General features: G+C 45.3%; 5 protein-coding genes, 1 long non-coding RNA gene and 1 other non-coding gene across 8 annotated transcripts; 3 read left to right on the top strand and 4 right to left on the bottom strand.

The window, feature by feature from the left end:
• Window positions 1-17,597: 17,597 nt before the first annotated feature.
• LOC103170376 lies at window positions 17,598-29,020 on the bottom strand. The gene is made up of 3 exons (XR_486131.3): window positions 28,899-29,020; window positions 26,738-26,789; window positions 17,598-17,687 (listed from the first exon to the last, which is right to left on the bottom strand). It is a non-coding gene; the product is annotated as an uncharacterized LOC103170376 (long non-coding RNA).
• A 6,143-nt stretch (window positions 29,021-35,163) lies between these two features.
• LOC114805992 lies at window positions 35,164-35,300 on the bottom strand. Its single transcript, XR_003754123.1, has one exon. It is a non-coding gene; the product is annotated as a small nucleolar RNA SNORA7 (small nucleolar RNA).
• A 2,895-nt stretch (window positions 35,301-38,195) lies between these two features.
• Window positions 38,196-46,095, bottom strand: GPR83 (G protein-coupled receptor 83). The gene is made up of 4 exons (XM_001512668.3): window positions 45,516-46,095; window positions 43,859-43,984; window positions 42,579-42,712; window positions 38,196-39,781 (listed from the first exon to the last, which is right to left on the bottom strand). The coding sequence occupies exons 1-4, from the start codon at window positions 45,900-45,902 to the stop codon at window positions 39,157-39,159; spliced, it is 1,272 nt and encodes a 423-aa protein (XP_001512718.1). The 5' UTR covers window positions 45,903-46,095; the 3' UTR covers window positions 38,196-39,156.
• Window positions 46,096-56,652: 10,557 nt separating this feature from the next.
• MRE11 (MRE11 homolog, double strand break repair nuclease) lies at window positions 56,653-89,659 on the bottom strand. Its single transcript, XM_001513384.5, has 20 exons — window positions 89,596-89,659; window positions 86,541-86,662; window positions 84,635-84,767; window positions 83,268-83,428; window positions 81,487-81,574; window positions 80,272-80,413; window positions 78,207-78,321; window positions 77,436-77,621; window positions 76,543-76,714; window positions 74,664-74,744; window positions 73,070-73,196; window positions 71,799-71,902; window positions 71,285-71,458; window positions 69,236-69,298; window positions 67,159-67,384; window positions 65,641-65,727; window positions 61,256-61,314; window positions 59,380-59,447; window positions 58,495-58,558; window positions 56,653-57,916 (listed from the first exon to the last, which is right to left on the bottom strand). The coding sequence occupies exons 2-20, from the start codon at window positions 86,558-86,560 to the stop codon at window positions 57,863-57,865; spliced, it is 2,124 nt and encodes a 707-aa protein (XP_001513434.2). The 5' UTR covers window positions 86,561-86,662; window positions 89,596-89,659; the 3' UTR covers window positions 56,653-57,862.
• A 113-nt stretch (window positions 89,660-89,772) lies between these two features.
• ANKRD49 (ankyrin repeat domain 49) lies at window positions 89,773-93,804 on the top strand. Of its 2 annotated transcripts, none has more exons than XM_007668132.3 (3): window positions 89,773-89,838; window positions 91,896-92,231; window positions 93,043-93,804. In XM_007668132.3, exons 2-3 carry the CDS (start codon window positions 91,902-91,904, stop codon window positions 93,505-93,507), a joined length of 795 nt encoding a protein of 264 aa, XP_007666322.1. In that variant the 5' UTR covers window positions 89,773-89,838; window positions 91,896-91,901; the 3' UTR covers window positions 93,508-93,804. The 2 variants fall into 2 exon arrangements, with proteins under 2 accessions (XP_007666322.1, XP_001513471.2); XM_001513421.3 differs by lacking the exon at window positions 89,773-89,838 and adding an exon at window positions 89,949-90,033.
• Window positions 93,805-100,813: 7,009 nt separating this feature from the next.
• On the top strand, window positions 100,814-107,581 carry C20H11orf97 (chromosome 20 C11orf97 homolog). Its single transcript, XM_007668133.2, has 5 exons — window positions 100,814-100,988; window positions 103,688-103,792; window positions 105,294-105,419; window positions 105,679-105,825; window positions 107,389-107,581. Exons 1-4 carry the CDS (start codon window positions 100,829-100,831, stop codon window positions 105,822-105,824), a joined length of 537 nt encoding a protein of 178 aa, XP_007666323.1. The 5' UTR covers window positions 100,814-100,828; the 3' UTR covers window position 105,825; window positions 107,389-107,581.
• Window positions 107,582-109,319: 1,738 nt separating this feature from the next.
• Window positions 109,320-115,564, top strand: FUT4 (fucosyltransferase 4). Its single transcript, XM_029048541.2, has 4 exons — window positions 109,320-109,362; window positions 111,402-111,578; window positions 113,973-114,276; window positions 114,373-115,564. The coding sequence occupies exons 1-4, from the start codon at window positions 109,320-109,322 to the stop codon at window positions 115,421-115,423; spliced, it is 1,575 nt and encodes a 524-aa protein (XP_028904374.1). The 3' UTR covers window positions 115,424-115,564.
• The last annotated feature ends 10,283 nt before the right edge of the window (window positions 115,565-125,847 follow it).

Here is a 125,847-nt window from a genome sequence, read left to right as displayed (position 1 = left end):
AGGAACAAAACCAACTTGGCTTTGAGATCCTCCTAACCTGGAAAAGAAAAGGAAAAACTGACTTTGCTTTGAGGTCCTACTAAACTGGAAGAGGAAGGAAAAAACCTGACTTAGCTTTGAGGTCCTATTAAGCTGGCACAGGAAGGGATCAAAGTGTATTTATTATTATTAACTAAACTGGAGGGACAAAGAATAAAACTGACAGCCCTGAAATCCTATTAAACTGAAGGAGGAAAGAAACAACAGACTTAGCTTTTGAGTTCCTACTAAATGGAGGAGGAAGGAATAAAACTGATTTAGCTTTGAGGTCCAGCTAAACTGGAGGAGGAAGGAACAAAACCAACTTGGCTTTGAGATCCTCATAAACTGGAGAAGGAAAGAATAAACTGACTTTGCTTTGAGGTCCCACTAAACTGGAGGAGGAAGGGATAAAACTCTCATTTATTATTATTATTATCAATAGCTAAACTGGAGAAGGAAGTAATAAAACTTACTTGGCTTTGAGGTCCTGCTAAACTGGAAGAGGAAGAAATCAAACTGACTTAGCTTTGAAGTCCTGCTAAACTGGCGGGGAAGGGATAAAACTGATTTAGCTTTGAGGTCCTACTGAACTGGAGGAGGAAGGGAGAAAACTGACATACTTTGTGGTCCTGCTCACCTGAAGGAGGAAGGAACAAAACCGAATTAACTTTGACATCCTGCTAAACTGGAGAAGGAAAAGAAAAACTGACTTTGAGCTCTTACTAAACTCGAGGAGGAAGGGATAAAAATGACATAACCTTGAGGTGCTGCTAAACTGGAACAGGAAGGGATAAAACTAATTATTATTATTATTGAACTGGAGGGGGAAAGAATAAAACTGACAGCTTTGAAATCCTATTAAACTGGAGAAGGAAGAGAATCAACGGACTTAGCTTTGAGGTCCTACTAAAGTGGAGGACAAATGGCTAAAACTGACAATTTTGAAGTCCTTCTGAAGTGGAGGAGGAAGGGATAAAACTAGCTTTTAGGTGCTGCTAACCTGGAGGAGGAAGGAATCCAATTGACTTAGCTTTGAAGTCCTACTAAACTGGAGGAAGAAGGAATAAAACTGACATCCTATGGTCCTTCTAAACACGAGGGAAAGGAATAAAACTGACTTAGCTTTGAGGTCCTGCTAAACTAGAAGAGGAAGGAGTAAAACTAAATCAGTTTTATTCCTTTCTCCTCCAGTTTAGGAAGGTTTTACAGCCGACTTTGTTTTGAGGTGCTGCTAACCTGGAAGAGGAAGGAAAAAAGCTGACTAACTTTTGTGGTCCTGCTAAACTAGAGGAGGAAAGGATAAAATTGACATCTTTGAGATCCTACTAAACTGGAGGGGTAAGGAATCTGACTGACTTAGTTTTGAGGTCCTGCTAAACTGCAGGAGGAAGGAATCAAACTGACAAGTTCAAGATTCTGCAAACCTGGAGGAGGAAGGGATAAAAGCGACTGAGCTTTAAGGTTCTATTAAGCTGGAGGAGGAATAGAGAAAACTGACTTAGCCTTGAGATCCTGCTAAACTGGAGGAGAAAGAATCCAACTGACTCATCTTTAAGGTCCTACTAAACTGGAGGAAGGGATAAAACTGATTAGGTTTGAGGTCCTAATTAACTGGTGGAGGAAAGGATAAAAATCAAATTAGCTTTGAGGTCCTCCTAAACTAGATTCTATTTGTTGCCATTGTTTTTTTCTGTCTCCCCCGCTTAGACTGTAAGCCTGTCAAAGGGCAGGGACCGTCTCTAACTGTTACCGATTTGTACATTCCAAGCACTTAGTACAGTGCTCTGCACATAGTAAGTGCTCAATAAATACTATTGAATGAATGAATGGAAGAGTAAGGCATAAAATTGACTTTGCTTTGACATCCTGCTAAACTGGAGGAAAACAAATAAAACTGATTTAGCTTCGAGGTCCTCCTGAACTTGAGGAGGAAGGAATAAAACTGACTTGGCGTGGAGGTCGTGCTAAACTGGAGAAGAAAAGGAAAAACTGACTTTGCTTTGAGGACCTACTAAACTGGAGGAAGAAGGAAAAAAACCTGACTTAGCTTTGAGGTCCTGCTAAGCTGGAGGAAGAAGGGATAAAACTGTCATCATTATTATTATCAACTAAACTGGAGGGGGGGAGAATAAAACTGACTTAGCTCTGAAGTCCTATTAAACTAGAGGAGTTAGGGATTAAATGGACTTAGTTTGAGGTCCTACTAAACTGGAGGTTGTAGGGATAAAACTGCTTCAACCTTTAGGTCCAGCTGACTGGGGGAGGAAGGAATCAAACTGATTCAGTTTTGAGGTCCTGCTTACCTTGGCCATCCCTCCCCACTCTTAGCAGTGTTACCTTGGACAGGTTTCCATGGAGACCGCTGTTAACAAAAAGTCACACGGCGCTTACCATACCTGTCCTGATCGAGGGTGGGCAGCTGATATCTCAGACTCTGATCTTGCCTTTTAGAAAACAGGTTTTCAGCTATGGTGAGTTTCTTCAGACCCTGAAATAATGAAAATATCATAATTGAATTAGAAGGGCTCAGATTTAGGATGAACTGCCTTCAGTAAATTCTAAAGGGGATTGCCTGACTGTTGGCCTCTTGGGGCCGGCCCTTCCCTTGGCCGAGTCCCGTGGATGACACAGTGTCCTTTGTGCCTCCTGCTCACTTGCTCTTTCTGGAGGAGGCTTGTCTGATCCACTTTAGCAGCACCCTTCTCGTGACAGCCATTATTCCCCCAGTACGGAAACACTTGGGGAAACACTCTCGGTCCACTCTGCGAGATATTTTCCAAGGCTTAAATTTAGGGCCGAATTTGTTCCTACTGTTTTTGGTTTTTTTGAGATAGAGAGAGCGATGTCAGCATCTCTTAACCACACCCGAGCACCTGCAACTGTTCCCCCAAATCTTCTCCTTCAAGAGGGACCTGCCGCAGGACTCCGTCCTGCAGTGTTACGACGTCAAGGGCCAGGCCGAGGCGCGGAAGGGTGTCGAGGCCCTTAGGAAACCTATGAAAAACCAGAGCATCAAGTTAGGGAAAATGAACTCCCAGGAAATACATATTCTTCCCATCAAAGAGCAAAGGCTGGCTGCCTTTTTTCCAAGGAAGTAAATTATGGCTTTTTAAAGATTTTCAGATTAAAATATTATGAAGAGAGAGAGATGTACTTGGTTAAAAAATGCATTTAAAATGGAAAAGTATCCTTAAGGTATGTTTTGGGGGGAATGGGGAGGTGGGGGGAAGAGGGACAGCTGTAGCGATTCCCTCAAAGCTGGGTCATTTTTTGTTTTTTTTAATTTGGGACTTTTCACGAGCAAGTAAATAAAAGCAACCTATTTTTCAAGCAGATTGCATATTTTTGCATCTTTAATGGAGTAACTGAAGAATCCGGGGTAAAAGCTATTTTCACTGCGATAAAGTGCTTTGATGATGTAATTCCTAATAAGGGGTAGAATGAATATTTCAAAATAAATGTTTATACGTGCTAATTGGTTGCAGCATTCTGTCATTTATAAATGTGCTCTTAGCTGATGGATTGTAGACAGGGAAGACAGTTGATGCTAATCCTAAACCGTCCAGCTCCCCAAACTGAGAACTGGTCTGCTGCTCGCACCTAAAGGAAGCAGTGTGGCTCAGTGGATAGAGCCCAGGTCTGAGAGTCAGAGGACCTGGGTTCTCCCTCCGTCACTGCCACATACCTGCTGCGTGACCTCGGGCAAGTAACTTCACTTCTCTGTTCCTCTGGTCCAAGCCCCCCCCACCCCCAACAAAATGGGGATTCAACACCTCCTCTCTTCCTACCTAGACTGAGCCATCATGTAGGGCACAGTTAACTTTTATCAACCCCAGGGCTCGACACCTAGTAGTGCTTAACAAATGCGGCAGTTTTCTTGTCCGAAAAAGGCCATTCTTACCCAGAATGGTTTGGAGCAGGAAAAGCCAGTGGCAGGATGGCAGTGAGGGCAGCAGCGGTGAGCTGGCTGGTCAAGAGATCAGACCCCATCACCTGCCCGGGTCCGGAAAGCAGGGTGAGAGAGAGCTGTTCGTCGAGAGTGTCGCCTTCTCCGGATGGAGTCGCCGCCCGTGCTAGAGGAAAACAAGGTCACGCTGTTAGTTGGCCACATACGAGTCACCCGAACGAATGGATGTCAATGAAAACCAGAACCCAAGCCTGCCAAGTGGCACGCTGCTCTCAGCCACTCAAGCTGGACTGGAGAAAACCCAAATGTTGTACGTCTCCTTTTGGACTTAGAAAGTTGTTTTACCCGTCATTCTGCGGAATGGTGTTTTGTTGTGGTCAGCTGTGCACTCGGGAAATAGAACAGTGACAACTGCTGGATGGCAGTGGGGCATGAGGCGGCACTTGTCTGCTATGTGAGCTTGGCAAGTGACTGCACTTCTCTGTGCCTCAGTTTCCCTATCTGTAAAATGGGGATTAAAACTGGGAGCCTGATGTGGGATGGGGACTGTGGCTGGCCCAATTATCTTGAATCTACCCCAGTGCTTAATACTGGGCCTAGCAAATACTTCACAAATAAGTCAGCGTTTAACAAATACCCCAGTTATCTTTATTATTACTAGTCAGGGATACCAGATTGCCTGGTATCTAGGCCACAGTGCTCTGAACATAGTAAGTGCCTAACAAATACCATTTAAGAAAAAGAAAAACCCAAAAAACACTTGGGTTCTGGTCCCGGCTCTGCTGGGCAGCCCTGAGCCAGTCATTTTCCCTCTCTTTACCTGATTCCTAATCTGTAAAATTTGGATAAGATCCCTGCTCTTCTTATATCAGAGAGGACATGGGGCTCACATTATCTCGTATCTAACCCAACACTTAGCATACAGTAAAAATTTAATGAATACCATACCAGCGCCTTGCATTTCTAAAGCAAAGATGGTAATGCTGACCAGCCTCTGGCATTCTACTCCCTCAAATTAACGTCTGGGAAGGCAACCAACAAGGAATACAAACTCATAAACCCCAGGAGATGGAAGGACATAGAGGTTACCAGCTTTCCTGTGCTGTAAGACCCCCAAGACCAGACCCAGAAACCCAAGTGGAGTTTGTATAGAAGCGTCATATTATTGGCTATGATGGTCGGGTGCTGAAGTTCAAATTTAGGCAGAACCCAAATGACTTACTGTGTTTCAAAGGGTGCTTGAAATCAATGGTACTGACGTTTTGATGAGAAGCAGTGCGGTCTTGTGGAAAGAGCAGGGACCGGGGAGTCAGAGGACCTGGGCTTTCATCCCGGCTCCGCTTCTTGTCCGCTGTGTGATCTTGGGCAAGTCACATAACTTCTCCGTGCCTCAGTCACCTCATCTGTAAAAAAGGGGATTAAGACGGTGAGTCCTATGTGAGATCGGGACTGTGCCTTAGCCAATTATCTTGTAGCTACCCCAGTGCTTAGTACAGTACCTGGTACATAATAGGCACTTAGCAAATACCATAAAAAAATGCTGTGTTTCAGGCCCATTATGATGGACCGAATGTTCTTTGAGACTCTTACTCGGGTTCAGGCCTCAAACAGCTCCTCAGACTGTGCCACAGGACCAGTTTCTAAAGGCGATTTTTACCCACTGTAATGCAGCCCATGCCCACTTGGACTTCCTGCCCCACACCTGTGCCTCATAACCCAGTCTACGCCACTGAGCCCTGTGTCGACTCCTCTGGGGAAGAGATGGGCCTGAACACACGTCAAGCCAGTCGGAGATTCTGTCTGGTTTTACCTGGTCGAATAGAAACGTCAACCTCTGCTCACTGTCTGAAAGGGAGGGAGAATGGGTATCACATCTCCGCTTTGCAGATGAGGAATCAGGCCCAGAGAAGTGAAGTGACTTGCCCAAGGTCACACAGCAGGGCAGTGATGGTGTGAGCACTAGAACCCAGGTCTCGTGACTTCCAGTCCTGCGCTCTTCCTTCGCCCGCCCCCCACCATGGGATAGAGTCAAGAACTGAAGTGGGGAGGTTATGAATGCAAATTTGGAGGGCTAAAAAAAAAGTTTGAGCCCTGAAAGCCCCTCATCCAGCCTGGATCACCCGTCTGTTTATTGTTAAAGTGTACTCTTCCACACACTTAGCACAATGCTCTGCACACAGTGAGCGCTCAATAAATACGAATGAATGAATGGATCAGGAGACACAAACTAGCCCATTCATATGCCAGGCTCGAAGCTCTGCATTCTTTCCCAGTGCTTAGTACAGTGCTTTTCATCCAGAAAGTGCTCTATAAGTACTACCACTACCAGGATGCTCAAGTGATCTGGTCCCACTCCCTCTTCCCCAGAGCCTGGCACATTCCAACCTGTCCCGCTGGACGCTGGCTCCGCTCTGCGGTACTCCATGTCAGGAGCTGAGGTCGGTGCCCAAAATACCACCAGACACAACCGGGGCCAACCTGAACCGTACCAGGCGGGAGACGGACCGGATGAAAAACGGTCAAATGGCCATCGTTGCCCAAAGAACGAGGAAGAATCTCGTGTCCTGCTCTCCCTGCCCTAATGCTTCCAACTCCCAGAGTCCAGCTGAGCTATTGACTGCAGCTTCCTCAGCTCACCCATGTTCTCCCCTCTGCCTGATGCCAAACCCCGGCCTTCCCTTCCCCTCTACCGGTCACCACACATCCTCCATTTTAGCCTCCCGGCCAGAGACCCGAGGTTCTGGGAGCCGAGCGGCAACCCCGAGCAACCGAATTGTCCTCCCCCAGTCTGATTGCGCTTGTATTTACTCAGAGAGGCACTTCTAGTTCCATCAAACCGTTCGAGTAATCTTGGCGGTTCTTCAGCTGCGAGAGCTGGAGAATAATGCCATGCTGGTTTCGGAGCTGGATGGCACTTTTCGTCTCTCTTCCAGACACAGAATTCCGTTCTCTGCCATGTGAAGAAGTTTTGGGGGGCTGGGATTTTTTTTTTCGGGCTGGTCCAGCTGAGCAAAGGAGCGTGCCCTCCTGTACTCAAAGAAAACAGCCCCATAATTGTACTTTCCAAGCGCTCACTACAGTGCTGTGCACAGAGTAAGTGCTCAATAAATACGACTGCATGAATAAATGAACCCTAATGGGAAGCGGTGGCGGCTTAGCGGATAGAGCACGCCCCTGGCAGACAGAAGTACCTGCTGTGGGACCTTGGGCAAGTCACTTCACTTCTCTGTGCCTCAGTTCCCTCATCTGCAAAATGGGGATTTAATACCTGTTCTCCCTCCTACTCAAACTGTAAGCCTTATGTACTTATCTGTAATTTATATCAATGCTTGTTCCCCCCCCCTTCTAGATTGTGAACTCGTTATGGGTGGGGAATGTTTCTGTTTATTGTTGCACGAGGAAAGCACTCAAGATTGAACGAATAGGCCCCATGCGGGGCTGGATTGTCTCGTATCTACTCCAGTGCTCAGTACAGTGCTTGACACATAGAAAGGGCTTGGCAAATTACAGCTTTGTTTTTTTTCTGTTACACTAATAATAATGATGATGGTATTTGTGTTTGTTAAGCGCTTACTATGGGCAGAGCACTGTTCTAAGCACTGGGGGATACCAGGTGATCAGGTTGTCCCACGTGGGGCTCACAGTCTTAATCCCCATTTTACAGAGGAGATAACTGAGGCATAGAGAAGTTAAGTGACTTGCCCAAAGTCACACAGCTGACAGGTGGCAGACCGGGGATTAGAACCCATGACCTCTGACTCCCAAGCCCGGGCTCTTTCCACTGAGCCACGCTGCTTCGCAGCGAACACAGGTTATCTAAAGGGGACAAGGTAAGTGTGATAATATGGTATTTATCTTAGCATATGCTAATCCCTATGGTACTTACGAGATAAGCATTTCAAACACAGTCTGACACAGGTGGGGTTCGGGAGTAGACTGATAAAGGCAAGGTAACAGAGTCAATACACCAAGGCAACAATGTCCAAAAGTTGTGCAAGGATTTCTAAACTGTGAGCCCATTGATGGGTAGGGATTGTCTCTCTGTTGCTGAACTGTACTTTCCAAGCGCTTAGTCCAGTGCTCTGCACGCAGTAAGCGCTCAGTAAATACGATTGAATGAATGAATGGATGTTGGAAGAGAGAGTTCTCAGGCAGTCTTACTACTCCGGGTAAAGCGACCTTAATTCCAAAACCTCCAGGAGACCCCAGGACCTGAAAGGTTGTAGCTTTTCCAACCCTGCCTGTCCTGCCCTCCGGGGGAGGGGGTACACACCAGTGTCACTCAGTTCCTGCCCATTCAACCTCGGTAGGACCCTAAATCATGCAAAAAAGGAATCATTAACCTCTCCTCTACATGCCTACCCACTCACCCAGAGAGAAGAACGAATTATAATAATAATGATAATGTTGGTATTTGTTAAGCGCTTACTATGTGCACAGCACTGTTCTAAGCCCTAGGGTAGATACAAGGTAATCAGGTTGTCCCATGTGAGGCTCACAGTTAATCCCCATTTTACAGGTGAGGTAACTGAGGCACAGAGAAGTGAAGTGACTCGCCCACAGTCACAGAGCTGACGAGTGGCAGAGCCGGGAGTCGAACCCATGACCTCTGACTCCGAAGCCCAGGCTCTTTCCACGGAGCCACGCTGCTTCCCAAATTATCGCAAATTATAGATGTGGGCAAAGCCTTTGGTTAAGGCAAATCTTGGCCAACAATTTTAAATTTCTCCCAAGAAGAACACATCCCTGTCTACGTAGAAGTGTTTTCCTGGCGCTGGCCCTCCACATATATCGCCACATGGAGCGGCAATCCAGGAGCTCTGCGGTAACCCTCCACGGCAAGGTCGGGGAGTGGCTAGGCTTCTTTGGAATTTGGACTGGGATGGTTTTTCCATCGCTTAGTCCAGGGCCTGGCACACAGTAAGCACTTAACAAATACCATCATCATCATCATCAATTTTCCCCCACCTTCACATATGAAATGGGGCTTAGGCAGATCCGAGCCAATGGCAGAGCAGAATAGTAATAATAATTGTGGCATTTGTTAAGCACTTATTATATACCAAGCACTATATTAAGCACTGAGGTACTTACAAGATAATCAGACCCCACAGGGGGCTCAGTCCAATCTGGAGGGAGAAAAGGAATTGAATCCCCATTTTGCAGACGAGGGAACCAAAGCACAGAGAAGTGACTTGACCAAGGTCACACTGCAGGTAAGTGGCAGAGCAGGGATTTGGGGTTTCTGACTATGGAGACTGTCCCTCGACTCAGCCCCAGCCCCTCTTCTGGACTCCCCTGTCAACCAGAGGCTTGCTCGAGCTACCCCTTGGCTTCTCTCTTCAAAAGCCACAATCTCCCTCCTCCCGGGTACGCGGCCTAGCAGATTACAGGCCTGGGAGTCGGAAAGACCCGGGTTCTAAGTCCCGTTCCGCCACTTGTCTGCGGTGCGACCTTGGGCAAGTCACTGAACTTCTCTGTGCCTCAGTTTCCTCATTTGTAAAATGAGGATCGAGACCGGGAGCCCTAGGTGAGACAGGGACTGTGTCCGACCCGATGATATTGTATCTACCCCAGCGCTTAGTACAGCGCCTGGCACATAGAAAGAGCTTAACAAAGCCCACAATTATTATTATTATTATCACTCTGAGATCGAGAACAAGTCTTTTCCCTCCCACCCTCGGCAGGCACGGATATGGCCTCCTCCTCCGCCGGCGGGAGGCAAGTCGAAAGGTTTATTTGCCTGCCGACCCGTGCTGCCTTTCAGGATGCAACCTCTTCTCTGTCAGGGTCGTCAGGGCGTGTGGCATGGAGCCCACTGCTGACCCATCACTGGAGTGGGAGCAGGAGTCTGACCGCCCCCACCCTCCCTCCGTCTTGGATTTTCCACATTCTCCCCCGGCCTGGAACTCCATTCCCCTTCACAGATGCCAGACCACCACTCTCTCCATCCTCCTTGTTAAAATCACATCTCCTCCCAGAAGCCTTCCCCTGATTAAGCCCTTTTTTCCCCCGGCTCCCTCTCCCCTCTGCATCATCTCTGCACCTGTGGATCTGTGACCTTTGGACATTTGATATTCACCCCAACCCTCCATCACTTATGTAAATAGCTTTATATTCTATATTATAAATGATTTATATTAACATGTCTCCCCCTCTAGACCGTAAGCTCATGGGTAGGGAACGTGTCCACTAGTTCTGTTGTATTGTACTCTCCCGAGAGCTTAGTACAGTGCTCTCCACATAGTAAGTGCTCAGGAAATACAGTTGATGGATCGGCTGCTACTTCCCAACTCCTTTGAGGAGTAGAGGGCTCCCTCCATGATCTTTCTACTCCAACCATTCAGCCCCGCCAAGGGGAGACCAGGATCGCCTGGGTCCTTGTGATTTAGCAGCAGTGGCATTTATTGAGTGCCCCCTCCCCCCGCTCCGTGCAGGGAACTGTACTAGCCACTTGGGGAGTCTAGAATAACACAAAGGGCCACAGGAGGAGCTGCCATTCTTGCTGGGGCTGCAACAGGAAGGTGGGAGGTGGGATTAGACTGCGAGCCCGTCGTTGGGCAGGGATTGCCTCTGTTGCCGAATTGTACATTCCAAACGCTTAGTACAGTGCTCTGCACATAGTAAACACTCGATAAATACAAGTTAATGAATGAATGAGAAAATGGGATGGTCCTGACTAGGTGCCCAGTAGTGGGAGTTAAGTACTGGGTTTATACAAGCTAATCGGATCAGAGAGACTGGACCTTCAACTTTTGCAGGGGGCTCAAACTTCTAAGACGCAGGGAGAGCAGGTATCTTATCCCCAGGAAACTGAAGCCCAGAGAGGTTGAGGCACTCATCCAAAGTCACCAAGCAGGACAACAGCAGAACTGGGGCTAGAACCCGGGACTCCCAACTCCCAAAGCATACCACTAGGACACACTGCCTCCCAATCGAATCAAGATGAGGAATTAGATATAACTCCACTTTCCAAGTGAGGAAATTGAGGTTCATAGTTGAACTGAGCTTGGGGACGAATGACTCCCACTTCTGCAGCTACACCATTTCACTCCAGAGAGGCAGAAACACTCCATTTGAGAAGCAGCGTGGCTCAGTGGAAAGAGCCTGGGCTTGGGAGTCAGAGTTCATGGGTTCGAATTCCGGCTCTGCAAACTCGTCAGCTGTGTGACTGTGGGCAAGACACTTAACTTCTCTGTGCCTCAGTTCCCTCATCTGTAAAATGGGGATTAACTGTGAGCCTCACGTGGGACAACCTGATTACCCTGTAATAATGTTGGTATTTGTTAAGCGCTTACTATGTGCAGAGCACTGTTCTAAGCGCTGGGGGAGATACAGGGTCATCAGGTTGTCCCACGTGAGGCTCACAGTTAATCCCCATTTTACAGATGAGGTAACTGAGGCCCAGAGAAGTGAAGTGACTCGCCCACAGTCACACAGCTGACAAGTGGCAGAGCCGGGAGTCGAACTCATGACCTCTGACTCCGAAGCCCAGGCTCTTCCCACTGAGCCACGCTGCTTCAACAGTGCTCTGCACATAGTACTCGCTTAACAAATACCAACATTATTATTATTATTATTCATTTGCCCAAACAAAGCAATGTTTCCTCTTCTCCCATTATTCTCAAACTTCTTAAAGATGTGGGCGGCACCAGCCGAAGTGTCCCTTATGGGTGTGTCTGAGGAGAACAGACGTGTGACCACAGTCATTTCCTTGCCAGCTGTGAACGTGGGCAAGTCACTTTCCTGGATCTGTTTCTTCCTCTGCAAAATGGGGATGAAATACCTGTTCACCCTTCCTTTTGAACTGTGAGCCCCGTGTAAGACGGGGACTATCTGATTGTATCTACCTCAGACCTTGGTGCTTTATAAGTGTTTTGTACAGTCAATTGTATTTATTGAGCACTCACTCTGCGCAGAGCACTGTACTAAGTGCTAGGGAGAGTATAACAGTGACAGAGTTGGTAGACACATTCCCTGCCCACAATGAGCTGACAGTCTAGAGTGGGAGACATCAGTACAAATTATGGATATGTATACAAGTGCTATGGGGCTGAAGTGAGAGGGTGAATAAAGGAAGCAAATCAGGAGGAGTCAGAAGGGAGTAGGAGAAGAGGAAATGATGGCTTAGTCAGGGAAGCCCTCGTGGAGATGGGCTTTCGATAAGGCTTTGAAGGTAGGAAGAGTGACCGCCCATCAGCTATGAAGAGTGAGGGCCTTCCAGGCCAGAGGCAGGATTTGGGCGAGTGGTCAGCGATGAGATAGATGAGCTTGAGGAACAGGTTGGCACTAGAGGAGCCGAGTGCGCGGGCTGGGCCGTAGTAGGAGAGCAGCGAGCTGAGGCAGGAGAGGGCAAGGGTGCTTTAAAGCTGCTGGTAAGGAGTTTGACGCAGAGGTGGATGGGCAACCACTGGAGGTACTTGAAGAGTGGGGAAACACGGACCGATTGTTTTCGTAGAAAAAGGATCCGGGCAGTAGAGTGAAGTAAGCCCTGGAGCGGGGAGAGACGGGAGGCAGGAGGTCAGCAAGGAGGCATAGGATAAGTGCTAGGATTAACGTGGTTGCAGTCTGAGTGGAGAGGAAAGGGCGGATTTTAGCGACCAAAAGCCATTACTACTATTATAACTATCGTACAGCGGAACGCTCCTTTGGTTTGCAGTTCTGGTCACTCCTGCTGGCCGCCGCTCCTCTTCATCTCGCTGGCTCCAAATGACCATCCCAACCCTCCGATTTCCGACGCCGGATTTCTGACTCCGAGGCCCGTGCTCTATACCCTAGGCCGTGCTGCTTTCTTGGAGGGAGCCCAAGATGCGTATTTTTTTTACATATTTTAAAATTTAGACTTGAAGACATCAAAGTAGTTAGGACCTCAGGCTGTAAACTCGCTGTGGGCAGGGACTGCGTCTACCAACTCTGTTATACTGTGCTCTCCCAAGCCCTTATTACAATGCTTTGCACATAGTAGGAGCTCAGTAAATATGATCGATTGACCAGTGAGAATGTGATGGAGCCCCTTGGGAAGCAGGCTAAATTTTGTCTGATTACTCTGGATCCTCCTCAGTACTTAATAATGATGGTATTTATTAAGCGCCTACTGTATGCCAGGCACTATATTAAACTCTGGGGTGAATACAAGCAAAGTGAGTTGAACAGAGTCCCTGTCCCATGTGGGGCTCACAGTCTCAATCTCCATTTTACAGATGAGGTAACTGAGGCCCAGAGAAGTGAAGAGACTTGCCCGAGGTCACACAGCAGACAAGTGGCAGGACTAGAACCCATGACCCTCTGCCTCCCAGGCCCGTGCTCTATCCACTACAGATGCTTAGCTCTGTGGGAGCCTCCTGGCAGGAACGACGGAACAGATCGGAAGAATTGATTATATCGCTAGCACTAAGCACTGGGTGAAAACTATGGATTGATTGACTGGTGGATTGTCTCTCAGTGGAAAGAGCACTGGCTTTGGAGTCAGAGGTCATGAGTTCGAATCCCAGCTCTGCCACTTGTCAGCTGTGTGACTGTGGACAAGTCACTTCACTTCTCTGTGCCTCAGTTCCCTCATCTGCAAAATGGGGATTAAGACTGTGAGCCCCACGTGGGACAACCTGATTCCCCTGTGTCTACCCCAGCGCTTAGAACAGTGGTCTGCACATAGTAAGCGCTTAACAAATACCAACATTATTATTCCCGGGGAGGGTTGAGGAGAGCTTTGGATGGAATCTTAGGTTGCGGAGGCAGCGTATCTGCTGGGCGGGTCACTCTTGTTCCACCATCACTCCTGAACTAAATATATCGTCTCCGGATCCTCTCAGTTTCCTCATTAGTAGAAAAGGAATAAATCAAGCAGGGAAAATGACAGGGTGAATTACCACAGATTGTTGGATCTAACAGCTTCCTGAGAGAAATACATACTTATTTCTGCCAGGCAGCTGGAGATACAATCACCTGATTCAATGTCACTGGATAAAAGGGATGGATTCAGCACAATAAGGATTTTTGAGCCACAAGGCAATTTGGGCAGTTGAGCCGCAAACATCCCCAGCAGCTGGTACGGTGTTCGGCGAGGGATAAGTACTAAATGATGATGATGCTCATATCTAACCTAAAGTAAAGTTTGCAGACGATGGTAAAGCTGTCTGGGTTTGGAAATCCACGGCATAGAGGGAACTAAACGGACGTGATATTAGAGCTTCTGAGGTCAGGGGACCAGTCACGGAAAGCTGATTTCTCCCTCTCGTCCTGGGGAAAGGCTGCTGTCTTCCCAGTTTCCCCCCTCTGGTCAGGCCAGGCTCGGCTGGCTGAGGTGGGTTTCGAAGTTCCCTGGGCCTGTTGGTTGATGGCGGGTGGGAAGAGGCAACAGGCAAGAATAGGGGGAGACCTCAGGTGGCACCGGGCCACCCCCTCTGCAGGCCTTGCTTAGGCCGTGGATTCAGCTTAAGGCCAACCTTGAAGTCTGATGAGGTGGAGAATGAACCGGGGCCTGTTCGTTTCTCAACTTCTGGGATGCTTTAACTCTGCTGGAGAAGCCCCTGAAATTCCAAGCTGGGCTGTTACATTTTGTCTTCTTTTTTAAATGGTATTTGTTAAGCTCTTACTAGGTGCCAGGCACTTATTCTAAGCGCTGGGGTAGATAGAGGCTAATCGGGTTGATCACAGTCCCTGTCCCACATTAAGCTCACATTCTTAATCCCCATTTTACAGATGAAGCAACTGGGGCACTGAGAAGTTAAGTGACTTGCCCAAGGTCACCCCAGCAGACGAGGGGCAGAGTTGGGATTAGAATCTAGGTCCTTCTGACTTCCAGGCCCGTGCCCTATCCACTAGGCTACACTGCTTCTCCTGCTGATTGTGTGTCTGGTCAAGGTGAAGGCACCGTTTTTCATGCCATATGCCTGCATAGCGACTAGGGGAGAATCACCGTGGCGGGTGGGGGGCGGTGCATTAGATTCTAAGCCTCTTCAGAGGAGGGACCATCGGCTTCTGGGGAACAATCCCAAAGGCACAGTGTTATGCTCCTCACATAGCGGTCATTCAGCATGGACCACTGAGCAACCGGCACTGCCTCTTGGCGGGGCGTGCGAGTCGGTAGCCCCAACATCAGACCTGGAAGTGGCTGAGTCCACCCTAGTGTCCTACACGTGGGCAAGAGCCCAGCTCAGGTTCCAACATGTGAAGACCGGTGAGTTGAGGTTTGGGAGGGGACAGAGGGAGGGGAAGGAAAATGGGCAAGAAAAGTGGGTACAGGAAGAAAGAAGAAATGTTTCCTCCTCCTCTCTCAGCCCTGGAATTGGGCTGGGGAGGAGCGGAAACAGGGGCTGGGCTCCATCTGACTATTTCCCCTTTACTGCCTGTTTTCCCGGTTTGTCTGTCACTTAGGACTCAGAACAAGCCTATTCCTGGCCACATCTGGCCACAGGGAAGAAGAAAGAAGGGGGGAAGGAAAGAAGATGGGGAGGCCCCGCCAGCCCAGCCAGGCTGGCTCAGCAGGCAAGCACCCGGTGGCCCGCAGACTGGTACAACTTTTCCAAAAGGAGAAGTGGAAACTGACTAGCAAAGCTCCATCCGTTCCCCAATCGGAGCCCTCCCCGGGCCCTTCGTAGTGAGGCACGGGATCAAGGCACTTCTGCAATCTGAGGGTGACACCTGCAGCTCCAACCGGTCCTTCTTAGGGATGGACACTGGGGAAATCTGCGACTGCCAGAGAAGTCGAATAAGAGCTACTTGAAAAGAGGGTTGGCTAAAGTTAATTTTTAATGGTATTTAATAATGATAATAATAATAATGGTATTTGTTAAGCACTTACTATGTGCCAAGCACTGTACTAAGTGCTGGGATGGTTACGAGCAAATCGAGTCGGACACAGTCCCTCTCTCATGTGGGGCTCACAGTCTTATTCCCCATTTTACAGATGAGGTAACAGGCACAGAGAAATGAAGTGACTTGCCCAAGGTGACACAGCAGATCAGTGGTGGAGCCGGGATTAGAACCCAGGTCCTTTCAACTCCCAGTCCCATGCTGTATTCACTAAGTCAGGCTTCATCCCACCAGCACCCCCAAAATGCTTAGTACAGCACCCAGTAGGTGTTCGATAAATGCCCGATTAATTGACATCCCAAGTGACTTCAGATCTGATCCCCTAGCTAGAATTGGGGGGGAACTCTGATGAAGGAGACGTTCTGTCAGAAGACTTTGGGTTCTAATACTGGCTCTGCAACTTGTCTGCTGTGTGACCTTGGGCAACTCACTTCACCTCTCTGGGCCTCAATGATCTCATCTGTAAAATGGGGTTCGAGACTATGAGCCCCACAGGGAACAAGGACTGTGTCTAACCCCGATTCGCTTGCATCCACTCCAGCGCTTAGTACGGTGCCTGGCACATGGTGAGCACTTAGTACCATAACTGTTATTATTATTATCAATAAGGACAAAGACAAGTGATTGGAAGAAACTGCAGGAGAATTTATTCTTCCCCAAATCCTCTAGGGGCTAGAGCACACGCAGCCCACCCCTCCCCATAGCCCCGCTCCCGCCTTCTCGGAGTCAGGAGAACCGATTTCAGAGCAAAATCACTTCAGAGTCCGAGATATCAGCTGCGGCTTAATTAAGCTTTTGCTATATAATGATAAGGGCGCCGATAAGACCCGTTTATTCAATTCAGACTCCTGTGTAATAAACAAAGAGAAATGAGTTTTCTCTCTGAGGTTTTGGCAACTGGAGTTCTCCACGGGGCTGTCTCGTTACTCTATGTCTTGATCAATTTTAAAATGAAAAACTCAAGAGACTAATTCATTTGTTTGGGGGCGGGGGCGTTCAGCATTTCCCACCTTTCACCTCCCTTTGCGTCCGATTGCTAATGCTTCCGCTCCAAAAGATCTTTCCCCAAATAAACAGCAATTTTTTCCTCTCCCCCATACGTCATGCCCTCCAACCACATCCTTATTTCTTCCTCGGGTTTCTCTGCCCTTCTAGCCTATCCCCACTAGATGGTAATTTCCTTGACGGTAGGAATCACTCCATTGAGAGTACAGTAAAATCAGATGTAAGCACTAAATTCTGCCAATTAATTATCCTCACTCTCCGAGCCCTCAAATGAGCCAGGATAAACAACCCCCTCTTTCTCCCTCCCTACAACTAGGCTCTCTAAGAATTCCTGCCCTTAAATTAGGGGTCCCGCACTTTCTCTCTGCCCCCTGAAGAGACCCTAGTGCTAAGGAGGCTCTGAGGTTCCTGAGACGGGAGCTGTCTGACCGGTTTGCAGAGCTTCTGGGATGGACCCCCACAATTGCAAGCATGGGAATAATGATAATAATAATAATAATGATGGTATTTGTTAAGCATGTTCTATGTGCCAAGCACTCTTCTAAGCCCCAGGGTAGATACAAGGTTATCGGGTTGTCCCATGAGGGGCTCACAGTCTCAATCCCCGTTTTCCAGATGAGGTAACAGACACAGAGAAGTCAAGTGACCTGCCCAAAGTCACACAGCTGACAAGCGGCAGAGCCGGAATTAGAACCCACCATCTCTGACTCTCAAGCCTGGGCTCTTTCCACTAAGCCACGCTACTTCTCAGTAAAGTCGTCTCTGGGGGGGCCTGAACTACCAACCTCTTGGTTAACAGCCAAACACGCTAACGGATTGGGCTACAGAGGAAATGAGGAGCACTTACTTTTTACAGTTGCTTTCTCTCATTTTTGGCCTCGCGCAGGTTGTCAGCCCCGTGTGGGTCAGGAACCGTGTTCGAATCAGTGCCCATGTATTCTTCCTGGACAGAGAAATGGAAATATTGATTGATCATCGATTCTTTAAAGTTCATTCTCTCACATGAGCCCAACCTCTCTGGATCTCCCAGAATGCCTGCTTTCTCTTGGATTCTTCCAATTGTTTGGAAGCACTCCTTTCTGCTAACATCAGTCCCCGCCATGAGCCCTGTTGTACTGGGGCAGACCACTGACCCATTGAGAGCAGTTTCCTCTCTCCTATAGAGGGAACAGGATGCTGACGAGAAGTAGAGTGGCCTGGTGGATAGAGCACGGGCCTGGGAGTCAGAAGGATCTGGGTTCTAATCCCAGATCTGCCACTTGTCTGCTGTGACACACTGGGAAAGTCACTTCACTTCTCTGTCCCTCAGTTGCCTCATCCGTAAAATGGGGATTAAGACTGTGAGCCCCTTGTGGGAAAGGACTGTGGCCAACCTGATTAGTTTGCATCTATCCCAGCTCTTAGCATGGTTCTTGGCACATAGTAAGTGCTTAAATACCGTAAAAACAATGCTGGGGTTGGGGAAGAGAGTGTGAAGGATGTTTTCTTTGAAACCCACTATCTAACATACCCCCTAATAACCCAATCAGGTCTATTACCCCAAGAGTTTACCCAAACCCCTCTCAAAACTGATATTTTGGGCCCATAAAAAATCTTGTGGAAAATAATACCATTAGGCCCTGTTATGTTTTGTTTTTCTTAAAATGGTATTTAAGCACTCACTATGTGTCAAGCATTGCTCTAAGTATTAGGGTAGATACCCAACTTCTCTGGAGCTCAGTTTCCTCAGTTGTATAATGGGGATTCAAATACTTGTTCTTCCTCCAACTTCAGACGGTGAGCCTCATGTGGGGCATGAACTGGGTCCAACCTGATTATTTTGTATCTACCTCAGCGCTTAGCGCAATGCCTACACAGAATAATGCTATTAGGAACCTCTCTGGGCCTCAGTTTCTTCATCTGCAAAGTGGGGATAACCATATCTATCCTCCCTCTCAGACTGCAAAGCCCTTGTGGAACGGGAACTATGATTGATAATAATAGTGGTTTCGTCAGGACTAATTCTCTGCCAAACACTGTACTAAATGCTGGAGTAGAGACAAGTAAACCAGATTGGACACCGTCCTTGTCCCACATGGGGTTCACAGTCCCATTTTACTGATGAGGAAACAAAGTCAAGTGACTTACCCCAAATCACATAGCAAGCAAGGGGCTGAGGTGGGATCAGAACCCAGGTCCTCTGACTCCTTTGTCTGTGCTCTATTAGGTCATTATCCTGCACCTACTCCAGTGCTCAATATCATAATGGATTTTACAGTCAACTCTTAATTACCTTGGGAATGGGGAGAGGGAGATTACAGATTACTGAAATTCACAGATGACCCCAAATCTTATTTTAGCCAATGATTTCCAGCAGCAGCTACCCATCCATTTTTTTTTTTAAAAAAAAAAGGACTGATAAGTTGCAAAATAAATCAACTTGAGGAGTTTCATCTCCTCTAGAAAATCTAGTGGATTAGTAGAAGTTAATTTTAGAAGGCTCTAGACTGTAGATTGTGGGCAGGGACTGTGTCTTCCAACACTGTTTTATTGTACTCTTCCAAGCCCATAGTACAGTGCTCTGCGCACAGTAAATACTTTTTAAATAGAGTTGATTAACAGACCCTTACAGTCAGATTTCGAAAAAGTGAGTGCACTGGGAGGTTTATAGTGTCCGTTTACAGGGCAATTCATTCAATAGTATTTGAGCACTTACTGTGTTCAGGGCACGGTACTAAGGGCATGGGAGAGGACGATACAAAAATAACACAAGGAGCTTACGGTCTAGAGGATGAAGACGAATGACACCAGGGGGCCTTGGTACAATAGGGCCCGGAGATTCAGCCACTACTCAGAGTCTGTCTGACTGGGCTAGCTTTCAGGAGGCCAGTGGTACAGACCAGAGACTTTGCCCACAAGTTCTGTAGGTTGCTTTCCAGAGAGGAACCATACCCTCATTTCTTGCCACAAGTATCTGTTTTGCAATCCAGGCATACTAGGACCCTGAAACTTCCTTTCGCCACTTTGGCTACCCAACTGCTCATTTCTGTTTTTCCCCCAAGTTGTTATATTGCACGCTCCCACGTGCTTAGTACGGTGCTCTGCACACAGTAAAAGCCGATAAATACAATTGACTGACCGATATGCCTGGCGCAGAGAGAGGTTCAGCAACATGTACTAAACAAGAAGCTTTGCCTCAGCTTTAAGGTGGTTTTTAGAAGGAATTTCCTGTTTGATAAAGAGCATCGGATCAATCGATGGTATTAAATGTGTGTGGAGCACTGTGCTAAGTGCTTGGGAGAGGACAATACAACAGGGTCGGGAGACGTGTTCCCTGACCACAGCGAGCATCGCTGCTCTGTGGACCTGAAGCACAGGTTCAGTGGAAGAGACCACCTCTGCCCCTCGGCTATCAGCTCACCCATCATGTTCCGGGGACCAGTGCCATTTCCAGAAATCTGGCAAGACGACCATGTTTGAATGACAGAGCATTTGAATAAGGAAAACACAGTTTGGTTCCCTTTCACAGATGGGATGGAATTTCTTTGTGCTTAGTGGCAGTGCTAGAGGATGACTCAGTAGGAGCTCTTAAGCTCCAGTCACCATGGCAACCAGACAATGTACATGCCTCAACAAAAACGAAAGAAGAACTGAAGCTGGAGGAGGGGAGCGGGAGAGATGGGTGATTTGGATGACGGTGAGGAAAGGCAAAAAGAAGAGCACTATTATTGGGTGTTAGTGAACATTAAGGTTTAACTTCCTAAAACGTGTTGAAGAAAATCTCGTGTTTATGGGAGCTAAGTTTCGCCGGTAGGTTGTTATATTTGATCAGAGCAAGGTCTTGTGCTGCCTTCCTAGAGTTGCGCGATGCTTAATTATTGTAATACCAGAGAGAAATTTACCCACCTACTCAGAGAAGCAACAGCCTCAGGAGTGGAAAATTCACCATTTTACCTCTGGTCCCGCCTTTCGTACAAGATAGTAAATGCTAAATGCCTCCTGCAACTCCCGTCTAAACTCATTTGGGAGTTTCCTGGGAATTTCTCTTTGCAGTGACTTTACTGTCATCACCTGAAGAGTAGAGCTTTTGGAGAAGGATTCAGATTTATTGCCTCTGAGGTCGACTTTAAATTGGCTCATTCCCCTGTACACAATTTTGGTTTATAGCTCCAAACCATTCAAATATTAGATAGCAGGGCAGAAGATGGAAGCAGGCAATTTTTAAATACAAAATAATAGCAATGATTAAGCACTTACTAGGTGCTAAATCATTAACTAATCCTGATTCTGGAATAAATCTGTTCTGCCAGTTTTTACTCTTTTTGTTGGTAAGCTTGGCTGAATGCCAGTTCCCATTTCTCTATTACTTTCAGGCCAGAGGCAGCGTGAGTCAGACAGCAGGTTAGAGCTTTTAAGGGCCAAGCGGACAAAGCCTGGTCTTGTTTCAGGGATCAGCTCTCATCACCACCTGTGTATTTCTTTTTCCTCCAGCGCTCAGTACAGTGCTCGGTACACAGTAAGCATTTAATAAGCAACATGGCCTAGTGGAAAGAGCACGGACCTGGAAGTCAGAGGCCCTAGGTTCTAATCCTCATTCCACCACCTGCCTGCTGTGACTTTGGGCAAGTCACACAGCTTCTCTGTGCATCAGCTTTCTCAACTGTAAAATGCAAATTCAATAATTGTTTTCCCTCCTTCATTGACTCTGAGCCCTATGTGAGACAGGGACTGTGTCCGGCCTGATTAAGTTATAACTACCCTAGGGTTTAGAACAGTGCTTGACACATAGTGCCCATTACTACTGCTCTGTGACTTGGGCAGAGTCTTACCTTCCCCTGACCTAGGCGGGGTGGAAGTAACGGTGCTTCTTTAAACCCACGAGGGTCTGAGTGAGGGCTCCAGAAAACTACACCACACATTCAAAGCCACTGAAAGAATTTTCAAACCAGCCCTGGTCTTGGCATCTGATTCCTGAGGCCGTTGGGAGCAGTGCCCAAGAATTCTTAGGGAAAACTAAAAAATCTGAACCACCCCAAAAAGACGCAGTGGGACCCTACACTCGGATAGCATTTGGCTGACGTGTACAACCAAATCCGCTAATTGCAACTCCTCCTTGCGCTGGGAGGAAAATGAGGCTCTAGATGTTGGTCATGTTGGTCGTCAGGAAACTATTTTTACCCCCTCCCCGCAAACAAAATGGCAGGCACCCGCTACAGAGAGTGCCAAAGTGAGTCAGAGGAAAAAGGGTCTTGGTTGGTTGTTTTTAAGCTATGCTAATCACAATCCTATTTCCCAGACTCTTCCCCATGTGGTCCTGAGGGCTTCTCTGGGGCCTGGATCTTTGAGATGGAAAGAGAACATATCCCACCCTCTCCCAGAGTGGTCTCACCCTAGGTGATCTGCTTGCCTTGTCCTGCCAGATACGCTTTCCTGCTAAACTTGCCTGGCATATGCCTTCCCCAGAATCCAGTGGCAGCAGGGGCAATTTGCTTCCTTTTACTGGAAATGTCTCTGTGATATCGCCCCACATTCGTGACTCTGGCTGAAGACCAGCTTGCTCCCACCTCCCCAGTTTGCCCTATCCCACCACTTTTTAATACTCCCTCCCTCCCTCTCATCAGGGTTGTTAAAATTCTCCTCCCAGCTTCTGTGGTTCCACCACCCAACAGCCCCCTCACTGGGTGGCAAGACTGTGGTGTTCTAGTGGATAGAACATGGGCCCGGGCCCAGAGGACATGGGTCTAATCCTGGCTCTGCCACTTGTCTCGTGGCGCAGTGGAAAGAGCACAGGCTGTGGAGTCAGGGCTCGTGAGTTCGAATCCCAGCTCTGCCACTTGTCAGCTGTGTGACTGTGGGCAAGTCACTTCACTTCTCTGTGCCTCAGTTCCCTCATCTGTAAAATGGGGATTAAGACTGTGAGCCCCACGTGGGACAACCTGCTTCCCCCGTGTCTACCCCAGCGCTTAGAACAGTGCTCGGCACATAGTAAGCGCTTAACAAATACCAACATTATTATTATTATTATTATTATTGTCTGCTGTGTGACTTTGAGCAAGTCAATTCACTTCTTTATGCCTCAGTTCCATCATCTGCAAAATGGGAATTAAGACTATGAGCCCCATGTGGATCAGGGACTGTGTCCCACCCAGTTCACTTGTATCCACCCCAGTGCTTGGCACATAGAAAATTTAAATATCACAGTTATTATTATTAGTGGGTGGATTCGGGACACATGGGAATTTCTGAGAAATGAGGTGGGGGGAGAGGAGTGAAACTATTAAAAGGTGTGGGGTGGGGAGGAAGAGGTGAGCTTAACTAGATGCTAGCTGGGGATGTCATGACCATTTTACTTTTAGGAAAAGTCAGGGTGAGCCCTGCTGTCAGTCTTGGTTTCCTATCACTTTGGAGAGCCCCTGGCTGAAATGCCTCATTTGTTGAGGAGAACTGTCACCCCATCCCACCCCTCTTCCCCTGCATGCCAGGGAAAGTGTCGGGAGGATGGATGGAGCTGAATCCAGTAGGAGATTCACTGTCCTCTGCCTTTACACTTTAAGCTCTTTGTGGGCAGGGAACATGTCTAACAACTCTGGTAGACAAGAAGATCTGAATCAAGGGTAGGAAAGGCAAAAAGAGGAGAGAGCCATTAGTGGGTGTTTGTGTTTAGGGCAGTCCTCGGTACCCATTAAGTGCTCAGTAAATTTGACTGATTGATCCTGGACCACTGTCAGCTATTATAGTGAACTTATTCTCTGGCCTGGAAATAATGTTAAACTGGGATATAAGGGACGATAGGGTATGTGGGGTGACCAGAAGGATGGTCAGTCCTTCAAACCCTGGCTTACGCAGGAAGGGGTCAGTGCACCTCCAGGGTAAAGCCAGAGGTAAAAAAAAAGAGTCATTCTACACATCAAATCTGTCACCTAGTACATGACCTCAGGCTCTGATATCGACTGCTATTCCTCCCTTTCACGTCAATGTAGCAGTCAATTGCTTCCTGACTCAGAATCGATCTTTTGTTGCCGCTCTATTTACGTTGGGTCTGGTAGGCTTTTCTTCATCGATTGGCCTATGGGGCTGTCTCCCCGTTTGTTTTAGACCCAGGGTTCCATTCAGCAAGAACAAATCTCTCAGATCGTCACAAGAAGCTCTGAATCAAGATAGGCAACCCAGGTAAAAATGATGTAAACTTGTGGGGAAAGGACATGAGGATTTTGTTGCAGTATAAACACCCTATAACAATACAGTGGGTATTGTCCAGGTACAGCAACAGTGGCCTAGTGGATTCAGCAGGAGCGTGGGGGTCAGAAGGACCTGTGTTGTGATACTGGCTCTGCCACTTGTCTGCTGCATTACCTTGGGCAAGTCACACCTTCTCTGTACCTGTTACCTCATCTGTAAAATGGGGATTAAGACTGTGAACTCCATGTGGGACAGGGACCGTGTCCAACTTGATTAGCACGTATCCCATTGTTTAGTACAGTGCCTGGCACACAGTAAGTGCTCAACAAATACCATTAAAAAAGAAGGAACTTCGAGAGAAGTCGTTATTTGTACTAACGATTCTCGATGACCCACTGCCATTTGTGATCAAGTTCCCTGAATTTATCCACTCCCATTATCCTGAGTAAGCAGGTCTCCAGAGAGAAATACCAGATTAAATGCCAGCAAGGAGGGCCACCCACATTACCCAAGAGAAATGATGATCATCCAGTCCTCTGTTTGGAGCTGCAGCAGGAAATGCTGATTGGAAAGTGTAGACAAATTGGATGGGAAATCCTTTTCCTGACTATTTTAGGATGTTGGTGAAAGGCAGAGGAAGAGATCCTGGGGACTAGCATCCCTGATCCTGATTGGCTTCCACATTTCCACTCCTTTTCTGTTGTTACAGTTATAGATGGTGTTTCATTTGTCTTCTGTGCAAATAAGCACTAGCCCCCATAAAACCAAAGATACAGAGTTCCATGCAGGTTGCTCTTTGGCCTATCGGGGCCCTCTGCCATCAGACATCACCTGGCAAGTACCCAAACGGTTGGGAAAAAAGCATTTTGGACTGAAGATTTTGTGAATCTCTCTGCGAAGCCGAGAATGTAAAATGGAGCCTTCATTTTTTTTTTTTTGTCAGTTGCTCCCAATGGCTTTGTTCAGACACGACTCCTCTGAAAGGCGGGGCTTAGTGACAAACATGAAAGGGACTTTAGGGAATTACATTTTACCCAAGCTGGAACAGACAAAAGCCTGCAACAAAAGGTGAATTGAGGTTACCCCTTGGGAAAAATGGGTTCTATTAACCTCGCTTTAATTGGTAGGATATAATCAGCCCTCTTTGGGTTTGTCCTTTTCTCAATGAAGGCACTCATTTCCCTGGACTTTTGATCCAGAAGTTAGCACTTCCAACAATATCTTATCACAGATCACAGGAGACTGACCCACCCATGTCCTAATGTATTAATGATGTGTATATATCTAATTCTGTTTATTTATATTGTTGCTATTGATGCCTGTCTACTTGTTTTGTTGTCTGTCTCCCCTCTTCTAGACTGTGAGTTAAGTAGGGATTGTCTCTGTTGCCAAATTGTACTTTCCAAGTGCTTAGTACAGTGCTCACAGTAAGTGCTCAATAAATACGATTGAATAATAACAATAATAGTATTAGAGTGCTTATTATGTGTCAAGCACTGTTCTAAGCACTGGGATAGATGCAAGTCAAATGGGCAACGGTCCCTGTTTACCTGGGACTCAGTTTAAAAGGAGGGAGAACAGGTATTTAATTCCCATTTTACAGATGAGGCAACTGAGGCACTGAGAAATTACACAACAGGCAATTGGCAGACCTGGGATTAGAACCCAGATTCTCCACACCCCAGGTCCATGCTCTTTCCATGGGGCCACACTGCTTCTCAAAAGCAGGTCATCGTCCTCCTTTTGTGACTTCCAATCAGTAGTATCTATTGAACACTTTATGCTGAGCACTGCACTTGAGAGTGTCAATAGAAATAGTAGATATAATTCCTGTCCTCAGGGAATTTTAAATCTAGGCCCAATCCCTATTCCTCACCCCAGAGGCTCAAGGTGGGGCTGGAAAGGGCTGCAATATAGGTCTCACAGTCCTCAGCCACTTCAGAATCTGTCCTACTGTCTCCAGCACACTGCAGTTTTGTCCCACTGGTTAGGCTGATCACATCTCCTTGCCTCTCTTCCCCAATCCCTGGAGTAGTGATAAGCACTGGGGTAAATGCAAGTTAATCGGGTCAGACACAGTCCCCATCCCTCATGGGGCTCACCGTCTAAGTAGGAGGGACAACAGATAACCCCACTTTACAGATAAGAAAACTGAGGCACAGAGAAGTTGCGACTTGCCCAGAGTCATTCAGCAAATGAGGGGCAGGGTTAGTGTTAGAACCCGGTCTGTCCGAGTCCGACACCTGTGCTCTTTTCATTAGGCCATGCTGCTTCTTAGAGAGGCACAGTCTTCCCCTTAAGAAAGGGGGAAAATGTTGGGCTTTATAGGAGTTCAAGAGTAAGGGAAACTAGGTTGCAGCTTTAGCAATGCCTAAGTGAGATTAAAAAAACCACTAGAAGAACTTTTCACTCTTCCGATCAACCCGGCAGCAGGTCTCTGAGAGGCTGAAGCGGGGAGCACTAGACCGGAGAAAGAGAAAGAAAGCACTGATTGGAGAATCTGGAGATGAGACATTTCAGAAGTTTCTCAAAGTTGGCTGGTAATGGACTCTTCAGAGCACCCCAAGCCCATTCCATTCTGGGGCAGGCATGATGGTACTAAAGAATTCCATCCCAAATCCCCATTTTCCAACAAAATACAAACAGCTCCTGTACTTCGTGTCCCAGAAGGCTCCTTTCCTCCTAGTCACTAAGTTGTTCGGGCTAAAGGTCCTTTAAAAATTACCCAGCTTTCCAAGACAGTGATACTGGAGACACAACAGTTGACAGGAATGGAAACTGAGTTAGTCCGGAGATGTTATGATTTGCCCTTAAAGGTTTGGTCTATTCCCCTACCTGTCTTGCGTTCTTTTCCTCCGTCACCACCAACGGTTGCAGGATTGCAGTTCTGTAAAGACCAAGCGCAGAGTCATCAGTGCAAAGAATGTATTGAATTGCACACATATGAGTTCAAACACTCACCACCTTCAAGAACATATGGCGGTGAAGTTAAAGCGAGCTAATCTCTGGTTACAGTCTAAGCCAAGAGAATACAAACTGGGCTGAGGACTGGGCTCCCCTAGAGCTCACAACTACTGAGCCTTTTAAAGGTCCAAATAATTCATTTATTCAATCGTATTTATTGAGTGCTTACTACGTGCAGAACACTGTACTAAACGCTTGGAATGGACAACCTGGCAACAGATAGAAACAATCCCTACCTAAGAATGAGAAGCATGAAAACCAGAAATCAACTGGAGAAGCAAAGAGGGTAATTCACAGAGAGAGAGCCCTACCAGGTCATTTGGTCAAACCTCCTGCCATCAGGCAAGACTTAACATCCAGAATAATAGTATTTCTTAAGCACTTTTAAAAAATGGTATTTGTTAAGTCCTATGAGCCACGCATGGTGTTAAATGCTGGAATAGATACAAACTAACCAGGTTGGACACAGTCCCTGTCCCACATGGGGCTCACAGTCTCAATCTCCATTTTACAGATGAGGTTACTGAGGTACAGAGAAGGGAAATTATTTGCCCAAGGTCACACAGCAGACAAGCAGCGGAGCCGGGATTAGCATCCAGGTCCTTCTGACTCTCAGGCCCACGTTCCATCCATTAGGCCACTTACTATTTGCCAAGCACTGTGTTAGCCTCTGGAGGGGACTTTCAGTCTCAGTGCGGGTGGGGGAATAAGAGGAATAAAAAAAAAAATGTTGGTATTTGTTAAGCGCTTACTATGTGCAGAGCACTGTTCTAAGCGCTGGGGTAGACACAGGGGAATCAAGTTGTCCCACTTGGGGCTCACAGTCTTAATCCCCATTTTCCAGAGGTAACTGAGGCACAGAGAAGTGAAGTGACTTGCCCACAGTCACACAGCTGACAAGCGGCGGAGCTGGGATTCAAACCCATGACCTCTGACTCCAAAGCCCATGCTCTTTCCGCCGAGCCACGCTTTTTATTCCCACTTTTACAGAGGAGGAAACTGAGGCCTAGAGAGGTTAAATGAGCTGCCCAAGGTCTCTTAGCAGGCATTTTGATAGAGCCATGATTTGAAGCCAGATATTCGGACTCCCAGGATTAAAAGAAATCCTGGGACTCAGCACGGACTTGTGGACAAATGCACAGGCCTGGGAGCCAGAGGATGTAGGTTCTAGTCCTTGCTCTACCACTTGACTGCTGTGTGACTTGGGCAAGTCACTTAACTCCTCTGTGCCTGTTTCTTCAACTGGAAAATGGGGATTCAATATCTGTTCTCTCTCCTACTTAGACTGTGAGGGTCATGTAAGCCAGGGACTTTATCTGGCCTAAGTAATTTGTGTCCACCCTAGGGCTTAACAAATATAAAATAACTAAATTTAAAACATTAAAAAAAATCTAGCCCAAGTCAGGGGCAAGTGTCCAACCTGATTAGCTTGTGTCAACCACAGCGCTTAGTAAAGTGCCTGCCACATAGTAAGCACTTAAATACCATTAACCACCCCACCCCCCCTCAAAAAAAACAACTCCAATAACAGGTCATAGCTGCCCCATAGGGTCTCTGACAGGTAAGTGTTTTATCCCTATGGAGGCGGAACAAGCAAAATTTTCCACAAATTACCTGGGGAGGAAGGGAGAGAAACTGTATCGAGTATGCATTGCAGCTTCACAGTCTGGGAGATTAATTTAAATCCCAGGTCATTAACCCCATAGTCCAGAGTTAACATTGTCTCTATTGGCAGGTATTGTCTCTATCTGTTGCCAAATTGTACATTCCAAGCACTTAGAACAGTGCTCTGCACACAGTAAGCACTCAATAAATACAATTGAATGAATAAATGCTAAAAGGCACACATTTCTTACAAATCAATAGCTAAATGAATACCTTTTTTAACTTCTAACATCCTGAGCCTTAGCATATTCATGTCTTCACAATTCATCAGATAACCAGAATTAACAATTTACCCTTCAAAGAAGGAGTTCCTCAGGGTTTGGCCAACTGGGTACCCTCCCTCCTTTCCCCCGGGGGAACACATTACCTCTCCATTCCTGGCAGTACAATGGCCCCCGAAGTTCTGCTTCTCGGGTGCTAGCTCAAGTTTATGCTAGTTTGATTTGAGCCGGGGGTGACAATCAGCAGCTCACCTGACAGGCCTGGAGCATTGTGGGGGCCAAAATGGGGTGGGGAGGAAGGGGAGGCCTGTGTGCCGTCCAAACATCCACTCAGGATCCCCTGGTGCCAGGGCCCTGGCCTGAATTGAGGGGAAATGGAATGTCTAAGGCAAGACCTTGATTGGGTCTGCGTCACTCCAGATGGGCTCAAGTGTTTCCAGCTGGAAAGCTGGCCGTTACCCAATTAATTTGCTCCAGGTGGGCAGCCAAGCAGGAGACCGAGCCTCACGGATATTTAGGATGTTTTTTAGACGTGTATGTTCTGATAGGGCTGCTTTTAGGACTCAAATCAACTAGATAGTATCACCCCTCGACTGTAAAATTGTTGTGGGCAGGGAATGTGTCTGTTTACCATTGTACTGTAGTCTTCCAAGGACTTAATACAGTGCTCTGCACACAGTAAATGCTCAATAAATACGATTGAATGAGTGAATGACAAGGATAGACCTGGCCCTTTTTCGCTTTTGCCCTTTCATTTGGTGAAGGCGGGGAGGGGGGAGAGGGGGAAAGAAAGAAATGAAAGAAAAAGAAGGAAGAGAAAAACAAAGAATAAGAGAGAAACAGGAAGAGAAAGAGAAAGAAAGAGGGAGAGAAAAAGAAAGAAAGGGAGGGAGAGAGAGAGAGAGAGAGAGAGAGAGAGAGAGAGAGAGAGAGAAGGTCTGATTTCTTTTTCCATGTTTGCTCCTGTCCCTGAGAGGGTTTCCCAGCCCTCTGTCACCTCAGGAAGGGAATAATCCTGCAGGGCGGGGTTTGAATCTTCAGAGAGATGTTGACCCTGGGAAGGGCTGAGGACTAAGGACACGGTGGCAGAGGGGGCTTCTGCTTCCAAGCCCCAGATTGAATTTTCCCATCCACACCTCCAGACACTTCATGAGAAGCAGCGTGGCCTAGTGGATAGAGCCAGGGCTGGGAGTCAGAAGGATCTGGGTTCTAATCCCAGCTCTGCCACTTGTCTGCCGTGTGCCTTTGGGCAAGTCACTTCACTTCTCTGTGCTTCAGTTGCCGCATCTGTAAAATGGGGATACAATACCTGTTTCCCCTGCTACTTAGACTGTGAGCCCCATGTGGGCTAGAAAATGACTGTGGTATTTGCTACGTAGAATAACTGCCAAGCACTGTGCTAAACCCTGGGGTAGAATAAGGATAATCCGACGGAACACGGTCCCTGTTTCACATTGGGAGGGAGCAGAAGGAGGGATGAGAGGAAGCAGTAACAAACAGAACCTCTTCACCATCGGCTTTAAAGCACTCAATCACCTTGCCTCCTCTTCCTCTCACCTCCCTGCTTTCCTGCTACCAAGAAGTCTACACACTTCTTTCTTCTCTTGACAACCTCCTCCTGTACCTCGATCTTGTCTATTTCCTCGCCCACATCCCGCTTCAGGCCTGGAAAGTCCTCCCTCTTCATATCGGGCAGACAATTACTCTCCCCCCACTTCAAAGCCTTTTTGAAGGCACATCTCCTCCAAGAGGCCTTTACTGACTAAGCCCTCATTTCCTCTTTTCCCACTCCCTTCTGGCTCGTCCTCATTCGCTCCCTTTTTTCATTCCCTGCTTCAGCCCCAGCGAACTTATGTCCGTATCTGTAATTTATTTATATTAATGTCTGTCTCCCCTTCTAGACTGTGAGCTCGTAGGGAGCAGGGAATGAGTCTACCAACTCAGTTGTACTGTATTCTCCCAAGTGCTTAATACAGTGTTCTGCACACAGAAACACTCGATAAATATGACCGATTGATTGTTTAAGGATTATCCTCTCTTGAAAAATGGGGAGACAACTACATACGGCATTTCCTTATTTTCACTGCCTATTGCTCCCCTGCCTTATTTTGCCTGACAATGGGCCCTTGTCAGCAGCTGAACTCTTCTCTCTCAAGTGCCAGGCTCGTTTGAATAAAACCGAAGTTCCAATCCTTGCAAATGAGGCTGAAAAAATAAATCCAAACATCTTGTGAATTTCAATTTGATTTTTTTTTTATTAGCCCTAGAGTCTTGCCAGGAAAAAAAGTTCTGCTATTAGGAAAATAACTACTCAGTATTCATTATTTTTTTGGCCTCTCAGGGTTGTGGGTGAGTTTATCGTTAACAGTCTTCTGGGAAGAATTCCATAAGAAAAACAGAAAGAATGTATTCTTTCCCCTCGGACTCATGGAACCCAAATCTATTCTAACCAGACTGAAGACGGGACGGTCAAGTCGGATGGGGCTTCAGAGAACTTTGGAAATCAGGTGTAGGGATGTTCAAGGGTCTCATGGATGTGAGACCCCCCTCACTCACTTCCCCCAGCCAGGGGTCCATGTCTAATTCTCAATTGGGTTCTCTTTCCTAACACTTAGTACAGTATTCGGCACGTCTGATATATTTTGTATCTACTCCAGTGCTTCATGGATTCATTCATATATAATGAGCACTTACGGTGTGGGAGAGTACAATATAACAATCAACAGACACGTTTCCAGCCCACAGTGGGCTTACAGTGTTCAGTACAGTGCCTAGCACACAGTAAACTCTTAACAAATACCATAAAAAAACCCAAACAGTGAGCACTTAACAGATACATACTATTAGCACTACTGTAAGGTGTGGCCTCATAAAAAATGCTTTTGGGAGGTCTAATCGGTCACTTTTGTGGTGGGCAGCCAGTGGTGACTAAGGTTGCCAACAGTTTATAATCTCCTCGGCCACGCCCGTCGTGCCGAGGGGCGTGGGTCAGAACCCCCAGAAGCCTCCTGCCACCACCACGTTGACTGACGTCGAAGTGTTTCTATGGACTTTGTGGACACGAGCAGTCTTAGCTCACTTTCACAGGCTGGCACTCGCAAGCAAATTTGCAGAGTTAAGAAGCCCGCCGATCACCGTCGGCAGGGACGGGAAAGGCATGGTGACAACACAGCGTAGCCCGATGCCATCCTCTGGCATTTGCCATCCATTTGCGAAAGACCAGCTGGAGGCACCTTGAACCTTGAACCCTCCACTTGCCCTCCTCCCTTACCCCCCCCCCGTCCCACCGAGCATGGCATTTCCTTCCCATATCCTCCGCTTCCAAGCTGTAGAGCTCAAGGGCTGGAGCCAAGCTGGAGTGAAGCTGGTGCCAGGCATTATGCCAGGGGGATAATGTCTCCTTTGGTCACAAGGAACCCCTGTTGACATTAGTCTCGGGAGCAAAGAGCTTGTCATTGGCAACAAGGGACATCCAGGGTAAGGAGAGGCCAGGGTATCTGAAATTTATTTATTTATATTGATGTCTGTCTCTCCCTCTAGACTGTAAGCTCTCTGTGGGCAGGGAATGTGTCTGTTATATTGTACTCTCCCTAGCGCATAGTACAGTGCTCCGCACACATGAATATAATTGACTGACCACATAATAACGGTTCATGTTAAGCACTTACTATGTGCCAAGCACTGTTCTAAGCTCTAGGGTAGATACAAGTTAATCAGGTTGGACACAGTCCCTGTTCCACATGTGGTGTCCCTTCAGCTTGAGAAGCAGCATGAGCTAGAGGATAGAGCACAGGCCTGAGAGGCAGAAGGACCCGGGTTCTAATCCAAGCTCTGCCACTCTTCTGCTGTGTGTCTTTAGGCAACTCGCTTCATTTCTCTGGGCTCAGTTACCTCATCTGTAAAATGTGGATTAATGTTGTGAGCCCCCAGGAGGGATATGGACTGTGTCCAACCTGATTAGCTTGTATCCACCCCAGTGCTTAGCACAGTGCCTGACACATAGTAAGCGCTTGACAAACACCATAAAAAAAAAAGCTTGATGCGGAACGTTCTGTCTGCTCTCCCCTCAAAATGAGTCCATTTGTCTTCCACCGGCACGATCTGTATTTGCTTTTCTCTCAGGGACAGACAGCATCTCTGCTGTATTTGATGTGTTTGTGCTGGCCAGCCCTCATTCTAATGGAAAAATCACTTGTCAGAGCTGGGAAGGGTGGGACCTCAAGCCATGATGTTCTGGAGTTATTTCCCCTCCTGCTGTTTCCTTCTGTGGAACATGTTCTTGCACCGCCATCCTCCCTGCTTACGATGTAGCTACGGGTCTACTGACGAACCAGGACCACTAATGACGCATCAAAATTCAATGTCCGGGAGACGAGCAGTTAAAATTAATTTATGGTAGCATGCACGGTTTCCGCAGAACTACAACTCACAAGCCGGGCTGCCCGGGGTTGGAGACAGACAATGTAATTTTTCCCCAGGCCTTCTCACTTCCTTATTGGCAGGTCGGTATGGATGTCGCCTCCATTTTGTCCCTTTTCCTCATGACATTTAGGCCAAATAAGAGGCTGGTCATGAGGAGTTTGGGGAATTGGGGTGATGGCACCTCCCGTCATCCTTCGCCTTTGGGTCTGCTTTTAGGCAGCTTTCCCTGGGGCGAATGTTAGAATGGGGCTGCAATGCAGGACTGGCAAGGGGGATTGTGCTCCACAAAGTCCTTCCACAAAGTCCCGTCTTCAGCTGGTCTGCGCCCTGTCCGGGATGGAGAATGACCCTGGATGTGGAGACAGCGTGGCCTAGTGGAAAGAGCCCAGGCCCCGGGCATTCCAAGACTCTCCGCCTTTGGCCTGCGGGGTGACCCTGTTCAAACCATTTCACCTCTCAGCCTCATTTTTCTTATCTGTAAAATGGAGATAAGACACCTGTTCTCTCTCCTATTTCAACTCTAAGTCCCGTGTGGGTCAGGGACTCTGTCCAATCCGTTTATCTTGCATCTTCCCCAGCACGTAGCACCTAGTAAAGATCTTAAAAACACCCTGATTATTATTTTTCAAGGGGCCGGGTTGCAGTGAACAGCTCCGTGTTTCAGTGTAACTCAAGCTGGTTCCCTCAGGTCCAGCCAAACCCTACATATCCAGACTCCACATATGGAAAAAACTCAGTTATCCAGAGTTTCTGGGAGAGTCTACAGTCATGCTTCAGAGCCATATTTTTCCACTGTCTATTTTTCTTTACAACGGTAAATGTCTCTACGAAACTCCAGGGGGACTATACTATGCAGGCCTCCGTACATTTAGGAGAATGCAATTAGAATAAGTGGACACAAACCCTAACCTCAAGGAGCGTATAATCTAGTGGGGGAACGCAGGCATTAAAATATAACACAGATAGGGGAAGCGAGTATAAAGATACACTTCAGAATCGCCAAACTTGCCCTGCATCTCCCAGAGGACATATTGGCCTTATGATTCAGTTTGAGGGAAGGCAGGTGGAAGTAGGGCAAGGTTTAGCTTTCCACACCTCCTCCCTCTCTCCTTTCTCTCTTCCTCCTGATCCTCCTCCTCCACCCTCAAGTCCTTGCCCTCTAGCCCCTCTGGGAGAGGAGATTATTTGGGGGCCACAGTACCGGGGAGGTTAGCAGGTTTTCCGAGCCCCAGCTCTTCTCCCAGAAGAGATTAAGTGCTGCGGCGCTGTAGGGAGGAATGGCAGCAGATGGCTGGGGAAATTGGGACCAGACATTAAGGGATAAAAGAAACCGTAGGCGTAACTACCGGAGAAGGTAAATACAAACTCTAAAGGCTGGGAGACCATGAGAGATGTTATGTCGGTGGGAGAAAATGCCCTAGATGATGTGGTCATTAGGTACGGTAATTGAGCTGGGATTTTTTTTGTAGTGAACAGCGTGGCATCCTAAAGAGCTCAAGGAACCACGTTGAGAAACCAGATTCACCAGTGGCCACTTCACCCGAGAAATGCTCTCAACGGCTAAGCAAACCCCCCTCCTCTCCCTGCGGATCGCAAACCAATTCATTCCCGGCTTTGTCCCAGGTGACAGAAAAGAATGAAAATTGGGCTGTTTGTTAAAGAGCCTATCTACTGGGGTTGATAAAAGATAACCAGGTTAGGCACAGTCCTTTGGAGCTCAAAGTCTAAGCTGGGAGGGAGGACAGGTGTTTAATCACCATTTTGTCTTGTCTTAGGGTCTCGAGTCGTTTCCGACCCGCAGCGGCTCCACGGACACAACTCTCCCAGAACGCCCCACCTCTAACTGCAATCGTTCTGGTAGTGGATCCGTAGAGTTTTCTTGGTAAAAACACAGAAGTGGTTCTCCCCTGCCTTCCGCACGGTAAACCTGAATCTCTGCCCTCGACTCTCTCCCATGCTGCTGTTGCTGCCCAGCCCGGTAGAGTTTGGACTTGTAGCAGATTGTCGTCCATTCACTAGCTACTATCCAAGCTAGGAATGGGTGGACAGGCCTCTGCTTGACTCTCCCTCCTGGAGCCGAGACTGGTAGAGGACTGGAAACTCTCCAGCTGCCATCCCGAGAGGGGCAATTCCCATTTTACAGATGAGGAAACAGAGGTGCGGAGAAACCAAGTGACCTGCCCGAGGTCACACAACAGGTCGGGACAGAGCTGGTATGCAACTAGGGTCGCTTGGCACCAAGTCCTGTGTTCTTTCTTCTAACCCGTGGCAAACATTAATGCCACCGAGTCTCCAGTTCCCACTCTCATGGAGGGAAAGGGACAGCACAGATTACTGATCAGTGGTATTTACTGAATGCTTACTGTATGCAGAACGCCGTATTAAGCACTTGGGAGGGTACAGAACAAGAGAGTTGGTAGACACGATACCTGCCATAAGGAGCTCACACTCTAGAAGGTGTTGGTAGACACAGACATTAAAATAAATTAAATTCAAATGCATAGGTGTCACAGAAGGGTGAGTGGGTAGGGCAGATGAGGGCTCAGTCAGGGAAGGCCTCTTGGAAGAGATGTTATCTTAATAATAATAATGGTACTTGCTGAGCACTTACTATGTGCCAAGCACTGTTCTAAGCTCTGGGAAAGATGCGAGTTAATCGGTCTGTACACAGTCCCTGTCCTACAGGAGGCTCACAGGCTAAATAAGAGGGAGTAGGATTTAATTCCCATTTTACAGATGAGGTTACTGAGGCACAGAGAAGTTAAGTAAGTCATCCAAGGTCATACAGCAGACACGTGGCAGAGCCGGGATTAGGAGCTTTAAGCGAGTACTTTGCAAGTGGACGCTAGTAACCTGGAATTCTTTCCACCTCTCACACCAGCGAGGTACCAGACTTTTTCCCGGTTCTTTAGCAAACAGCAATATGAGAAATGACTGGTAAGTCATCCCGGAGAAGGTGAATTGTTATAGCACAGAAATAGCTCTGTCCCTGAGCGCTTGTTTTTATCACCTGTTTCTGATAGAACAGTTTCATAAGTTCTCAGTGTGTCATCCCAATACAAAAAAAAATCATTATAAGTCATCTGCAAGCCGTACAGATGATAAAGGAAGCAGAGCCTCGATAAAAGGATGCGATCCAATTTTCTTACTGTGGGAAATGGTCTGTGACATCCTCTAGCTATTCTGTTTACAGGGCTTGAAATAAATCAGTCATATAGAGAGAGCATTTACTGTGTATAGACCACTGTACTAAGCGCTTATTGATAATCATACTGGTATTTAAGTGCTTACTGTGTCCTGGAGAAGCAGCAAAGCATGCTGGAAAGAGCAGAGGCCTGGAAGTCAGGGGATCTGGATAGCTTAGTGAAAAGAGCACAGGCTTGGGAGTCAGAGTACATTGGTTCTAGTCTCGGCTCTGCCACTTGTCTTCTGTGTGACAGTGGGCTAGCCACTTGACTTCTCTGTGCCTCAGTTACCTCATCTGTAAAATGGGGTTGAAGACTGTGAGCCCCATATGGGACAACCTGATTACCTTGTATCTACCTCAGTGCTTAGAACAGTGCTTGGCACATAGTAAGCACTTAACAAATACCGTCATTATTATTATTTTCCCCAGTTGGCTCTGTGGCCCTCAATCCTGCTTTATGCTTATGGGAAGCAGCGTGGCTCAGTGGAAAGAGCCTGGGCTTGGGAGTCAGAGATCATGGGTTCGAATCCCAGCTCTGCCACTTGTCAGCTGTGTGACTGCGGGCAAGTCACTTAACTTCTCTGTGTCTCAGTTACCTCATCTGTAAAATGGGGATTAAGACTGTGAGCCTCACGTGGGACAATCTGATTACCCTGTATCTACCCCAGCACTTAGAACAGTGCTCTGCACATAGTAAGCTCTTAACAAATACCAACGTTATTATTATTATTATTTGCTTTCTCCACAGACTGTCTCGGGGCCCTTACATGCAAGTGGCCTGTTTCCCAGAGCCCCATCCTGCCCGGAGCCTCTCTCCAAGATTCCCCTGACATGGGGGGGCTATCGGGATACCGAAGTCATCAGGGAATCTCAAATTGGGGCGGGAGTTGCGGGCACAATCCTATTTCTCTCCTACAGTGTGAGGCGGGAAAGAGAAGGGAGCAACTGCTGGGTTCGAAATGAATTTCAAATCCAAAGGCTGGTCCCCATTTCAACGAGCACAGCCTGGTTTCCCCAAGCTTTAGTTCATGCAGAAAGGAAAAGTCACCTCAGAAGGACAGACCTGTCCGGGGACTCGTGATTCCCGTCACCGACCCCCAAAACCGACCAGCGTCACCTACCCGACAGCACCCCAGCAGCTCTCGTGGGTCTGACAGCAAAACCTGGCTGAGAAGTCACTCAACCTCAAACAATCCTTTTTATTGAGCCCTTTCTCCTATCAAGTTTTAATGGGACTTGAATGATTTGAATTGAACAAATATTTATTTTCAAAGTCAAAGAAATATCATCCAACCAAAAAAAAAAAGCAGTTTTACATATCTCAAGTTCAGAAAATGCTAGATGACAAGTCTTATACCCCCTAAATATGTCTCTAGAGAGCCTTGCAATAGTTGTTCATGAGAAGGAAGAGCATGGGTTCAAGAGTCAAGAGACTTGGGTTCTAGTCCCGGCTCTGGCACTGACCTGTTATGAGACTGGGAGAGTCACGTACACTCTCTGTATTTCACTTTCCACATCTGTCCAATGGGGATAAACTGGATTGTGACTCCCATGTGGGATAGGGACTGTGTCCTTTCATATAATTGTGGCATTTGTTAAGCGCTTACTATGTGCCAGGCACTTTACTAAGCGCTGGGGTGGTTATAAGCAAATCGGGTTGCATGTAGTTTCTTTTCCACATGGGGCTCACGGTCTTAATCCCCATTTTATAGATGAGGGAACTGAGGCACAGAGCAGTGAAATGACTTGCCCAAGGCCACACAGTAGACAAGTGGCAGAGGCGGGATTAGAACCCATGAGCTTCTGACTGCCAGACTGGTGCTCTATCCACTACGCCAAGCAGCCTCCCATGTAACCTTGCATCTACCCCAGCACTTAGCACAGAGAGAGCGCTTGATAAATACCACCTTCCATGCTGAATCCCTCACCCTCACGGGAGGATCTAATCCTGAGAAGACGTCTCCCTCATCCCCTTTTCTTTAATGGCTCCCATTTTTTTCTGTGGCTCTACCTCACTTCACCAGACAAAACTCGCTTAGGCCTCTACTCCCAGAACGGAGGAAGTTTCCTGTCTTCCTGTCTGCTCAGAGCTCAGTTCTGTTCTCATTCCAGATATTCCTCTGATTAGCGCTCTCCATGGCATCCGCATCTCCTCTAGCTTTCTGAAATATGAATTGGGATCATTTTGGATTACGAAGCGGAGTGAACGATGGAAAACCGTGGAAAGTTTTGGGCCTGTGGATGATTTAGAGAGAAATCCCCCGGTCAGCCTGTAGCGCTGACAGCTACGTCTCCCACCCTTTCACCCCTCAGCAGGTCCGGAGAGCCATCTTTGGACCGATGAACACGCCTTCCTCCCTGGCAGCTTTGGACCCCCAGATCCCGCCGAAACCAGTATTAACCTAACCCTTCCAGAGTGACTCCTCACCTTCAATGCCCAGCTTTGGGTGTGGAGGAAAACTGAGTGTTTGTTTGAACCTCAAATCTGGCTGGGTTAGGTCGCCCGTCCCGGGGACCTGTGGGAAGTGACAGGCACGTCTCTCCCTGTGGGCAGGTGGCTTCCCACCCGGGGATTTTGGGAGCAGAACATGACTTGAGGGCATTCTGATCAGGATTGTGCTTCACGCCTGAACCATCTCGGGGAATTCCTCCACCCGCACTGGGTCCCGTCCAGTCTAGGTGTGGGTGCCTCGCTGGATCGTCATACATCTCTCTGTCGCCCTCCGTCCCCATCCCCATCGCCCCGGGCAACTCCTTCCTCCTCTCTCCATTTCCTCGGGTCTCCTCCCTCTCCCTTAACTCACGGCCACTATAGGCTCCACGGAGGAGATGTCCGTCTTTCCCGAGTGGGCGTTTGAGGTGGACGGGAGATTGTTAGAGACCTGAGACCGCTTGAAGTTGCCGCTCTCAGGCCAAGCCGCCCGGTACGAAGGGAGGGGGGAAGGGAGCCTGTGCTCCCGGGGGCCGGGGGGCTTCTTGCACATGCTCAGCAGGGCCTTGAGCTCCGCCCTGAAGTTGTCGTTGAGCCAGCAGTAGATGAAGGGGTTGTAGCAGGTGCTGCTCATGGCGAACCAGTGGAAGCTGAAGTAGATGGCGTTGTTGGTGCTGGTGGTGTTGCTGGACAGGAGGATGACGTAGCAGTTCAGGGGGAGCCAGCAGATGGCGAAGAGGACCACCACCAGCATCAACATCTTGATGGTCTTCTTCTTCTTGCGTCGCAGGGCGTAGTATTGTTCCGTGGTCACGTCCCCGATGGCGTTACGCAGCCAGAGCTTCTTGGCCACCATGGCGTAGGCGACGGAGATGATGAGAAGGGGCAACAGATAGAGCAGGACGAAGGTGGACAGGTCCAGGTACTTCCAGAAGAGGTCGGCCGGCTCGGGGAAATGGGGGATGCACAAGCTTCTGAACACGTGTTCTCTGCAGGGGGCAAGAGAGACAGGAAGACGGGAAGGAGACAAGGGTACAGAATTTCAACCAAGAGATAGCTGGGACCATACCTAATAAGAGTAATAACGACTGTAGCATTTGCTAAACCCTTACTATGCGCCAAGCACTGGGCTAAGAGTTGGGGCGTAATCACATCAGACACAGTCCCCGTCGCACATCTGAGAGGAAAGGAGAACAAGGATTGAATTCCCATTGTACAGAAGAGGAAATTGAGGTACAGAGAAGTTCAGGGACTTCCCAGGGTCTCACAGCAGACAAGTGGTGGTGCCAGGATTGGAATCCAGGTCTCCTAATGCTCAGGGCCGCGCTCTTTTGACCAGGCCAGGCCACTTCCCCAAATGCACAAAGGGGTGCATTCTCCACCCCCGCATCTCCAGCCCTAATTGGAACCCGCCGATAAATAAGGTACGCGTGCGGGAAGTGAAGACTGAGACGGTTCTGACCCAAGGCAGGTCTGCCACAGCGAATGTTTATCGTTTACTGTTCTACTGTACTCTCCCAAGCGCTAAGGACAGTGTTCTGCACACGGTAAGCATTGAATAAATACTATTGAATGAATGAATAATGCACAAAACACTGTTAATCACTCATTCCCAAACACACGTCTTTTGGGAATGTGAATAGGACTGTCTGACTGTTCCCACTTATTGGATTCCTCTTCCACCTTGGGCCTTCTAGATTTGGGGGACATTCGTTCTTGAATCCCCTGATTTGTCTCTGTGATGGGTCAGATGGGAGAGCTCCGCACCGAGAGGTACCTCTGGCTTCTGCTGATCTCCCCTCCTGCCTGGAACTCTTTCCTGCTTCACACCCCGAAGACCACTGCTCTCCCCATCTTCAAAGCCTTTCCGAAATCCCCTCACTTCCAGGAGGCCTTCCCCACCCTATTTCACCCCCTGTTGTCACTTCAGCACTTCCACATCACCCAAGCCACTTGAGTACTCACTCCCTCTCCTCACGCTAGCTCTTCAGCTCTTTAAACTCCTTTGCTTCCCCCAGCCCATCATTCATTTTAGGGTTTTGTCTGCCCTACTAGACTGTGAGCTCCTTGAGGGTAGGGATCATGTCTGCTGCATCTATTATCCAGTGCTCCAGCACTTAGTACGGCGGCCCAGTGCTTAGTACAGTCCCTGGCACATAGTAAGCGCTTAACAAATACCGTAATTATTATACCCCCCACCCCAAATACTTAGTGTGGTGTTTTGCCCCGAGTCAGTGCTCAATAAATACTATTGATTGAGTGACTTATCAGGCCTTACCTTGGAACCTACTCCAGACCCTCACCCTTCCACTCTTTCAGAACTCTGAGTACTGGGTTTTGGTTAATGTGCTGGATGCTAATTAATTCTGGTTGAATATTTTCTGGGGAAAATACCTTCTTCCCTGTAGGCTTTGTGAATGAATTCAAAACTCTCTGCCATAAGTGTCTTGAGAAGCAGCATGGCCTAAAGGATAGAGTTCTACCGGGTTCTACTCCCAGCTCCACCACTTGTCTGCTGTGTGACCTGGGGCAAGTCACTTCACTTCTCTGGGACTCAGTGACCTTTTCTGTAAAATGGGGATTAAGACTGTGAGCCCCAAATGGGAAATGGAATGTGCCCAACCTGATTAGCTTGGATCTACTTAGTACACTGGCTGGAAAATAGTAAGTGCTTAAATATCATTTAAAAAAAGTCTTGTAATTCAGTTGCACCTACAAATTCAATTCTGGGATTTGGTTGCGTGTGCGTATGGGTAAAGGAGGTAAATGGGGAAGAGATTGGTGCAGAGAATTATGTAGGTGATTACTGGGGATGAGGATATGAATATTCTAACATGGATTTGCCATTCCCGGATGTACCCACTCAAATCACTGAGAACAGAAGAAGAGTCATTAGTGGCATTCCTGCCTGAATATTTTAGAGCCCTGCTTGAAGAGGAAATGCTGGAGTTCCGTTCTGTGATCTTGAATTGGCTATCATGTAATGTGGTTTGCATGAATATTGTTTTAAAAAAATTATTCCAATCAATGGTATCGAGTGCTTACAATATAACAAAATTTGGGAGCGTACAACATAACAGAATTGGTAGACATGTTCCCTACCCACAGTGAGCTTACAATCTTCAAGTAGCGTTAAAGGATCCCTCAGCGATAGTATTATCAGTGACTCATTAGCATTGCTGAGGGACCCAATCGAAAACATTGTTATCATTGTTAACTGGAAATTGAACTTCAAGTTTGATAGCGAACCAGGCCTAGTGGAAGTCAGGAGAGCCTGGTTCTGGTTGGGCTGTCCCTCAGATCTGCTCTGTGACCTTGAACAAATCACTTAACCTCTCTAGGACTCAATCCTCTCATCCGCAAAATGGGGATATGATATTGTTCTCTCTCAGATTGTGAGTCGGACAGAGACTCTCCGATCTGATTGTCTCGTATCAACCCCAGCTCACGGCACAAGGTGAATGCTTAATAAGTGCCATTATTGTTATTTCCACCTATTCCCAAAAGCCCTAAAGAAGGGAGGAGGAAAAATGATGCAGAACAGAAAGAAGGTAGAGGACTGAGAAAAATGAAAAGAAAAGAGAAGCAGTTGGGAAACACCAAAGAGGGAGATGCTGTCAGAGACGGGATCCCTGAGGTAGTTGAGGAGGGGACCCCTGACCCCCGTGAGGACTCCTGAGCTGTTTGCAACCATGCTGGTCAGTGGAATCATCACGAGAAACGCAAAGTGGTCCCAGAGGCCGCCAGGACACACCGGGGGCTTCCTAGTTGGCAGTCGGCCCTTACCTGTTCTTGAGGAGAATTAATTTTTGATAGATAGCATGGGGGAGGGAGAAACAGGTTGCCATGATCCAAATGACCGCAATGTAGACAACGCCTTTGGCGGTTGACATCCGGGGTTTCAGCGGGTGCATAATGACCTGCGAAGCAAACACAGATATGGGTCGCTGGCCAGAAGTTCCCAAGCAACGAGGCAGGCAAAGTGGGCCAGTGGCCAGCGCGGGAAGGGAATCTGGCTGGCCCCCTATCAACAGGGCAGGCCCCTGGGTCTGGATTTCCCATCTGCCCTCTTGCAGGGAAAAGCTGCAGGGGGCAAACAAGCCGGGGCGTGGCTGTGTAGTTCAGAGAAAGTGGGCCAGTGGGTGGAAGTGACCCAGGCAGGGAAGAGGAAGAGGGAGTCCTCGTCGCCAGGAGGGCCAGGTCATTCCCTCCCCAGGGAGGCTCCTTAGGGAGGCAGCACGGCCTAGTGGATAGAGCACGGCCTGGAAGTCAGCAGGATCAAGGTTCTAATGCCAGCTCTGCCACTTGTCTACGTCATTCAGTCGTACTGATTAAACACTTACTGTGCGTAAAGCACTGCACTAACAGCTAGAGTACGATATAACGATAAACATACACCTTCCCTATCCACATTAAGCTTACAGTCTAGAGGGGGAGACAGACATTAATATAAATAAATTAATTTCAGACAAGTGTTGTCTCACACGGCTCAACTCGTTCAACCTAGTGGACAGAGCCCGGGCCTGGGAGTCAGAAAGGATGTGGATTCTAATTCTGGCTCTGCCAATTGCTTGCTGTGTCACTTTGGGCAAGTCGCTTAAAATTCTCTGTGCCTCAGTGACCTCATCTGTAAAATGGGGATTAAATCTTCCCCAAGCGGGACAGGGACTGTGTCCAACCTGATTATCTTGTATCCACCAAGCACTTACAACAGTGCTTGACACATAATGCTTAACCAAATAGCCATTATTTAAAAAAAATGTAGTTTGGAAGCCTGAATGATGATTTGCATGTAGATACAGTTTAAAGGGCTTTTCCAATGGACTAAAACATCCACGAGGTAACAGGACACTACCCTGACTTATTTTGTCCCATGTAGTACCAGGGCTATCAGGAGGGTTACAGACGTGCTCACGACTGCCCCGATCTTCCCTCGCACCCTATAAAACTGGCATTTCAGGCAGCAATGCTGGCGAGTGGCACATGTTGCCCGTATTTGCCTTTCATCCTCAGGACGAGGCCCCATAACCCTTCCAAATTGGGAGCTTCGGACCACTGGCGCTTACCTGATGCCTGTCCAGGGCGATCGCTGTCAGCGTCAGGGCCGAGACATGGAGGGAACAGTACTGGGCGAACCGGCTGACGTGGCACATGCCCTTCCCGAAGAACCACGTGCTCTTCACAAAGCGCACCTAGGAAACAAGCCCCGCGGTGAGCCCCGAACCGAGAAGTCTCCTCCCTCCGCCCGCCTCGCCTCGTGACGTGTCCCCCACACTGCCCCCAACCCCGGGTCTGTTTTCTAGCCCAGCCCCGATCTTTGCATCCACTTCTCCCCAGACTCACCACCCGCTTTGCCCGTTTCCTTACGCCCTGAGATCCACCACTTTCTAAAAGCAAGAGGCTCAGTGGGCAGGGAACGGGTCTGTTATATTGTTGCCTTATCCTCTCCCAAGCGCTTCGTATAGTGCTCCGCACACAGTAAGTGCAATAAATACGATTAACTAACAGGCTCGGCTTTAGCACCAAGACCTTGGAGAAGCTCCCACCCCAATTTCTAGGCTCCTAAAGGCCCTCCGCCCCAACCCCACACTGTCACCCCAATCTTCATTCCAATCCCGTGCTGTTCTCACAGTCACAGACACTCGGGGTGCGGGGAGTGTGGAGAACTGAACAACCACAGTCCAGGGGAAGGACGCTGCCTTTATCGGGGGGCTGCTGGATCCAGCTGACTGCAAGGGCTCCATTTAGTTTTCCCCTTCCACAAGCCATACATACCCTGTTGAAACGGGAACCTAAATCAACTCTCAAAACACTCGAAGCAGCAGCACTAATTAGTGCATTTGCGTGAGTGGGGAGCAGAAGCTGATAACCGACACATTGTTCTCCCTCCACCCCCAAAGGGGGTTTGTCCCACTCCGAAAGCAGAAGGGGGAAGCTTGATATGCTGCTTCATTGGAAGCTCAGAAGAAAACGGAGTCAAATAATCTCCATCTCACGAGACCTCGTTCTGCCTCTCAAAACATAAACTACCTGGTAATTTCAGGGCAAAACAAGGCAGGTAAAACCTCCCCACGATTTAAAACCCCACAGATAACTGCCTTACATCAGTTAGACATAATTGAGATGAAGCAGACAGGTGGAAAAACGAATGCCTTGGTGAACATTAGCAATCGTGAAGCACAGAAAGGGAAAGGACTGTCAGTGTCACTCGGCGAGCGTGTCAACGCCTGCTCGATCCGAGTGGAAGTTCAGATCCCATTTTCCTGCCAGGCAGCATCACTCCCTATTAGCAGCATCTACAGATCACCCCTCAATTACTGGAAAACTTGGTCTTTTACCAGATCAGGCAGGAGAGCTGGTCAGTTACCAGAGTGTGACCGTGCTAAAAATCGATGAGCGATACGGTGGCTCGCCTCAGAGCTAACACTGGAGAGAGGAGACGTTAGAGAGACTGTCGATCATAAGTGCCCACGCCACGGGGTAGTAGAAACGATGCTCAAACAGCAATTTGAGCTGGGCTCTCATTCTTGCTCATCTTAAGTCACTGACAGGACCTGAAAGGTTCTGGTCAGGGATGAAAAGAGCCAAAATGACTGCCGTCAGACCTCTCTGAAGCGTGTCTTCTCTTAGTCCTCACTCTCCCTAAAATCCCCATCCCCTGGTCGCCTCCACGCTCAAATGACACTTCAAAACCTTCTCGACCGACCTATTTCACTGTCTTACCAAAGTGAAGGGCGTGTTGAGGAGGGTTATCATGAGGTCGGCTATGGCCAGGTTGACGATGAACAGGCTGGTCGCGGAGTGCATTCTTTTGTTTTTGATCACAACGTGGCAGACCAGGACGTTTCCGAACAGGGAGAAGATGATGATGAAGGAGTACGCTACAATCAGGAGCACTTTCACTGCGGGATTTTGAGGGTCGGCCTCCTGCCTCTTCTGGTCCACTAGGTTCTGCCAGGCCGAAAAGGTGTGGTTGTTCCAGGAAAAGGCCGCCGAGATGTTGGGGAACTCTAAGGTGCCTTTGACGCTTCCGTTGCGGGAGAATATCTCCGGTCTTTCGAAGGCCTGCAGCAAGGACGGGAGGAAAAGCCACACGAGCCGAGTTATCATTCTGGAAAAGTGGTTCTCAACTTTGGATTGAGGAATTTCTCTTCTGTAACACCCCGAAGCAGGGGGCAGGTGTCAGTCAGGCAGTAGGGAGAAGCGTGCGTTCCCTTCCCTCAGGAGCGAGGTTCCCGAAGAAAGCGGCAAAGTGGAAGGTGCTCGGCTCCGGGAGCAGTTCAGACCCACGCTGGCCGGGCACTGGCTTCTAGGCAGCACACGCTGCCTCACTGTAGCAGCACTTTTATATCGCTGTTCCCCCACAGCTGACGGACGAGCGTTCTCTGCCTATTGGACTGTGCGATGTTTCCTACTGTGACGTGCTCATTCTGTCAACGAGTACTCCCACCAGGCTTGCATTCCTCCCTCCCTCCTTCTCCATCCCCCGAAGCAGAACACAAACACCGGTTTTCAAGGCCGATTTCTAAAAGGCGCTCTCCTCCCTTCCATACCCCCCACAAATAGATCCATTTGTATTCTTGCCTCGTTATAATCCATTTGAGAGGCAAGAGAGGCAAGCTTCTGGTCAAACAATTTCTTGCAGGTTTTCCACTTAGGCTGTTGCCAGAGGCTTCGCTGCATTCAAGGACAGACACCGATCGAGGAATACATCAAGTTTCCCTCTCAACTTTGGCACGGGCCCATTTTTAACAACTAGGGTGTATCGTCTCGATGGCCAAAGTTGTCAGAAGAAAGCAAAGAGTGAAATAGCGGTTTGGGCAGGGAACTCTACCTCCCATAAATTGATGCTGTCCATTCACAGATTGATTTTGAAGGCCTCATTGAGTATCTTGACACATATACTTAATGAAACTGTTTCTTGAAAGCTCATCTCCTCAGAAGACCTTAGATGTAAACTTTGATACTGCTATCCTACTTTTCTCCAAGAAATAGGATCACAAGCCAAGTCTCTCTTCCTGAGGGACCACCCTATTTGTAAAAGACCTCCCCAAGTTTATTTTATATTTATGTGGATGTTGATACTGCTGAGGCAAAGTGAACCAGGATAGTCAGGTGCCCTATTTGATATCATTGCCCTGAATCCCATATTCCCAAACGTAGGCATTTCTAGACACAGGCAAACAGGCCTGAAGAAAAATTGCCCCCTCAACATGCCCAATAGAACCACTATTCTGAAACTGGGTTCTCTTATAACTGGGCTTCCCTCTCATTTCTCTAATCCGACAGATGTGCCCAACACTGTACTAAGCACTGGGATGGATACAAGACCATCGGGTCCCACATGAGACTCACAGTTTAAGTAGGAGGGATAACAGCTATGGACTGTCTATTTTACATATGAGGAAACTGAGGCACATAGAAGTTATGTGATTTGTCCAAGGTCACACAGCAGACAAGTGGCAGAGCTGGGATTAGAACCCAGGTCTGTTGACTACCAGGTCTGTACTCTTTCCACTAGACCACACAGCTTCCCATAGACATCTTATAACTGAGACACCTCCCCGGTGGTATGCCGGGGAGAAGAGGCAAAATACCGATCTCTTGGCTTTTTAATATCCATCGCCAATCACTCAGTCGACTGCATTTATAGAGCGCTTACTGTGTACAGAGCACTGTATTAAGCGCTTGGGAGAGTACAGTGTAACAATATAACACACAACGAGCACTGTGAAAGGCATGATCCTGATAGAGTCTCTACCCTCTAGAAACTTAAATTCTAAGGTGGCAAGAGATATACTTTGTACACTGCATCATGGATTGTTTCTGACCTGATTATCTTGTGTATGCTATTATCTTAGCATATAGTAAGCATGTAATGCCATTGTTACTCTACCACACCCCCCCTCTACTTTTATCAATTGAAATATACTAAACAGCATGCTAATTGAAAGAAAACCATTTCTTTTAGAGTAGATAAAATACGCAAATAATTGTCAAGCAGATAGTATCTTGGCACTCCCTCCTCCTCCTTTCTATCTGCATGTTTTGCTTGCTGTCTGACATTTTTCCTGTTTGATTTTAAGCTTTCTCCTCTCCTCCTCCTTCCCCTCCTCTCTTCCCCCATCTCCTCCATCCACTTGTAGCTCCCTAGATCAGGGCTTTTTCTGAACACTGTTCAATCACCCCCCAACACTCTCTCCCCAGATTTTCAGGTAGATGATAAACTGTTCAACACAAAGGACACCAAGGTTATTTCAGTAACAATAATGAAACAGATTAATTGATTGATACATCGATACACATTCGGAACTGGATATTTGAGCTTATTTCAAATTTAGCTAAAGTAGCTGATCAAAAGTGTTACGAGCCATTTTGCAAATTCGACAGTGTTATTATAGGGCTACTAATGAGTACCATGGGATCAAGTGGGAGAGGGCAGGAGTTGGAAGTGCGTGTGCCCTGCAGTTCTTTTCCTCCCACCTCTGCCAAGAAAAAGAATTTCCCTATTGCATAATTCAGCGACCTTGGCTTCACAACCCCAAAGCTAGCAGGTCCCTAGACCACAGCCTGTAAATTTCAGCTTGTGGCTAATGGATTGACCAGTAAATCTAGTGATGCGGCTTCTCCGGACAAGGCAAGCAGAAGGATGCCTTTGCAGTTCAATGCTTAACGGCCCGTTTGGGAACAGCCGACTCAAGCTATCTCCAATTTTTACATACAGTTCCTATTGTCCATGGATTTCTTTACAATTCCTAATGTGCATCCACCTCCTTCCCATTTGGAGTTCTACCAGGGCCCCGCCCACTTCCAATGGTTCCCTAAGTTATAGTAATTTAAATTTTTCTTATTCTTAATATTCCCACCCTGTACTCTCAGAGTAAAACATACATTACCTAGCTGGAGAGGTAACCGTTCAAGGGTTGGTTCTCAACTGCAGAGAGATTTCAACCGTCTTTGTTCCTGAGATAGTGCAATCAACAGTTTTTTGATTGACAGAGTCCTTGAATTAATTTTACCAGATAGCTCTTCCCAAATCCTCCGTGGCATTCTTAAAAAAAAAACACTCCTCAGGTAGCAGCTCTGATTCTGAGCCCCAAACTGCTATCTGTTCGTTTTTTTTCTTTTTTGGGGGGGGGAGGGGCATAAGCGGGGGAGTTTCTGTTTTATGTCTTTGCTTTATCTGCATCAGATTCCCCAGAAAGGCAAGAAGATGCATCTGAGCTATTGTGAAGCCACTGAGCAAAAGAAGTGGATTTTTGTTATCAGGATTTCAGGGTACTTTTTTTTTTTTTTAGATCATATTCTGAAAATAAATCATTCTTTAAAAAAATTTTCTCCTGTACATTCCCCAAGCAACTAGTGCAGGAAGAACTCTGCACTCAGTAGGGCTTGTTCAAGTCAATCAATACTATTGATTGCATGCCCTCTGTGTGCTGAGGATTGTATAATATAGGCAGAAGACACTCTCCTCAAGGACACTACTAAGGGGGAGATGCAAGCTAATTTTATCAGTTCTGTTGATACAATTCTACAAATCCTCCTTCTAACAGAATCTTCAACTTACCCCCATCAAGGGTAATTCATTCTTCTCTTCACACACTAAAGGTATTTATTATCCATCCTCTGGATCCTGTGAAAATGTCACGGGTGCTTAAAGTAGACTCAGTAATTACTACTGAGAATGGTACCTTCAGTAGCAGATGAGAGACATGGCATTTGAAAGCCTTGTTTATGTTACATGCTGAAAGACCCTAGAGAAGATCCAGAAGCAGCAGTGAAGAGGAATGAAAGAGAAGCTACTCTTGCTCTATGTTCTCTGGCTATTAGCATACTGATGAGGGATAAGAGTTGGAAAACTTGGTAAGGGGAGGCAGAATGGGCTGAGGACAAAATATGAGAAACAGCCTTTCTGGCCCTGGAAACTCTGCAGGACTTAAAACTTTGAGACTAACTATCCCTGATCATCATAACTGTCATATCTGTTTAGCGCTTACTATGTACCAAGCTCTGTCCTAAGTGCAGGGATACGTACAAGATAATCAGGTTCCGCATGGGGTTCATGGTCTAGGTAGGAGGGACGACAGGTTTTGAATCTCCATTCTGCGGATGAGGGAACTGAGGCACGAGAAGGTAAATGACTTGCCCAGTGTCACGCAGCAGGTAGGTGGCAGAACCGGGATTAGAATCCAGGTCTCCTGACTTCCAAGTTCGTCCTCTTTCCACTAGACCGCACTGTTTCTAATGATGACAGGGTAAAGAAGTCTCTTTTAGCCATTGTTAATGGAATCCTAAAGAAATGGGGAGAAATCCATATTTCTATTAAGCTTTCCACTAGACTGCACTGCTTCTAATGATGACAAGGTAAAGAAGTCTCTCTTGGCCATTGCTAATGGAATCCTAAAGAAATGGGGAGAAATCCATATTTCTAAAAAGGGACATTATTAATCACATTACCATGTAACACCAGCCATTTTGACACTGAGCACCACTGTTGGAAATTAGAAGTGCAGGGAAAAAAAATAAACCAAAGTAATATGTAGGGTAAGAACATTTAATGAGAGCTCATCCCCTCCAGGAGGCCTTCCCAGTCTGAGCTCTCCCTTTCCCTCTGCTCCTCCTCCCCTCCCTATCACCCCTACTCCCTCCCTCTGCTCTACCCCTTTCCCCTCCCCACACCACCTGTATATATGTGTACATATTTATTCCTCTATTTTATTAATGATGTGCATTTATCTATGGTTCTATTTATCTATTTTGATGGTAGTGATGTCTACTTGTTTGGTTTTGTTGTCTGTCTCCCCCTTCTAGACTGTGAGCCCGTTGTTGGTTAGGGATTGTCTCTGTTGCCCAATTGTACTTTCCAAGTGCTTAATACAGTGCTCTGGCCCCAGTAAGTGCTCAATAAATACGATTGAATGAATAGTAAGCACTTTGTAAGTCCTACATGCTGGCTAGGTACAAGATATTCAGATCAGCCAGTCCGTGTCCAATGCGGGGCTCACAATCCAAGAGGAAGGGAGAAAAGTTACCTCATCCCCATTTTATGGAGGAGGAAACTGAGGCCCAGGGAGGTTGTCATTTGGCCGAGGTCACCCAACAGACCATGTGGCAGAGCCATATCCAAACCTGACTGTGGAACTCCCAGACCCACGCATATTCTACTAGACCATGCTGCCTCTCGGTCGTCAATCCAGAGGCAGGAGGAAAAAGAAAAGCAACATCCTTAAAACCGAAACTCACAGCTCTAGAACGCACCGTCACTCACATCGCAGTGAATCCAATCCTTCAGCAAGTGTGGGCAAAGGAGAGGAAGTATGTGGGCATATACTCTGCAGATGTTTCTGGGAGTTGCAATCCTTGGAGCCAAGAGATGTGCTGAATATTCTCAAAGCCATTCTTCAATCCAAACTCCCAGAAACCCCCCACAAGGTATATGCCCATATACTTCCTCTCCTGTGCCCACATTCTGGGAGAAAATCTGGGATACTTACGAGACCATGAATGGAAAAGCCCCGAAGACTGGACTCCTCTGATTTTCCTAAGCCAAGTGGGATATATGGTCACCCTAGATGACCTCAAAAAGTTCCCTTCCAGTCCTACCGCCTTAAATATTTTATGTCTTAGGGTTTTTAATATTTAATCTTCCTTCACCACAAGCAAACTATCTTCACAAAGAGGCCATAATATTTTGTTTATATTTATACCTCTGACAACTCCCGGAGAAGCTGCTTATATTTAATTGCCCAACAAGAATAAGCTTTGAGCTCTATCTCATTTTAAATAACAGGGGGAAGCATGGAGGATGATTCCTTAATTTCAGATTCCAATTTAATGGTCTTTTACTGTTTATTACTGACTAGAAACACTGAGTTATGCAGGTTAAAAAAGGAAAGTTCTTTAGGCTCGTTATGGGCAAGGAATGTGTCTACTGACTGTTCTATTGTTATACTGTACTCTCCCAAGTGCTTAGTGCAGTGCTCTGAACACGGTAAACGCTCAAAAAATATGACTAAGTCAATCAGATTTCTTTTCAGTTTCTTCCTCAGTTGACTTTTGTATGCTTCTTTCTCAAAGAATTGGGTTGTTCAGCTGGGAGAAGATAACTAATCATTAGTATGCTGAGCACCTATTGTATGCACAGCAGTGTACTAAGCAAAAAATCACTCCTCCTGCCCTCCTCTAATGTGAGAGACAGATAAAATGTCATTAATGGTTCAGATGAGTGATCCATCCGGGCCAGTCTTCTGCCTCCAGCATAGGTGATCATCACCCATCATCCCTCTCACGACCCACTATGGCCACTTGTCTCGATCCCACCCATCTGCTCTTGATTTTTTTCTGCTTGCACAATTTCCTGGGGTAAAACGTCACATGCCACGCTCTCTGCCACGCTATAGGGAATTCCCCTAGTTGGTGAGCTGGCAAGACCTACACCCATCTCTGAGGGAATGCTTTCTTTTGTTTAAAATCTACTCCCTTCAGGCTTGTCCTGCTGTTGAGTGCTTAACAGCCGTTTTGGATAAATTTAGGGATGATAGATAGGTCCATAATGGATTATTTTAGGAAATAATTAGGCATATTGGAAGGTCTAATCATGAGGAATTATATTAGAGGATAAATCAGTATACTAATTTATGGATGACAGATGGGTCTCCCTCAGAGACTGAGTCCCATGTCTGGCAGGGACTGTGTCTGGTGAGATTATAATAATAATGTTGGCATTTGTTAAGCACTTACTATGTGCAGAGCACTGTTCTAAGCGCTGGGGTAGATACAGGGTAATCCTGTTGCCCCTTGTGAGGCTCACAGTCTTAATCCTCATTTTACGGAAGTAACTGAGGCACAGAGAAGTTAAGTGACTTGCCCACAGTCACACAGCTGACAAGTGGCGGATCCGGGATTCAAACCCATGACCTCTGACTCCCAAGCCCGTGCTCTTTCCACCGAGCCATGCATTATATTTGATTCTACCCCAATATTTAGCACTTGACCAACCCACTTTTACTTCAAGCATTCTCTAATACTGAAGTTTGATTATTGGGCTTGGATAGGCCATTTTTCTGACCCATTAATGGCACTGTTTGATCAATTAATGTTTTCTATCGAGTGCTTACTATGTGTAGCGCACTATACTAAGCACTTGGGAGATATTACATTTTATGTACCTGAATTAGGAGAAGCAACGTGGCTTAGTGGGAAGAGTCCGGGCTTGGGAGTCAAAGGACATGGGTTCCAGTTCCGGCTCCGCCGTGCTGTGTGGCCTTGGGTGAGCCACTTAAATTCTCTGTGCCTCATTTGTAAAATGGGGATTAAGACTGTGAGCCCCCTGTGAGACAACCTGATTACCCTGAATCTACCACAGTGCTTAGAACAATGCTTGGCACATAGTAAGCACTTAAACACCATAATAAATTGTGGTATTTGTTGAGCGCTTACTATCTGCAAAGCACTGTTCTAAGCGCTGGGGGATACAAGGTGATCAGGTTGTCCCACATGGGGCTCACAGTTTTAATCCCCATTTGACAGATTAGGTAACTGAGGCACAGAGAGGTTAAGCGACTTGCCCAAGGTCCCACAGCTGACTAGCGGCGGAGCCGGGATTAGAACCTGTGACCTGACTCCCAAGCCCGCGCTCTTTCCACTGAGCCACGCTGCTTCTCTAGTAATTATTCTTAATTATAATAATAAAAATAATAAAAGTAATAGTTTGGGCAGAGCACTTTATTAAGTGCTTATTCTTTGTGGACCCAGAAACAGAAATGTCCGGGGTTCAAGACCCAGCCCTGAGTTGTGACTAGAGGTTGGCATGTCTGAAATGCCACCCTGAGGCACACGGCTTGGGTAGCTGACTTAGGTAGCCGGCTACCTGCCTTTTAGGAGGGGGTAGGCTTGTCCAGATGACTCATGAGTTCCTTTTTTTGCTCAACGTCATGAAATTTTGTTTAGAATTTCAGATGTGACTTGATACCTTGGGCTTTCCAAAATCAAATCTAAAAGCCATTACAGTGCAAGAAATGCAGCTGCACCCCTGGCACTAATGCAATGAAATGCACTTTGCTTCTCACAGGATCTTCTCATAGTCCAGATGTTCCCATCAGAAGCAGGTGAGAGAGGGTCCAGCAGGTTGGAGATCTATGAAGAGCTTCTAGAGAAGGAGGGAAGGCAAAACGTAATCTTTTAAAATAACTACTCTGGGACTGCAAATTTAATTAGACTAAATGGACCGGGTGTTACCAAATGTTCTATTTTGGTATAAATTTTAGAGGCTGCCAGACATATATCGCATAATAAGGAGCTAGTAAACAAAAACACTCCAGGGCAAGATGATCATGGGATAGAGGCGGTTGGCTAGTTTGAGAAATCATTCAAGGATAGATCTGGTACCGTGTTATTCACTTTAGATGCATTAAATACAACCGCTGATATTGAGAAGACGTCGACCAGCAAATCTTGATTTACTAAGCTTTTGGAATCACAGCATCAGTTACCTAAAAATCAGCACTAAAAGCAGCACACAAAAAATTCCCTCAATGGAAATTCTAATGTGAGCTTAAAAAATGCACTACTAGGCTCTCGTGACTCATTTTTATAATGTAACATTTCAAATTTTTTTTTTTAGCTAGCTAGGAAGTGCAGTATATTTTTTGTATCTTTGTAATAATCATATCAAGACTCCACATGGCATTCTCCAATGTTTGGGCATGGAAAGAAAACCAAGACAATTCAAGGAGTGGGCAACGTGGTCTAGGCCTAAGGGAGCTTTAAAATTTACTGCCAAAATACAAAAATACTATTGAATTGATTCTAATTACAACCGGTGGTTGAGAGGCCCCATCTTGTGGTCATACCACAGCAAAGCCGAATTCCAGAAAACTTGAGGAACCACCTGAGAGCATGAGCCCACGTTTGAGTTTTCTCAACCCTGGTTTATGTCTTTTGAGCTTCCTGCATTTTGAACCAAAGGGTGTTAAACTCCTGCGGTGGCTCCCGGGAAGCTCACAGAGTGCAGCAGACTGTGAAATTGTCTCTGAGGAGGGCAGAACCTCAAAATCCATTATTTCTTTAATGGGAAAGAAAATCCATGGTAAGAAAATTCGGCTCTGAGGCTACTGGGTTTTCGATCAGCACCGACACACGTGGCTCCGAGGAAGAGGGGGCTTTCTTTGGAGGTGACCTCAGAGCTGAAAGGTCCATTTTCAGACTAGCTCTTAAAATGTGGCTTCCAGATCCGCTTTTAGAGAAGGTCTGGAAAGCAACATTTGAGGCAGTCTAGGGAGGAGCTCTCTGAAACTTTAGAATTCCTCCGGAGAACTCACGGTTGCCCTGAATATGTTCTCCAAGGTCACAGTGCCATGAAGCCGTGGGGGAACCTCTAGACAGTCTGAATTTATGGCCTTTTTTGTTAGCCACATCTGTTTTCAGTCAACAGCGTTTCTCACAAAATACACTTGTGAGAAATAAGCCCTTTGAGTGCTGCATTGACAAGTCAAGTCACATAATAGTACTAATAGTATTTGTTAAGCACGTACTAAGTGCAAGGCACTGTTCTAAGCGCTGGGGTAGATGCAAGACAATAAGGTTGGACACAGTCTCTGTCCAACAAGGGCTCACAGTCTTAATCCCCATTTTACAGAGAAGGTAACTGAGGCCCAGAGAAGTCAAGTGACTTTGCCCAAGACCACACAGCCGACAAGTGGCGGAGCTGGGACTGGAACCCAGGTCCTTCTGACTCCCAGGCCCGTGATCCATCCACTGGGCCAGGCTGCTGTACTTCTCTGTGCCTCAGTTATGTCATGCATAAAATGGGGATCAAGATTGTGAGCCCCATGTGGGACACAGACTGTGCCCAACACGATTAGCTTTTATCTACTACAGTGTTTGGTATAGTGCCTGCAATAGTAAGCACTTAACTAGACTGCTCGTTATGGGCAGGGAATGGGTCTGCTAATTCTGTTGTATTATACTCTCCCAAGTGCTTAGTACAGTGCTCTGCACATAGTAAGTGCTCAATAAATACTATTAACAAATACCATAAACAAAAAAATCAGTTACCATTAGGATTAAAAAAATGGATGAGGAGGCATCATCATCCTAATGCCAGTGATTGATAATGAAACCTGGGTGAAAACTCCACACTTCCCATCAGCTAAACTTAGAAGAAGAGAACCGGGACATAATTTCATGTCACGCCGCTCCTGAAGAGGTGGCCCTGCAACCTTGGGATAATCAGGCCTGGAGATGACTATTTCCCTTAGTTGAGTACTGAACTTCACGTGTGATTGTTTCATAAGTGCAACTGTGACGCATACTGATCTCCAAAGACTCTCTGTTGGTCACAGAGAGCATTCTGCACGCTCACGTTCAAGGAGGGAAAAAGGCTGACAGGTGGAAAGCCACCACGCTGTTGCTCACTTAACAGTTCCACACATATATTTTCATCGGCAAATCTGAAAGCGACAGACGGTCCCACAGTTGTGAACTCTGATTTCCCTAAGGGGTCTTGCCCGCTTGACAGGAGATTGAGCTATGAATCAATCCAAAAGCAACAGAGACACTGCTCAGTTCAACGGGCTTGCCGCTGCGGATCATAAGAGAGAGAATTAAACCACCTGCAATTCCACCGTATTTACAGAAGGTAAAAATAACTGCATTAGGCGGTTTTGATTTTTCAGCCGGAGAATTACATGGAGGAATGGGGCGCTAAGTCCACCTATACCAACAGAGATCAAGGGGAGGCTCCTATTGTCTAGGGCTAAATCAAAGAAAGTGCAGGCAGTAAAATGGGATACTCAGTTATGAGGACCAAGCGGAACATCAACTAGCCCGGCTCATCCAAATACAAGAGATGTAAGCCAAGTTTAAGTAGACTAAGAAAGAGTCCAAAAACATTTTTATTTCAGAACACAGTAAAAAAGTAAATATTTCAATCCAATGCAAATGTAAACAATCCAAAGCCGCATGTAAATGCAAGTTTTATAGCAACATTGACTGCAGTTAGAAAACATTCAAATGAGACACTTACTGACTCAGTTCTGTCGAACTGCTGAAGCTATAAACAAAAGACTTCCCATTTTTTTCCTTAAGGATTTTTAAAAAATAAAAGTCATTTCTTTAATAGACAAATACACAAGTAAGGCAGCTATTTGAGGGCAAATTTCAAGGCAAGCAGACAAGGGGTTGGAAACGGAAGTTGGGGGAGATTCAGGGAATGAACACTCCAAAAGAACACAGTCCTTTAAAATCTTCACTTCTGAAATGTATGTCAAATTCCTACCATAATTCTCTTCTGATTGAGTTGGGAGTTCCACTTCTGGGTGGCTAGAATTAAATGTAAACGATCTAACATAGAAAGCGTCAGTGGCATAGTCACCGCTGAGAACAGCCACTAAGTAAAGAAATAAATCTGTGCTAATGGTGTAACTGGGATGGTTTTGCTTACTTGGTCTAATTAGGAGGAAGCCTAGGACTTGAGTAAACAATAAAAATTAGGGAGAAGAGGCATTTTCGAGGCCGTTTTTTATTTTTCCAGACCATGGTAAAAACCGGCTCCTTTTACTACAAGCCTAAATAGTATGCATAACGGCATGCCAATGAATTTTGTATGTTTTTTTATCCTTTTTACTCTGAACTAACACTTCAGTAAGGGGGCTCTCACTCCAACAGTGATTTATAATGATTGACAAGGAAATTTTTTTTTATCGTATTCTAAATGTTACTTTAGAGCATTTCCACGTAAAATTAGCAGCCACAAAGTATGACAGGAATGATGATGCTCAATGTGCCCTGGAGCTCAAAGATTTGCAAAGTTTAACAAATTAAGATCTCCCCAACGTTTTCAGAGGATACTATTTTTGACTTTTATCTTTGAGTTTAGTAATCACACATTTACCTTAGGGTATTCGACCGCAGTTAACTGGAACATGGCAGATATCTTTAAAAGGAAATCTGACAAAAAATGAACCATTCCAAAGAAAAAGTACTTAATAATACATTTTGTGTAATGTTTCTAATTGTTTCATGAATCCTAAATATTTTTCAGATAATTATATTCAAAAAACGAACAATAATTATCTTGGATTTCTTCCAAAAGAACTAATGTTCTTAAATGGATCATCATCCTCCTGAAATGACATAAAAAAATTATATTATTTTAAAAAAATCTTTCACAGTTCTCTGAAGCTCAAAATGAATGACAGGAACAAAAACACCACAAAAGGCAAACTCTCTTATTTCCTATTTTCATGGGGGTTTCGATGTTCTTGTTTTTATCAAGTTCTTAATCATGCCAATGTACAAATGTAGATGATGTAAGTCCTTGCATGATATTTTTCCTCTCAAAAAAAAAATACAGTGAAGCCACTTCCAAAGTGGCCTGTTCATCAGGTGGATTTAAAATATAGGTTCACAGTACTGAGGCCACCCACAACTTCCCAGAAAAGTGGTTTTCGACAAATGACCTACCATTCGATCATTGGTACTCAATGAGTGCTTACTGTGTGTAGAGCACTGTATTAAGTGTTTGGGAATATTTCACTGTATAGACAAATAGAATTCCAACTAATTGTGACCAAGATTCCCTCAGAGACTAGTTCAGTTATGCCAAGTTCTGGATAAACAAACAAAATAGGATTTGACGACCACACACAAATGGTCATTCATCTAAAAGACTTTTTAAACAGTAATGAGAATCTCACTTTACCTCATCTGACTCAAAGTCAACTCCCTTCGTATTCTGGCTCTGAGAGCCTCTTTTGCTGGACAACCTTTACCAATTCAGGGATTAAAACAAAAAAACACACAGAATTTGAATATGATACCTAATTAAAGTTCAGTTTTCTTGACTAGTGATACCCACCCTCTCTAATATCAGAATGAAGTTGTTAAATCAGTTAATTAACTTAGTAGAGCCACAATACCTTAATACATTGATGGTAATGTTAACTGTTACAGTGCAGAAATGCATTTATTAAAATTTCACTCTGGTGTCTACTAAAAGCTTAATTAACATTTGGAAACATCTAATCTCCCCTCATATATTTAGTATAGTTTGCCAACATATCAACTCAGCCATTTAATCTATACTGGGAAGAGGCGAGAAAAGAAAACCAAAAAGTATGTTTCTGCTACTATACCATATTGTGGCATACTCTCATCTGGACTATAACGTGCTCTATCAGTCTAATTATGAAAGCACGCTCCGCACAGTCCACAGCTGAACTCTTGTCCAAATTCCAATTCATTAATTCAGAAGTATAAAGACAGGCAGGAGGGAACTAAGCTACAGCAAAATCTGTCAACTCTGTCCCCCAGTTGGGTGATAAAACCAAATGGATGATTATGCCGTGTTAATTGTAAATGATGGCCTATGATGCTCTGCTGTTGCTTCTGAACAGATAGTTAAAAAGTCATCGGTACCACCACAGGGCAAATTGGTTTTCATTATTAGCTTCCCTAGCCATTTATTAGCATAAAAATAACCTGCATAACAAATAACATTTTCCCTCTATAGCACAGGAAATATATAGACTTCAGCCCTCACATTTTGGCTTATCAAATGGCTCTTAAAATAAATAATGGATCTCACCTTTGATCTACCTTGGAAGAAGCTGGAAAAAGATCGTCTTCCATGTCAGAATCATCATCCACAATCACCTAAAGACCAAATGAACATGAAAAAATGTGTCTCTAAAAACAAGGTATCTTGACATGAAACCAACGTCCTGATTCCTTGTCTGGTACTATAAACATTAGCTCACAGTGCGTCCCAGAATGTTGGGACAACTGCTACAAGCTCTGAACTGAAAGCTAATTTCTTTAAAATTGAAGATTACAGAACATCTATTTAAAAAAAAGCTTCCCATACCTATCCAAACAACTCAGCCAATTCATAGAACTCCTTTGACTATTTCAGAATTCAATAATTCTGGGCCCATATTTTGTGAGAGGTAGGTGGTGGAGGTGGTTTTAGGGGGGAGTCAGCCCTATCTTTTAACTTTGCTAGGCTCTCTGTTATATGAAGCAGCAGAATAATGAAAATCAATTAAATGTAAATATTGTTATTTCTTCATACCGTCTACCCACTTGTGAAAGTCGTAGGCCATACTTGCTTAATCAATTCTTCTTCAGGAACATTAGGGTCTCTCAGCAAGTAGCCTCTCCTTGCCTAGTTGCCCTAATTCCTTCCCTCACTCCTCCTCCTGGCACATGTAAATCATGGCATAGTCTTTCCTGTCTTCAAAATACTATTCAAACCCACTGAGTCTATAGTTGTTTCCTAGACTACTTACCCCACTTGACTTCAGTCATCCTAACCTTTCCAGCACTCACGCATGTTACTCTGTACAATACATTTATCTGTTCTGTTCCGCTCTGACGTCACTAGTTACGTCACTTGTATTTCATGCTCCCTATTCTGCTTCTGCATTTGTATTTCTAAACATCCCTCTCTGTACTGCACGCTCCCTAAAGGCATGGACAACACTTTGTTCTTGGGTAATATTTCCTTAGTTTCTGAGGCAGTGTTCGGCATAGGGAAGGCACTCAACACTCTGACTCACAGCCAGTGTTTCAAGTGGTGACTTCGGTCTCCACTTGAAGAAGTGGAGAGCAAAGATTTGAAATTCAAGGCAGAATATTTTGACACTAGCTGATTAAAGCACAGGAGACAAAATGCTATCCACAGCCAAGTCTGTGTGAAGCAAGAACTTTTTTTGAAAATAGTTTAATCTAACTTTAGAAAAAGGTGGAGCCTTAAGATAGGATTGATTTACTTGGAGGCTGATACCATCAGTCTTGTCTCTGAGTCCATCCACCCCAGAAACAAGACACATTTTGGCCTATCTGAGGGACTCTTTCGGGACTTTCCACCTCCTCACCCTGCTCTTGATGGGGCCAGTACCAATCTGGATTATCAATTCCTTCCTCAGAAGACAGAGGATGGGATCTTCTCCAATTCAGACCCCCTGGGAAAGACTCTGAGGAAATTAACCAGGGTTAGGTTCTGAGACCTACAGTGAATGGAGGAGGGTATATCTGACACCTTCCTCTACATGACTGCTATTATAGATGATGTGACTACCAATAATGTCAGAAACTGATTGCCTGTGACTGAACTTTAGACATTTAAAATAATCCCGATGGATTAAAACTCAGGGCTCCCTGTGCAGTACTTCTTTCCACCGGACCAACAGCTGGTGGCCCACTTCAAATAATGGAGAGGAGAGGAAGACTTGGAGGAAGTTTAGGTATGAAGACTCTAAGCTTGATTTCAAATGAAAAATTATTAATCTACCCAAAAGGCCTTCAGGGAAAAAAAAAAGAAAGAAAACATTTCTCTAAATTGGGAAGTTAAAAGAAAATAAAATACCAATTCATATTACAGTTTTACCATACATTCAGAGAATGAGGTAAAAAAAAAAAAGAAACACATTAAATACGCATTCCATAAAACAATGTCTTACCTCTGAGTAATTCTTAGTAGCTACGTTTCGGGTGGGCTGTTGTCTTGTAGATTTAAAAGCTAAAATGAAGAATAAGAAAAGACACTGCCTTAGTTCCTTACTCCACCAGGATTCTAGAAAAGCAGGGTGGCCTATTGGAAAGAGCACGGACCTAGGAGCCAGAGGGCCTGGGTTCTAAGCCCGGCTCTGACATTTGCCTGTTGTGTGATCTTGGGCAAGCCACTTAACTTCTCTGAGTCTCAGTTTCCTCATCTGTAAATGGGAAATGACTACCCATTCTCCCTTCTTGTGAACTCCAAGTAGGACACCAAGTGTGTCCAACCTGATTATTTTGCACCTATCTCGCTGCTTAGTACAGTGCTTGGCACATAGTAAGGACTTAAATATCATTATTACTATGTATTTAAATATCACATTATTCTTATTATGCTTTGATGACGAAATGCGATTGCTGAATACTGTTTTTTTGTTGTAAAAATGGCTGGCTTTCTGAGTGAACTTCAATTTCATACAGCAATCACGGACCTGGGTTGTAGCTTAAAAAATGTAGTTCTGAGGCTTTAAGTGCCTCATTTAAACTTAAATGTTGAAATCACTTCTATAAATAAGACTGCTATTGATTTTCAAGATTTTATCTAATAACTTGGGAAAATTTTAGATATAAAAAAACCAAAATGGTGGGGTTTAAAAAGAGGACACTAAAAAAACTAAGCACCATTCAGAAACCCCATAGGATTTCCCAGGGAAAGATTTGAGCGGATTAAGATTTCTATACAGCACATAACAGGTCAGATAATCACAACTGTGGTATTTGTTAAGCGCTTACTATGGGCCTGGCACTACAGTAAGCGCTGAGGTGGATATAGGCAAATCGGACATGGGACACACAGTCTTAATCCCCATTTTACAGATGAGGGAATTTAGGCCCAGAGAAACAAAGCGACTTGCCCAAGGTCACTCAGCAGATGAGTGGCACAGCCGGAATTTGAACCCAGGTCCTTCTGACTTTGAGGCCCAGGCTCTATTCACTAGAACAAGGTGATGTAGCCCAGCAGGTTGCTGCTGCCCCTTGCTTTTCTGAGAAGCACACTACCAACAGTCTTCTGATTCCATATTCCTGCAGTGTATTCTTATAGGTGATCACCATTTTTTCCCCTCACCATTTCCAAAACTGATCTAGATTTTTACTCTTTAAGCAGTTTTTCCCGTAGTGTAATGGCAGAAGCATACTTTAAATACATGCCGACATAAAAGTGAGATTAAGAACAAATTTATTCTAATAAAAACAGGGCATTAGTGGAAAAGTCTGTTTTGCTTTTCAGAGAATCATCTTCCAATATTAAGGGTCACCTAAGTAACCTCAATAGCCGTAGGTCTAATGAGTTGTCCCAAAAAGTAAATGATAAGGAACATTGCTGATACTGATTTAGACTCTGGATTAACAATACATATTTTTATTCAATTTCCTTATATATGAGCAATGAGCCAACAGCCGGGCTTGGGGATTTAATGGAGCTGAAATTCTATGTTCAGTTGCTTGAGCTTCATGAACCCTGTCCACAAAGTATGTCATTACTGTGTACAATCGGGGAGAATGAAGCACTGAGAATCATTAGTGATTTTCCAGGCCATTTTATGACATTATTTTGGTCTTCCGTAATTGGTCTCTTGGCTCTTCACACTGCTTTTGATAAATAGAATCCCTGTTTACATTGTACTCTACCACTAGTCACTGTGGAATATCTCTGAATAGCTCATAGGTACGTGGTCAGGTTCTGAAATGATTCAAGATAAAAATATACGCAGTACGGTTACCAAACACTAAAAAGGACAATGAGATTCCCGTGGGAAAAGGGCAAGACTATAGGTCAGTTCTCAAAAATCAAGAAAATGAGGTCGCTGCGAATAAGTTCTTGAGTAAATTTTGGAATTTCTTTCCAATTCGATTAACCAGAGAGTAGTGGAAAAGGTCAGATTTCTCCAACTGCCATTCTACATGACACCGAGCTGGGGAACAAAAAGAAAGAACCGTTTCGTAGCAGCACACTATCAGTCTCCTGTAAGCCACTTTGCAGCTTCTCCTTCCTCCCTCACACCTAACTTTGCAACTCCTCTTCTACCTGAGCACTAGACTGTGAGCTCGTTTTTTGGGTAGGGACTATCTCTGCTGCCAAACTGTACTTTCCAAGCGCTTAGTACGGTGCTCTGCACACAGTAATCGCTCGATAAATACAACTGAATGAATGCATATAAACTATTTCATTCCATCAGCCGCCGTTATGGGCTAAAAACAGATGTAGAATAAAACTGGTGACGTATCCGTCCGCACAGGGAAGCCAGACATACAGGGAAGCCAGACACACAACAACAAAAATCTATACTGGAAACAGAGAGCTAAAAACTGCCTAGAATTCTGCTACTTAGGTAGTATACCACCCAGCAATTCACTCAGAGGCAACAGGATAGAAAATTAAATCAAGAAGGTCAGGATATACTTTAAGACATCACACACTGTAGCACAGCATTGTACTGCGCCCCAAATCACCCGTAGTACTGTCCAACTTTCTCCACAGCTGAGAGACCTGAAACTCCCACAGGTGCCCACGTCCAGCAACTAGAAAAGTTCCACTAGGGTCAGAGACCGTACGGCAAGTTGGGGTGACGAATAGTGAGGTCCACCGACTAGCCCTGAAGCTACACTTGCCTCAACGCAGCTGTGCTGAGTGGGATATCTGAGGAGAATGGACAGAGCAGGATACCCAAACAGCGGCTGCCCAGTGAGATGATAATGGGAAATGGAAGGCAAATGTTTTAAGGATACAGTAAAATAAAGCCTCAGATGATGTTGCGTCTTAGTACTGGGGGTCATTTCCTGCAGATAGGGCAGCACAGAAGTAAAGAAAGGGGCAGATCTTTTCAAGTAGAAGCTTTGTAAGGATCATGAGACAGATAGTAAATGCAAAAGGAGTGCTAGATACTAGAAACAATAAACATCAGAATAACAAGAACAGTCTTTTTGTGTGCACACAAATTGGTAAGGATTTTAGGTCAGGCTTTTCAGCCACACACATAACCACGCATTAATCTTCCTGACTGAAGCATCTTCAAGCACAAAGGTATATATTCCCACAGGATACATACAAACAGAACCGACAGGATTTGGAGACATTCTGAATATGTGGGATGAATGAGAGAAGCGAGTTGAGGATGATGCCGAAACTATGGACTTGTAAGACAGGAAGGATGCTGGTGGTGGTGAGTGGACCAGGTCTGAGTGGGAAGACAGGGAGTTCTGTTTTGGACACGTTAAATCTGAGGTGTTGGCAGGGCAGCCCAGTAGAGATGTGCTAAAGGCAAAACGAAATGTGAGACGGCAGAGAGAGGGTTGGAGCTGGAGAGAGAGCTTTGGGAAGCATCCGTGTAGAGATGGTAGTTGAAGTCATGAGAGCGAATGAGTTCTCCAAGGGAAAGGGTGTAGATGGAGAATAAAAGGAGACCCAGAACTTGAGGGGACCCTTGAGGGACTACCAAAGTTACGGGGTGGGAGGCAGAGGAGGAGCCCACGAAAGAGACAGAGAATGAGTGGCCAGAGGGATAGGAGGAGAACCCAGAGACAACAGAGTCAATGTAGTCAGGGTTAGATCCTGTTTTAGGAGAAGGGGGTGGTCCACAGTGTTGAAGACCTTAGAAAGAATGAGGAGGATTAAGCCCTTAGTACAGTGCTTTGCATACAGTAAGCACTCAATAAATACGATCAATAATAACAGGCTGGAGCAGAGGCTATTGGATTTGGCAACAAGGTGGTCATAGGTGACCTTGGAGACGGCGGTTTCTATGGAGGATTTCAGGGGGTCAAGGGGAGAACTGGAAGAGAGGAAGTGGAGACAGCAGGTGGAAACAACTTGTTTAAAGATTTTGGAAAGGAATGGGAGGAAAGAAATGGGGTGAGAACTGGAGGAGGGTGCCATGGAATCAAGGGAGAGTTTTCGAAAAAGGGATACATATTTGAAAGTGTTGGGGAAGAAATTGCTGGGAAGGATGGAAGAAACAAAGAGGAAGCAGGAAGAGGGTGGGACTGGAGAGGTGCAAGGGAGGAATGAGGGTCCCAGAGCTGGCACCTCTCTGGAGTCTAGGCAAAACTGGGCTTTGCAGACATTTCAAGGCATCAGGCCACCTTTAAATTCAGCACTTTTAAAATAATTTGGGGGGTTAGGTGAACCTTGCCCCACCATACACACTACCACATTTTACAACATCTTTCAGGCTGTGAAAATCCTGGATCCCCAAACTTCAGACTTTCAAAAATTGGCTTCCAGTGCTCCCCTGAACACAGACAATGAGGTCTAGGTAAATCATTTACATAATTAAAGGAACTCTCTACCTACCATCCATGATAGACATATTTTTAGTTGGGGTAGATACTGAAGCCTTCGAACTTCTGCTACGATTAGGTGACTCTTGACAACTGCTTCCTGTGAAGATAATGGACACCGTTAATATTTGACCTTCTTTTGGAAGGAAAAGGTTTCAATTAATCAGAAAATCAAATTTAAGTAAACATATTTCAAAATGAGTGAACGTGGTCTTATTTCAGGATTTTGTAACCTAGCTCTCTAGACTGTAAGTTCACTGTGGGCTGGAAACACATCTACCAACTCTGTCATATCGTACTCACCCAAGCACTTAGTACAGTGCTCTGCACACTGTAAGTGCTCAATAAATACCACTGATTGACTAACTGATTGATCAAGTGCAGGATTTTCACAAATCCATTTTGGGAAAGCCTTAGAGATCATTTGTGAGTTTTGATTTTTTAAGTAAAACCCACGTGACTGTCAGGGTTGCTAGACCCCGGCTAGGATTACCAAAGAGGACTGGAGAATTTTCTTAAGAATCTTTTTGAGCGAAAGAGACGACTAATCACACTGTTACTTCAGGTCCCTAAAGTAAGGCCATGGACAACATAACCTCTGGAGAGGCTATTGAATCTTGTGGCCTTCTGAGCCTGCTGGGGAGAGAGGAATCGGAACACCAAAAAGGCAGTTGATTAAAATGGATTATCCTGGTCCAAGGAGTTCAAAGATGTGAGCAATGACTTCCTCTTCATCAGCAAGATCGGGTCCATAACCTACCATATTATCGAAATAACTCTAGATTTTCTAATGAGATATGCCTTTCAAAAAGCACAACAAACGTTCTCGAAATTTCACCGCAAATTTTTTTACAGGACTAAAAAGGTCTGGAGGGTTAAACTGACAGTCAAAGGAAAATCAATCCCACAGTCCCAAGTATCCACACTTTCCTTTCCTTAACAAGACGGTCGCACATCGTAAACTCTCCGAATAACTGACCAGATTAATAAAAGATTCTGAAAAGCATTTTTTAGGGAGTGAAGGAAGAGATGGAAAAAAATCAGGAGAACCAGAAAAGGTAATCATAGCCTGCTGCAGGACAAAAAAATGGGCTTTCTATCACTCTGTCTCCTTTTCAAAGCTTCTGGATCCTCCCCCACCACCTCCCTTACTGGCTTTCAGAGGCTCATTTTCTTTAATAGCTCATCTTTGCTCGACTAGGGACAGAAAATGTCACAGAAGTGCACTCAGTGGGATGCAGAGTGCTTTTGGTTTCAAACCCACCCTCCCTCACCGCCCCCAAAAAAACCAACATACATTACTCCGGAATGACGTGTAGTTAATTTCAAAACATCTCTTTACAGGGTGCAATTAATAACCAAATCTGTGGACAGCTATGATTCATCACAACAACATGCAAATGCTACAGGTCTATTACAGAGCGACTTTAAGGACCGTGCCGGGTAAAACCCGTCTTATCAAAGACCTTCAACTGCAGCCGGGACAGGTCAGAATCCGTGATCATGGCAACATGTCACTTGACGGACTAACCTCTTCCTCTTCGAGCCCCTCCTCTGGCGGCTGAGCTCTGCCCCCGAGCGCCTCTTGCTCTGCTGCCTCTTCCTCGGCCTCTCCCTTTGGTTGACATTGCTGAGATGCTGTCATCGGAATCGTTGGCCATCTGTTCTGCTAACTCGATGCTCATGAGGTCGTCAGCGCTGAAGACGGAAGCAGAGTCTTCAAATTGAGATCTGTGGGCTCTGGCCCTGTTCATCGCCTGAAAGGAAGCATTATGGGCCGGTTAAAGTTACTCTGAGTGTCGCATTTAAAAAAAATATTTCAGAAATCCATTTAGACTCTAAGTTAGGCAATGTCATTATACTCAAAATGCTTCTGACTGGACTAAATTGGATACGAGTCTCCTACTCCATTTTGCATGTCTGAATGTGAAACAATGAGCTTTAGTTTTAATATCGTTCTACAGCTTATCCGTTAAACTCTGACTTTGTTAAAAAAGCTATCGATGATAAAAAGTTATGAAAATACTATAAAGCAAATAGTTATGCTAAATAAAATGTAACTATAATCCTATCTAAACTGCAAAGATATCTCCACTTGCTCAGACGATTTTAGAGATATATTTAATTCATATTGGAAATTAAGGGAAAATATTTTTCAAAAGGGGAAGGAATATTAATCTATTTCTATTTGACCGAAATCCCTAAGGAGCATGTCCTTTACTTCTTTTGTATGTTCTGCAAACCCATGCTGTACACACTTTTAGCACCATGGGCATTATCCTGCCCAGATTAAATTGAAGCCACTCTGCTCAACAGCCAGTCCATTTCCCTCCTCTAGATTGTGAGCTCGTTGACGGGAGGGAATATGTCTACCAACTCAGTTGCACTGCATTCTCCCGAGTGCTCAGTACAGTGCTCTGCACACAGTAAGCGCTTAATTAATACGATTCATCGGCTGACTGGAGACCAAAGCACCTAAATCAAATCGCTTCCCATGAGAGGATCTCTCTTTAGTCAAGAGTTGTGGAGTTAAAAAAGTGGGTCATTTATTCAAATCAATTATTCAGTCAATGGTATTTATTGGGAGAGAACAATACGACGGAATTGGGAGACATGTTCTCTGCCCTCAACAAGCTCACGGTCTAGACGGGGAGACAGACATAAATATAAATAAGTTACGGATATGGACAGCTATGGGGCTGACAGTGGGGTGAATACCAAACGCAGTGCCCAATGTGTATAAAATAGGTTTTCAGTAAATACTGATGACGCAGGTGATGATCTAATAATAATAATAAAAATAATGTTGGTATTTGTTAAGCGCTTACTATGTGCCGAGCACTGTTCTAAGCACTGGGGTAGACACAGGGGAATCAGGTTGCCCCACGTGGGTCTCACAGTCTTAATCCCCATTTTACAGATGAGGGAACTGAGGCACAGAGAAGTTAAGTGACTTGCCCAAAGTCACACAGCAGACAAGTGGCCGAGCCGGGATTTGAACCCATGAACTCTGACTCCAAAGCCCGTGCTCTTTGCACTGAGCCACGCTGCTTCTCTGATCTCTTACTTGGCATTCGGGAAAAGCTGCATTTTCACAAGGCATTACTATAATCTCTTGGAGTTTGGAAGATTATTTGCATATCTACCCTGACTGCACAGTGCTTGGCACAAAGGAAGTACATAATAAATTCCACAATTATTACTATTATTTTATTGTACAGTGACAAATTCACTTCTGACAAAGGACTCAGCCTAGGCATACTTTCTACCTTCCTTTTTAACTGCAACGTCTGAGAGAGACAAAAAGCCTGGCCCATCCTCTCTACACCTTTAAATGTCAACACTGTTAGTCTTCAACAACCCACTCTTGGAGAACAAGTCTTAGTGATTATAGAGAGTGACGATTTCTCTTTCCCTTTCTACCTGGGAACATTTCAACCTGCTCTTATATTTTCAAAGAAGATAAACTGCATAAGTCAGCCATCTACCTAACCCCTCCAAAACTCAGTGAAGGTACAGTGGGTCAGCAAGAATACACTCTCAGTTCTTGTACTTTTCCTGAATGCTAAACAGAATTGAAAAAAAATTTTTATGGGTTTTCCCATTACCTCTCGCACTTCATCCTCCTCTTCAGCAGAATTCTCTCTTCTGGTCTCTCTAAAGCGACGTACCTATAAAGCCCAATGTGCACAAACTGTAACTAGAGAAAGGTAAAGGGATAAGTAGAATGACGCTAGGCTTCATTCTAAAAGGAACTAAGTGCTGTTAAATTCTCTGTGTTACCTTGCAGCATCCGGAACTAAAGCATCAATTCTGTCAATCTCTCCCTGGCTGATGGCTCATGCCCATCTCCCACCCTGATGTCAGCTGTCAAGGAGGTGAGAAAACATTCACCATGTGTTTCCCAATCTGCTAATCCGCACGCCCAGCCCCCACTGTGAGACCCGAATCCACTCAACCCTGCCCACCTGATGCCATCTGAGAAGAATGAGGATAGATCCAGCTCCTCTGGGACCATGCTGAACAGCAGGTCTTTAACTCCCAGGGGCTCGGAAGAATGGAGAAATCTTGGGGTTCGGGGATAACAGCACAGAAGGACACCGATTCTCCAGTCCTCCCTAATATGTGTTCTCCCTCCGATTTAAGACTGTGAGCCTTAGGTGGGCAAGGGACTGTGCCCAAGCTGATTATTTTGTATCTCCCGCAGGGCACAGCACTTTACAAAAAACGTTATTATATTATTAGCACTGATATTCGTTAATACAAATGTCTTTTTCTACCACTGTCTAAATAAAAGCTCGCCCTGGGAGAATAAACTGTCCGGTTTTAAAAATTACTCCCAGCCTTTGGTCTCCCTTTCTCTCTTTCCTACTTTCGTTCCATCCCCCATTTGTTTTTAACTCGCCTTTGCCTGCAAATTAGGTGACAGTTCTCTGACTCCTCTCTTGGCCCGCAGATGCTTACCCAGAAACCTCAATCGGACCTCTTGCCTGCCTGAAACCCAAATACAGTTCGAAGGGAAAATGGGACAGAAAAGAAAACGGGGGGAGACTTTTCAAATGCCCCAGCTTAGGAGAAATGGAAAGGGAGAGAAAACTGACTGCCTGCAACAGGCTAAATCAGGCATGTTGTCCAAACAAACCAGAACAGCATGGAGTTGTGGGAAAAGAGGAAGCAAGCTAAACTGAACACTCGGCATCTTTGCGAATCGGTGGAAATCAGAAACCAACCGGCAAAATGACACCGAGGTTCTGTTGCCTCCTCCCCTAATTGAACCGCTCCGTTCGGGAGAAGAAAAGGCCAGAAACCTGGAGCACTGAGTGTTCCTTCTATGCCTCTGCTTATACAACACTAGGTCAAAATGACATGAACTTCTTCATTGTTACTAAAACCAGACGAAAGAATTTAATGATCGAGAACAGAAGAGCCCAGCTGCGCCAAACGGGGCCAATTTTCCCTCATTACCGTTCAAGAGGGTACCAACGCAGGGTCTCCTGGGCACACAGGCAAGGGCAGCAGGGACTGTGCTGGCTTCTCGCCCCTCCCCAACCACAGTTTTCTTCCGGGCCTGGACAATGAGGCGATAAAATGCGGCTTCTGCCAACGAGGGCGAGACTGAACGTCTCCACAGACGAGATGCCACTGAGCGGAGAGCCCAGGAAAGGCGAGGGCCAGGGCAGCTAAGAGAAGAGCCATTTCCGCAATCATTCTCAGATGTCCCGTTCGGTGGCACCTCAGATCCGTGGGGCGACGGGTCGGAGGGAGAGGTTGATACTCCTCACAGAGATCTGAGCAAAAAGGAGCCCAAGAGAGGCTGTCTCAAATAAACACCAAGTGGAGACTGACCCATCCCAACCTCCGCTATGCAGGTTGTATAAGCCCCTTACAACTGGGCTGAGGGGGCCATTGTTCTCTCAGGTCTCTGGCATAGGATAAGGGTACCGGCAGCAGCCCCCGCCTCGGTCCAGAGTTTGAGCAGGAACTAGATTTCGAAGGTGAGTGGGCGGGTGGGGAGGGCGGAGAGATGGGTGTCCCTTCGTGGTCGTCTCCTGCTTCCTGGCTCTATCCCTTACCCTCGAGCCCCCCAGAATCTGTCAAGCAGGCCGCATACAGACCGTGGATTTGGCGTGCCCCGTCTGAGACCACTCGACACTTACCTCTTCGTCGATTTTGTCTTCTACCGCATCGATGTGACGTTCCTTAAGAAACCGCTGAGTTTTTTCCAACTGATACTTCACCAGCTCCTCTATGGCATCCTTCTCTTCTTTGTCCACAAATTCTTGTACTGCCTCTCCCATTCCTCTTTCCGTCAGGAGCGAAAGTTGCACATTCTGTAAGAACATGAGACTACTGCAGAGGCAGGGATAAACAATGCCCATTGAAAAAAAAAATACATCAGACTCTTGAGTTAAACAGCTAAAGGAGTATGGCCTAGTGGAAAGAACACGGGCCCGGCGGGGCGGGTCAGAGGACACCGTACTAAGTCCTATATCTTACCTTTCCGATTTCTACATTAAAACATGAACAGGAACCCACACTTGGCCCAAAGGGACAGTGTGAAAATTAATTTGATGAATCCACAAACAATAAAATTAGAGTTTTTCAGAAAGGAACTAATTTTCAGGAGAGTAGCTTCACATTTTTAAGAAGACATAACACGTAAGAAATTACCTTTTCTGCGGTCTGAAAATACTGTTTCACAAGGTCTTCGACTCTTAAAGTCATTCCTTCCGAAGCAGGTTTTCTGATGAATTTGCCAAAATTAATGTCCTCGTCTAGAAAAACCGCCCATCAAACTGTCAGCTCATTAAACTGTTCAATTTCATTACCACACTGTCCTGAGCTCATGGTTTAATCATATATGCTAATGGTTGTGTGGAGATAAAAACACAATATTTCTCAGATTCACCCCTTCTTCTCTATCCATCCTGCTTCAAATCTTCATCGCCTCCCCACTGGACTATTAATCAGCCTCTTGACTGTCTCCCTGACTCCAGCTTTTCTCCTCTTTGGTATCTTACACCTGCTGTCTGGATTATCCCCCTACAGAGCCATTTGGAACACTTTATCTCCGCTCCTCAGAAACCTCCTCCATTTCCCTTTACATCAATTAGAAACCCCTTACCATTGGCTACATGGCTCTCCATTAGCTGTCTCCTTATCTTTCCGCTGGCTTCACCAGTTAGACTAGTGAATAGCAGCTATTAATTAGGATTGCCAATTTTAAGTTGACCAAATGGGATTCCCAGTTAGGGGCAGGTATTGTACAAAGCTAATCGACTACTTACAATTCAATTGACTACTCACAATTCAGAGTGTAGACGGTAAATTCTCATTATAGAAGTTGCTTCTTCTATAACGTGCTAAGAAAATTATCTAAAGGAAAGCTAGACTTCTTAGGAGGCAGAATTTAGAAAGCCATTCATTTTTATCAAAAATTTATTGCTAGCATTCATTAAATTCAACTGGAGAGGAATTCCTAGCAATATGAATAGCAGTATGAAAGGGTAAGAAATCTCCAATCTTTAGAGACTGAACTATTCACAGAAAAATTACTTCATAACTTTAAAATTAGTGAATACTGTAGAACAATGGCTTAATATTTATATTTTTGATTTCTAAACTCTTCCTTCTAGTATCTCATGAATATCTGCTTCAAAAATCATATTCCTAAAATGCATCAGCACTGCTTTGTTGCAAAAAGTATCAGCAGATGGACAAGACAGATGCTTCCCCTTTCTTTAGTGATTTCAATGATACGCAATACTCAGATAAATGTTACTTTGGAAACTTACGACCCTACCTTAGCGTCTCATTTCCCTGCAATATCAGAGTACGAAAATGCCCACAATCTTGCTATTTTTTCTACTTACACCATTAACTGACTTTTACAAGAACCATGTATGTATTTTTTAATTGACCAAAAAAAAAAAATGGCTTACCTGTTTTTTCCTTCTGTTCTCTATGTCTGAAAAAATGTATAATATCTTTTGGATTAGCTATCCGGTCTACAAACTTCTGACTGAAGCGAAGAACACTGAAAGGTTCGAAACCTCCACTATAGTCAACCTGTAAATGCAGAATGTGTTACAATGCCCGTTAGCTTCCTGCCTTTAAAAATAGGACCAACATAGTTCTCAGGACTTTCATTTCATTTGAAAGTTAATTTTTGCAATCAACCTGAAGGATGATTTACTGCCATTTCCATTTTACGGATTATAAAAAGGAAGTAGGAAGCATTTAAAGTCCCTGCACCAGGTGTTAATCAATAGTCAGAATCAACACTAACACTAGGAAGTTAATACAATGCAACGATGGCTGGGTAGACAAAATTTCCATGAAAATAAAGGGGAAAGCTGACAACAGTTAACATCCATTCTGATTAACTTGTTTCAAGCTAGGCGCTTAGAACAACGCTTGGCACTAAGTGCTTAACAAGTACCATAATTATTATCTGAATTAACTATGGGTTGGGGGGGAGGGGGCTAGTTTAAACTTATTTAAAGAAAATGCAAAGCACCAGACCAAACTAAAAATCTCTACTGGGACCAAAACCACGATTTATGCTAAGACTAGGAAAGGTGTTTTTAGATTGGGAGGGAGAGAGAAAAATGGGAGAGCAGATCCATTTAGGAAATTAAGCCAGCTAGATTTGAACAGCCCGGTTTCAAAACATTACATTCAATTAGTGGCCACGCCCTCACAGACTCCTCACTTTGTGAGGCAGGGCATCAGTATTTTCCAAACTCAAATACCACATTTATCCACCTCTGAGATGAAACCAGATAAAAAATACTTCTCTAAACTGTAAGATCCTGCTATGTTCTTTTCTGTGTGCCAGCCTCTTGTAACTTTCTTATAGGCATTACCATGATCCTTCCCGAGCCAGTGTAAGAGAGTTTAAAAGCAAATTTCTGATACACAGCAACCTAGGTTCACTCTGCATCTTCTTTCTCTCTCAGCAGTCACTGTAACTCCTTTCACGCTTTTCCTCCTGACCCATTTTAGTGAATGCAAAAAAGGATGTTTTTGTATTAGTGAGGTTATTAAGTAGGTAGACCTGCCTGCCTGTGTTTCTATTCACCTTTCAATCTGCCTGCTTGTCAGCTCTAAATGCTATACATTTAAATACCAGAAATAAGCTTAGGGTTGGGTAAGGCTTTGTGCAGGGGATGCTTAAGGAGAATTAATGAGAAAAGAGGAGAGTGAAAAGCATGAGAGTGTCTGGTAGAGAGTAAAAGAAAAGAAAAAACATCTTCCTATTCATTCCACAGACTATTTTTCTCTTTCCTGGTGGATGCCAAAGGGAGTGCATCATCGGCTAATAAATGAGAAGAGCCAATATAAGTGATGATTCCAGAAATTACCAACAGATCCTTAAAGCCAGGGCTGAATTACAAAAACCTTACATGTAAAAGTTTGTTTTCATAAGGAAACAGCAGTCTGTTATGATAATAAAACAAGGAAAAGCTTTCCAAATGTGTTCTCTTAAACAGCTAGGGCTGTGTCAATGCCTAATCCACATAAACGTCTTACTCGTAATCGGATGAGGGGCTTTTCCGGTCGTTGTGGATTTCCAAGACGTTCTCTTTCAGCTTTGTCAAGCATTTCTTCAACCTCAACAGAGATCGCAGGATTAACCAACAAAAAAGTCAGGTTTAGCTTCAGGTTTTTATAGCTTTAACTGCTACTACTTGGTTACATCTCTTTTCCTTAAATGGCCCACCTTCCTTCTCATTTTACCTAGCTCCAACCCTCTCCTCCGCAAACAAAACTCTTCAAGAAGCACTGACCTCTAAATCCACCCTTTCAAAAGATGCTCTCCCTCCTTTCACCCTCTTCCCTCTTCAAACTAATCTCCTTCAGTAATTTCAATCATTCTTACAGGTTTTGTCATAATTTGCTGTAACCTATGTGGCGAATTATTATTACCTGATGGGCACCTTCCTGTGGGTATGGCAAACCTCCTCCCGTGCACCCAGAATTTCTCCCAGGAGAATGAGAAAGAGAGGAATTGCAAAAGACCCCAGAGTGGAGGAGTCAATGGATGGCTGAAGGGGGTGGACAGAGACTAAAAGTCCCAGGACTACAAGGTATCAGCAGAGCCCATCAGTGACTAATAATAATAGCAATAATAATATTTGTTGGACATTTCTCCTATATCCCCCTTGGCTTAAAACTACAGGCATCCCAATTGACCGTGTATATACCAAATACCTACAGAAGTACGTATTTACTCGAGGCTTGTCTTTCAAACCTTCAGAAAGTGTGAGCCAAGCTAATAAGTTAATGAGCCAGTGATTTCCTAAAAACTGGAAGGCAAACATCTGTTCTCCACCTTCTACATACATCTGTTTGTTCATTTCTAAATACAAATGGCCTACTTGATTTGGATTTTAGGAGATCTTCTCTATGCCCTGGCACCACCACAGTGATCTTCTCGACTGTTAACTGACAGTAAAATGTGTATCTAAATCGGGATTTATATCTAAGTCCAAAAAGGAAGCAAACAGTACCGTCCCTCTAAGCATTTATTGATGCCACTTTGGAAGACTGGATGGGTCACTGATCTGACTTTATATGGCACTTCTTAAATTCCTACGTTGGAATGTGCAAAGACAGACATTACTTTCATTATTTTTCCACATCTGAATCCGGATTTTCTTACCGGATAAGGTTTTGGACCACTGTACATTCTTCTAGACTCTAAGGTTATTATGGGCAGGGAATGTGCCTGCTAATTCTGTTGCACTGTACACTTATTACAGTGCTCTACATGTAGTAAGCACGCAATAAATAGGACTGACTGATTGAGAAACAACAGAAGCACTCTCATTGTTTACAGACAGAAAGGGAAGGACAAAGCGGCCAGTTCCTGGCAAAGCAGCACTGGCCTGGGAGTAAGAGGGCCTTAGGTTCTAATCCTGGCTCTGGCATCTATGTGTGACCTTGGGCAAGTCCACTTAACTGCTCTGTGCCTCACTTATTTCATCTGTAAAATGGAGAGTAACACAGACTGTTTCCAACCTGATTAGCTTGTGACTTCCCCAGAGGTAAGTAGAGTGCCTGGCACATAGTTAGTGCTTAACAAATACCATTTAAAAAACGCTAGCAACAGAAGTCTCCAGATATCCAATGTTATCGAGAATAAACAGATTCCCTTCACCTCCTTGCAACAGAAGATGAACTGCATTTATTGAGCATCTATTGGGTGCAGGGTACCACATTAGGTGTTAGAGGAACACACAAAATAAGAAAAAAATGCAATCCTCGCCAATGAGTAGTTTTATATTCTAGCGGGAGAGAGACAGTAGATAAATTTAACAAATTAATGTAGATCAACTACTTTCTCCACCCAGAAGTTCTGAATGAGAGAGACAGAAGACAAATCAATAAATTCATATAAATGAATTACCTTCTCCAAACAGAAGTTTTGTATTGCTTGTGATACTTTAGGATTATCTGGATTAAAGATGTCTGGATGATTAGCAAGAACAACGTCGTCCATGAAGAATTGGCGTACGGTCTGGAGCGGGATTTTCTGCATGTTCATTTTTTTCCCTTTAATACGCAACAAACCAACATGCCTAAAATGACACGCACAAAAGAATACATATAAGTCTTCAGAGAAAAATGCCCACTTCCAAGGCTTTTACACTTTAACATTATATCCAGGGGTTTTACCAGGTTAGTGGCCACCATAAAAAGTAATTCTTCTGAAGATACAATTTTAAGACACTATTCATTTCACAGGGATAAAAAGGTTTGGAAAGATGCTTTTCTGCAAAAATATAAGTTGTCTGATTACAGCTTCCTGGTCATTCAAACAGCAGAACACTGAGCAAAATATTTTTATCAGAATAACTTCAGGTCATTTAGTGACATTTATAGGGCATAAGGGTCAAAAGTTTGCAAGAGTGTTGGAGCCAGGAATATGATCCAGGATGTTAGCCAAGATCAGCATGGGAATTGATTTTATTTCAGATTATAAGCAGCAAAAAGAAGTACGGAGTCTGGTTTGTATACAGCACCGTGATCCCGTCAGCCCTGAAATGTAGTCTAATATGTGTTCAGGACATTCAGCAGGTGGCTTTGACTTGCACTGCCAAGCAGAGTTGTAGGTGTGTACGATACCACTGGGGATTCTGACAGTTCTTTTAGTGGACCGCAATGGAAAACTGCTGGCAAAATCATCCCTAGGGCCTTCTGTCTAGAAACGATCAAGGAGCTAAAAAGACTGTAAGCTAACCGAAAAAAGATTTAAAGAAAGGAATTGATAACACTTGTGGAAAAAAAAAAGCCACTTACTTCTTTACAGCCTCTCCTGGGGACAGAGAGGTAACCACTGAGCTTCCCGGCTGAGATACGTAGAAGAGCTGCTGCTCGTTTTTGGTGGGGGCTATTTTACATTCATGTTCGTGTCCCCAGATGACAAGATCAATGAAGTCATCCAAAAACTGTTCGGGAATGTAGTTGGTGGCTCCATGCTTACTCCTGCCCCAAAGGTAAAAGACATTTACCAAGGCAAAATGCTCAGAATTGAAGGAGATTCTCTCTGGAATAAGAGACGCCCGTTCAATGCCTTCCTCCAGCACTTGACATTAAGCTAGAAATTCTGCCTTATTATGTGTGGCCATGGTATTTCGGTTCCACTCAGCTCGAGGGGCATTGCGAAAGAGGCCTACTGGAGAGGCAAGGCAGAAGGCCCATCTTAGTTCTGATCTGAGATCTTGAAGCTTCGACGATGGATAGAAAGTTGGGAAATAAACAATGGTGAATAGGAGGATAGATGGGTAATTATTCGCCAATTATATTTATTGAGCACTTGCTGTGTGCAGAGCACTGAATTAAGTGGTTGAGGGAGTGCAATGTAACAGAGTTGGCCACCACAGTCCCTGCCCACTAGGATCTTACAGTCTAGGGGAGGAGACAGACAATACACATATTTCATAAGTGTTGGGGGGTTGAGGTTGGGGTGAATAAAGGGTACAAATCCAAATGCTAGGATGACCCAGAAGGGAGTGGAAGGAGATTCGTGGTCCCAGGCTTATGAGAACACAATCCAGTCAATTCTTTTACCTGTTCTGATGAATCACGAACAAATTAAACCAACTGTTTTCATCTTCCTTTGGTCTCAACATTGTAACTTGCTTATTGACAAACATACGATAGAGTCTTTCATCTGGAATGGAACCTGAAATGTGCACGATATTTTAAATATTTTATTACTAAGTAACACCGCTGAAATTTTCCTGTGGGGGGCAGGAAATCAAGTAAATTAGCAACGTGACAGCACTGCATAGAAAGTGGACTTTAAAGTGTGATTAATTTGTTCCAGATTTATGACTCATTTCATTCAGTTTGCATCCAAGTTTTGATTAATGGCTTTGCACTAGTTTAATTTGCTTTTGTTTTACTTAATATAGGCACTTAATTAAAAAGGTCTCCACTATCTGATCAGGACACAGCGACATACCAAAGTCCTGAGACCACATGTGCTGTATCAAGTTGGCCCCATATCCTGGGGAGCCATAGAAAGGAGGCAGCGGCAGGGGACAGGTCTGCCAGTTAACCGAGGTGACACGGCCTAGTGGCAAATGCACTGGTTTGGGGATCAGAGGACCTGGGTTCTAATCCCGGCTCTGCCACTTGTCTGCTGTGTGTCCTTGGGCAACTCACTTCTCTTTGCCTCAGTTACCGGATCTGAAAAATGGGGATTAAGACTGTGAGCCCTATGTGGGACAGGGAATGTGTCCAACCTGATTATCTTGTATGTACGTCAGTGCTTAGAACAGTGCTTGGCACACAGTAAGTGCTTAACAAACACCATAATGATAACTACTATTACTGTGATGGACAGTCCGTCAGTAAGTCAGATGGCACAAGCTGAATGTTTCATTGATTGACCTTTGATCTTCCTGAGCCCAATTAATTAGGGACAGCGTAAACTGAGTCATGGGGTGGTGAATAGTTACCAGCCCCAAACAGGAAACCAATTTTTTTCTTTAAATGGTATTTCTTAAACGCTATGTGCCCTGCAATGTACCAAGATCTGGGGTACACATAAACTAATCAGGTTGAATACAGTCAAGTCACGGCCTTAATCCCCATTTTACAGATGAGGTAAACTGACGCACAGGGAAGTGAAGTGACTGCCCAAAGTCACCCAGCAGACAAGTGGCAGAGTGGGAATTAAAACCCAGGGCCTTCTGACTCCCAGGCCCATGCTCTATCCACTAGGATACACTGTTTCTTAATTGTGAGCAGAAAAATGTGGTCCGAGGTGCCTCTTTCTTTCTTTCTTAATTACACTATCCAGGATGCCTCATGTAGATGTGATGAGAGAGATGAAGAGAAGAGATTTGATTTCTAACTCTGCCACTGGGTCTTTGAATCGCGACACAATATACTTCTCAGAAAGATCACGTCTTTGGGGAAAAGTCATCATATAATTAGATCAGTAATGTCTATTCATTTTGAAAAGATATGAAGTGGGTGTAAATCAAGAAATTTCTATAGCCATTCCTTGGTATTAAAATAAACTGCTCATGTGATGAAAACAATATATACCACTAACAAAATACAGGGAGGTAATCTAAACATGAATTAAGTTAAAATTTTCACTGGAAGAGATGTGGCAAATAAAATGACAAATAGTAATTTCTGTTCTCAAATATATTTTAGATCTATAAAGTACTAACTGAAAAAAGTCCAAGTGCATTTTTGGGCAGGAAGACTTTTCACTCAGCCTTTCTTTCCCTTTCTTTGTACCGACTGAAAGCCCAGAAAAGGGAATTGCACTCAAAGGGCATTCACTGAATGTTAAAAATGATGATGGTCAAGATGAAAGCAAGATAAATATGTCTTAATGGTTTGCAAGATCACTCTGCCGGCATCCCTTAGAAGTCATCTTTTTGTGCAACTACATCTCTTTGATGGACTAAACTGCTTCACTAAATCATTTTTTTTTACCTTGCATTAAAGGTTAGCTTGTATTTATCTTCTTCTTCGCTCCCTTTACTTCCACATACACACTTTGAAAGCAACCATTTAACAATTATATTTTAATTTACAAGTTTTACCAACTACACAGGGATATAAAAAGGGAAGCAGAAAATGCTGAAGTGAAAGAAAAGCATCTCACCTAACCCATAGAGAGCAATTTTTGTGCGGCCTTTGTGAAGCAAAACGGGACTGATATCTATCTTCTCCACAGACATTGACCGTCCAAAGTGATTCACCAGTCCTGCACAACTCAAAATGTCCAAAGCGCAGAGTGCGTCGGCCTGAACAAAATATCAAAGAATAAAAAGTTAATTTGCTGCTAAAAGGTTTGACCCCTAAAGCTCTAATTTTTCATCCAAAATATTGGGAGTACTGAAATCTTCTCAACTGTGGGATAAAGCACATCTAAACGGTACCTTGTCTGGCTAAACTGAAGCTATCAAAAATGTAATCAATTATTTCGATCTGAAGGAAAGTGAGCCTACTTTTCCTTCAGATAAACATGCTACAGGCTGTGTGTGTGTCCTCCGTGTCTGGAGATGACAGAACTGCTGGTCATCTATCATTTATCTGTTGCCGACTTGTTCATTCCAAGCGCTTAGTACAGTGCTCTGCACATAGTAAGCGCTCAATAAATACTATTGAATGAATCAATGGTCTGTGGGTGCAAACATGGCTGAAAAGGCCAACTTGAGACCAGCAGCCCTTTATGCACCCTACAAACTAAAAAAGATGATCCTTTTACTGTGCACTTGCTAATTGCAGCAGTTGGCACTGCTTTCCATCTTCCTCACTTTCACTAGCCTTCTGCTCAAAGAATTTCAGAACTGTGATGCCAAAGGAAGGGTTTAAAGCTGCATACAAAGCAGTAGGAGTGCCCGCTGGCCTTTATAACATAAAGCCCACCATAAAAAATGAGAAACTACTCTTGTAAAAAGAATCAGCCTGATTAGGTTTTTAAAGCTCTCCTTGAAGAGATTCCACTGTTTTGGAATTAAAACAAATCAGATGACTTCAAAGCTAAAGCCTGAGATATAAGCCCTAATCTTTACTTCCACATCAAACAGGACTCTTGGGATGCTAATTTGAATTTGAAATTATAAATGGAACCATCACTTTTTCCTCAGAGGAGGCTCTGCTGGCCTCCCGCCCTTAGCATCGGCATTATGAAGTGATTCCAGCAACAGATGTGGCTTCTAAGGCCAGTTGTTATTATTCTAGTTACGTATCATTAAAGAGGCAGCATGTTTTTTGATATGGAGCAAGATGATAATGAGGCATATATATGCCCACTTGATTCAAAGTTGGGTGTCATTTTTGAAACTTTCTCAAACGGTAGGGTTTTGGTAATTACCCCTGTGGGATCATCATGATTGCCGTGAACACTAAAAACCGGAATAGAGATGTTGAGATTGCCATCCTGGTAGTTCACCCAAGGAAACCTGAGTGGAAGGAGAGTTTTGATTAAAACTAATTGTGTATGAATACCATAATTGTTTTTCCCTACAGAAAAATGGCATTTCACCAAAGAATACGTAGGTTTGAAACAAATTACACATATACTGTACTGCCAGACAAATCACACTAGGCCCACAAACCCACCACGCTCCTGAAGAAAACCAGACTGGCAACCAATTATACTTTGAATATAAACTGAGAATGCTTCAATTTACTATGTTTCTGAAGGCTAATAACAGTCAAAGCCATTAGATGCATAGTCATTTTGATTATGTAAGCTCACTATGGGTAGGGAACTTGCCTAGCAACTCCGTCACAGTGTACTCTCCAAAGTGCTTAGTATAGTGCCTGTTACACAATAAGGGCTCAATAAATATGACTGACTGATTTGCTAGGAAGACTTGGAAAATTTGCATCCTTGCCTAACAAGGTCTTTTTCATAATTTATTTTCGCTGGTGGGCCTGCTGGAGTGTGCAATCGTGTTTAAAATAGAGGAGAAGGAGCCTGAGGGCCATGAGGGGTTAAACATACAGTAAAGGAGAGGAGGAAAGGATAAAGGGCTTTTATTAGATGAGAGACTATGAAGTCATCAACATAAGAAAAAAGGTTAGATTTTAAGACAGGCAAGAGATCTCTTCAAGAATGCTGCAAGTGTGGGCAGGAAATGTGTCTGCTAACTCTGTTGTACTGAATTCTCCCAAGCGCTTAATACAATGCTCTGCACATACTAAGCAATCAATAAAAACCAATGATGACTGAAGAAAAGACTACAGAAATGGGAACAAAAGAGCACTGAGGAGGTGAGAGTGATCCTGGAGAGGTTCATACTTGGCCTCCAAATGGACAACAAAGTAGTTCTGAGAGGTCATCTTGGTTCTAGTGGGAGGGAAAAAAAACACCTGAGGGCACTGAGGCTTCAGGAAGGAATCAAAGACCTGGAGTCGTAGCTAGGGACTTTGGGTGTGGAAATCGATGAGGGGTAGGGTAGAACTAGTGAATGTATGTAAGAACGGAGCTCTACCCAAACAGGGAAATTCTGAAGTGGCAGAGATTGGAGCTGGATTCTGGATTTTCACCGACGACACTCATCCATATGAGTGCAGGAACGGAAGTGAGCTGTCGGGGTGATCCAGGAGTAGGGGGAGGCGGTGTGAGAGCAGTGGTGACACAGGGAAGTTTAGAAGGCAGTGCCGAAGGAGAGGACTTTTGCATCTAGGGAGGGGAAGATTGGCTATGCAATCCCTAATCTTCTTTCCCAGAAGCTTTTGATCTTACCAATTACAATCTGACTAAACAACATGGATGGCGTAGGAAACCTAGGAGTCTATGTCTATATAAATATGGGTATTGTGTAACATGAATAATGGACGAGTATCTTTTATAAAGAATGATTTACTTGCATTAAAGGGCAACCCCACTATTTTCTTGCTCATAAACAGAAGTCCAAATACGCTCAGAGCACAGAATCAAAATCCTAACAAGTTATCCACAGCATCAAGAAAGTGGCAGTATTCTGCCCAAAACTTCTAGATAATGGAATCTGCCTTCTAAATTTTCCAAATATCTAACAGTTGGAGCGAATGAGCTGCATTAGCTATAAACACCAGAATTCAGAAAAGATACCATATATGATTTCACTACTTATTAAGTTCAATCATCTTTTAAAATACACTTACTTACTAAAACCAAAGTTGACCGACTGGTCACTGACAATTTCAAATTGAATAGGACGGTCGCCCATGCAGTATTTTCTTAAAAGTTCAAGGCAGGTGTGTAACGACTTTCTTGAAGGTTTGTTTTCATGAAAAAGGTCGCCTCCTAATAAAATAAAATCCACCTACACAACAAATAATTTGATTAGTTAGACTATTTTGTGATGCCTCACAATATTTATTAACTGGATAAAATGTTTATCTGCAGTCAAGAATTTCGGAAAAATGTAGAATTTCTTAGATCTAAGTTGCTCATAGTCCTAGCAGGATAATAGTAAGGAGAAGAATAAAGCCTAGGAATCTCACAGGGAAGGTGGTTAATTTCACCTAATCATGTTACAATTTATCTAAAGACATTATTTCCAGATCAGTAGCCGGAGAAGCCAAAATCGGAGTTTATATTTGGCTTTTAAAACTCCACCTTCCAAATATCTTGCAAGGGTATGGCAGATATTTCTTTTTAAAGATGAAAAATTACGATTTCTAACAACTCCAAACTCATTTTTCTGTTTCTAGCACCTCCATTAATTTCCAAACTACTTTATATTCTAACCATTCCTAAGAACCCTGCAAGGGTATTCAATGAAAATTTCCAAAGGTATTTTTAATATTAGAATACGATCTCCAAATATCTGACACCCCACAACTCTGAATGCCTCACCTGCTTTTAAAAACTGCAAAGTGAACTGTCTGCTCATAATCACTTGCAAAACGCTTTGAAATTGGAACACTTAAATAGGAATTATAAAAGGTTCTTGGAATAAAATCTAGGCATCAAAAATACACAATTATCTTTGTGGCTTTCCTTCTATATCCATGTAAATGAGCCGGGTGAGACTGTGGGTAATGATCTCTGAGAAAGCCTCAGTGGAGGAGAGAAAAGTAGCCTTTCGCCCAAACATGATAATACTGAGCCAAACTTGCACCGATAGCTCCACTATCTATCCACTCCCCAAGATTCCTCCCAAAGGAGCGTGGAAAGATGCAAATGGCCAACATTGGGGTCACTGACACCTGGGATGAATCTTCCGGTGAAAGACTCTAGCCTGTTGTGGGTAGGGAATGTGTCTCCCATCTCTGTCACAATGAACTTTTCCAAGCGCTTATTACAGCACTTATTAAAGCTCAATAAATACAACTGATTGAATGGCTGAAACTGCTGTCTTCCAGGGATGAATCCAGAACCACTGTGAGCTGCTTGGGAATTCCAAAAGCGGGCAGGAGGCGACTAATTGGTTGGGTTTAGGGTGCTTTCTTCTTAAAACCCCATGGTTCCACTGATCCTCACAGAAGCCCCGAGGAGTACACGAAGAGTAAATCTGAAAGCTTACTTCATTTTCTTGAGCTAATTTCAGAATTTCATCCAACGTGGCGAATGTATCGTTTCCTCGGACTGCATCCTTTTCCATATACCCAAGGTGAATATCTGTTGCGACTAAGATTTTAAAGGTATTTTCATCATCTCTGCATTGACAAGAAAAAGGACACATCATGTAATAGAAACTTGGCAGATCTAAACTTTTAGAACAATTATCCGACAATTCTTCACTACTACTTGCTAGGATGGGCAAGTGTGAAAACTGCCTCAATACCTTCAATAGGGTTAGACTGAAGTGAATTTTGCAGTGTTCCTTTTTGGGCAGCAATGGAATTCCTAGGTTGGAGAAATGGTTCAAATAAATACTCATTTTAGCACTCACATGAGCAAAATCTCTGCAAAGTGATGCTTTGATGTGCTGGATCAGAATTATTCAAGGAGGTTGCTTTTTGTAAGTGGCAGGAGGGAAGCAGAGTGGCCTAGTGGATACAACACAGGCCTGGGAGTCAGAAGGACCTGAGTTCTAATCCCAGCTGCACCACTTGTCTGCTGTGTGACCTTGTGCAAGTCACTTGACTTCTCTGGGCCTCAGTTACCTCATCTATAAAATGAGATTAAGACGGGGCACCCCATGAGGGACAGGGACTGCGTCCAACCCAGTTAGTTTGTATCTACCCCAGCGCTTAGTACAGTGCCTAGCAAATAGTAAGCACTTAACAAATACCATAAAAAAGTAGCTGAATCAACATATGCTTTACAAACTCTAGACTGTAAACTCGCTGTGGGCAGAGAACATGTCTACCAATTGTACTGTATTCTCCCCAAGCACTTAGAACAGTATCCTGCAAACTGATAGTATTAAATACATTTCATTTATTGATGGAATGATTTACAATTAAATAGGGAGCTGCCATGAGAAGCAACGCGGCCTACTCAAAAGAGCACAGGCCTGGGAGTCATAGAACTTGGGTTCTAATTCTGGCCCCACCATGTACCTGCTGTGTGACCCTGGGCAAGTAGCTTAACTTCTCTGTGCCTAAGTTCCCTCATCTGTAAAACAAGGATACAATACCTGTTCTCCCTCTTATTTAGACTGTGAGCACCATGTGGGACCTGATTATCTTGATTCTACCCTGGCATTTCGGTGGAAAGAGCCCGCGCTTGGGAGTCAGAGGTCATGGGTTCGAATCCCGGATCTGCCACTTGTCAGCTGTATGGCTAAGGGCAGGCAAGTCACTTCATTTCTCTGTGCCTCAGTTACCTCATCTGTAAAATGGGGATGAAGACTGTGAGCCTCACGGGGGTCAACCTGATCACCCTATATCTTCCCCAGTGCTTAGAACAGTGCTCTGCACATAGTAAGCACTTAACAAATACCAACATTATTATTATTTAGTACCGTGCTTGGCACATAGTAAGCAGTTAAAAAATACAATAACAAAAAGGCTCAACTTTGAGGTTACTTTCACCTCTAAGAATTTCCCTAAACCAATATCAGTATCTATGGTATCTATTAATTAAAAGCTATGTGCAGAGTACTGTACTAAGCACTTGGGAGAGCACAATACAAGGTCGGCAGACACGTTCCCCATCCACAGTGGGCAAGACAGAAACTGTGGGCTATTCACGAAGTTAACCATAACCCACACAGACACAGAACTACTATAGGCTGCATTGATAAGATCCAGTTGCATCCTTTGTCAGTTGAGCAGATATGTTTTCTGGTGAATTAAAGCTCAAACTTCAATACAAAGGCACTTGGCATTGAGCGCTTACTGTGTGCAGAGCATTATACTGAGCATTTGGGAGAGGAAAATATAATAGCAGTCACTGCTTTCCAGGGGTTCCTTTCTATTCTAAAAACAAGATGAAAAGCTTGAAAAGTAAACAATTGGCATGCAAGTAGATTGAGAACTTACAGTGTGTCAGCAGGAGTCATCTCTACGGTCAGGCAAATTGCTGGGATTAGTATCCCTCAACCAATAAGGAGGACTTTGGCTGCAGGTCACACAAGGCAGGAAACTCACTCCTCTCTGATATTCTGAAGGCAAAAATATTTCCAACTTGCATTTTAAAGTTGCGTGAGCATTCTTAGAAATAAATCCCTTCTAATAAAGATCTCGAATTGAAAACCATTTCTAACTCCAATTCACATTTCATATTGGTAACATGGGACACTCACTGGGAGGAAGGGTGTTTTCACTTAAGACGACAAGGGTAAATTGTAAGCTTGTGACTTTTTTCAGTGTTCCAAACTGCATTTGCAAGAGTTCTCTAAATGTCACCAGGTGCTATTGACAGGGCTTCAAAAGAATAAATATGGCAATCTCTAATCTCCATGCTCCAGCTCTTCTCTATCCAGCCACCACTCTGGTCCAAGCCTCCATCCCATTCTAGCTAGCCCAGTTTATCAGCCTCCTTGTCTCCCTTCTCTAATCCCCTACACAACTCTATGGCCAGAATTTTTTTCTTAAAGTCATTTTACACACATCTGCCCACACCTCAACAGACTTCACTACCTATTCCTCCCCTCATCAGACAGAAAGCCCTGACCTTTGGCTTTTCAGCACTTTATCAGCCCTCCACCTCATCCTTATCCAAGTCTCTCACTGCAACACAGATTGCATTTGCCACGCCTTCCAAACTATCCCACCTACGAGGCTCATTCCCTCCCCTGGCACTTCTAATCGCACCCTTGCCCTTATTTGAACTCTTCTCCCTGCGACTCAAATCCACCAGACCATAGGGCTCCCAATCACGAAATCCCCTATGTATTCCACCTCTTCAAAGCCCCCTTCCTTGATTTTTTCTTCTCCTCAAGACATAGCCTCTCGACTACCACCTTGCCTATCTACTCACAAACCCTCAAAGAACTACTGCCCATTAAATTTTACCTACTCTATATTTTAAGCCCCTGCTCTTCCACTTAACCATCTTTCTTGCCTCTTCTCCTTCCTATCTGTAATTTATTCAGGGACCGTCTCCCCCATTAGATTCCCAGTTCCTTGGTGGCAGGGAGCATAATTTCTTTTTCTACCAACTCACTCAAATGCTTAGTTTTGCACACAACAGACACAATACACAATAGTAATTGGGAGTCAGTTCTAATCCCAGTTCTGCTTCTTGTCTGGGCGGCCTTGGGCAAGTCATTTGATTTCTCTGTTCTTCCTCTTAGATGCTACGCCCCTTATGTGACAGGGACGCTGTAATGCCTTGCACATAGAAAATACTTAATACCCTAATTATTATCGAGTTATATTTTTACACAAATGAGGTGTTTTCTGGGAAGCAGCATGGTTTAGTGGGGGAAGCCACATCACAGTGGATAAAGCCTGGGCTTGGGAGTCAGATGGTCATGGGTTCTAATCCCAGCTTCGCCTCGTTGGCTGTGTGGCCTTGGGAGAGCCACTTCACTTCTCTGTGTCTCAGTTACCTCTTCTGTAAAATAGGGATTAAGACTGTATGCCCCAGTTGGGGCAAGGCCTGCGTCCAACCTGAATGAGTTGGATCCACCGCAGCGCTTAGTACAGTGCGTGGCACATAGTAAGTGCTTAAAAAAATAAGCATGAGAGTCTCCCATGTCCAGTGGACTGAGCCTTGGCGTCAGGTGGTCATGGGTTTTAATCTCATTTTGCCACTTGTCTGCGGTGTGGCCTTGGGCAAGTCATCACTTCTCTGGGCCGCTGTTCCTTCATCTGTAAAATGGGGATGAAGATTGTCAACCTGATTTGCTTGCATCTACTCCAATCCTTAGTACAGTGCCTGGCACACAGTATGTGTTTAACAAACAATAATAATGGTGGTATTTGTTAAGCACTATGTGCCAAGCATTGTTTTAAGTGCAGGGGTAGATAAAGCAGCGTGACTCAGTGGAAAGGGCACAGGTTTAAGAGTCAGAGGTCATGGGCTCTAATCCCAGCCCCGCAGCTTGTCAGCTGTGTGACCTTGGGCAAGTCACTTCACTTCTCTGTGCCTCAGTGACCTCATCTGTAAAATGGGGATTAAGACTGTGAGCCTCACGGGGGACAACCCGATGACCCTGTATCACCCCCAGCGCTTAGAACAGTGCTCTGCACACAGTAAGTGCTTAAATACCTATATTATTATTATCCCAGCTCTGCCACTTGTCAGCTGTGTGACCATGGGCCAGTCACTTCACTTCTCTGTGCCTCAGTTCCCTCATCTGTAAAATGGGGATGAAGACTGTGAGCCCCACGTGGGACAACCTGATCACCTTGTATCCCTCCAGTGCTTAGAACAGTGCTCTGCACAGAGTAAGCGCTTAACAAATACCAACACTGAGAAGCAGCATGGCTGAGTGGAAAGAGCCCGAGCTTGGGAGTCAGAGGTCACGGGTTCGAATCCCAGCTCTGCCACTTGTCAGCTGTGACACCTTAGGCAAGTCACTTCATTTCTCTGGGCCTCAGTGACCTCAACTGTAAAATGGGGATGAACTGGGAGCCTCACAGGGGACCACCTGATGACCCTGCATCTACCCCAGCGCTTAGAACAGTGCTCTGCACATAGTAAGCGCTTAATGCCAACATTATTATCCCAGCTCTGCCACTTGTCAGCTGTGTGACTGTGGGCAAGTCACTTCACTTCTCTGGGCCTCAGTGACCTCATCTGTCAAATGGGGATGAAGACTGGGAGCTCCACGTGGGACCACCTGATGACCCTGCATCTCCCCCAGCGCTTAGAACAGTGCTCTGCACAGGGTAAGCACTTAACAAATACCAACATTATTATTATGAGGCGGCGGAGGGGCGGGCTTTCCCCAGCGCTAAGACCCAAAGCCCTGGAGGCCTCCTGGGCCCAAGCCCAGTCCGCCATCTTGGAGGGAGGAGGCAGAGCCGGTCCTGACGCACCGGGAAACAGCCCGCGAGGACGGCGGGAAGGGAGGGTGGGTGGAGGTAAGGAGCCCGTCCGAGGGGAAGGGAAGGGAAACGAGACCCTCCCGGCGGCGGCGCCTACCGAGCCCGGCCGCCCCCGGCCGCCCCCGGCCGCCTTCCTCTTGCCCCCTCAGCGCCAAGGCGGGGACAAAGATGGCCGCCCCACCGCCTCCGCCGCCGAGAGGAGGAGGCCGCGCTCTCGCGAGAACAGCCGCCCCCGCCCTCGGTCCTCATTGGCCGACGGGGACGGACCAATCAGAGCGGGACGGGGGGGACCGGCCGAAGGGAGCCGGACCGAGCCGAACGGAGCCGAAGGCAGCCCGAGGTTGGCCGATCCCCTTCGCCGGTCCCTCGGCCTGTCCTTTCTTCTCCCTCTTACTTTCATTCATCTTCCTCTTACGTTCATTCATTCATCCATTCATCCACACATTCATTCATGAGTGAATGAATTTCCCCCCCCGAGGAGTCCACGAAATGTGGGGCCTCCCGACCGGAAGTGTTACGGTCGGTTAAGCCAATGGTCAGCTCATCTTCCCTCCCCCCCCCATCTCCTCACTATTCATTCAATGGTATTTATTGAGCGCTTACTCTGTGCAGAGCATTCATTCATTCAATAGTATTGAGCGCTTACTCTGTGCAGAGCATTCATTCATTCAATGGTATTTATTGAGCGCTACTCTGTGCAGAGCATTCATTCATTCAATGGTATTTATGGAGCACTTACTCTGTGCAGAGCATTCATTCATTCAATAGTATTTATTGAGCGCTTACTCTGTGCAGAGCATTCATTCATTCAATGGTATTTATGGAGCGCTTACTATGTGCAGAGCACTGTACTAAGCGCTTGGAATGGACAATTCGGCAACAGATAGAGACCATCCCTGCCCATTGACGGGCTCACAGTGTTATTATTTGGGAAGCAGTTTGGCTCAGTGGTAAGAGCCCGGGCTTGGGAGTCAGAGGTCATGGGTTCGAATCCCAGCTCTGCCCCTTGTCAGCTGTGTGACTGTGGGCCAGTCACTTCATTTCTCTGGGCCTCAGTTCCCTCATCTGTCAAATGGGGATTAAAACTGTGAGCCCCACGTGGGACAACCTGATGACCCTGCATCTACCCCAGCACTTAGACGAGTGCTCTGCACGTAGTAAGCGCTTAACAAATACCACCATTATTATTTTTTGTTAATAATAATACTAATAATAATGGTGGTATTTGTTAAGCACTTACTATGTGCAAAGCATTGTTCTAAGCGCTGGGGGGATATAAGGTGATCAGGTTGTCCCATTTGGGGCTCACAGTTTTAATCCCCATTTTGCAGATGAGGTCACTGAGGCCCAGAGCAGTGAAGTGACTTGCCCAAAGCCACACAGCTGGCAAGCGGCAGAGCGGGGATTAGAACCCATGACCCCTGACTCCCAAGCCCGGGCTCTTTCCACTGAGCCACACTGCTTCTCTAAGCGCTTACTATGTGCAGAGCACTGTTCCAAGCACTGGGGTAGATAGAGCGTAATCAGATTGTTCCACGTGGGGCTCACATTTTTTAATCCCCATTTTACAGATGAGGGAATTTAGGCCCAAGAAGTTAAGTGAGTTGCCCAAGGTCACACAGCAGACAAGTGGCGGAGCCGGGATTAGAACCCACGACCTCTGACTCCCAAGCCCGGCCTCCTTCCACTAAGCCATGCTGCTTCTCTGACTAGTACATGCCTGTGTGTCCATTTGTATATCTGCATGCCTGACGCCGACGGCTCCGGGGAAAGAGGCAGGCCCTCGAGAAATAATAATAATAATAATAACAATTGTGCTATTTGCTATGCTCTTACTATGTGCCAGGCACTGTGCTGATTGCTGGGGTGGAGGGGGATCCAAGCCAATCGGGTTGAGCATAGGCCCTGTCCCACCTGGGGCTCACAACCTTCATCCCCATTTGACAGATGAGGGAACTGAGGCCCAGAGAATCTGTAAACAAACCGTCATTGCTATTCTGTTGCTATTGTCTATTTCCCCCTCTTCTAGACTGTGAGCCCATTGTTGGGCAGGGATTGTCTCTATCTGATGCCCAATTGTACGTTCCAAGCGCTTAGTCCAGTGCTCTGCACACAGTAAGCACTCAATAAATCCGATTGAATGAATGATCTCTAGACTTTCAGTTCATTGTGGGCAGGGAATGCATCTGTTATATTGTACTCTCCCAAGCGCTTAATACAGTGCCCTGCACACAGCCCTCAATAAAAACGATTGAATGAATCGGTTATGCCATCTGATAGAGGAAATAATGGAGTCTGAGTTTTGAAAATGTTTTTACACCCTGTCCGGTCATCTGTGTGGGCCTAAATTACGATTTGGTAATTGGTTTTACTTTTTTATCTGCTGCCTGGTTCCAGAGCTGAATGAGACCAGATCAACACGAGAAGAGTCACTGGAAGTTAGAGAAGTGCGTCGACAAGATGGATCAAAATGGGAAAGCAAAGGAAGAGAAAATAGAAAGTGGAACACGAGCCCCCAAAGAATTCCTAGAATTTCCTGAGAATATCAACCAACTTGAATTGTTGGAAACTCATAGACATCTAATTCCCACCGGCACCCAGAGTCTCTGGGAAGGAGATTCTGATGAGGAAGAAGAGCAGGATGAAAAAACAGAAGAGTGGTATCAAGTACAAGAAAACAAACTGAAAAAAGAACCGGAGAAATTACTGCTTTGGGCGGCTGAAAAAAATCGGGTAATAATAATAATAATTATTTGTTAAGCACTTACTATGTGCCAGGCACCGTACTAAGCGCTGGGGTGCCTACAGATAAATTGGGTTGGACACGGTCCCTGTACCACTTGGGGCTCACAGTCTTAATCCTCATTTTATAGATGGGGTCCCTGATGCACAGAGAAGTGAAGTGACTTACCCAAGGCCACACAGCAGACAAGTGGTGGAGCTGGGATTAGAACCCATGACCTAACACAGTGCTCTGTGCACAGTGAGCACTCAATAAATACGATCAAGTGATAGGATGCCTCTATTTTTTGGTGCCAGGCAGCCGTTAGTTCAAATTAGCCTGCAGGCGATTGATGGCACACGGAAGGCATAACTCCCAGTCTGCACCCAGTTCCCAATCTATCGGTGGTATTTACTGAGTGCTTACTGTGTGCAGGGCACTATACTAAGCACTTGGGAAAGTATAATATAAGAGAGGTGGTAAACAGGTAGTTAGGATCTGTCATAACTCTCCCCAGCCAGGAACGATTAGAGAAGCATTGTGGCTTAGCGGATAGGGTTCGGGCCTGGGAGTCATGGAAGACCTGGGTTCTAATCTCCACCACGTGTCTTCTGTGGGATCTGGAGCAAATCACTTCTCTGTGCCTCAATTCCCTCATCTGTAAAATGAGGATTAAAAGAGTGTGAACGCCATGTGGGACAGGGACCGCGTCCAACCTCATTATCTTGAATCCACCCCAGTGCTTAGCACCGTGCCCGGCACATAGCACACGCTGAACGAGCACCATAATTATCATTATTGCGTCCTTATGACGTCTTCCAGATCGCCACGGTTCAGAGGCTGCTCGCGGAAAAGGCCACCCGCGTGAACGTCAGGGACGAAGACGAGTACACGCCCCTCCACCGAGCCGCCTACAACGGCCACCTGGCGATAGTGCGAGAGCTGGTGTCCCAGGGGGCCGACGTCCACGCCGTCACGACCGACGGCTGGACCCCCCTGCACAGCGCCTGCAGGTGGGACAACGTCAGCGTGGCGGCCTTCTTGCTGCAGCACGAGGCGGACGTCAACGCCCAGACCCGAGGCCTGCTCACCCCCTTACATCTCGCCGCCGGGAACAGAGACGGCAAAAACACCCTCGAGCTCCTCCTCATGAATCGCTACATCAAGCCGAACCTCAAGAATCACGCGGGCGAAACGGCACTGGATATCGCTAGGAGGTCAAGTGTCTACCACTACCTTTTCGAGATTGTGGAAGGGTGCACAAATTCTTCACTGCCGGAGTCTTAAACATTTCGCACCCTTCTCGAAATAAAACATTTCTCCCCGCTTCTCTTCACCCGTGATTTTTGCTGGGGAGAAGGAAAACTTTCCAGAAGGTACCGTTTAAATAAAAGACGACTGGTGTTGCTAAACTGCTGATAAAGGATTTCCAATAACTAGAGATTTGCTGTCAGGATATGTGGGATTGTGGGCTGAGAGGGCTTTGGTTATTTGTTCGGATATTACACTTGTATTTGCACAACACTGATCCTTGTGATATTCGTTTGTGATGTGTGGAACAAGTAAAAAGCTTAAAAAAGTCAACTGTAGCAGAGCTCTTTCTTACAGATTTAATGGAGTTTTTTTTGTCCCTCTTAGCTTCCCACTGTCAATAAAATATCTCTAAAGTCTTTATCCAGAGACAACCTCGGTTAAATACTCCCCTTCAGGGAAACCTCCAGATGTATTTCTAGGACATTCTCCTTTTTACACGTAATTTCTTATAACTTTCCTAGATTCTATCCCTAAACCGAAGTCAGGCTATGGCTGCTGCTACTCTAAGCATCACTCGCACATACTGACCCCACAGGTTTAGGAAAAAGGCTCCCTAGAAAGCCAGAGCTGTGGGGACAGTAGTAGAAAAAAAAAATTGTGGCATTTTTTAAGCGCTTGGTTTGTGCCAGGCACTGTTCTAAGTGCTGGGGTAGATACAAGATAATCAGGTTGGACACAATCCCTATCCCACATGGGGCTCACAGTCGTCATTCCCAGCGTACAGATAAGGGAACCGAGGCACAGAGAAGTAAAGTGATTTGCCCAAGGTCACACAGCAGACAAGTGACAGTTGGGATTAGAATCCAGGTCCTTCTGACTCCCCAGGCCCATGCTCTATCCACCAGACCACGCTGCTTCTCCAAAACTTAGCAGTAACAGTATTCAGCACTTGCTTTGTGCAGAGCACTGTACTAAGTGCTGGGAAAGAATACCCAGGAGGGAATTAGACATCGACCCCGTCCTCGAAGGGCTCATTTTTCTGGTTCTGCTCAGGTCTTGTGTCCACCCATCTGGTTTCTCACAAAGCCAAAGATATGATCGAGTGCGAGGCAGAGTTGGAATGTGGCTGCTAGCACACTCAAAGGATCGAGGCTGGGATGCTGTGATTACTGACATAGTCCTGAGCAGTGTGGCCTAATGGAAAAATCACAGACCTGGGAGTCAACCTGAGTTCTAATCCTGACTCTGCCACACATCCACTGTGTGACCTTAGGGAAGTCACTTAACTTCTCTGGGCCTCAGGCACATCATCTGTAAAATGGAGATTTAACCCTACTCCCTCCATGTGGGACAGGGATCAACTTGTTTCGACTCCAGGGCTTAGGACAGTGCCTGGTACATAGTGAGCACTTAACAAATACCATAATAAATTATTACTTATTTCCACTCACACCCTATACCAGCCTTTCATTCACAAGGCAGCACAGGAGTTGAGCCGTAGCTCAAAATACACCAGGGGAATCCCAGTCCTCCAGGGCTTTCTCCTTGCCAACACCACATTAAAGCATGTATGGCGTTTTGAAAGGAACATATTGAAAACATTTATTGGCCTAACTTTTTAGGCAAATTTGAGGGGGCAACTGATTATTCATTAGAGAAGTTATAGCTTTAAGCACCTTTCCCATTCCTTTTATTAACAACACTTAGGTCATCTGACCATTAGGGTCAATGGCCAGACCGTGAAAGGATACTGGCTAGATTAAATCTTGTTCCTTTTAAATGGATTGGATTGCTAACATGTAGTCTGCCCCTAGGAACTGGTAACTTTCCTAGTTGGATTTTTCAGCTGGGAGATGCTACGCTAATCCCACCCTGGGCAAATATGCCAACCTGTGGGGGGGAAAAGGGTATTTCAGGTTTTTCTGAACCTTTATTCCTTCCCCTCAACCCTCCGCTGCTTTGCGTGGCACCAGGGTGCCAGAGTAACCGGTAGCCCAGGCAGGCTAGAGGAGCTAGGAAGAGAACGGCACGAGCTGTCAAATGTGGACTACCAGGCCCAAACGGATGATAGTCACCGACAAACAGGCACCATAGACCTGCTGCCTAGTTTCACATACCCAATCTGATGTTATCAAGGTAAACTGTGCTGAATTACAACAAAAAATACTACACATTCTTCCTCTTTCGTTGGATTGAAAGCAATGCAGTGTCCACAAAGGCAGAAAACAGCAAAATAGGGCCTGCTTGTATTCTTTTAAAAGTTGCAGGCCTACCGTGTACAAAAGCTCTGGACTAAGCTTATCGGGGAGTACTAGAGATAGAAGACACCGTTATTTTCCTGAAGGAGTTTACAACATAATGACAGCCACAGAGTACAGATAGGAAGGAGAAGATACTAGGTGAACATTTTTCCTCATCTGGAAAATAGTTTGCTCACTTCAGTATACCAGAAGGCTAAAGTAGCAGACACGCCAAACGCTTAGTACAGTGCTCTGCACATACTAAGCGCTCAATAAATACTACTGAATGTTATCAACCCCTGAGTTTGAAGGATGGAATTTTCATTCCTATTGGAAGACCCACTTTTTATCATCGTAAATGTAAGATCACCAGTGATCTCCTTGACAAATCCTATGGCCAATTCGTTCATATGAATGTCTGTCCCCCCGCTCTAAACTCACTGTGGGCAAGGAATGTGCCAACTCTGTTGTACCTTCCCAAGCGTTTAGTACAATGCTTTGCACACAGTAAGTGCTCAGGAAATGTAATGGATTGATTGATTGACTGGTCTCTTCCTCTGAAATAAATGAAATTTAGTAATAATAATAATGGTATTTAAGCATTTACTGTTACTCTATCTGTTGCCAAATTGTACACTCCAAACACTCAGTACAGTGCCCTGCACATAATAAGCGCTCAGAAAATACTATTGAATGAATGAACGAATGAATGAATGTGCCAGGCGACTGTTCTGAGCTGGGGTAGATACAAGATAATCAGGTTGGACACAATCCCCTCCCAGCCCCTCAGCACTTATGTATATATCTGTAATTTATTTATAATAATATCCATCTCCCCTCTAGACTATAAGCTTGCTGTGGGCACAGAATGTGTCTGTTCATTGTTATAACATACTCTCCCAAGCACTCAATACAGTGCTCTGTACACGGTATGTGTTTAATAAATACGATTGACTGACTGACTGACTAAAAGCCTCATCAGGAAAACAGAACTACTTGTTTTGAGATTACCATGTTGAATTTTGGGAAAGTCAGGTTCATCTAATCATGCTTGCAATTAAATTATCAGCAGATATCCTCTGGATGACTTCACAATAGGAAGCACAGGGAATCCAAATAATGAAAAGACTAATTTAAGTGCAATCTAAAAGCAAATCAATCAAAATAATTTGCTTCCTTGGCTCCTTTCCGATTATATTGTGAACAGAAGTCTATGACTGTTTCACAATACTTGGAAACCGGGAAGAAATAACAGCGAGTTAATGAAAGACAAATTGGCCCAATCATTTCAGTTCTGAACATTTTCCCTAGAGTTCGAATTTCAAGTTCAGGAACAGGAGGACAGAAGCAGTTTTTCTACAAGGAGTCAGATCGTGAGCGGGCATTGTGTTCTGTGAACCAAGCTAAATTGGGAGTAGATAGCAAGAGGTGGGCATACAGTCAAGGAGTCTGAAATCCAAGTCTTAAATATCAGAAAGGCTCAGCACCTTTCTTCAAATAATTTATGATGGAACAAGATACAACCTTCAGATTCTGAACAAATATAGAGACCCCAGTTCCTATGAAAAAACACAACTAGGACAAACAAATGAATGGAACTGTACATACGTCTAATTTTAGAGGCATTTTAAGATCACCTATTTATTCCATTTCCTCTTTTCTGTAGAGAAGCACACCTGGCTCTCCCTGAATATTAACTCCCATTTCCAGAGAATAAGGAAAGACTTCACCATCCTTAACAGAATATACTTGGTAACCATTCAAGGAAGTATAATTGGAGACAAATTAGAACATCAGAAAATACATTGCATATAGTCTTTACTCACCACTAATAAAAACAGCTCAAGTGCATGTAATTTTTGTAATGGAATTTGTTAAAAGCTTAATATGTGCCCAGGAACTGTACTAAGCACTGGAGTAGATACAAGCTAATCTGGTTGGACTCAGTCCGTGTACCACAAGGGATTGACAGCTTTAATCCCCATTTTAAAGATGAGGTAACTGAGGCACAGAGAAGTTAAGTGACTTGCCCAAGGTCACCCAGCAAACATGGTGGATCCAGGATAAGAACTCGGGTTCTTCTGACTCCCAGGCCCGTGTTCTAATCCCCTAGGCCATGCTGCTTATCCTACTGCTGGTAGGACATACCTTTCTCATCTTAACCATTGGTCTCTGGTCAGTGCATATTCTGAATCAATCAACATTGGTCTCTGGGCAATGCTTATTCTGAATCAATCAATCAGTGATATTTATTGAGTGCTTACTGTGTGCAGAGCGCTGTATTAAGCACTTGGGAGAGCACAGTACAACACTGTTGGTAGACACGTTTCCTGCCCACAAGGAGCTTACAGTCTAGAGGGGGAGACAGATTTGAAAATAAGTGTTGGATGTGTACATAAAGTGCTGTGGGGCTGAGGTTGAGCTGAATGTCAAGGGATAATGTATATTCCTGGGCACACTGCAAGTGGATCTCAGTACGACACACTCCTACGGATACAATTTCTCCATCGGCCATGTCATCTTTGACCTGAGCAATTATACAATCTATTCCAGATACTTTTGTACAGAGTTATAAAAGTAATTTTGAATTTTAAATACTTTAAAGTAGTGTATGTCAGTTCTATTCATACTGATAAACAAGTGATTGGGATTTTTAATTTGGTCTGGAGCCTAAAAATGTTCTCTTTGCCTAAATTCCCATATTCTACAGCATGCTAGAATAAACTGGCTTCACTAGCACATCTAATAATAATAATAATGGTGGTATTTGTTAAGTGCTTACTATGTGCAAAGCGCTGTTCTAAGCGCTGGGGGGGATACAAGGTGTTCAGGTTGTCCCACATGGGGCTCACAGTCTTAATCCCCATTTTACAGATGAAGTGACTGAAGCACAGAGAAGCTAAGTGACCTGCCCAAAGTCACACAGGTGACAAGCGGCAGAGCCGGAATTAGAACCCATGACCTCTGACTCCCAAACCCGGGCTCTTTCCACTGAGCCATGTTGCTTCTCTTTGGTCTTGAAATCGAACTAATTCTGCACCTAATTTAGAGAAAACTACAATTCTTTTGAGCAGATTCTTGGGAAATTGTCTCTCCTAAGTCTACATCTTCAAGATACAGGGAGTAACTACCATATAGGTTTCTCCTCAGGGTGTTTTTGAGAATTAACTCTGATAGAAACACTAATTAAGACACTTAACCTTTTACATCCCAACTTTAAGATATGCCACTTCTACCCCTTTATATTATTTTCACTGCATAAAAGTAAAATGTACATTTTTGTCTTCAGTTGCATTTCTAAATGGAATATGATTGAACTTAATTACAAAGGTTTTTTTCTGCGGCAATACTTCGTTGAGCATAATTAAGCCCAAATATGGCCAATTATTTTTACAAAGAACATCTTCCATTCAGCATCAGTACTTTTCCATTTGCATTACTCCTGCCAAAACTAAAATCAAATCTGGCTGAACATGTCATACTAGTCAACTAATCTAATAATTACTTTTGCTTTTAAACAAATCACAGAGTGGAATTTATTAACTATGAAATATGGATAAAAATAACCTTTCGTAATTATAGTTTAGTCTCATTTTATTTGCTCTTCTATAAGAAAAGTTCTTAGTAAATCCCAGACCTCACTAGTTTGAGGCTCTTGTTAAAGTACTTTATTAATGCATCTATCGTAATTGCCCAGACCATCCATTATTACGTGTTGAACGTGTTGCTATCCTAAATGTACAGTGAAAACTTGGCTTAATTCTAAAGCTTAAAAAAAAAATAAGATGGGTTTTACCCACCAGTCATCCCATCCCCTGAAAAAATCCCCTCATTTATAGTCTGGGCCCAATCAATCAATCAATCAGTGGCATTTATTGAGCGCTTACTATGTGCAGGGCAGTGTACTAACCACTTCCAAGAGTACAGTACACCAGAGTTGGTAGAGATGTTCCCTCTAGTCACTTCATTTCTCCGGGCCTCAGTTCCCTCATTTGTCAAATGGGGATTGAGGCCGTGAGCCCCACGTGGGACAAGGCCTTTGTTCAACCTGATTTCCTTGAAACCACTCCAGTGCTTAGTACAGTACCCAGCACATAGTAAACACTTAATCAATGCCATAATTATTATTATTATCTGACCCCAGGTCCGTGCTCTATCCATTATTCCACAATGCTTCTCAAAAAATATGACTGAATTAATAATATCGATTTTATTTTTTTTAAAAGAGAGATAGAATTGGTTTTTGCGCTGATTCATTGGCAAATAAAAGAGACAACCGAAAACATGCCTCAGTTACTTCATTTGTAAAACGGGAATTGAGGCTGTGAACCCCACATGGGACAAGGACTATGCCCAGACTATGAGCCCATGCGGGACAGGGACCGTGCCCAGAGAAGCAGCATGGCTCAGTGGAAAGAGCAGGGGCTTGGGAGTTAGAGGTCATGGGTTCAAATCCCCGCTCAGCCGTTTGTCAGCCGTGTGACTTTGGGCAAGTCACTTAACTTCTTTGTGCCTCAGTTATCTCATCTGTAAAACGGGGATTAAGACTGTGAGCCCCACGTGGGACAACCTGATCACCTTGTGTCCTCTCCAGCGCTTAGAACAGTGCTTTGCACATATTTATCTTGATGCTATTTATGCCAGACTACCTGCTTTGTTTTCTTCTGCTTTACTTTGCTGTCTCCCCCGTTTAGACCGTGAGCCCGTTACTGGGCAGGGATGGTCTCTATCTGTTGCCGAATTGTCCATTCCAAGCGCTTAGTACAGTGCCCTGCACATAGTAAGCGCTCAATAAATACAATTGAATGAATAGTAGGCACTTAAAAAACGCCATCATTATTATCGTTATTATTATTACCTCCTATTTATCCCAACGCTTAGAACAGTGCTTGGCCCAGAGTAAGCTTTTAAGAAATACCATCATTATTATCATTCAAATACACCTCCTGGCCTCCTTCGACTCGAGGCCTGGACTTGTGGGATTCCCCCAGGGCCACACTCGCCCTCCAGCTCCCTCACTTGCCCTTCCCACCTTAGGGTCACCTGTGCCTCCCCCCACCCTCCCGGCTGAGACCAGGTGAGGCTTCGGATTGGGCGGGGCCTCGGCCGTCGCTATGGCAACGGGCGATGCTTCGGGAGGCCAACCGTTGCCAGGGATGCTGGAGGCGGCGGAGGGGATGGAGGAGGTTGAGGACCAGAAGCAGCAGGCGACGGAGGAGAGGTTGGGGTGCGGGCTCTCTGGGGAGCTGACCCCCCCGGAACCCAGCAAGCCCTGTAAGTGAGGCTCCTCATTCCCCCTCCTTCCCTCGCCTGTCCTCCCCCTGACCCAGGGAACCTCTGGGGACCCCAAGCCCTGAGGCAAGAGATGCGGCCCGCCTTAGTGGCAAGAGCCCGGGCCTGGGAGTCAGAGGTCCTGGGTTCGAATCCCGACTCTGCCACTTGCCTGCTGGGTGACCCCGGCCAAGCCGCTTCACTTCTCTGGGCCTCAGTTTCCTCATCGGTAAAATGGGGATGAAGACTGAGCCCCGCGTGGGACTACCTGATTACTTTGTATCTGCCCCAATGCTTAGAACGGTGCTTGGCACCTAGTAAGCAGTTCATAGTCATTATTATTATTATTCTCTGGGCTTCAGTTCCCTCATCTCTAAAATGGGGATTTAAAACTGCGAGCCCCACATGGGACAACCCTGATTACCTTGTATCTACCCCAGGGCTTAGAACAGTGCTTGGCACATAGTAAGCACCTAACAAATACTATCATCATCATTATTATTATGATTATTATTTTTCTCTGGGCCTCAGTTACCTCATCTGTGAAATGGGGATTTAAGACTCTGAGCCGCACATGGGACAACCCTAATTACCTTGTATCTACCCTAGTGCTTAGAACAGTGCTTGGCACATAATAAGAGCTTAACCGGCTATTTCCTTCAGTACAAGTGGTACTTGGCAGGACCTCACATGCCACAAGGCCCCCCACTGCATGCTAAGGAATAATAATGGTAAAAGTAGTAATGCAAAAAGGAACCAGAGAAGTGGTTAACCTACCTACCTCAACAGCCTGATTGCCTCTCCTCAGAACATCCATTGGCTGTTTCCTTCTCTCTCTCTCTCTGCAATTTGTCCATTCCCAGGGGTTGGCAGACACACTGATCCACTTCAGTGCTCGGTGGCAGTCCGCAGATGGTCACCTGAGACTGCTTCAGAAGCTTCAAAATAACCACAGACACACCATCGTCATTATCATCATCATCATCAGTGGTATTTACTGAGTGCTTACTGTATGCAGAGCACTGTAAGCAGCGCTTGGGAAAGTACAATACATCAGAGTTGGTAGACACATTCCCTGTCCACAGTGTAACTTCTTAGTTCCATTATGGTGGGCAGTACTATTTTTTTTTGTCTTGGAACACTCTCATTTGTTATATTATTACCATTACAGACAGTCCGGCTACAATTAGGCAATTACTCTCTCCACCTTCACAGCCTCATTGAAGGCCCATCTCCTCCAAGAGGACTTCCCTGACAAAGCCCTCCTTTCTTTTTCTCCCACTCCCTTCTGCACCTCATCTTGCTCCCTTGATTCATTCCTCCCTCCCAGCTCCACAGCATTTGTGTACATATCTGTAATTTATTGATTTCTCTTAATATCTGTCTCCCCCTCTAAACTGTAAGCTCACTTTGGGCAGGGAAGGTGTCTGTTTATTGTTACATTGTATTCATTCATTCATTCAATAGTATTTATTGAGCGCTTACTATGTGCAGAGCACTGTACTAAGCGCTTGGGATGAACAAGTCGGCAACAGATAGAGACGGTCCCTGCCGTTTGACGGGCTTACAGTCTAATCGGGGGAGACGGACAGACAAGAACAATGGCAATAAACAGCGTCAAGGGGAAGAACATCTCGTAAAAACAATGGCAACTAAATAGAATCAAGGCGATGTACAATTCATTAACAAAATAAATAGGGTAACGAAAATATATACAGTTGAGCGGACGAGTACAGTGCTGTGGGGATGGGAAGGGAGAGGTGGAGGAGCAGAGGGAAAAAGCAGATGCTTTTCTATCAGGCAGAAGTACTATGTACTCTCCCAAGCACATAGTACAGTGCTCTGCACACAGTAAGCGTTCAATAAATATGATTGACTGACTGCTATTACACATATTTTCCATTAGGAAACATTTCTCTGACCACATGCCTGTTCAGGCTGTTCAAAGAAACTGCCTGTGTTGCTAGTGTGCTTAATAATTATTATTAATAAGAATTATGGTATTTGTGAAATATGTAGGTGTGTCTTGTACACAGCATGGGGACGGATGAGTATTAGGGTGTGAGTTTTGCTTAAAACAGTTTCACCAAGAACAAAACCTATCATTATCAAACTGGGTGAATTTTTATTAATTTATCAATAGCATTTATTGAGCACTTACTGAGTGCAAAGCATTTTATTAAATATCTGGGAGAGTACAAGAGTTAAGAGACACAGTTCCTGCCCTCAAGGAGTTTACAGACTGGGAGGAATACTTTTACCTACTTTTATGGGCTTTATATTTATTTTCTACTATGTGTTGTATTATTATATGTAGATAGGGACCTTACAGTCCCGCCTGGATATCCTGATATCAATATTTCTGCCTGATAGAAAAGCATCTGGGACTTTTTCAGCCCTGATCCCTCAATACTGTTGACATTCTAGGGAAGCCTCACCTTGGCAGCCCCCAGAACTCAGGAATGCTGGCAACAGGTGAGAGAAAAACAGAACAGATAATGGCCCTCAGGCTGAAAATGAAGCCGAAGAACTCTCTTCTTAGATCACAGAATATGTTTCCCACAGACCTTAAGGAACAAATTTCCTGAGGAATCCACGAAATCGTATAATTTGCATGCAGACCTCATCTTTAAATCTCCAAAAATTGCAGCTCTACCTCACCCTTTAATGTTAAGTAATCATTTTTGTTCATATTTTAATAGGGAAAAAGTTTATTTATTGTGAGCCACATAAAAGAATTAAGGAAGTACTAGAAGAAGAGCTTTTTATTCAAAGAGATGAATGCTGCATTAAAACCCCATCAACAGGTAATCAATCACCAGGACCAATGAAAAGCATGTGGGGGAAATGAAAATTAAAGTGCCTCTCTGAGATATAGAAAATACTGTCAGATATCAATTCATTCCGAAGCAGGCGTGAGCCCTACGTTACATGGACTCTGGGGATGAAATAGTCAAATAAGTGCTCAGTTCAGGGTATCGACAGTGGAAGTTTTAGAACAGTTTCAAAGAGCAATGAGAGAACAACATAAATCGTAGACACTTCTTGGATACTGTGGTTTAAGTCGAACCTAAAAAGAACAGAAATTCCAGTGGCCAAATTGGCTAACATTTAATTTAGAAGGAAACAAGACCCGAGCATATTACTACCATCCACCAGAGGTCGTACAGGTGTTAGTTAATTCAGTTTAGAATTTTTGTTCCTCTTGTTATTAGTAGCTTAGGTTTAAGGTCAATCTGATAGTGCGATGCTAGCAACCTCTTTAACTTGCAGTCCCCATTCGTCCTCAGTCGTATTACAGCCAAATACCGCCATTACCCAGTGAATGCTTTTAAATATTGATTTTGAATAGCGTTTGTGGACAACATTAATCCTCAGGTCTCAGATATTGGAAATACTAAAGACATTCCGTTAACTAGAGTTTCTGGCGTTGGACGTCAATTTTATTTTAGGGGATTTAATTTATATGCTTTCTGCTTGGGTTTGGGGGGTATTCTTTTCCCCAAGAAGGTATCGCTACATTTTTCCACATGTCTCACCCGTCCTTTGGAATGAATGACTGAGTGGAGATTTACAGGATTTGGATACCTGTCCCACTAAAGCAAACAGTGATGATACTGGGAGAGTGAAATGCGAGTTAACATTAAAACGTTCTAGCCACCCTCTAAATGAAGGATTCAAGCAGATTAAAGTAAAAACATAAATTTGTAACAAAGCTATGCAGCCTACCTTGTAAAACCCAACCTCAGAAAGAGGTAATAGCTGAATAACAAAGTGAGTGAAATTTTTTTCCTTGCTTTTCTCCACTGAATCCAAGACAAGTGTCAAGCCAACAGGTCACGAAAGAACATTTCTTGTGAATTCTGTCCTGCTCTTTCAGATTCAAATGAGTGTCCAGATAAGCTTGACTCAGTAAGATCATTCCCAGAAGAACCTCTTATTAATTGAATATTGAGAGGCGAGTTGCAATTTGGAAGGATTTCTGCAAACTCGAGCATCTGCTTACCTTGGGGGTTTTACATTTAATAAAAGGTGAAATTTAATTTTGAATTGGCACATCTACTAGTAGGTACTGGGTCCCCCGCCCCTTTATTTTACCCTCATCTTGATCTACATTTGTTGTGGAAAAAGAAACAGGGTAAGAGGGAATGGATGTTTCATTGCTCGGCAAATTTAGAAGACACTCATTTTATAACAAGAAAAAGAAACTTCTGCAAAACCCCCAAATTGCTACTTTTAAAATTCTTTAGTCAAAAGTAAAATAAGGTAATCAAATTATAATCTCATGTTTTACCAAAATATTAACAGTGGCTCTGGAAGGGGTTTGGAGTATTAAAAAGAATCTCTCCGTGGGAGGCTTGAAGCCAGGATCACAGAATAGGAACAATTTACTTCCACAACTCAAGTACTATTCCAGACATGGAGGAATAAAAAGTAAGAGACAGCTATATGTTACTTTTATCGAATCTCAAGCTCTCCCGATCCGAAAGCCAGAGGAATGTTTGATTTTAAATTTGTAATTCACTGAGATATCTTTAAACTACATTCCTCTTAGTTGTTGCTCATAAAAAAGAGGGCAATCAAATTTGGGGTGGCATCCAAATTGTTTCCAATTGTAATTTCATTGTGGTGTGTATGTAAGGTTTTACTTGACTATAGTATGTTTGTTCATTTCTTGCATTTTTCCCCAAAGGCACTTTGGAGAACAAATTTGGCTTCGCTGGTTGCAGAGCCCAGAACCCAGAAGACTCCTCTGCACTCCCCTGCTCCTGGATTTCTGGGCATTATGCAGGTAGAGGGAGTGGAAGGAAGGAGAGGAGGGAATTAGCACCAACCTAAGGTGAGTCTAGCCAAGCCAACAACCCTCACTTTGTACTGGACTTGTCTGGAGGCTGATTAGCTGCAGTGAAGGAAGTAGGAAAGAGAGCCTCCATCCTGCTGCTTCTCCCAAAATCCAGCCACTTATTCATTCAATAGTATTTATGGAGTGCTTACTATGTGCAGAGCACTGTACTAAGCGCTTGGAATGTACAATTTGGCAACAGATAGAGACAATCCCTGCCCACTGACAGGCTTACAGGGGCATTCGAACTGGAAGAGGTTGTCTAGGTCAAGGGCAGCCCAGCAGTGATGGGAGAGAGGGACTGGGATGACCCCCCTCCTCAGAAAGCAAATTAGGGGGAAGTGTTTTACCCACCTCTCAGATACGTTTCCCCAGCTTTCACCTCCCATTGGGTGGAAATAAGGTGTGCGAACCAATTCCGCATTTACTGAGCGCTTACTGTGTGCAGGGAACTGTACTGAGCACTTGGGAGAGTAGAATACAATAGAGTTAGCGAACACATTCCTTGCCCACGACATACTTAGAATCTAGAGGGGCAGACTCTGTGCCCCTAGACTGGGTCATCACTGGCCTCTTTACCCTCCCTCATTCTCAGTTCTAGTTAATATCACTGACACCACTGTTTTTCATTTCATCTTAGAGTAAAAGAAAGTGAACAGAGATGTTCGCCTCTTACCTTCATATCCGACTGCCTTCCCACCTTCAAACCTCACTGAAGGCGCATCTCCTCCAAGAGGCCTCCTCTGACTAAACCCTCATTTCTTCTTTTCCCACTCCCTTCGCGTCACCCTGATCTACTCCCTTTATTCCCCCCTCCCTCAGCTCCACAGCACTCACGTCCCTATCCGTAATTTATTTGTTTATATTAATGTCTGATGGATTTAAGTTTCTCCCCTAGCAAATCTTTGTCCAAAACCTTCCTCTTCCTTTCCTTGTCCATCTTCTGGAAGTGCCAGGAATAATGAAATGACCAAAAACCAGGCAATGCAAGGTGGAAGGGGAAAAAATCCAGCACCTGGGTAATCCAGAGTCGGAATGGCCGAGATTCTGGCCTAGTGGAAAGGGCACGGGCCTGGGAGTCATAGAACTTGGGGTCTCATCCCAGCTCCGCCACGAACCTGATGTGTGACCTTGAGCGAGTTATTTAAATTCCCTATGCCTCCATTTCTTAATCTGTAAAATGGGAATTAGGGGACTGTGAGCCCTATGTGGGACATGAACTGTGTCCAACCTGATTAGCTTGCATCTACCCCAGTGCTTAGTACAGTGCCTGGCACATAGTAAGCATTTAAACAAATCCCATAAACAAAATGGAGCTAGATTCTCAGGATACCGAGAATTAGTGTTTGCTGTTTGATCAAAGAAGCCAGAATCGGCTGAGCCCTTGAGTTGACGTGGGAGTAAGTTGGGTGGGAGTAAGTGGGTAGTCCACATCTGGAGTCTTAGAGACTGATGTCATTCACTCTAGCACCTAGCCTATAGCGGGATTTATATTTTCAACTAAAAGATTTTTCAAAGATGTTAATTTTATCTGTTTAAATAAACATTTCTTTCCTCCAGGATAAGAGAAGTTTATCTCCTCCATTGAGAAATGACTTCCATTTCATGGTTGTTCCAGAAGTTGCGAGGAAATGGAGTTATTTTATCACTTCTTTGATTATTTTCAGAGCCATGTACCACGCTGTACCACGAGCATGAACCACAGTCTAAAATGCATAAAAGCATAAAAAAATAAAATTTCTCAGTAGTTTGACACTGGCTCTGATTCTTTTCTAGTAGGTAGAGACAATATTTGTGAAGTTGATCGAGCTATCCAAAACAAAGGAACCTTCCATAAGTAGCAATAATAATGATGACATTTAATCTGCACTTACTATGTGCCAAGCACTGTGCTAAGTACTAAGATAAATTTAGTCAATCAGATTGGACAGTCCCAACTCCCACCCCCAGCTCGCGGTCTAAGAGGGCAAAGCAGACATTTTAGCCTCATTTTACAAATGAGGTAACTGAGGCACAGAAAAGTGATTTGCCCGAGGTTACAGAGGAGACAAGTGGAGCCAGGACTAGAACTCAGATCTACTGACTCTTACTCTTGTGCTCTCATGCTCTTTCAAGTAATAATAATAAAAATGATGGTATTTGTTAAATGCTTACTATGTGCCAAGCACTGTTCTAAGCACTGGGGGGTGGGGGGAATACAAGGTAATCAGGTTGTCCTGTGTGGGACTCACAGTCTTAATCCCCATTTTACAGATGAGGGAACTGAGGCACAGAGAAGTTAAATGACTTGCCCAAAGTCACACAGTTGACAGGTGGCAGAGCTGGGATTCGAACCCACGCCCTCTGACTCCCAAGTCCGTCCTCTTTCCACTGAGCCACGCTGCTTCTCGAGGTCACATTTATATTAAATATTCCCTTTTAATTGCAATTCAAATTATTTCACATTTACTTCGGAGAGCTCGTAACTCAGATTTGTCTATTAGAAAAGCAGACTGATACTAATTAGTATTTGTCAACTAATCTCTGCAGAAGCAGTTGACATCCATTCCCAAACCCAAATTAACCAACAGTGCTAGATAGAGGACCTATTAAGACGAAAAAGGATGAGAATGGTAGTCAAGGAAAGAACTCTGTCACAGATAGTCTGTTTCAGAAGTCATCTTAATGCTCAAATTGTTTTGCTAAGAGTGGCATAATCAGCGTACCCGAGGGTAGAGAACTTAAGGAAAACTAAAAATAGTACTTAATCAATACTATGTTTTCGAAATGTTCCTCCACTTTCTGCTTCTTGGTTATATTGCCATCTTTTTCTCTCTAATCACAGTTCGACCCTTCCACGAGTTGATCCACACAGTTGTTTACAAATGCATCTTCTTCAGCAGCAGCAATGGGATTTATTGATCACGTCCTGTGTTCAGACCAATCTTAATGTGGCCTTCTCATGCGTAAGGGCAACAGTGTGGCCAGTGGAAAGAGCATGGGCCTGGGAGTCAGGGGACCAGAGGTCAAATTCCAGCTCCGCCACTTGCAGCTGCCTGGTCTCGGGCAAGTTACCGAACTTTCTCTGTGCCTCAATTCCCTCATCTGTAAAATGGGGATTCAATACCTGCTTTCCTCCTACTTAGACTTCAAGTCTGATGAAGGACAGGGATTGGGTCACTCAGTTTGGGATTCAAAAGTTTCCAGATTGGTGTGCAATTTTCCATTTAGCTGTGTGCACTGAATGACCTCCCGGCTCTGACCTACTTGCAGGCTGAAGATAGCCAATGCTGTGTTTATTGAAATCCATCATCACTGACATTAACTGAGTCTACTTACAAGTAGCAAAACTGGAGAGAGAAGTTTGTTTCTTACATAAGGCGAATCAGGAAAAAAGATGATTTAGGGGAAAAACATTTGCTATTGCTATAATTAGTGCTTTTCCTATCAAAAATTCTGGCTTCTGGGTCCAAACCTTTTAGAGTTAGACATGTGACAATTCCTCAATTATAATGTTAATCCTGCAGATCAGTGATATTAAGGCAGATTGGAAAGGTGAGGGTTATGTGACTCTGAAAAAACCCAGGTCCTCTTTTTTTTTAATGGTATTTTGCTAAGCACTTACTTTGTGCTAAGCACTGTATTAAGCACCAGAATAGATAGAAGCTAATCAGGTTGGACCCAATCCCTGTTCCACTTAATCACCATTTTACAGATGAGGTAACTGAGGCACAGAGAAGTTAAGAGACTTGTCCAAGGTCACACAGTAGGCAAGTGGCAGAGCTGGGATTAGAACCCAGATCCTCCGATTCCCAGGCCCGTGAGTTCGGGATTCCCGGCACACTGGCTGACAACAACAATATTGATTTTCTTTTTACAGTACTTAGGTAATGAAGCACATCATGTATAAGCCCACTTTTAAAATTAAAGGCTAAAATAAAATTTTAAAACATCTGTGGGGTCTTTTACATCTTCAAAGTGTCTTCCAACATTAAGTCACATGATTCTGACCGATTCTCTCTTCTCTATAAAATGAAACATTTGTTCCAGGTCTTTTTTTTTCCTTCATCTGTTTATTTACACATCCAAGTTCCAGGAGTGCCATTTGACGTCTTTTGATGACTTATGGAACTGAAAATCCCTAAATAAGAAATAAAAGACCTTCTGTTTTACCTTTAGAGGAGAGTTTTAAAAACAACTCTGGAAAATCCCTGGGAAAGGAATGCAGTCAAGATTGTGGGAAAACTAAATAACAGCAAGGGATTGGATTTTTCCCTTTATTTACAATTTTGAAATCTTTACGCTTTCAATTCAAGCATTTAATATGGATAATAGAGAAAATAATTAATAGACTCACTATTCATCATTATTATCATTAATATTACTAGTAATAATAATAATATAAGCTCCTTGTAGGCAGGGAATGCATCTACCAACTCCTCTAGATTGTAAACTCATAGTGGGCAGGGATCATGTCTACCCACTCTGTTATACTGTACTCTCCCAAGTCGTTAATACAGTACTCTGCACACAGTAAGCACTCAATAAATACCAGTGATTAATTGATTGGTTGTCTGCCAATTCTGTTGTATTGCACTTTCCCAAGCACTTCGGACAGTACTCTTCACATCATAAACACTCTATAAATACTACTGATGATGACGATGTTCTAGTGTACTCTCCCAAATGTTTTGTTCCATGTTTTCTGCACACAATGAGCACTCAGTATGATGACTGATTATTAATTAATAATAACATGCTTAAACAGATCATCTGGTCATCGAGTTTTGCTCCTTAGAAATCAATCACATTTATTGAGCATTTATTGCATGCAGGGCACTGTACTAAGCGCTTGGGAGAGCACAAGGGTTATGTCCTAAAGTCACTTCACTTCTCTTGGGCCTCAGTGACCTCCTCTGTAAAATGGGGATTGAGGCTGTTAGCTCCACGGGGGACGGGAACTGTGTCCGACCCAATTCGCTCGTACCCACCCCAGCGCTTTGTACAAGGCCTGGCACATAGTAAGCGCTTAACATTCATTTAGTCGAATTTATTGAGTGCTTAACGTGGGCAGACAACTGTACTAAGCGCTTGGAAAGTACATTTCAGCAACAGAGACAATCCCTACCTAACAATGGGCTCACAGTCTAGAAACAAATACTACACTACCACAATAATAAAATCATTCCTATTGCTCTTATGATTATTCTTGTCCTAAAAGGCATGGCAAGGGGCCTCAAACTAAAATGGACTTTTATAAAACAGCTCCCTCTGGGACAACACTTCTTCCGGGAGAAGACATTCTCACCCACCTCAGAATGATCCAGCCTAAGAAGGTGCCCACTAAATGCTAATGGCTCTGCTGTTGCTGCTGCTATTAACGGGGAGGAAGAAGTCCCTTCAAGGAGAAGCTGTTTCACATCCACAGACAGGTTACGCAAGTCCACTGCTTAACCTCCTACCGCGGAGATTCCGAAGAATAAGATAAAATCTCTGCTTTGAACGGCAGAGATGCCACCTTACTTCGATGACCCCGGTGTGTTGGCTGTGCTGGGAGGCTAAGGGGTCAACCTGGATGCCCTCTCCGGTTCCAGATCCAGCCAGCTTTGAAGGAGAGGAATTGAATTCGGCTCCTTCCTGCCGAAAGCTCCTTGAACTCGTCAAACCTTCTGACACTCTGCCAAGTTTAGCCAGCCCGAAGATGGAAAAGACTTCGTCGGACAAACAGCTCCCTCCCTCCCTGGATCAACACAACTGCACACTAGATTGTTGTATGTCATTAATGAGACCCAGGCAGGGCTTTAAGATGGTTGGGGAGCAAATACTAAAGGAGGATTTTCCAGGGCTGTTTTCAAAACTTACAGCAGCGAATTCCTACTCTTCTCCGGTCGCGGAGTTGCTCCGGAGAAAGGATGCAAAGTGGTTGGGTCAATCAATCAATCAATCAATCAGCTGCATTTATTGAGCGCTTGCTGGGGGCAAAGCACTGTACTAAACTCTTGGGAGAGCACAATATAATAATAATAAAGATGGTATTTGTTAAGCTCTTACTATGTGCCAAGCACAGTTCTAAGCGCTGGGGTAAATACAAAGTAATCAGATCATCCCACGCGGGGCCCACAGTCTCAATCCCCGTTTTAAAGATGAGGTAACTGAGGCCCAGAGAAGTTAAGTGACTTGCCAAGGTCACACAGCAGACAAGTGGCAAAAGTGGAATTAGAACCCATGACTCCTGACTCCCAAGCCCGGGCTTTTGCAACTAGGCCATAAAGCCAACGGTCAAGTGTTTGTGCTCGAAGGAGAGAGGAATCAGTGGTATTTATCAGTCACTTATTAATGCTCAGAAGACATTAAACCCATGGGAAAGTACAACATCTCTGCCCATAAAGAGTTTACAGTCTACAGGGTGTGCAATCATCGGAGGTATTTAGTGATAGGGGAGTTGTCCGTAGTTCTATATTTTAGAAAAAATGATTTGGTCAGCAAAATGAAGCAAGGTCTAAGCAGGGGGGGAGTGAAGGCAGGGAGGACAGCAAGGAAGCAGATGCCACAATGAAGCCGGAGAGGGCAAGTGCCCTGACTAGGGTGAAGGCTATGTGGATGGAGAAGAAAGGGCAGAATTCCGCAGCAGCACCTATTTCTACTGTATGTTACCACTGCTCTGCATTCACTAATTACTTTTCTTGAAGATGATGATAATGATGACAATTAATTCTATAAGCCAGTGAGATTAAGGATTCAAGCTAAACCCCTAAAATGGGGTGACCCTGTCCAGAAGAACAACAGAACAGAGTCTGAACTTCATTTTGGGTTTGCTGCTGCCAAGGGTATAGAGCCCGGGCTTGGGAGTCAGAGGCTCTGGGTTCTAATCCCCGCTCTGCCACTTGTCTGCTGGGTGGCCTTGAGCAAGCCGCTTAACTTCTCTGTGCCTCAGTTACCTCATCTGTAAAATGGGGATTAAAACTGTGAGCCCCACGTGGGCCAACTTGATTATCTCGTATCCACCCCAGAGCTTAGAACAGTGTTTGGCATTCATTCATTGAGTGCTTACTGTGTGCAGAGCACTGTACTAAGCGCTTGGAAAGTACAGTGGGACAACAGATAGAGACAATCCCTACCCTACAATGGGCTCACAGTCTAGAAATGGGCTCGGCACATAGTAAGTGCTTGAGAAGCAGTATAGTCTAGGAGAAAGAGCACAGATTTAGGAGTCAGACGTCATGGATTTTAATCCCGGTCTGCCACTTGTCAGCTGTGTGACACTGGGCAAGTCACTTACCTTCTCTGTGCCTCAGTTCCCTCCTCTGTAAAATGGGGATGAAGACTGTGCGCCCCACGAGGGACAAGCTGATTACCTTGTATTTACTCCAGTGCTTCCAACAGTGCTTGGCACATAGGAAGCACTTAACAAATACCATCTTTATTATTATTATTGTACCGCAGTGGTTAGAAGAGTGATCGGCACATAGTAAGCGCTTCAAAGCCCTACTGAGAGCTCACTTCCTCCAGAAGGCCTTCCCAGAGTGAGCCCCCCTTTTCCTCTGCTCCTCCTCCCCTCCCTATCGCCCGGACTCCCTGCTTCTGCTCTACCCCCTTCCCCTCCCACTTGTGTCTATCTGTACATATTTATTGTTGCATTTTATTTTATTAATGGAATATTATTCCACTTAATTTATTAATGATGTGTATAGACCTATAATTCTATTTATCTATTCTGATGTCATCGATGCCTGTCTACTTGTTTTGTTTTCTTGTCTGTCTCCCCCTTCTAGACTGTGAGTCCGTTGTTGGGGAGGGACTGTCTCAATCCGTTGCTGTATTGTCCTTTCCCAAGCGCTCAGTACAGTGCTCTGCACACAGTAAGCACTCAATAAACACGATGGAATGGACGAATGAGTTGTTGGGGAGGGACTGTCTCAATCCGTTGCTGTATTGTCCTTTCCCAAGCGCTCAGTCCAGTGCTCTGCACACAGCAAGGGCTCAATAAACACGATTGAATGCGTGACTTTTATTATTATTATTATTTTGCAGGGCGGGGGCAGACCCGGGAGCGAGAGGAGGGGCTTCCCCGGGCGGGCTGGAGGTGGGCGGGTCCCCAGGGGCGGGTCGGACACATTGGTCGGGACGTCCTGGTCGGCGTCCTGATCAGGACACTTCCTCAGCAGCGGCCAGCGCTTGCAACGCTTGCAACGACTGCAGCGGCCGGGGGAGGGAGGGCAGGCCAGCGATTGCAGCGGCTGCAGGGGTTGCATCGGCTGGCAGGGGTTGCAGCGACCTCAGGGGTTGCAGCGGCCGCAGAGTCTGCCAGGTCTGCAGCGACTGCATCGGCTGCAGCGACCTCAGGGGTCGCAGCGGCTGCAGAGTCTGCCAGGTTTGCAGCGAGCGCATCGGTTGCATCGGCTGCAGGGTCTGCAGCGATCGCAGGGGTTGCATCGGCTGCAGCCGGCCCCCGGCGGGGATGGAGAGGAGGTGGGGGCGCCGCCGGCCTCCTCTTCCTCCTCCTCCTCCTCGGCGGCGGCGGCGGCTGCTGGTGCTGGTGCTGCTGGGCGCCGGCCTGGCGGGCAGCGTACTGGCCGCCTCCGGCTGGCTTGGGGCGGCCCCCTCGGCCCCCTCGGGGGTCCCGGGGCCGGTGACGGTGCTGCTGTGGCGGGAGCCGTTCGGCGGCGCGGCCCGGCCGAGCCCGGACTGCCTCCTCCGCTACAACCTCAGCGGCTGCCTCCTCCTGGCAGACCGCCGGGCTTACGGCCGGGCCCACGCCGTCCTCTTCCACCACCGCGACCTGGTGGTCGGGCCCCAGGACTGGCCCCCGGCCTGGACCGGCCCCCCGGGCCTCGCAGGTGGCCGGCCAGGTGACCGGCCAGGTGACCGGGCCGGGCCACGACCCCCAGGCCAACGTTGGGTCTGGATGAACTTCGAGTCGCCCTCCCACTCGCCAGGGCTGAGGGGCCTGGACGGCCACCTCTTCGACTGGACCCTGACCTACCGGGCCGACTCCGACATCTTCGTCCCCTACGGCTACCTCTACCCCAGGGCCGGGCCGGGGGACCGGCCGGTGGGAGCGGCCCCGCCGTTGGCCGGCAAGAAGGGGCTGGTGGCCTGGGTGGTCAGCCACTGGGACGAGGGCCAGGCCCGGGTCCGCTACTACCGCCAGCTCAGCCGCCACGTGCCCGTCGACGTCTTCGGGGCGGCCGGGCGGCCGCTGCCGGCCTCGGGCCTGCTGGCCACGGTGGCCAGGTACAAGTTCTACCTGGCCTTCGAGAACTCGCGCCACGCCGACTACATCACCGAGAAGCTGTGGCGCAACGCCCTGCTGGCCGGGGCCGTGCCCGTGACCCTCGGGCCCGGCCGGGCCAACTACGAGCGCTTCGTCCCCCGCGGGGCCTTCATCCACGTGGACGACTTCCCGGGCCCGGCCGCCCTGGCCGCCTACCTGCGCTTCCTCGACCGGCACCGGGCCCTCTACGGCCGCTACTTCGCCTGGCGCCGGCGTTACGCCGTCCACCTCACCTCCTTCTGGGACGAGCCCTGGTGCCGGGTGTGCCAGGCCCTGCAGGCCGAGGCCCGGGCCCGCCGGCCCCGGGCCGCCCGGAACCTGGCCGCCTGGTTCGAGGGCTGACCGGCCGGCGTGCCGGGGGTCGGACGGCGTGGCTTAACGGGAGGAGCGCGGCCTCGGGCGTCGGAGGACGTGCTTCCTAATCCTGGGTGACCCCGGGCAAGCCGCTTGGCTTCTCTGGGCCTCGGGGCCCTCATCTTTAAAAAAAAGGGGGACGAAGACTGTGAGCCCCACGTGGGACCGACTACTTCGTGTCTACCCCAGGGCTTAGAAGGGCTCTCGGCACACAGTGAGCGCCCAACCAATACCATCGTTAGGGGTCGGGTCTCCCCCTCCGCGGCCGCCCCGAGACGCACCCCTTCCAGGGTGGGCCTCGGGCAGCGAGAGCCGAGACCGTGGCGTCCTCCGGCGGGCGACGGCCCGATGGGCCCCCCGGTCCTTGGGAGAGCGTGACCGTCGGACCTGAGTGGCGGCGCCCTTCCCGTAGCCGGGCCCCGGGCGCGGGAGACTCGGCGTCGAGCTGCAAAGAATGACCTGTTGGTGGACAAAGGTGGGAAAAAATTCACCGAGCGCCACCGCCACTTGTCCGGAGGGCAGAGCCGGGCGGACCTTTCCGCCACCACCCCCGGTGTCGGCGGCCAGTGTCTCCCCACCCGAGGCCTCCTCAAAATCCTGACCTCAGAATTCCCGCTTTTATCCGACCTTCCCGGGACCACAGCCTCCCTCCGGTGACCTCTAGAACCCGAGTGCCTTGTCTCCCCTTCCTTCAGTGACCGAGCCGAGAATGCGTTACCCCCAATTACCGAGTGCCTAGAAGTCGTCGACAGAGGAGACCGAGGAGAGCTGCCCGAAGAGGGTCGCTGTCTGATGACCGCCCCAGGGATGGAAACAGTAATAAGCTAGAAAAGACGTGTGAAAATCAGGCAGAAAAGTCCCTTCTCCCTAATAACCAGACTGTTTACCGGAAGTCTCATTAGGCATGGAAGTCTGTGGCCATTGGAGTTTCGCTTTCTACTTAAAGCGTGACCTTGTGTCTTGAGTACTGTTGGAAAGTCATATTGTATAAGCTTTAAACGACCGATCGATCGATTACCGTACACATCCGTAAACCCTGCATCACCCGCAGTACATAAAATTTTATCGGGGAGCATAATGCAATCATGAAGCCAAAAACATTTTATGGTCTATGATCGTGGGAGAAGATTTATCTTTTCTATATTTATTACGTTAATTTATCTAGATATTAAGCTTCCTTTACAGAGAAGACCTTTAGAGGGAAAGAAACCCAACTAGTACTTACTAGCTGATTTACAAGTCTATTTTTGTAGCTAAACTGGTTTACCAGAATATGATTTTGGCTGTTCTCTTTCGGGTCAACACCTTTCCATTCAGGGAGAGCGTGACTAATCATTTCTTTTGTACTTTCTTTTGTAATCGTTTCATTAGTAAGTGGCCTTCTGTACGTTTAGTAGCTCGCCGAAGGATAATAGATTGGGGTTGCAGCAACATTGAAGGGGAGTCTTGGTTCTACTTAAATGTTCGTTAGGGGCTGGGAACGTGTCTGCCGACTTTGTTGTATTGTACTCTCCCAATCGCTTAGTCCAGTGCCCTGCACAGAGTAAGCGCTCAGTAAATACCATGGATGATGTGTCTAATAAATTCACCTGAACGGTTCCCATGATGAATCCATCAGTAGTATTTATTGCACGCCTACTGTGTGTAAGTGCGCTGTACATTAGACTTAGTAGATAGGATTCCTTTGCTCAAAGACGTTCCTCTAGTGGGGGAAATAAATTTTGGATCGGAGGATATAATACAGTTTAAGATAGATACCTATATATCTCTATGGAGGAGGCTTCCATAGCTGGGTTATCTGTCTGCATCAGTCCCTACCCAAAGTCTGTCGCAGATAGGTATAAATGCTTAGTACAGTGCTCTGCACACAGTAAGCGCTCAGTAAATATGATGGAATGCCTCTAAGTGCCACTAGATTTTTGGAAAGTACAAAATAACAAAATGACATGTTCCCTGTCCACAGGAGCTAATGCGGGCAAGATGTTATAGGATGGGGAGAAAAGAAATCAGCGAATTCGTCCTGAAGAAGATATGATTTCAGAAGCTCTATGGACCTCAACTCACTCCTTGGCCATATGGAAGTAATAAAGATTTGGGATTAAAATGGATTATACAAAAGTTGTATTGCAATGTAAACAGCCACCCAAATTCCAGGTACTCCAAAATGGACCAAACACAAGTTCCCTGGCATTTGACATCAGGGAGACTGTGGCCAAAGACATTAAAGACAACGCGGCTCAGGTCAGCAACACCTGCTCTCTACCCAAGCTCTGTCGAGGATGATGTCTTGTTGTTAAATTGTTGGATGGCTGCAGTAGTCAAAAACCATGGTCTCTGTTCCTAAAATAGTGGTATTTATTGGATGCTGTGTATAGAGCGCTTTTACTAAGTGCTTGGGAGAGTGTGGTACGACGGAACTGGTAGACACGTTCCTTGTCCGCAGTGAGCTTTCGGTCGAGATGATATGTTCATCCCCTTGATTCTGTTTATTGCTATTGTTTCTGTCTGTCTCCCCTGATTAGACTTTAAGCCCATCGATGGGCAGGGACTGCCTCTGTTGCTGATTTGTACATTCCAAGCGCTTAGTACAGTGCTCTGCACATAGTAAGCGCTCAATAAATACCATTGAATGAATGAATGAGACGATGCTGTAATCATCTGGGATTCACTAAGATAATTGAGAACTTCCTCATGTAGCAGCCAATTCACCATCTCCTTCGTTAAGCTGTTGGCCGATAGGAGCCCTAAAATATTATTTGAATGCAAGCTCCTTGAAGGCAGGGAACATGTTTTCTTGTTTCTCTTGTATTCTCGCAAGTGTTTAATACTGAGCTCTGCACTCAGTAGGTGTTCAGTAAATGCCACTATTTGGTTAATAGTGATTATTAAGCGCTTACTGTGGGCCAAGCAATGAGCTAAATTCTGGAGTTAGATACAAGACAGATCAGACACAGTTCCTTTCCCGTACGGGCCTCCTCGAAATTATTCCACCTCCGGTCTACAGATGGGGAAAAGAGGTACAGGCTGGTGAAGTGGACTGGTCAATGGCAGAACTGGGATTAGAATCCAGAGTTAGTGACTTGCACTTCCAGGTTCTTTTCCACTAGGCCACACCACCTTCCTAATAGCTACAGTGCGGGATCCAGGAGTGCACTGGAGGTGTGAGGATGACTTTTGGGTTCCATTTGGCTCTAGGCAGGTCCTTAGCGACTTGGACCAGATTGAAACCCTCCTTTCCTTACCATTCTCCTTTTCCAAGTCAATTGAACACCCAGAAGGGTCCTTGGCACCAGCAAACTGGCAACTAGCCTGGCCTGGAGAATACTGTCATCCTCAGTGTGATGGGTTCTGCCACCTCCATCTAGAGAAGCAGCGTGGCTTAGTGGAAGGATCACGGGTTTGGGAATCAGAGGTCATGGGTTCTAATCCTGACTCTGTCACTTTCAGCAGTGTGACTTTAGGCAAGTCACATAACTTCTTCGGCCCTCAGTTACCTCATCTGTAAAATGGGGATGAAAACCGTGAGCCCCAAGTGGGACAACCTGATTACCTTGTATCAACGCCAGCGCTTAGAACAGTGCTTTGCACATAGTAAGCACTTAACAAATACCATAATTATTATTACCTCAGTCCTAACCTAAATCTCCAGGATAGCCCAAGGGGCACTGAAGCCTCAAAAGTAATGCCAGGGTGAGATGTGGGCCAAGAAACCACACAGCGGGCTGCGCAAAGGACACCTAATAAAGCCAAAGCCTTGTGACTCCTTAAGGGGATACCACGTATGAAGGGCTGGGACGGTGGGAGAGAAAATAAGTCAGTTGTATTTACTGAGCGACTACTGTGTGCGCAGCACTTCAACTAAGCGCTGGGGAGAGTACAATATAACAATAAACAGACACATTCCCCGCCCACAATGAGCTTACAGAATAGAGGGACAACGTTCAGAAAGCCAGCGTCATATTTAAATTGACCATGGTGGCTATCGACTATTAGCGCTTAGCTTCAGTGATCAAAGTTGGAGAAAATCGGAAAGTTTACCAAATCACACGCTAATCTTGAAGTTTGTCAGTGGTCAAGTTAAATTGTTGCTTTCATTCATACAAGGTCAGTTGTTAATATCTTTACTGTGAATTTCCTAATAGTTCTTTTGTAATAAATCCAACTATTTTTATGCCGGTATTTTTTTCTTTGTCAGTTTTACCCTTTAGCTAGGGTTAAATAGGAAAAGAAAGATTATTTGGAGCTGATTGTTTAATTCGATTTTTATTTTCCAAATCAGGTTCATATGTAGATATTCGAGGTACTCCTGAACTGCAGTATTTGATGAGAGCATTTATTTTTATGTTGCTGTGGTAATAAATATCCAAAGCTTTGTATACTCTTTGGTCAGGTGTTAAATTTAAAAACAGTTTTTGAAGTTAATTTACTTAACCCTTTTAGAGACCGTAAATTGGAGATTCTAGAGACATTAATGCTCCTAGAATACTTGTATAGGAAATGCTGTGATAAAATGCCACCAGTCATCAGTTGTTAAATAAACAGCACACACCTCGCAGGCAGTAATTATTTCAGTTGGAAAATGAAATGTATTTCAAGAAACTATGTGAGTTAAATCTGCAAATTGGGGTGTTTAAAGATCAGGCTAAACTGTTAAATGAAATGTTTATAAACTATTGACAAATTAAAGCCAGCCGGTTTTCATTCTGAATTAATGGCCTCTCTTCCTGTTTTGTAAATCACAGGTTGGCCCCACAGAAAATACAGTGCTTAGAGGGAGCACAAGAAAGGTATTTAAGGAACTTTGTGGCAAATAAAGCTGCATCTAACTTCTTTTCCAAGAAAGTGCAGTACGGATGGAACCTGGGAGTCAGAAGGACCTGAGTCCTAATTCCGGCTCCACCAGTTGTCTCCTGTGTGACCTTGGGGAAATTACTTAACTTTTCTGTGCCTCAGTTAACTCATCTGTAAAATGGGGATTAACACTGTGAACTCATGTGGGACAGGGACTTTGTCCAACTTGATTGTCTCGTCTCTACCCCAGGGTTCAGTACAGTGCCTGACAACAGTAAACGCTTAACAGATATCAAAATCCTTCTCCCCCACCTCTTCCCTCCCCCCACAAAAAGCTCCCAAAACATAACAAAAACCCCTTGAGAAGTCATCTGAACTAGGCCTCCCTCCAGGCAGGTAAATGATGAAACCAACCATCCAAACTTCTTAAAACATCTCTCCAGGGTTAGAGATTTTAAACTTCCCTCAGTCCAGTGTTTTCTCAATCTGACGGTTAAGATGCTTCTTTCTTATGCCCAAGAGCAAGCTCTCCTGCTTTAATGTATGCTCATTTCTCTGTGGACCCGAAGAACTAAATAGTATCCTCATAAAAACCTTTTGTACTTCCAGACAATTATTGTCATCCTTAACTTTCTTTCTCCAGGCTAAATGCTCCCATTTACATTACTTCTTTCATCATATAATCTATTATCCATTCCTTTAATCCTTTTTCATTTCATTTCTCTGGCCATTTTCCAGTTTTTCTATAATCCTTTCGACAGTCTGACCCAAACTGGGCCCAGTACTACAATAATTAATGGTAGGTTGCGCAGTAATTCCCAGTCAGCACGGTGGGGTGACCTCGGTGTTTGCGGCATTTTGTTGCCACGTTACATTTTACATGAATGCCCGAGTGTGCTCCCAAGAGTGCTTGGGCATTCACAGTGTGCCTGGGCCTGGAGAATGAACTTGGAGGAACCAGAGAGCGCAGATGCTAGCTGCTCTGTTTGTGGTTCTGGAACACACTGAAAACAGAAACAGTTTTTTTATTCCTCTCATCCTCCCACCCCTTCTGCTCCCATGGGACTGTGCAGTGGAAAGAAAGCGATATTCCTAAGTGCTCATCTTCGGTGGGCTTGGAGAATGAAGGGACTGGAGCACAGGCTCCAAGAGGTCTGAAAATTAATGGGCAATTCCAAGGCCTATTGCCTGAGAGATTTTAAGAGAATCCAATTTGATTTTTTAAAAAATAGATTTGAAGTCTTGTGTCATATGAGGAAACTGGAGCACAGAGAAGTGAAATGACTTGCCCAGGGTCAGACATCAGGCAATTCACAGAGCCAATATTAGAACCCACATCCTCTGACTCCCAGGCCCGAGCTCTTTCCACTAAGCCACGTTGCTGCTGAATCTGATTTTACAAGGCTTATGCAACGCGTGTATTCTATCTCGGGGAATTTTAACAGCCCAAATAATCCTAACATCAAATCGAGCAGTTCTAGCCTATATTCAGTGCTTAGAACAGTGCTTGGCACATAGTAAGCACTTAATGAATACCATCATTATTATTATTCAGAATTAACAATGTCAATACAATTATTCATGTAATATGACTGAGGGTTATATTTTTCCCCTGTTTATTGTGTGGAAATTGTGGACCTAATGTTTAAAAGTGGCTTCTTTGAAAAGAAAACCTCTTTGTTCCAGTTTGAAATTTTCAGCCTACTTACAAGAGAGTCATGGAAACAAATCCAGAATGAATTCACAGGACATGGAAGTCAGGAGCCTCACCAGGAATGAGAGCATTTCGGGAGAAATATGAGACAGTTCCCCGATTCATTCCAAAAGGCTCTCGAAGTCCATGAATGCTTCTCTTCACTCTGGAAAAAAACAGAAGGGACTCATTTATAAACAATTTTATTCCTGGAATAATTGGGCTCATCTTCCACTTTTGGAAAATCTGGTTATTTGAAGAAAGGCATAACAAACTTGGGGAAGAGCTTTGAGAGGGTGGAGTTTTGAGGACCTGCTGTGTCCTGAGACAGATGCTCTCTCCAGGCTCAAAGAACCGGCCATCATGCCCTGGGGCCAGATGGGGGAGAGAAATGCTCCCGGCTTGGCTATAAAGGCTGACAGAGGCTTCACATAGACCCCAGTCAGCCTGACTGCTCAGTGACTGTGTTGGGAAGATTTTGGGGGGCCCCATATTCATTCATTCATTCATTCAATCGTATTTAATGAGCGCTTAAAAGTACGCAGAGCACTGTTCTAAGCGCTTGGAAAGTACAATTAGGCAACATATAGAGACAATCCCTACCCAACAACAGGCTCGCAGTCTAGAAGGGGGAGACAGACAACAATCAAAACAAGTAGACAGGTACAAGAAGACAGGCATCACTACCATCAAAATAAATAAATAGAACCATAGATAAATGTACATCATTAATAAAATAGAGCAATAAATATGTACAAATATATACAAGTGCTACGGGGAGGGGGGAAGAGGATAGAGCAGAGGGAGGGAAGTAGGGGAGGGGAGGAGGAGCAGAGGGAAAGGGAGGGCTCAGGCTGAGAAGTCCTCCTGGAGGAGGTGAGCTCAGTAGCTGTCCTCTGAAGGTGACATAGTCATCTGTAGGTGAGAAGGAGCTCCCGGCTTGCTTCCATAAGCATCACCAGCCTTCATGGTTGGGTTGAGGGGACAGAACCTTAAACCCGGTCTTGTAATCCAGACATTTGGCCACCACAGATGGGGAAAAATTGGCCACCCTATCTCATTCTTCATGATGTCACACAGAAATCAGCCCAAATTCCCAGGCCTACAGCATTTCTCTGGAGGGGCACTGATGCAGAACCATTGTACTCCCCTCCCAGGTCCCTGTGTTTCTGACTCAGGAGGAAAGGTGCTGAACGCTTTCAAATTTTCTACTGCTGCTGTCCTGTAGCTGCCCTTTTACCCTTAATGGTGAGCTCTGAAGCTGTTGCCTCACAGTCTGAAACTGGCCCTGCTATTCTTGGGCCGGAAGTACTCGTCAGTAGTATTTATTGAGCGCTTACTCTGATCAGGAGACTGTATTCAGGGCTTGGAGAAATCCAGTAGAGTTAACCACAGAAGCTGCTCTAGTTTGGTGGGGGAGGACTTGTGGAGGGAAGGCTTGTTAGTTGAAGGGGCACAACAAGAGCCTAAAGTCCTGCCAGGGGGATAGAAATTCCTAATTCCTAGTGCAGCAGGAACAAAAAGACGATTCGTCCTTCTCATTTTGCAGGCTACAAAAGTCAGGAAGACATAGTTTAAAACCCCCCCCCAAACTATGGTATTTGTAAAGCGCTTACTATGTCCCAGGCACTGTTCTAAGCACTGGGGTGGGTGCAAGGTAATCGGGTTGGACACAGGTTAAGGATCAAACTAAAAGAAATGAATTTAGCATAGTTCAACTCTAGGTAAGGAGAGGAGTTCTGTATCATCAGACAGTCAAACCTCTTAGGTATTCAGTTTTCAGTTCATTCACATTCTAGAAAAAAGAATGCAGGTAGTCAGGGAAGAGAGGAAAGAAGTACAATAAAGTAGGTTATTTTAGCTTCTCATTCAATTTCAGATCTTCAATCTTGGAATCTGGGTAGGGTGACCAGTCACCCGGTTTCCACCGGTCTGCCCCTTGCCAGTTACAGACCTAGTAATAAATGCTTCGATGGTCAGAATTTTGATTTCAGAGCCCAACCTCTCTCCACTTCAGCTCTTTCCACCATGATCCATGGCTCAGAAGCAGTGTAGTGTTCCGAAGGACCTGGGAGGGGAGGAGAATGTTTGTCTCTGGGGCAAAATGGGGAAAGAATTAGAGGTATCCCTGGAGAAACATTCTAAATACCTGTTCTCCCTCCTATTTAGACTATGACCCCATGTCATAGAGATAGGGAACACCAGCTAGTCTGATATATGGATGTCTGGCCAACCAGATTGCTAAGGAAGGCTTTCTGGATGACCTTTGTTTTACGGAGGCTTCTACTTGAGGCTTCTTTCTTTTCCCCCCTTACCTCTTAGGAATGCACCCATTCCCGAGGGCTTGGATCATAATTTGGATTTTAAAGTAGGGATCTGGGAAGTGACTGGTTCTTCCTCCTACTGAATTTTGCCTTTGTACTCAGTTCAAACTCAATAAATATTAATGATTGAGTACATTTGCAAAGTAAATCTGAGATAATGGTTTTAGCTCTGCTGGTTTCCTGGAGGTGTTGCACATATCAGTTATTCAAGTAGTTGCGAATGGTGGAGTGAAATGAGGCGTAGGTAAGTACAAAAGGCAGAATAAACATTTCATTGGCAAAGTGAAGCACAGTCTTGAATAACCTGTTTTAGCACAATGTTAGATCATTCCAGCAAAGAAACGCACCAAAAACAAAAAACCAAAACCATTACCTAGCTTGATGTCATCTGAACAGAGGTTGCTTTGAAGACACAGAGGTATGAGGAAGACAAGAACCAACAGTCAGGTCTGAAAAGAGGGACAGGCACCACAAGTTATAATCAATCAACTGAATTTAGGCACTTAGTGAGTGCAAAATACTGTACTGAGCGTTTAGGAGAGTACAATAGAATAAGTAGATAGGGTTCTTGCCCTTGAGGAGTTTACAATCTAGTGGGAGAGAGAAAAACTAAAATAAATTGCAAGTAGGGAAGGCAATCGATCAAGCCATCAGTGGTATTTACTGAGTGCTTAATGTGTGCAGGACAATGTACTAAGCACTTGGGAAAGTTCAGTACAACAGAAGTGGTGGATGCGATCTCTGCCTACCAGGAGTTTACAGTCCACAGGGGGAAAGAAATATTGAAATAAATTATGGATCGGGGAAATAGTACAAGAAAGGATACGTAAAGAAGCGCTGACGGGGTAAGGGTAGGGTAAGTATCAGAGTGCCTGGTGGGTATGGAATCAACTGCATAGGTGAGTAGGGTGGGGAGAGGAGAGATTATTAGTCAGGGAAGGCTTCCTGGAGGAGATAATATTTTAGTAAGACTTTGAGGGAGGGGATGGTGATGATGATGGTATTTGTTAAGCGCTTACTATGTGCCAACCACTCTTCTAAGTGTGGGGGTAGATACAAGGTAAGCAGGTTGTCCCATGTGGAGCTCACAGTTTTCATCCCCATTTTCCAGATGAGGTAACTGAGGCACAGAGAAGTGAAGTAACTTGCCCAAGGTCACACAGCTGACAAGCGGTGGAGCTGGGATTAGAACCCACGACTTCTAACTCCTCAGCCTGGGCACTTGCCTCCGAGCTATGGGGAGAGTGGTGGATACAAATCCACCAGTGAAGCAAATGACAAACTCAACCAGTGGTCAATGGACCAACCTCCATCTTCCTACCCTTCACCCATCACCCTGTACGCCAAGTCCCACCCAGCTCTGGGGGGGCAGGGAAGGGCTCCAGGAGGGAACACAGCCTGTTCTGGGGGCTCAGCCCTCAGCAGCAGAGCGGGGCTAAGCCTGACCAGATCGTTCTCCCTGCTGGCCCTGCCCGTTTTCTAAATATGTAACCCGATGCACCTCAAGGGAGTCAGTGCCTGGGCCTGATGCTTGCAGTTCACCTGGGATTCTTCAGTCCCACGTGGCTGAGTTCAGTGGCAAAATCTGCCTGCAGTTGCCGGGC

The sequence above is a fragment of the Ornithorhynchus anatinus genome, chromosome 20, assembly GCF_004115215.2.
Source record: "Ornithorhynchus anatinus isolate Pmale09 chromosome 20, mOrnAna1.pri.v4, whole genome shotgun sequence".
Taxonomy (NCBI): Eukaryota; Metazoa; Chordata; class Mammalia; order Monotremata; family Ornithorhynchidae; genus Ornithorhynchus; species Ornithorhynchus anatinus.
This window is presented reverse-complemented; position numbering and strand designations above follow the sequence as displayed.

What these genes read in the sequence shown, in the direction of transcription:
- FUT4 (XM_029048541.2), top strand. Translation starts at nt 109,320, where the DNA reads ATGTTAATCCTGCAGATCAGTGATATTAAGGCAGATTGGAAAG. An exon ending in TATTAAGGCAGATTGGAAAG is followed by an intron (nt 109,363 to 111,401) that starts GTGAGGGTTATG and finishes CTCCGGTTCCAG; the next exon opens with ATCCAGCCAGCTTTGAAGGA. An exon ending in CCGGCGGGGATGGAGAGGAG is followed by an intron (nt 114,277 to 114,372) that starts GTGGGGGCGCCG and finishes CCTGGCGGGCAG; the next exon opens with CGTACTGGCCGCCTCCGGCT.
- C20H11orf97 (XM_007668133.2), top strand. Translation starts at nt 100,829, where the DNA reads ATGGCAACGGGCGATGCTTCGGGAGGCCAACCGTTGCCAGGGATGCTG. An exon ending in CATTAAAACCCCATCAACAG is followed by an intron (nt 103,793 to 105,293) that starts GTAATCAATCAC and finishes AAATATTAACAG; the next exon opens with TGGCTCTGGAAGGGGTTTGG. An exon ending in CAGACATGGAGGAATAAAAA is followed by an intron (nt 105,420 to 105,678) that starts GTAAGAGACAGC and finishes TTTTCCCCAAAG; the next exon opens with GCACTTTGGAGAACAAATTT.
- MRE11 (XM_001513384.5), bottom strand. Translation starts at nt 86,560, where the DNA reads ATGACTCCTGCTGACACACT. An exon ending in AATTAGCTCAAGAAAATGAA is followed by an intron (nt 83,429 to 84,634) that starts GTAAGCTTTCAG and finishes TTTGTTGTGTAG; the next exon opens with GTGGATTTTATTTTATTAGG. An exon ending in AGGGGCTCGAAGAGGAAGAG is followed by an intron (nt 65,728 to 67,158) that starts GTTAGTCCGTCA and finishes TTATCTTCACAG; the next exon opens with GAAGCAGTTGTCAAGAGTCA.
- ANKRD49 (XM_007668132.3), top strand. Translation starts at nt 91,902, where the DNA reads ATGAGACCAGATCAACACGAGAAGAGTCACTGGAAGTTAGAGAAGTGC. An exon ending in GGGCGGCTGAAAAAAATCGG is followed by an intron (nt 92,232 to 93,042) that starts GTAATAATAATA and finishes GACGTCTTCCAG; the next exon opens with ATCGCCACGGTTCAGAGGCT.
- GPR83 (XM_001512668.3), bottom strand. Translation starts at nt 45,902, where the DNA reads ATGATAACTCGGCTCGTGTGGCTTTTCCTCCCGTCCTTGCTGCAGGCC. An exon ending in TCGCCCTGGACAGGCATCAG is followed by an intron (nt 42,713 to 43,858) that starts GTAAGCGCCAGT and finishes TTTGCTTCGCAG; the next exon opens with GTCATTATGCACCCGCTGAA. An exon ending in TTAATTCTCCTCAAGAACAG is followed by an intron (nt 39,782 to 42,578) that starts GTAAGGGCCGAC and finishes TGCCCCCTGCAG; the next exon opens with AGAACACGTGTTCAGAAGCT.